The sequence below is a fragment of the Chionomys nivalis genome, chromosome 6 (genome assembly GCF_950005125.1).
Source record: "Chionomys nivalis chromosome 6, mChiNiv1.1, whole genome shotgun sequence".
Classification (NCBI taxonomy): domain Eukaryota; kingdom Metazoa; phylum Chordata; class Mammalia; order Rodentia; family Cricetidae; genus Chionomys; species Chionomys nivalis.
The window spans coordinates 62267128-62411306 of NC_080091.1; the positions used below are offsets into that span (position 1 = coordinate 62267128).

At 35.3% G+C, this 144179-nt stretch overlaps 1 pseudogene; it reads left to right on the forward strand.

Moving 5' to 3' along the window:
* The first annotated feature begins 20313 nt into the window (after window positions 1–20313).
* LOC130876346 (SH2B adapter protein 1-like) lies at window positions 20314–22258 on the forward strand (annotated as a pseudogene).
* The last annotated feature ends 121921 nt before the right edge of the window (window positions 22259–144179 follow it).

Sequence of the window (144179 nt, forward strand, 5' to 3'; positions counted from 1 at the left end):
TAAACCAGAATGTATACATTAGAAATATCTCTCAATAACATGACAAAAAGGAACATATTTTCAAAGATAATTTATCATCACTTTCTATAGAATTGCTATGTTATCTCAAATATGCCCCAAATCCCTGTTAAAATAAGATTAAATTATTGTTATAAATATACATTTATTGAAACTTAAAATAAGTAATATTAATTACTGAAGTCTATGAGTTTATGTGACTGTACAGAAAATGTTGCTTGAAAGTATGCACATATGAATATAGAGTGTATTTTCATGTTAAAATTACAGAAAACATATTTTACCATCAATTCAATGGGGAAACCAACTATTTACACATACATGTCTTATCTCTATTTTATTCAAATATTTATATTTAAATCTAGAAGACAGTGTAAGCTATTATATATGACCTGCATAGCTGTTTGTTATAGTTTTATGGGTTACCTTGGAAAGACGGAGAAAAAAATACAAGAAAAATGAAGAATAAATAATGAAAGAAATACAAATGAAAACGCACTTGTGCACATTTCTCCATAGACTCCAGAAGAAAATGTATAGATATGTTATTCATACTTACAATAACTGAAAAGCTCTGGACATCAAAATAAAAACTGTACCTAAATAAAGAACACAAAGTTTAAAATAAAAATGCAATACAATGCAATATTTTCTTTTATTTTTTATTGCTTTATAAATAATACCATTCAAAATTTCCACTTCCTCCATTCCTCCCACTTCCCTCCTACTACCCCACTTACACTCCCCCTCCAGTCCTAAGAGAGGGCAGGGTACCCTGCCTTGTGGGAAGAAAAGGCCCTCCCCCCAACATCCAGACTTAGGAAGGTATGCATCCAAATACAATAGGATCCCCCCAAAAAAGGGCATACAGTAGAGACAAAACCCAGTGGCATTATCATTGGCTTCTTTGTGTCAATAGTCAACCACATACAGAGAGTCCGATTTGATCACGTGGTCGTTTAGTCCCAGTCCAGCTGGATTTGGTGAGCTTCCATTAGTTCAGGGTGGACCAACCCTTCCTGGTCCTGACTTCCTTGCTCATATTCTCTGTCCTCTGCTCTTCAACTGGACCTTGGGAGCTCAGCCCAGTGCTCCCATGTGGGTCTCCGTCTCTATCTCCATCTGTCGCCAGACAGAGGTTCTATGATGATATTGAAGATATTCATTAGTGTGACTATGGGACAAGGCCAGTTCAGGCACCCTCTCCTCTACCGCCCAGGGTCCTAGCTGGGGACATCCCCGTGGATATCTGGGAACCCCTCTAGAGCCAATCCTCTTGACAACCCCAAAATGGCTCCCTTAATTAAGATATCTCCTTCCCAGCTCCCATATCCGTCCTTCCTTCACCTCAACCATCCCACTCTCCTAAGCTCTCCCCAACCCGTTCCTTCTCCCTTCTATCTCCCTTTCTCCCCTTCCCCCACCCCACTCTTAACCCCGTGCTACCAACTTTTTCCCGGCGATCTTGTCTGCATCCAATTTCTATGTTTTTCTTTGGGTTTACCTTATTACTTAGCTTCTCTAGGATCGCGAACCATATGCTCAATGTCTTTTTTTTTTTTTTTTTTTTTTCGAGACAGGGTTTCTCTGTGGTTTTGGAGCCTGTTCTGGAACTAGCTCTTGTAGACCAGACTGGTCTCGAACTCACAGAGATCCGCCTGCCTCTGCCTCACAAGTGCTGGGATTGGCTAGAATCCACTAATGAGTGAGTACATACCATATTCATATTTTCGGGTCTGGGTTATCTCACACAGGATAGTGTTTTTTTTTTTTCCATCCATTTGCATGCAAATGGTCAATTGGTTTTTACTGCTGAGTAGTACTCTAATGTGTAGATGTGTCACACTTTCTTTATCTATTCTTCCATTGAGGGGCATCTAGGTTGTTTACAGGTTCTGGCTATTACAAATAATGCTGCTTTGACCATAGTTGAACAAAAGCTTTTGTAGTATGATTGGGCATCTCTTGGGTATATTCCCAAGAGTGGTATTGCTAGATCCTGAGGTAGGTTGACTTGCAATTTTCTGAGAAACCGTCACACTGATTTCCAAAGTGGTTGCACAAGTTTGCATTCCCACCAGCAATGGATTAGTGTTCCCCTTATTCTATATCCTCTCCAGCACAGGCTATCATTGGTGTTTTTGATTTTAGCCATTCTGACAGGTATAAGATGGTATCTCAAAGTTGTTTTGATTTGCATTTCCCTGATGCAATGTTTTCAAAAGTAAATAAACACAAGAAATTTTGGAAGACAGAGTGCTGTATAAATATTTTTATATGATTAATTATAAATGCTTATGAAAAAAATGTTTAAAATAGCCAAAATAAATTTAGGGAAGTATCATGTTTTAGGATAGTGATATTATAACCAAAAGGATGGGAGTTACTTCAAAATTTATTCACATTTTTGTATAGTTCTAATCTATGTTCTTCATGAATCTCAACATAAAAATTATATTTTACATATGGAAGGAAAGTGAAAAAGCCATATATAATACTAAAGAAACAATACAAATTGATGAATTGAACATATAATATTATAGAATAAAATATTTAATAAGTAAGTCAAAATTATATTAATATTTATTATCAAAATATCTGAAAGACATAGTTAGTGTCTTTTGTAGTCAACCTAAGCATAAATAAAAACTTTAGTAGAACAAACTTCTACATGAAAATCATTAATAATCAAGTAAAGGAAGCATAGTGAAAAAAAATCAATTTTATGCCTATTAAATGTTGTAATCAAATAAGTTTTTAATACTTTGAAAAACAGATTGAAATATATTTTAAGTATTTTTAGACAAAGTGAGCTGTTTCAGCAGTTCTATACTGTAATAACTATTTTGTGTTCCCATATGTCACTCTAAGTAAAGTATAGACTAGGAAAGCTAAGAGCATATGTGTAGCAATTGTAAAATCAACATAGATTCATATTCAAAAATCCATAACCATCCTCTAGAAATCAATTCTCAGGCATACATAAACAAAAGTAAGTGGTGAAAATTGTGCTGTTTTTCAGTGATTTTAACACAGATCTCTAGAAAATTTTACATAAGAAATTCTTGTCATCACTCGTAATCAGCAAAATCCAAATTAAGGTCCATAAAGCCTGATCCTTAATTAGCCTCGAAAGAGAGGAAGTCCTAAATGATTTTAACAGTTGGCACAGGTGGTAATCAGCAGATACATTTTAGAGACTGTAACAACTTACAACCTCCTTAGAGAGATACTGACACATATCCCAACAATTCTATGCCTGGGATAAAACTTAAATAATATTTGTCTTTGCATTCAGAAAAAAAAAACAAAAAAACCTTCTAGAAGACTGCCTTGAAATTACAAGCCATTCAAACTAATTCAAATTTTCATTGACATAATACACAAAAGATATTTAAACAGTCATGTAACATAGCTTGGCATTCATCACAGTGCTTGTATTTTAAACAGAAGTGACTGATAGGTGAGTAGCCTAAGGAAGAATATTGCTGTGAGTCAGTATAACCAAATGCCTACATCTTTTTCTCATATCAAACCAGAAGTCAAATACTTCTCTTAGAATGCCCTGTGTACGTCTTTTTCTACCATTTCTATGAAACTAAGAACCATTTATTTCCTGATTTTTTTTGTGGAAATTTAGAAAAATCTGCAGTTTTGGCTTAATAGATTTATTGACATAAATATTATTAGTCTAATAAGCTCTATTTTAATATAATGTAAATTTTTATTGAAAACAGAGCATCTCCAGAAATATATATGTATTAAATCATATATATGATTTTAAAATCTTTTCCCAATGCCTAGTAATCCTTTGTCCTTTTATAAAGCACACATCCTTTAGTCTTATCTAAAATTGTGCCAATATTTTCCACACGTGAAATGATAAAATCTATCTTTCTACTGCTATTCTTTTTCAAACATATTGGAGAAGTCTTGATACCCCTTGACATTTGCTCTCTGTGTTTTTATGCTGCTATATCAGTATCATAGATATGAGATATCCTTTCTGTCTTAGTTACTTAATTTCTTAAGATACTTCTGTCAATGTCACCATTTTATATCGCTTTTTCCTCACCTTTCTAACTAAAATTAACAGTTGTTGCTCAGCTCTGTATAGCTGGTTACCACATATAAAGTCATTTAAGATTGACCATGAATTACTAATGGTTATAAACAAAAATTGGCTATATGTCCATATAGTAGTCAAAGAAATCCATTGCATATAAATGTCAAGATGGACAACTACATATTGGTGTTTAAAATGTGTTGCTACCTGTTCTAGTGTTCTGTTGGTGTCAGGAGACAACATGACTATGGCCACTCTTAAAATGGTCATCATTATAGGTGTGGCTTGCTTAGGTGTTGAAGGTTTAATCCATTATCCTCATGGTGGGGAGCATGACAACCTGCAGGCAGACATGATAGCTGAGAGTTTCACATACAGATCAACAAGTAGGAAGACAGAGAGCTGCTGGACGTGGCTTAAGGTTTAGAAACCCCAAGCCCAACTGTAGTGACACTTTCTCCAAAAAGGTCACTCCTGTTCGAACAGGACCATACTTCTTAATCCCTCTTAAGTAGCACCATTCTCTGATGAGCATGCATTTAAATATATTTTATTTAAACTACAACACTCATAAACAAGTTTCCATTTGTTTATGAGACTATAAAAATTTGCAAGTCTACCTATGGATTGACCTCTCTATAACTCCCAAGATGGTAGGTTTAAGACTGGATATGGAGATATGCAAAGATTATTCTACAAAAGAAAACACTAAATTACTTAACCCTCTTTTTTGATTAGTTTTACGTGAACTTGGCACAACCTAGAGTCATTTTGTGAGAGAGAACCTGAGAAAATGTTCACATCAAACTGAGCTGTGGGCAAATCTGTTGTACATTGTTCCAATTGATGATCGAAGGGAGGACCAATCTCACCATGACCATTGGCTCTAAAATGTCAGATTGAGCCAACCATGAAGACTAATCCAGAAAGCAACACTCCCCTATGGCTTCTGCTTTAGTGCAGGCTTTCTTCAATGATGGATTGTAATGTGGCAGACTAAGCACATTAAACCTTTTTTTCCCCAAGTTGTTTCAGTCATACTTTTTTTTTTCCACAACAATTGAGAAATCTGCCTTAGGATTTTGTTTTGTTGTTTTCGATAAAAGAGTATTTTATACAGATCTATGCAGAAACCCTAACAGAAAGAAAAACAAACTGTCGAAGAAAAACCACAAGAAACCCCTATAGATGTAGAAGCACACACACTGGCAAAATAAGAAATTGTATAAAAACACAAAGTCAGAAACCATCATATATAAACAAAAGGCATGTAGATTAATAAAAAAAAAAAAGAAGAAAAAGGTCCCAGACAAAACATTATGAGACCAAAAATCGCTCTAAAGTTACCACTGAATTCCTTTTGTACGAGCCAGCTCCTGTGAAGCATGGGGCAAGTACTTAAGACTGATTTGAATACCCAGTAATATTCAGTTGAAAAACATTAGTTTTTCATTTGTGAGAAGTTGTCGATTGGAGATAGCTATTGAGTTAGGAATGTGGGCTTGTGTCCACTTCTACTCTCAGCCCTTATCTCAGACATTATCAAGCTCAGGCCCGAGCAGAATCTGTGCATGAGTCCATCCGTGTATTGGTCTTTGCTGTGTTTCTTTGGAGGTTTTCATTCCCTCTGGCTCTTACAAACTTTCCCCTTCCTCTTCCACAGATTTCCCTGTGCCATGGAGAGAGGAAATTGATGGATACATTCCATTTAGGACCCAGCATTCTAAGGTTTCTCAAGTCTTGGTTGTGTGCTTCAGCTAGCTTGCATTTTTTCAGGGTTTAAGGGTTGCTGGACTCTAGTTGAGATGTATTTTCCTGGCCATATTTGACTGTGATTTTACATTGATTTCTAAGCATCTGGTTTGGATATGAATATAATTCTAGGTTTTAATATTTGATCTTAACTCTATTGGGTGGGATTCTCTGCCTCCTTTGGTTTCTGTTGTCCTCTCAGGGTCTTAGGAATGTATGGTGACTTTGTGTTGACTAGTGAGTGGGTAGTGCTTCTGAGACTCTGCCAGCTGTAACCACTAAGAATCTCCCAGGTAGAGTTTGTTTCTGAATAATGGTTGCTGACTCCCAAGAATCAGGTGACCTAGAAGGGAACAAAGAAAGGGCTGAGCAGGTCCAGGGGATAGAGGGAAACCTGGCTCAGCCACAGGTTCTGATTCTCCAGTTGACAGGGCTAAAAGTTTCCGGGTAGAGAGTACTTTGGATGTTAAGGAGTGAGTTAAGGTGTTGGGGTGAGAAGGAAGATGTAGATAAGATCTACCTCGGAGTGGCTTAGGGAAAAGAGGAAGGAGAAGCTGCAGCAGATATCTGCACAAAGGTATGAGAATGGAGTATTGAAATTGGAGGATGGAGAATGAAAATTGAATACCCCCAGAGTACTGACTAAGGTGGTCAGTATGTTTCTGGGGAAAACTAAAAACTTGAAAGAAAGAAAGAAAGAAAGAAAGAAAGAAAGAAAGAAAGAAAGAAAGAAAGAAAGAAGGAAGGAAGGAAGGAAGGAAGGAAGGAAGGAAGGAAGGAAGGAAGGAAGGAAGGAAACAAGAAAAAAAGAAACTCCTACAAATCCAATTAATCCAATTTACTAAATCCTATCATGTTAAGAGATTTATTTATTTATTTTTTTTGAGGCAGGGTCTCTCTGTAGCTTTGGAGCCTGTCCTGGTCTCAAACTCACAGAGGTCCGCCTGCCTCTGCCTCCCAAGTGGTGGGATTAAAGTCATGTGCCACCACAACCCAGCTAGATTTTTACTTGAGAGAGCAAATTTATTTACAGTATGTGTAAAGTTATTTCTCAAATGATTTGTTGCTTAAAAGATTAAGTATTTACTGTGTTTTTACACTTCTCATGAAAACATGTTGGTTAAAATTTGTTCATAATTTTGCTGTAGTCAAGAATCTGTCAAGGTAGCAAGGCCATGTGTTCAAAATTCACATCTTTTGCTTGTTAGATCATGGTTTGTGATAACTGGAAAAGAGAGTGCCAATCATACTTTATTTATATACCTTTTCCATTAATATGGAGGTGAAGAAAATATTCAAATTTACTCAATAAATCTCTCATATAATTCATTAAGTACATTTCACCAGGAAACTTTTGAAGCTTAATTGTAGCTTAAGTCCTGTCTTCAAAATATGTTAAAAGTAGAACAAAATAAAATTAGTACCAATGTGGCTAATTAGAATTAAATGCATGATTAATCTAATTTCACTGTTATGAACACAATATCATTTCAAAGAAAGTTATTTTTTGACAAAGAAAGCATTATAATTGCACTTATCCAAACTATAAACTAGCTACTGAAAAAAGTTTATATTATACTTAGAGTAAAACCATCGAATTCAGAAGTACCTTTATGATGGTCATGCATCCAATTTCTCTCTCTCTCTCTCTCTCTCTCTCTCTCTCTCTCTCTCTCTCTCTCTGTGTGTGTGTGTGTGTGCGCGTGTGTGTGTATGAATAAATAGGATTTATTAGAATTACCTACAGGATGTGAGCTAGCTAAACCAACAAAGAATAGCTGAGAACAGAGAGTCCAAGAATCCAGTAGTTGCTCAGTCCACAAGCCTGGATGCCTCAGCTAGTCTTCAGTATATGCTGGAATCAAAAAGAAGTACATTATAATACCAGTGAAGGAATGAACTTGCTAGCAAGGTGAGGGCAACAGGCAAGGAGTGGTACTTTCTTACTTCCATATCCTTGTATAGGCTTCCAGCAGAAAGTGTGACTCACATTAAAGGTGTGTTTTCTGCTTCAAAATCTATAGACCTGTGTCTTCCAACCACAATGGACCAGATTACAATCTTAGAATTAAGCAAATATTCTCAGAGGTATGTTCTCCATTTTTGAATTTTAATTAATTACAGATGTAGTCAAATTGACAACCAAAGATAGCCATCATAGTTATTAAATATTCTCTTCATTATTCAAAACAGCAGAGCACCTTTACTCAATTTTATGAAATATTGAGAATAAATAAAAAAGAGTTTGTAAAGTACCTATAGTACCTATATCATGCACTGCACTCTTTATAGACTATTCATAAGATAAGAACAATGTAGTGAAACTAATTATCAACACATACATTTCACTCTGATTAATATAACTTTCTGCAGTGTCTTTGTTATTCACTTAAGCAGAGAAGTGCTTTCTGACAGGCAGGACATAGATGTACTTGTCAACGTATCTCTATCATTATTTTATGCTGTATATGAAATGTCAATTGCAATCATAAAATCATAGTTCAGAAGAATGAAACAGCTTTCAACACTGACAATTACATTTGAAATCATCTGGGCTAAATATCAGAGAACACATGTCTGTAATAAAATGCTATTTGAACAACATTGAAACTTAGACAATACATTATTTTTCTTGAATTATTTAGCTTCCCTAGTTGAAACTTATTCCTCTTTAAATAAGTAGATATTTTAGATAAAATGTTTGAATGATTAAAATGTGCCTAAGCATCTGGTTGAACATTTTCCAGAATACTTGTAATGATCTACAATCTCATTAGCATTTTGGGAGGACTTTTAAAGTTATGCGTGTAATAATGTACTTATTAGACTAGGAAAGGAGGGATTTATTTTAGGGACACAGAGAATCAGAGTCCTCAAGTGAGGAAATGTGGCCAGGACCAGCTTCAGTAATTAGAAAGTTGGCTGGTAAGTAGTGGCCACTCTTGTCTGTGCTTTAACCAAGGGCCTCACACCACTTTCAAGACAACTTCTGTCTCTTTTTCTTTCTTCCCAAGCAATGCATAAAGACATATCTTTATTTATTCCATTCTAGACCTGGAGGATATTCCATAAAATCTGAGTGTACTTAAAGAAAGACTGGGATACTTTTGCATGTAAAGGTAAATAAAAAATATATAAATATATGTTGATGAAGTCCCATGAGATATTTTGAAAAATAAACTTATCCTGTGATATTTAAATGAATTAAACACATCAATGCCCTTAGAGAATAACTGTTTATTATAAATAATTAGAAATAACTGAGGAAAATATGGACATATTACCTAAACTTCATTGGAATCGTCCTAGGCATCTGCTAAATTAAATACCTTATAGCACATTTATGGGGAATTTAAGACCCAAGGAATTGAATACACATATCTATTAAACTGAGTTAGGTACATTGGAGTATGCTTTTGTTTTTGTTTTCTATTTTTTTTTAAATTTCAGCACACATGTAATTGTGTTAAGGTTGATCATTATTTTTAGTGCACACATATTTTCAATGTGTAAAATATTGTGAGCCACATTTTTCGGGTGACCTTTACTACAGTCCAGCCATAGTAAGGTTTTACATTCCAGAGTAGACGCATAAAGATTAGAAATGTTAGGTAGGAGGAATAGAGATAAGAAACAAACACAGAGACCCAGAATAGCAAAGGAAGGACAACTCAAGGAACACTGAATGCTGAATTCTGAGTTCACTCACGTTTATTTTTTACACGTTTTTATACCACAATACAAAAGATTGGGGGAGGGGGTAAAAGACTGCTTTAACAAGACACAAAAGAAAACCCCGAACTGTTACTTGTTTCAATGCTTGAGACATCATTCCATTAATTCCTAAGTAAAGCCTTTGATGTCTGGGGCAGTGAACACAACCTAGACCAAGAATCCTCCCTATGTCAAACTTCCTATTTTAAATAAAGGAGTAAAAGAGTATGCTTGAATTCTCTGACTTCTGCTCAGAATGGAGTGGACACACGTCTTGACATCCAAAACACCAAGTAAGCACACCCTAGGTCAGGGTATCTGAGGCTCACATCCCTGTGTGCCTTGACAGTAAAAGAAAGGCTCAACAGAAGCATAACTTGCTAAAATACTATATGAAGTCATGTATTTTCATAAAAAAGTTTAAAAAAACAAAAACCAGTATCATTCTTGATGTCTCCTCCATATACACCCAAATATTTCCTTGAGTCAGTATCTGCTTTCATTACTCCAAACATCTCTAACTATAATAAGTCAAGCAACCTTCTCTGCTAATATCAAACTGCTCTGTCTATTTAAGTACTTACAACTCTGCACATGTGATAGATGTGTCTTTTGGTCCTTTACAGAACATATAAAGTTCAAACCCCTAAGGGGATGACGGAGTTTTAATTAGTTTTCTTAGCAGGAATGACCCCAATCATAAATTTCTAAAACGGTCTACTGAATTTTAGTTTGAAAGGTATTACTATTCTTGTGTTCATCAAAAAAAAAACAAACAAACAAACAAAAAAAACAGTAACTTCATAGCTTAGTATTATGCTGCGCATAGATTAATTTTTTTTTTATTTTTTCAAATATTTGATGTTTAGACATAGCTAAAAAATTTATTTTAAGAATTTAGAAAATAAAAATGACATATACATGTATATCAGAAAACAGCCACTGGCCTAGGACCTCTTCAGGTGTGTGACAATCGTGTAGCTTTGTCTCTTAGTAAAGCTTCTAGCAGTGAGAACAGAACCTCTCCCTGGCTTTTAGTTGGCTTTTGGAAACCAGTTCCCTATGCTGGATTATCTCATTTTAAAGGGAGGAGCTAGGTCTGGCCCCAAGTTGACGTGCCATGCTCTGTGCAAGCCCATGGGAGGTTTGCCTTTTTCTGAATATAGATGAAGGAGGAGCAGATGGGGACTGGGGAGGTGGGAAAGGGAAGGGGACAGGAGGAGAGGAGGGAGGGTTTGGTATGTAAAATAAATTTAAAAAGTTATTTTAATAAAATTAAAAAGCAATAGAAGAAAATACAAAAAGAAGAAAACTTTTGTCATGGGACCACACACTGTAATAAAGATAGCATACTCAGTGAAGTTTGCAAGTTTGATTATTTTTATTTCTATCACTATTCATAGGCAAATAATTAGACTTAGGAAAACAGTTGTGTAAACTGAAATACTGATATATTGATTTTAATTTTTTTTTTTTTTTTTTTGAGACAGGGTTTCTCAAAAAAAAATTGTCCTGGAACTAGCACTTGTAGATCAGGTTGGCCTCGAACTCACAGAGATCCACCTGCCTCTGTTACTTAATTTTACTAATAAAAGTACATATATTTAGAGTGTACCTATTTAAATTTTGTACAAATGACTATATTTGCAGTGACAGATATTATTATGCAGATTATTACCTAAGGTATGCAATAAACCTGAAGAATATTAAATATCATTAAAATTATTTTAGCTAACCTTTTAATAATAATATTTATGTCTTGATAATTTTGAAATATGTAATTCAGAAAATGAATTTCATAAATGTAACTGCATATGTAATATTGTAAATAACCAGAAAAAAAATTTTCCATTATGTTTAATTATATAAATTTTGTCTCATCTTTCATGGTATCAGTATTACTTATGAATTTTCATTCTTTTTACTGCTTTCACTTCAAGCTTGTACAAATATTCAGAACCCTAGGAATATATGTCATCTATTTGTAAACTAGAGAATAAACCTTAGATATCCTTATATACTTTAATGAAATGAAATATATCTGTAAAATATCTTGATATGAAAATTTAAAATTCAATAGACATGTAGTTTTGAGGTGACTCCTAGGCAAAGCCGTTGGCTTCTGGAGTGAACATTCTTTCAATTGTTTATTTAGCCCCAGTGAATAGATAATACCCACTTTATATTCGAGTGCTTAGTGTTTGAGGACTTTCTTGTTGCTAAATCTTCATGAGCATGGTACAGACACAGAACTTGTGTACAAACACTTAAGAATCAAATTATATATACGAGATCTTCATGGAGACAAAGATTCCTACCATTTTTTAAGGGAAAAAAACAAACATTATTTATAAAATTTTACATTTTAATATATGGGCATTCTATAAGAAAAATTAGCATTTCCTATTTTCACTATTAGAGATATCAGGGAAATCTCACTTATGGTTACTTTTAAGTTTTAAAAATTTATCATTTGTCTATGTATATGTGTGTGCCTATGTGCTTTTATGTGGACATATATGCACGTCCCCTGAAGCACGAAGGTATAGATGATCACTAGCTCCCTGGAGCAGGTGCCAAACTTTGATCAGGAATAGCAAGGATTCTTCACCACTGAAGCCCAACTCCAGCTCATGAATTTGATTCTAGAGGTCATCCACCATGAATCTTTGATACCTATGTGCAACTTTCATATATTTTTATAATCACTTTCAGCGCTATTTCTTCAGAATTCCTTTAAGGCTTAATAATTATTTTTCCTAAAGATAATTTAATTAAGAAGGTATCTTTCTGATAACTTTTTATTATACTTCATTTTATATAACATTTCATTATACTTCAATGAAACAATTAAATCCGTTTCAGACCACCAGTGATATCTTCCAGACCAGAATACAATGTAATCTTTATAACTGAATACTTGAATGAGCTATGATTTCTTACACTAACCTGCATATTTGAGTGCTTACTCAGTACCCTGTGACACCAATTACTGAGATATTAATTAGGAGTATTTCAAATTGTGACCAAATAGAACCCTTGAGAGTCAACACCAGTTCTCTCCAGTCCCCTACACTATGAACTATGTTGTCCTTCCTGTGTGCTCCCTCCTTTTACACAAGAGAGTGAACACAGACCCTAAATGTGTAAACTACAGGCTAAACAAAATCAAAGCAGACCTCAACCATTTCCTATTTTATGTTCACCTATTTATCTTTACTACAGACTTAAAATGCCTCTCCAGAAATCATAGTGGAGTTGCATTAAATGAAATCATTTTCTTTTATAAAGGTAATGGAACTTAAATGTCTTTAAAGAAAAAAATGTTTTCTAGCTTTAAAACATGTTTTTCTCTAAATTCGCTTCAAAGAATTGTCATTAAAAGATTGTACCCTTGCTTAATTATACTTACGGTTGTAAAAAACAATGACTTCTCGAATTTTGCGTGCAAATGGATGGAAATAGAAAACACTATCCTGAGTGAGGTATCCCAGACTCAAAAAGAGGAACATGGGATGTACTCACTCATAATCGGTTTCTAGCCATAAAATAAAAGACATTAAGCATATAATGTGTGATCCTATAGAAGCTAAATAAGAAAGTGAACCCAAAGAAAATCATATAGTCATCCGCATGGAGAGGGGGAAGTAGACAAGATTGCAGGGCAAAAACTGGGAACTTGCGGGTGAGGTGGCATGGGGCAAAGGGGAAATGGGATGAGAAATATGAGAAGGGGAGGATGGGAGGAGCTCGGAGGATTGGGATGGTTGGGATATAGGAAGGATGGATACGGGAGCAGCGAAGTATATATCCTATCTAAGGGAGCCATCTTAGGGTTGGCAAGAGACTTGACTCTTGAGGGGTTCGCAGGTGTCCAGGAATATGTCCCCAGCTGGTACCTTGGGCAACTAAGGAGAGGGAACCTGAAATGACCCTATCCTATACTGATGAATATCTTGCATATCACCTTAGAACCTTCATCTGGCGATGGATCGAGGTAGAGACAGAGTCTCAATTTGGAGCAACGGTCTGAGCTCTTAAGGTCCAAATGAGGAGCAGAAGGAGGGAGAACATGAGCAAAAAATCAGGACCACGAGGGATGCACCCACCCACTGTGACAGTGGAACTGATTTATTGGGAGCCCACCAAGGCCAGCTGGTCTGGGACTGAATAAGCATGGGTTGATTCCGGACTCTCTGAGCATGGCGGTCAATGAAGACTGATGAGAAGCCAAGGACAATGGCACTAGGTTTCGATCCTAATACATGAACTGGCTTTGTGGGAGCTTAGCCTGTTTGGACGCTCACCTTTCTGGACGTAGATAGAAGGACCTTGGTCTTCCCGCAGGGCAGGGAATTTGGACTGCTCTTCAGTATCGAGAGGGAGGGGGAATGGAGTGGGGGGAGGAGAAGAGGAGTGGGGATAGGGGGAGGGAAGTGGGGGGAGGGCAATATTTGGGAGGAGGGGAGGGAAATGGGAAATGGGGAGCAGGTGGAAATTTTAATTAAAAAAGAATAAAAATAAATAAGTAAAAAAAAAAAAAAAGCTGAACAAACTTCCCATTCACTCAGGGTATCCCAGCTGGTACAGGAAACATGAACTCTAAGAAACTATTTTGAGTATCTTTCCTGTGGAATGCTTTTGTTAATAATTTAACTGAATAAAACATTTTTTAAAGAAGCTTCTACAGGACAGCAAAAGTTCCCCTTATGAGCAATGGGCAGACAGTCAGAAGAGTAACCAAACTGATTTGTAGCAACTTCTTTGTAAAACAGAATATAAGGGGCAGGTATGTTTTCCTTATTTCTGGTGAAAAGACAAAAGAGTTCGTCAAATAAATACTTTCTGACCTAAAACTTCCACTGATACACAATTGGGGTTTTACTACTTAGTAACTAGCAACTTTCAAATTGTTTTAAAAGAGAGTAGAAGGGGAAACACCAAATTTCCTAGACTTGGGAAGAATTCATATGATACACAAGACAAATTACAGTGTACCTGTGATATTGATAATTATGGTTAGTGTTATATTTACATATTGCACAAGAGGTTGCTATCTTACTGTTTATATGTGTGTGCTTACAAATTAGAATGATGACTTTGGTGTAAATTTAGAGTTTATAATTTTTATTATTAGTTAATTGATTAATTAATTCCCACTCCAATCAAAGTTTTCCTTCTTCTTGCATTTCCTCCCAGTTCCTCCCCCTGATTTTCCCTCTTCTTACCCCCAACCCACTCCATCTCTTTTCTCTTCAGAAAAATACAGGTCTTCCAGCCACAGCATATGAAGTTACAGTAAATCTAGACATATCCTCTCCTATTAAGGCTGGACAAGGCAACCAAGTAAGAGAAAAGGGTTCCAAAATCAGGTAGCAGAGTCAGAAACTCTGTTACAATTCCCACAAGAAGATCAAGCTACACAATTGTAGCATATGCGCAGAGGGCCTATGTCAGCAAGGTCTCTGGATGGTGGCTCAGTCTGTGAGCCCCGATTAGTACAGGTTAGTTGATTCTGTGTATTTTCATGTGGTGTGCCTGACGCCTCTGGCTCCTATAATCCTTCCCTTCCTCCCCCTATTAAACAGAATTTCCCAAGGTCTATCTGATGATTGACTATGGGCCTCTACTTCTGTTACATCAATTTCTGGTGGAACCTCTCAGATTTCAACTGGGCTAGGCAGAGACGACCATTGGGCTAGACACAGATGACAATCACTGTGTATGGCAGAGCATCATTAGAAATCATTTTATTTACTTTTTTTTCTTTTGTGCTAGTCACATTTAGTTCTATCCTAGCTTTTTGAACTAACCAGCCTCTGGGTTCTGGAACTCCATGCAGTGTCAGCGGTGGGCTCTCCTCATAGTACAGGTCTCAAACTTGACTAGTCATTGGACGGCCACTCCAATAATTTTTCCACCACCTTTGTCCCAATATAATTGTAGTCAGGGCAAATTGTAGGACAGAAGTTATGTGACTCATTCCATTCATCCACCCTGTACCTGATACCTCCTATTCCCATGTCCACCCCTACTCCCCCATCCAGACCTATCCCCTCAAAATATGAATGTCACAGTGAATGAGAAATTAAATACCCATTGAAGGTGAGCTTATCATTTTAAGTTTCAGTTTTACACTGTTGTCTCCTAAGAAAAATCATAGACAACAACAATCATGTGACACGTGTAGTTTGTTATAAGACATGAAAGAAGCCAGGTGGTGGTGGTGCATGCCTTTAATCCCAGCACTCGGGAGGTAGAGGCAGGCGGATCTCTGTGAGTTCGAGGCCAGCCTGGTCTACAAGAGCTAGTTCCAGGACAGGAACCAAAAGCTATGGAGAAATCCTGTCTCAAAAAAAAAAAAAGAAAGAAAGAAAGAAAGAAAGAAAGAAAGAAAGAAAGAAAGAAAGAAAGAAAGAAAGAAAGGAAGCATAAGCATTGTTATACCAGGAAAACATACATGCAAGTAGTATTAGATGGACTCAACATGTTTTATTTAGGAATACATTTGTATATACAAATACATACATGAAAGCAATGACAATGAATAAAAAATAAGTCATGAATTTGATGACAGTAGGGAGGGATATAAGGGAGTGATAAGAAAATCTATTCATTTTAATATCTTCTGAATCCTCTATCAAGCTCTACAAAAAAAAATCAGATTCCCAACTTATAAAAATGTTTCTCTGTTTCAAGAAATCTCAGGTTTGTGGCTTTAGAAAGAATAAATAATTGATCAGCATTCTTTCAGAGAAGTAATGTAGTTGTCAAAATTATTTTTCCTCAGAATATTCACTATAATGTGGGTAAATTTTTTGAAGTGTTATTAAGTGGCTTAATTTTTACTTAGCCTATGGTATTTCCTAGGTATATGATATTTCGGTTTTTCTGCACATTGATCTCATTGTATTCTCCATGGAAACAAGTGATATTTAATATGTATATTTCATATTCCACATAGTAAAAGGAGATGGATAATACACTTTTGAATACACTAGAAGTTGCAGAAAACTCTATGTATTCTTTAAAGAACAAAGAAAAGCACAATTAAATTTTTAAATGCCCTAGAAATCCCTTCAGCAATTATGACCCAGAAAGTTTCTGATAGACATTTTGATTGTGTGCTTGTGTGCTTTGATTGTTTGAAATCTAAGAGACTGAATGCTTTATGGTTAAATCGAAAGAGTATAAAAATACAAAGAAATGTGATTCTCACGCTATTTCTGGCTCTGCTGTGTGCATATCCCTTAGTGACATATAAATGATTTCACACTAAAGCTTCTCACAGTAAATAATTTACTTCCCACCATAGACTTTATAGGTGTTATATATACTCTTTATGAGATAGCCATCAAATTCAGTAGGTTCTTTTATTTGACCGTTGCCTTTATTCATTTGTAGAAAAAAATAAACATACACAGAACTGTTGCACTGGAAGTAAGGTTCATTTCGTAGATGAGAAATGACATTTTTATAATTAAATCAGTTTTAATGAAGTTATACATGTGATATATTACTGAATAGTTTTCTAAATTCACAATTAAATAAAAACAGATGCTAAAACTATATTGTGTACAATTTATTGCAGCAGATAACGTGAAGAGCACTTTTATGTTTATAGAAAATATTACAAGCATGATTATGACCATTGCTTGCCATTTTATTACAGGATGTGGGGAAAAAAAGAACCTCATTGATTGAGAGTTCCTAGAATTGTACTTTAGAGAATCTATGTAATTATGAAAATAAAACTTTTATTTACGTACAATAATTTTACTACATCTGACAATCTTTTTATTTGCTTGGTTTTTTTTCTGTTTGCCTGTTTGAATATCTTATGAGCCACAGACATTGGATTATCTGGCCATAGAGAATACTTTCTAAGCTAACCATAGCAAAATAGAAATTTCTTATACACGGAAGATCAAAGACATGAGTATTTTGTATCAGAAAACTCAAAATTTAACTCATAAAAGATACATCACATGTCATCATAGAGTGATGTCAAAGTTATTGTTTTCATCTATATAAACCCAGCACACCACACCAGATCTTTAACTGTCTGCAATACAAGCACTTCACAAAGTGTACTTTATATATAAACACAAATATATATATATATATATATATATATATATATATATATATATATATATATTATTAAGAAAAATAGAAGGGAGGGGATGAAAAGGGGGAATATAAAGGATCAAGACAGACAAATTGGAGGCAGGACAGAGGAGGAGAAGAGTGAAAGAGATGTTCTGATAGAGGGGAGTGGGAGCCATTGTGAGATTAAGGGGAAATCTGGTGCTAGGGAAATCTCCAGGAATCCACTAGGATGTCTCCAGCTAAGCTCCTAGCACTAGTGAAGAGGATGCCTGAACAGACCTTCCCTTGTAATCAGATTGGTAAACACCTTAACTCCCACCATAGAATCTACATCCAGTAACTAACGGAAAGAGATGCAGTGATTCATAGCCAGGCACTGAACTGAATTCCTAGAGTTCAGTTGAAGAGAGGGAGGAGAGAGCATATGAGCAGGGGTGGGGGGGGCGGTGAAGATGATGATAGGGAAAACCTCAGAGATAGCCAACCCCAGCTAGTAGTAGCTCATGGACTCTTGTCTGACACCTGGAGAACCTTCATGGTACCTAACTAGGTCTTCTGTGGGTGATGGCTATGTGACTTGATAAGTTTTGGGGTGGAGGATAGCTCACAGTAGGGCCAGAAATTATCCCAGTGTATGAACTGACTTTATAGAGTCCATTAACTATGCTGGGATACCTTGTCCAACCTGATTCAGTGAGGAGGTACTTGGTCCTGCCTCAACTTTGGTTGACTTTGGTGATTCCCCAAAGGAGGCCTTTTCCCCTCTGAGGAGTGGATGGGGAGTGGGACAGGGGAGGTAGGAGGCAGGAGAAGAGGAGGGAAGGGGAACTGGAGTTAGAATGTAAAATGAAAAGAAAATTTAAAATTATATAAAAATTTATCTTAAGAATTATGAAGTTCATTAACTAAAAGTAAAATTTCAAATCTGGATTTTTCTACCAACTGTATTTGCAATTTCCAGCAATTAACACTTAATTTTTCTATACCAAGAGAACATAATGGTAACAAAGTGAGATAACATACATCATGAATGTTATAAATTTACTCTAAATATAATAACCTGTTTAAATACAAAATATGGCAATCATAGTATTTATTGACTCTTTTGATCCATTACCTTTCCCCCAGCTCTTCTCTGATCTTCTCCCATCACTACCCATTTACCTTTGTTTTCTTTTTCTCAAACAAAGGTTAAAACAAACCACCAAAAAATAGCAGAAAGACAAAAAATAATAAACTAATCCAAAATCAAAATATGCACAGAGAACATGATATACTACTACTGTGCATAAGGGAAGCCTTGTGCTTGGTATAGCTAGTATCATTCCATTGAAGAAAGCAAATCTTTACCTCCTATATAAGGTATCAGTAACATATAGCTTCCTGGTTAGGGGTGGGAGTTTTAGATCAACTTCCCATTCCCTATTAAAGTATGTCTGGCTTGAATTTCTGCAGATCCTGTGCAAATTGACACAGCATCTATGAGTTCACATGAGTATCAGCTCCATTGTATCTGGAAGATGCAGTCTACTTGTAGTCAACTGCGCTCTCTGACTCATCCAATCTTTCCAGCTCCTCACCCAACATAAATCTTTGAACCTCCAGTGGAGGTGTTTGATAAAAACACTCCACTCAGGTATGAGTCCAAACTCTCTCACTTTCTGCACAACTTCTTATTGTGGGACTTTGTGTCATTTATAATCTATGGCAAGTTAAAGTTCCTATGGTAAGAGTTGAGTGATGCATTGATTTATGGGTATAGCAAAATGTCATTATTAATTACTATTATGTTTACTTAGCAAAGCAATTCTTGACCTGTGGGTTACAACCCCCTTGAGAGTCTAATGATCCTTTTATAGGGTCACACATCAGATATCCAACATATATGATATTTAGATTATTATTCATAATAGTAGTAAAATTATAGTTATGAGAGAACAACAAAAATAATTTTATGGTTGAGTATTATCACAACATATGCCTTGCAACATTAAGGTTGAATACCATTGCCTCCACTATAGCACTCCTCTACCTTGCAATCAGGTCACTATTTAGCTCTCATGGTTTGTAGCTGTAGTTTCCTTCTTTGTTAGCATGCATCGTACCCTTCAGCATTGTGAATGATAGTCAGCACGTGTATAGATTCTAGTTAGGCACCAACTCATTTTCTTTATGCTTATTGCCTTAATTATGTATTGTCTTCAACAGTAAGCCCTTATTGTCAGGTTGGAGAGGGTAACCAATAGAATTGTCAATACCATGTAATGTTGGGAGGAATGTCTAAATGACTCCCTTGATACATTCAGAATCTTCCTTGTGACCTCTGGTTATCTAGACTCCAGTTCTTGGCCCTCCCGGCAGTGTTGGGCACCCTCTGGTGGTGTGAGCCTCAAATTAAACCAGGCTTGGTTGGCCACTCACACTAGTTCATAGCCTCTATTGCCCCAGAGCATCTTGTGGGCAGGACAGATTTTTAAGTCAGGGTTTTGGGGCTGGGCTGGTGTCCCAGTCACACCACTGGAAGACTTGCCTGGTTAAGGAAGATGATTGGTTCAGATTCCATATCCACTATTACTAGGAATCCTCTCTAGGGTCACTCTTGTAGATTCCAGGAAGTTTCCACTGCATTGGGTTTCCACATCATTCCACAAATGTCTTCCAATTCCAGTAAACTCTCCCCATACTCTCTCCATTTCCTGCCCAACTGTCATGATGTGGAGGATGGGACCTTCCCTTCTCTGACAGCACTGCCACCACTCCCTTCTTGAAGTTGGCAAGAGTTCTGTGAGTCCCATGTGAGGGCTACTCTCCTGGATCTTACCTGCCGTTTTTGCCTCTACCTGGCCTCCCACCCACAATATAAAGAGCCTGGAGCAGAAGCTGCCTTTTCTGGCTGTTTTCCTGAGCTATTCCTGCAGCACTTCGAACCTAAGGTAGCCCAGGTCTTGGGCTCACTTTCCCCACCTGTCTTTGCCCCATTGAGCCCTGGTGTGAAATTTACACCACCACATGAATTGTCCCTTGACAGCTGCAGGTGAATGGATTGGGTGGGTCCCTGGATGTGTTGGGCCCATCTCTATCTTCTGAGAACCTAGTTGGCTCCCTTCCTTCCTCAGTCTCTTTCTTCTCTACAATGTGCTCAAAGGCAAAGCTCAATAAACTCTTTCCCTCCTTTCAGTGGGTCACACATCCAGAGATTCTGTATGAGGCATCCTGCAGTGGCGGGAGGTCATTGGTATTGCCTCCTCAGCTGGGCCTCTGGAGAGCACATCAGGCCCTCTAGTCCTAGGTGGAAACAGCAACTCCAAGTCCTCTGGTGGTGCTGGGACATTTGGTAGGGGATTGGCTAGTGCTGGCACATCCCCTGGGGAGAGACGGACTCACTGTTTTGAGAGGCTGAGACTGAGTCGTGGAGGGGTAGCCTTGAAAGCTGGAGCAGGAATGGTACAGAGAGAAGAGCTGCTCAGTTTTATGCGGAATGAAGAAGCTGCCCCTGACCCAGTAAGAGAGGGTCATGGAGGAGTGGTGGCTAGGCTGATCTCAATGGGAGGAAGGCAGCCTCAGTGGCAGAGGTGTCGCCTACTGCTCTGAAGTGAAGGAGGAGGAGGAGGAAGTGACTTGTTCTTTGTACCACCCAAGGCATCCCAACCCCAACTCAGCATTCCCTGTTCTACTATCACTGATGTTCACACAGCCACGGCCCTAGAGACACCTGAAGGAGAACACCTTTGAGGTTAAGGTAGAAGGTCCTTCCGAGTACATTCTGGAGACAACTGATGCACTTCATATGAAGGCCTGGGTGTCTGACATCCAGGAGTGCCTAAGCCCAATCCCCATCCCATGACCCTTCCCCTGGCCCTTGGACCTTCTTTCTCACAAAGGATAACACAGACAGCCTGGACTTGCCTTGCCTGATTTTTTCAGAGTCTGTCCAGCCAGGATCTGCTGCTGGAACACAGTGAAAGTACAACCACCTGTCACAGGGGCCTCATGGGTGCCTTTCCCAACAGGTGTCAGCATCCTTCTTCCCTAGTTCTGCCTCCATTGCTGCCTCCCACTTTGACTCGATGGAACTGTTTCCTTCAGAATTGCTCCATCTTATGCTCATTGAGTAGGGCCCCCAGCAGGGACAGTTCATCCCCTTTCTGGCCCCTCCCCTCCACTGGATACTCCAAAAGCAGCCACAGGGTCATTTCTGTTCCAGGGGGAGTCAGAGGGTACTGAGGTAGATCAACCCTTCTCTGGATATTCTTGGTTCCATGGCATGCTCTCTCTACTCAAGGCTGCTCTGTTAATGCTAGGCGGAGACACTGGTTCCCATGGTATCTTCCAGGTATGTCACAGTCACAGTGAGACAAGATGTGAATATGTTGTCACTTTCAACTTCCAGGGCAAGGCCAAGAACCTGCATTTGTTACTGAATGAGGAAGGTGAGTGCCGGATTCAACTTCTGTGATTCCAGTCCATTTTTGATGTGCCTGAGCACTTCTGAGTGTATCCTGTCTCCGTGGAGTCTGGAGCTCCAGCAAAGTTGTCCTGGTCAACTATGTGCCTTCCAGGTGGCAGTACGGCCAGAAGCCGTGCAAGGGTGTTTAAGGGTGACCAATGTTGTCCTGATACTCCCTATTTTGAGCAAGTATTCAAACAATGGGTCTTGCAGCTTCAAAACCATTACGATTGGTCTTCCATGTTGAAGGCAGTTCTTGACCCCTCAGTTTTCCTCCAGTGGCACTCAGCCTGTAATGGTATAGCTGAGACTCAAGACGTTTAGCATCTTGTGAAGATACCCAGACTACAGAGGTAAGCCATTTTCAGGAGATAACAATGATAATGAACTAAGGCTTCTTGCCAATAATGGTTAAAAAAAAGAAAGGTCAGTCACTACCACTGGAATGAATTTGGAAGTGGATTTCCCATGTTGAATATCATGTAGCCCTTCTTAACTGAAATTCAATTACAAACACTGATTCATGACTCTCAAATAAGTTACTCCTTTTATCAAGGGCATGGAATCTAGTTAATCATTTTTTGTCCGATAAAATTTGTAGATTAAACTGTCATGTTGACCTTTTCATAACTAGTTCTCTGCATAGCAGAGATGACCAGGTAATGTGGAACACATGTGAATCTCTTATCACCTAATGAGCATCAGTTTGTGCTATTTATTTTCAGTCTTGTGATCCTTCCCACACCTGTTCTTTTTGGGAAGGCTTAGAACTCCTACTGCACAACAGTCATCTGCACAAACACTCAACACAAAGGCACCATAATTCTTAACAACCTGGCAGTGCTTTCCACAAAATTCACTTTATGAAAAACAAAGCAACAAAGAATTTGTTAAAGATATTAAGTGAGTATTAGCAGTCATTTGGGATCTCTTTCCAGCCTTCGTGACTAACACCCACCATCAAAGTACTTCAATTTCAGTGCCAAATGCATATGTATTCACACACACACACACACACACACACACACACACACACACACACAATTATAATCACTAACCAAATTGAGAAAGCTATTTCTAGTTTCCTTCAAGTCATTTCTTGCCACCATATTAGCTTCCTTCCCATCTGAATGTATTATCTAATTCTACTACTTCTGGGGAATTGTATCTGCTTTAGTTTTTACTAATTTTTACAATGTAAAAAACATGTATTGAAAAGTCTCTATTTCTTTCCACTTCTTACTTGGTTTTCTATGCTTATTTAATGGGTTAATGTTAGAATCAGTTATTTAGTAATTAATTGGAAATTAAAACAATTCTACAAAAAATGTAAATCTGCTAGAAGCCTGCATTTTTTCTGCTGTATTTATATCTTTACAAGACCCCCTTTTGTGATGACACTGTATTACAAGGCAATGATCATTAGTGCAAGAAAATAAAATTCAAGATTTTTGAGAGGGAAAGTAAAGAATGACAGTAAAATATTTGAAGACAGCCAATCCATATTCATCAAAGTTAAAAACAAATGAACAAACAAACAGTGCCCCATCAAAGGAAAGTATGAGCTGGCCAGTGAGGCATTTTGAGTAAGTGTTCCAGTTCTTGTTGGATTCTATTCCACGCTTGTAAAATCCATTATGATTTTAAAAGATGTGCATTATAAAATAAAAATAACAACAATAAAAAACAGAACCCCTAAGTGTTAATACCGGTGTATGCTAATGTTTTCTGTCTTTGGGAGTAGGCACCAAATTGTGTGTGATGTCAGCATTTATGACACTTGCTCTGGGAACCATGGAGGTGTTTGCTCCGTTGACAACACAATCAGACTATGAAATTCTGATCATCCAAAGAGAGCTAGTGAACATATCTGGGACACCTTGAAATATCAAACAGCATGTTTAAAATGTAGACATTTTCCATTTATGTATACCTTTGTCTTATCTTTCATTCAGTCCAAGAATGCTTCCCAGAAAGATTAAATCTCAAGGAAAAAAATATTTCCACAATATGTTTCCTTGACACATTAAACATTATTTTGAGAATTCTTCTTTATGTTTGCATGTTATTTTTTCTTATCACCTAGCAACTAAGTTATTAAGGAAAAGTTCTTATGTTAAAAAAAAAAGAAAAGAAAGAGGTGTTGCTAAGATAGTACCAAACTGCTATGTCATTGCAGATTTGCAGATGTTAGTTGAAGCTAGCCAAACTACTCTCAAAGGTGTAGTTTACAACTCCAACTACTTTAAATATAGGAAATCAAGTGCATATATTCAACTGAAAATACATCGAAAGTTCCACATCCCAGTAAGCTAAATTATGTTTGTTCCTAAATGATATTTTGATGATTTTACACAGCTTCCTTTATTTTTCTAAAGTCTTCTTGCTTTTTTATTTCAGGCAGATTATTCTCTGTGATTTCTAAACACTCTCAAAAAAAACAAAAAAAAAACAAAAAAAAAAAAAGCAAAAAAAAAAAAAAACAAAAAAAAACCCAAAAACTGGAAACACAGACTCCATTATATGACAGCTCATATTCACCTAACTTCTTACCAGTAGGCAGTGTTGTTCCCCAAGTATGTTTCATGGCTCAATCATTTATTAGATACTCTAAAAATTCAGGGTTAATAGCAACTTAAAGTAAATTTGCTTTAGGATTTTTGGGGGTGGAGGAGTTGAGACAGGGTTTCTCTGTGGAACAGTCCTGACTGTTCTGGAACTCACTCTGTAGACCAGGCTTCCCCTGAACTCAAAAAGATCCACCTGCCTCTACCTCCTGAGTGCTGGAATTGAAGGCATAAACCACCACTGCCCAGCTGATTTAGGATTATAAGAGAAAAAAATCTAATCACTAGATTTGGTAATAAGTTGTAAGCTGTTCTTTACTCCTGCTAATTTTGTGAATGTCACCAGCAGAAAAGAAGGGAAAACATAGTAGCAAGAGGAAGGAAGTGGTGTGGGTATAAAGCAGAAGTTACGTAACTGATGATTCAGTCATAGCTATAGTGTTTATGTATTACTACTACAAACAGCCTTTCACAATGGCTTTTTGAGACTCAAGATAAAAACAGGAAAAGCATAGCATCTTCAGAGAACCCACTCATGCTGATTGTGGAACTGACAACATGGACTTCTAGGTGGATTTTCTGTTTAAAATGGAGAATATTGCTTCGGCGATGCAGAATTACAGGTTATTAGACAAAATCCAGCTGTTCCAACTACTAGACCTAATGCAAAAGTTAGAAGAAAATGGGATAAAACATTGGTGATTTGATGCAGTGTAATAAACAATACCTATCAGAGTGTATGACAGAAATTTGTAATCAGAATAAATTTGTTGTATAGATATATTTGTAGATGAAAGAATAAAGAAATTGGCAATTGAAGAGAAAGTACAGCTCAACCAAGTTACAGTACACTAAATCATCCTCAAATTCTGACCATGCCTCCCAAAGCTTTCCTAGCAATGGGAAAATTTCAAAGTGTTTTTAGATGGTGATATTTTAGTTTACTAATTAAAAAATCCAGTACACATACTCTCTTGGGCAACAGGAAATGGAAAGCTGTATTTATCAGACTTGATAAAATCTAGCTTTATTTGTTTGTTTGATTTATTATCAGACTGAAACTAGAGTTCAGGTTTGTAAAATATGAAAACATAACATTTATAATAAAATACTGTATTTTGTAAATATGCATTTTATCTCACTTAAAAAATGATATTCTTTCTTAAATTTACCAGGCTGTCAGATCATTTTTGGATTCAAGTTAGACAATGTTCTGAGACTCTATTGTTTTCCCTGACTCACAAGTGAGCCACCACAGTTTCACATCCGTCAAAAGATTTATTCAATACACGTGCCATGTACGCACCCATTATCTACTGGATATTTTCCACTTGGATGCTTTCAGATTAGAGTGACTAAATCTAGCACAAATGAGCCTCATTCTCGAGCTGGACACTTGACAGTCCTGAGTTTTATCCTCTTACAGCGCTACGCACCTCTTATTTTCTTAGTTTAGGACATTAAAAATCTATTGGAATCACTCCTCTTGTCGCCCTACCTACAGAGATTATCTAGGGCAGTATTGATTATTATCATGATAATTCTATGACAGCCACATCATCATAAAATTTTACAATATTTCTTTTTCATCAATTTTACTTAATCTATAGTCCCCTGAACGAATTGAGATTTCTTTAAAAATCCTATGATCTTCTTATTTTTCATCCACACTACCTCTTATAGTGTATATGAACTCCTGTTTTATGAAACTGGATTGAAGTGTTAATGTAATTTTAATTAAGGAAATTACCAAGTTCGGCTTGCGCATAAACAGTACCCCAAAATTCTGAACACTGCTTTATCTGTTAGAATGCAGCATTCCATGTTGTCCCTGATTAACAAATCAATCAGGATACTTAACTATTGTTTCAAGGACTGTTTTTTACCAAATATTTGTTAGAGGGCATATTTTACCTTGGTGCTGAGAGAAGACCTTTTTCCTAATTACTGTTAGAAATGTAATTTTGCTGTGGACGGCATTAAATAATTCAGTTTCTACGAAGTAGGAAGGTAAGTTTATCAGTCTGCAAGCATATAGATCATTGCAGCTTCACATGCCTCCACACAATGCTCAACACTCATTAAATCATATAATGGGAATACTGGTTCATTTTGTTATTCAATTGGTAAATTTATGTCTCTTAATAATTTTTAATCAATAAAATAAAATTTAATTTGTATATCAACCACCCTGGCAATATTTTTTTCAAATTATCTCATCATTTTGCCCATATTGGAGTGTATTTTTTTAAATTTATTTTATTCTTTTTTAATTAAAATTTCCGCCTCCTCCCCGTTTCCCATTTCCCTCCCCCTCCTCCCATGAATTGCCCCTTCCCCCACTACCCTCCCCCTCTCCCCCCTCCTCTCCCCCTCCCCCCACTCCATTTTCCCTTCCTCTCTATACTGAAGAGCAGTCCAAGGACAATGGCACTAGGTTTTGATCCTAATACATGAACTGTCTTTGTGGAAGCCTAGCCTGTTTGGATGCTCACCTTCCTGGACCTAGATAGAAATGGGAGGACCTTGGACTTCCCACAGGGCAGGGAATTTGGACTGCTCTTCAGTATCGAGTGTATTTTTTTTTTAATCAGGCCTAGCATAACTCTTCATGTACACTTGCCAAAAATATTTGCAAGTGAATTTATGTATACTTTAAATGACTGGGATATGATTATTAGAAACCCCTACACACACACACACACACACACGCACACACACACACACACACACACACACACACACTATAAGATTCCTAGTGGCAAAGACCTTGTTTGGAGAAAACATGTTTTTCATTGAATACCCAAAGACTTTAAATTCTCAGAACTAATGCCTAAGATCTAATTTATCAAGAGGCCTCCAGGAGAGGAACAAATATTAAACTAAACTGAAGTAGCATGTTGGCTACTGCTCTATGTTCTAGGTTATAGTTCAAAAGCTGTAGATATAAATAACTATGGAGACAAATCTATTTATCTTGTAATTCTTCAATTACAATTACAATAACTTGTAATTCTTCAATATCCAATCTTCTTGTTTAAGTAAACTTCTGGTTTTCTTTGATTAGGGACAATAATTCCCAGCATTCATTGTAACTGTTATTTTCAATGCAGGCCACTGCTTCTGCAACATAAAATGTTTGTTTTAAATGCTACCATTTCTTGTTATTTTCTACTTTGCAGAGTGAATAAACACATAGTTTTTTAGCCAAGGCAATATTTGCTAATTTGCTGTGTGTGATCTGTAGGTTACTCCATATATAGTAACACTGCTACAACATGATAATGAAAAGTACTAACTAGGACACAGTAAAGTGTTTATAGGTTCTCAGTATACCAGAAAACATATTTCTATTCCTGTCTTCCAAATTTTGTTTTTAACATAGAATATTATTATGAAGGTCACTGGTCTTCTGAAAGTTATAACTTTCATCTTTTATTTTCTTCATCAGTAATGAGTTTCTACAATTGTTTCAAGAGATTTTTCTCTTTATTTAATCTATAATTGCTAGCCACTATTAGTTTATTTTTTATTGTTTTGTTTACTTCTCAAATCTATATTAATTGTTGAGTATAATAGCTTAATAATAATTTTTCTAACAAACATTGAAGAAACAAATAATAATTCAGAGTGTGGAGTTTCTTTCAAAATAATATCTTTCAATTTCCCACCATTTTCTATACTGATGCATCCTGTTAAATAACTACAATAGGTCAGTTTTATAAGGTGAAATGCTGAGTCCTAAGGGCAAAGACTTTATAGACAGCCCTAGGAATCCAGTGCACGTATATCAAGCACCACAGCCTGACTTTAGTTTCACATTGGGTAGTACGTCTGATAGGTTGAATGTGATCAGAATAGCTCTTAAAGAATGCAGCCATAAGGAAATGACAGCGCCTGCTCTGCAGAAACAAAACATAACTGACTATGCATCTCCCAAGCTCACTGCCTGAAATAGCTATTAGTGCTGTTGTTTTGGACATCTTCGGTGAGTTGCACAATCGCACTGTAAGTTATTATTGTGCAGGGAGTCGTAACTGCTGAGGTTTCTTTGCAGGTGGTTATGCGTTTATTCTACAGCCACCCAGTGAAGAAAATCCTCCTTCCCAGGGCTCCTTTCTCATTTCCAGAAATGTTGCCCACATTTATTTTCAGGTGGATGTCTTCCAGACACCAGAAACTGAAAAGTAAGAGGATTTTATACTAGAAACTTTATATTCTTTTCCCATAATTCTGAGTTCTGAAAAACAATTCCTTACTTTTCTGATGTTCTGTTTATACATATTTTAAGTCATAAAACCCAAAAATGAGAATAGCATTTCAAAATAAAATTTTCAAAAATGCTGTTTCATTATGTATGTGTTAGATACAACTTTTTAGAGTCGACAAGATGACAAAACAAACAAACAAAAATCATGATCTAAAGATTTTTTTAAGAGATGATCAATTGTTGTTGATGAGGCACAGGGTTCAGTGTAATACCACATACTGTGTGGAATGTGAAGGATGCCATTTTATAAAAGTTTGCCTGGAATTCATTCCCAAGTAGGGGAACCTCTGATGTTCAGAACCACAAGTAGAGAACTGAGTTCCACACAGCTTTAAGTCCTTCAGATAAAATAAATGATGGGTACCTGTGTTTTCAGAGAAAAGTATTTGGAAAATAAATTATTTATCTTTGCTTATTCAGAATCACACTTGCCTCTGGTGCCCTTCTGGAGGTCAGAGGCAGATAAAAGAAAGGCAGTTAATACTTAAGGGCTTAACTTGCAAGCCTAGGCAGAGATGCCAAGGAATGTACACTCTGGAGCCACAAGTTAAGACGTTAATAACTAACTCCTACTCTCATTCATGAAGGAGAAACCAATAAAATTATTAAATAAATGAGCATGTAAAATTTAAAACCATGGTTATTTAAAGCTTAACTGCTATGGAAGCACCTAAACCGAACTGAAAGTTGTAGTATTGCCAAAAGCTGAAAATAATATTGCAATGAAAAATTGTCTGATGTATATGTTCATTTCAAAAATAAAAAATGATTCACATCTCCTGAACCTTTGATCTGTGAAATATGTTGATTGTTTTTCTGAAAGAAACACAGATGCCTCTTTCTAACAATGAAGACAGTATCTTAACTGGAAATTAGCTGTGTAGGAAAACTCTCAGCTCTAACCTCAGCACTAGGAAGACAGTGGCAAGAGCAGCAGCAGAACTTTAAGGACAGGCTTATTCTACATTGTGAGTTCTAGCTATCCCAGACTTACAGAAGTAAAACTGTCTCAAGACAAAAACCAAAGTGAAACATAAAAGATAATGGAAAATATGTCAGTGCCACTAAATGGAGCTTGCCATTCATTCACACTGACTACACTGACGGAAAGAATCAAGAAAAATATACTACAAGTCAGGAGTTGCAGTACAGGGTATGTCCCAGTATTACCTGAAATAAATGGGAAAATATTTGCCCCCGCTATATTTTGAGATTTAAATACTTTCTTGATGTGTTTGGAGGCAGTAAATAGTATAAAAACACATTTTAATATCTCCAGATTTGTTTGATATTTCAAAATTGAGGTTAAATAACTAGTAAAATATCATTGGTGTTTATTCCAAAGAATAAGAAAGACCACTGACCCAATGAAGATGGGAAAATTAGTTAAAGCAAGTATCTTTACTCATATACAATGCCCTTAAGAGTGTGGTTCAAGAGATCAGAAGTGGACTTGAGAAAAACAGATATTTATAGTTCAAGGGAAGGGGGCTTCCAAATGGGAGATTTTGCAGGCAAAATAGCTGAAGTTATAGGAGCAGAACATAAACACAACAAATTAGTCACAATGACCTCCTGAAAAAAAAGAAATGATTGCAAGATGGTCTTAACATGGTAGTCATAACAACAGGTAGTCATAACAAGGTCATCATAGATGATAAAAATAAACGTAAGAAACAAAGGCATTTTTGCTATTTCTTGGAACCATCAGTATGGAACCATTTGTAGTAAAGATAGCAAGTTTGGTATAGGCCAATCTTTGAGAAACAGAGATTTACTTATGAACAAAATTGATCCCAGTTTGTATTTTCTGTAACATGACTTTTAAACCTAATGTGGAGGGAGATGGGTACATCAATTGCTTGTGTAATTTTAATAAAAAGAATAAGAACAAAATGATTTCCTTTTCTGCATTTTTCTAAAATACACTGTACCTCTGTATTCTGAGACTTCTTTTCTGTCTCGTGTCTCTTTCTTCTCATTTGTTTCCTTTTTTTATTAGTTTATAAATAATACCAATCAAAATTTCAACTCCCTTCCCTCCTCCCACTTCCCTCCCACTCTCCCACTCACCCTCCTCTTTCCCCTCCTCCTCCTGTCCTAAGAGAGGTCAGGGGACCCTGCCATGTGGGAAGTCCAAGGCCCTCCTCTCTCCCTCCAGGCTTAGGAGGGTATGCATACAAATAGAATAGGGTCCCCAAAAAACGAGTACATGCAGTAGAGACAAATCCCAGTGCCATTATCATTGGCTTCTCAGTCTGTCCCAATTGTCAGGCACATTCAGAGGTTCCGATTTTGATCCCATGCTCATTCAGATGGATTTGGTGAGCTCCCATTAGATCAGTCATACTGTCTGAGTGGGTGGACCAAACTCTCGTGGTCCTGACTTCCTTGCTCATAGTCTCCCTCCTTCTGTTCTTCAACTGGAACCTGGGAGCTCAGTCCACTGCTCCCATGTGGGTCTCTGTCTCTATGTCCATTTGTCACTGGACGAAAGTTCTATGGTGATATTCAAGATAGTCATCAGTGTGACTATGGGACAAGGCCAATTCAGGAACCCTCTCGTCCACTGCCCAGGGTCCCAGCTGGTGGAAACCTGGGAACCCCTCTAGAGCCAAGCCTCTTGCCACCCCCAAAATGGCTCCCTAATTACGATATCTCCTTCCCTGCTCCCATATCCATCCTTCCTCCATCTCAACCATCCCACTCCCCCAAGCTCTCCCCAACCAACTCCTTTTCCCCCTCTCTCTCCTCTCACCTTTCCCCACCCCACCCTCACTCCCATGCTTCCAACTTTTGCCTGGTTCCAATTTCCAGAAGGATCTATATATGTTTTTCTTTGGGTTCACCTTATGATTTAGTTTCCTTAGCATCACAAACTATGGCTCAATGTCCATTGTTTATGGCTAGAATCCACTAATGAATGAGTACATACCATATTCATATTTTGGGGTTTGGGTTATCTCACTCAGGATAGTGTTTTCTACTTCCATCCATTTGCATGCAAAATTCAAGATGTCATTTTTTTTTAATGCTGAGTAGTACTCTAATGTGTAGATGTGCCACACTTTGTTTATCAATTCTTCCGTTGAGGGGCATCTAGGTTGTTTCCGGGTTCTGGTTATTACAAATAATGCTGCTATGAACATAGTTGAACAAATACTTTTGTAGTATGATTGGGCATCTTTTGGGTATATTCCCAAGAGTGGTATTGCTGGATCCTGAGGTAGGTTGACTCCCAGTTTTCTGAGAAACTACCACACTGATTTCCAAAGTGGCTGCAAAAGTTTGCATTCCCACCAGCAATGGATGAGTGTTCCCATTACTCCACATCCTCTCCAGCATAGGTTATCATTCGTGTTTTTGATTTTAGCTATTCTGAAAAGTGTAAGATGGTATCTCGAAGTTGTTTTGATTTACATTTCCCTGATAACTAAGGAAGTTGAACATGACCTTAAGTATCTTCTGGCTATTTGAAGTTCTTCTGTTGAGAATTCTCTGTTCAGTTCAGTACCCAATTTTTTAATTGTGTTATTTAGAATTTTAATGTCTAGTTTCTTGAGTTCTTTATATATTTTGGAGGTTAGACTTTTCTCTGATGTGGGGTTGGTAAAGATGTTCTCCCATTCAGTAGGTTGCCTTTTTGGCTTAATGACTGTGTCCTTTGCATTACAGAAGCTTCTCAGTTTCAGGATGTCCCATTTATTAATTGTTGCTATTATTGTCTATGCTACTGGGGTTATATGTAGGAAGTGGTCTCCTGTGCCCATGCATTGTAGACTACTTCCCACTTTCTCTTCTATCAGGTTTAGTGTGGTCAGATTTATATTGAGGTCTTTAATCCATTTGGACTTGAGTTTTGTGCATGGTGATAGATATGGATCTATTTTCATTTTTCTACTGGTTGACATCCAGTTATGCCAGCACCATTTGTTAAAGATGCTTTCTTTCTTCCATTGTATAATTTTAGCTTCTTTGTCAAAAATCGGGTATTCGTAGTTTTGTGGATCAATATCTGGGTCTTCAATTCAATTCCATTGGTCAACATCTTTGTAAATTGAAGAGGATACCAGAAAATGGAAGGACATCCCATGCTCTTAGATTGGTAGGATCAACATAGTAAAAATGGCAGTTCTACCAAAGGCAATCTATAGATTCAATGCAATCCCCATCAAAATCCCAATAAAATCTTCACAGACCTTGAGAGAACAATAGTCAACTTTATATGGAAAAACAAAAAACCCAGGATAGCCTAAACAATTCTATACAATAAAAGTACTTCCAGAGGCATTACCATCTCTGAATTCAAACTCTATTACAGAGCTACAGTAATGAAAACAGCACATTTGCGTCTTTCCCCCCTTCATTGCTTCACTAAGACATACATTGTTTCGAAGAGAAACATTATTTCAAAAAAATTATTTTGTGTTGTCTTTTGCTAATTGACCAAAATGAATGACTCTGAAATGAAATATATATATAATGAACAAGAAAACTAAGCATATAAAAAAGAACTTTTGCTGGCCTTAGTTTGTTCAAAAGTAGAGGATTTAGCTTGATGTGCTTCAATTTCTCATTTGTATGAATGTGTTCTTAATTTTAACTTGACAGGCAAAATTTAGGAAGAGGACACCCCAGTATCTATCCATGATATTAGATGACTTAGAGACCCTTTGTGATATGGCAGGCTGTACTATGCAATGTCCATCAATGTAACTCTTTTGTTATCCAAAATAATTCTGAAATCAGAATTGATAAATTTGCTGCTATTGCAGATGAACAAGCTAATATCGGGAAGCTTTCAACACTTGACCAAGTCACTAAATACAAAGAAAGCCTACCTCAAGGGATAATTAGAAAACACCATTCAATTTCATATGACTGTCAGAACATGGTCCTTGAATTAAGATATATGATAAGATTATAAGACAATTTCAAGTAAATAAGACAAGAGTTTTGTAATCTCTGTTTCCCCACAGTATGGGTTATTCTTGGAATGTGTGTTTGAGCCCCTCTCAGGTATAAATAGACATGAGTTGATTTTAGACCACCCCATCATATTACTTATTGTTTAGAAAATGCTTCCAAGCACAGGTTACCCTTGTGCCTTTATACAACCTAAACTCATGTGAACTTGTCCTTGTGACTGTATACAAATTGGACTGAAGTGAACTTTGCTCACACAACCTTGTTTAACCCTCAGAATTCCCTCAGAATGTTAGTTACATGATGCCCTGAATAAAGTTGGTTATTGCATGAGTCTTTAGTCTACCTCATTTTTAGTATCCACAGGTTCATGCCACAAAATAGAACAATAGCAAAGGACAACATAAAATTTGTTGCCAAATTTATTACCTATCTAAAGAGTAGTTAGTGAAGTTATAGTAATTTGAATCTTATTTTCCACATTAATTTACTTCTTAAAACTTTTTCATATAATCATAAAAATACAAATAACTAATATAAAACAACACATATTTTGATAAAGAAGGGTTACTAAAACATATGTTCCCTTCTGAGGATGGAGAAAAATGGGAAACAATGTTGATTTAGACAGCAGAAATCCTCTTCTTGTCCGGGTTTATTGATGACTTGGGGACAGCAACATGGTATATTATAGTCATAAATTTCCATCACTTACAAAAAAATGTGTGCAATGTTTGTAATCTTGGTGGATTTAGTTCCTCCTTTGAAGAAAAGTAAGATTTAACCATAAAAATGTAACTGGCACAGAAATATAGACCTATAGATTGCCATGTTTATGTATATGATATAAGGGAGGGGTAGTTTTAATAGACACTAAAACATATTGAGTTTAAGTCCATTACATAAATTAGTAAAATCCTTCCTATAATTAAATAATCTATACCACATACAGTATCAAATACAGAACAAATGGCCGTGTAAATAGTTTTTATATCATATAATTAAGATCATAGGGCCAAGACATAGAAATATATAGGTTAAGTCTTTTTACCCTTTTTAGTAATTTTGACTGTGGTTAGTTCCTTTCAATAGATAGGGAACACAAGAATGTAGAGGGCATCATGTATTTGTTTACAAACAATATATCAGCTTATTCTTTCAAAAAACAATTTAATCCCTAATTGGAGTCTTACACTGTAAGAGGCAGAGAGGGTGGAGAGTTACAAGGACACTGAGGAACTTGTTCACTTACTTTCTTTGAAACTTGTTTTGTATTTGTCAGATGAGCAATGTGCAATTGAACTAGCTATAAATTATAGACTGAAAAGTTCAGTGAAGGAAATAATCACATATATTGCTATAATCAAGCAAACAGGGAGGAGAGGAATTAATGAAGACAGTAAGGGCGGATGTCACTCATTCTAGAGGTCTATTCTAAATAATCTAAAAGGTAAGAAGAAACAAGGTAGTTTAGGAGCTACAAAAATCATGTTCATATACCTCTGAGGTAGAAAATAAATTTTTCATCTCTATGTACCTTGGAAGATAGTGTGTTGGAATGACTGAATAACTTAGAGAGTGATTTAAGATGCTGTTCAATACATTTATTCATGGATTTTCATTTATGTCTTAAGGTAGTCAAATTGTTGAAACAAAATATCTTAGCCTGAATGACATAAATAACGCAAATATATTTCTTATACTGTTAGTGATCAGAATGATGAGATAAAGGTAGCATATGGCCAAGTTCTGTTATGGACACGATCTGTTTTGAAAAAATTATATCTACCTTGCTATGGCCTAAATAATAAAGAGAAAGGATTGTCTCATCTCCTGGACTTCTTATAAAATGACACTGATAACATCAGGCAGACCCTACACCCAACCTTTTTGAAATCTATTGAATTCTAAAAGCCAAACCTCCGTACAAAATTACATGGGGATTAGGATTCTTCCATATGGTTGTGACATAAGCGTTTAGTTTATATCAGTAATCATGTGGGAATCTCAACCCATGCTATGGAAATTAGATGATTTATTCAATTTTTAAATATACTTATGTATAGTTATTCTTCTGCCACCTACCTATTGTATATCTATCTATGAAATTACCTAAGAACTGCAAAGAACAGAAACGTGAAAGTTAGCGTAATATACATATTTGACTCAAATATTTTCATTATTCCAATCAAATTAAGATAAGCATTGTAGATTTTTGTTCTCTTTTGTTTTTAATTTAAAGAGAAAATTCTATTTTCTTTGCTGCCTCCCACATTGTTAGATAATGAAGACAGTCACAGATGTAGAGTTTGTGAGATGATAATAAAAAATTTAAATTGACATCAAAGCTGATTTGTATTTTGCCAATATTAGGAAAAAAGAACAGCACTTTTTTTTGGTTTTTAGAGACAGGGTTTCTCTGTAGCTTTGGAGCCTGTCCTGGAACTAGCTCTTGTAGACCAGGCTGGCCTCGAACTCCCAGAGATCCACCTGCCTCTGCCTCCCGAGTGCTGGGATTAAAGGCGTGCGCCACCACCGCCCGGCCGAGCACTTTTATTATTCATTTTAATTTATTTTTTCTTCTTTGTGGTGGAATTTATTTTTTCTTCTTCTTTGTGGTGGAATTTATTTTGCACATGGCAAAATAATTGAGTAATAAGAATCCGTTGTCCTTGTCATACAAGTTTCTGTAAAACAATGTGAGTAATTTTCTGTATTACTTACTTTAAAGGTGACTACCATTTCCTTTTGTGAGATTTTAAATTTCTCTTTGCAATTTCTTTAGAATTAGCAAATTATAATACTTCAAATTCCTTTTTTCAGATATATATTTGAGAAGGTAGCATTACACACAATAGAGTAAAGAGACGAACAACACTGTAAGTGGGAAATGGAACAACTATACGGCACATACCTTTCTCAGGTAGATAAAATCACTGATTTCTTTTGTGTTAGATGAAGATAGGATAATAAAGAATATATGGAAGTATATAAAAGATTTAACATTCTTGAAACAATGAAGCCTTAGACAGACAGCATGAAGATATGGAACAGGGATGACTTTTTAGTTGTTTCATAGATCTTCCCTCTGGGAGACATCTCTGATATAGGCATGGACAGTGCTTTCCACAGCCCATTTAAATGCAAGTTGGGGTTCGTAGAACATGGGGTACATATTGGCATTCTCCAACCTTTGTGCCTCACTTGGCACTGTAGTATTCTTCTAATCATTCTTTATTTGATTAGTCTGCTCAAGATACTGATGAATCTCTAGTTCTTTCAGAAATTACATCACAAGGATTGGACTGGCATTTGACTGATTCCTATGGAAGTGATGAAAGACCTGTAATTTCTGTACTTTCCACATCATGGTGGCTATTGGAGGTGTGGGCGACATCTGTGGCTGTCTCCTTATGATCTTAATTCATGCTTACATTAGACAGTAGCCAGCCATACCAAAGGAGTCTTTTACATTTCACTTTGCCTTTCCATTTTATTATTCTCCCCACTCCGTCTCCCTCCTTCTCATTAATTTCTTCCCCTTTCTCTCTCTCTATTTCCCTCCTGTCCTTTTTCCCATCTTCACTTCGTACACATGTAGACAGGCATATACATGTTAATTTCCTTTGCTAAACCATAAGATCTTAAGAAAACAAGAACGTGAAAAAAAAATTGTATCAACTTTAAGAATACAACCTGCTGTATTTTACCATTGCCAAATTTATATAGAATTGTCCTTAGTAACATGAAAATAATTATTTTGTTTTTATAAAAATACTTGAAATAGGTGAAAATCTTTAATTCTATAAAGGCTGCTAATTCAGTGTGAAGTTCCTAATGCTAAGATTTTGAAAATAAAACTTTACATATTTTGTGCTTCATAAATTATGGTGATTATATGAATTTTCTTGTTAGTTCTGTATATTTTATATTCAGGCAATAATTAGGCTTATTTTTATAAGCAGACAAATTTAACTTCAGGAAAATAGTTTGGTGACTTCACTTCCTCTTCTTCAAACTCTCTCAGGAAAATGGAAAATACTACATGCAAAATATGAGATGAGTGTTCAAAAGAACATTTGGTACATCAAAAATTCATGGAAGGTGCCAGGGTAAATTTGGTACTACACAACTTTCCTAAACCAATAAAGTTTTAAAGGTATTTATGATATATTATCTATAACACATTTTATAAAGAACAGAATTCATGACCCATTTTTAAAGAAAACTAAGTATTCACTTGTTCACATTGTGGGGAAAAATATACAATGAAAGACCAAGGAGTATTAGGTCCAAAAAAGGTATATAAATATAAAATCAGTTTTATAAAATTTAAGAAATAAAAACTTGATTGAATGTACGAAATATTAAACATTTTAGATAAATAAATGTTTAAAATCTATTAGTTCTTTAGTATATTACATATAAGATACAGTTATGTATAATTGCTTTGATAACTAATACACCATACTGAAATAAACGTATGTTAATATGAATACATGAAATGTTTAGTTAAACATTATCAAATTCTCAATTACTAGTTTCTTCTTAGTTTTGCCTAATTTTTCTTGTTCTTAAGAATACAGATAATATGTTTTAGGAAGATTGGTAGATAATATACAATGATTCAAATTTTCATGGAATATTAGTTCAGAATATATTCTATAACTTAGAAAATATGTTTTTGCCTCAAGAAAAAAGTATATTTTGGAGAGTTTTGGTTTTGGCCTGAGCATTCAAAATGTCACTCAAAATAAAATAGTAAGAAATTTAAACTTTAAATCAATAATTGACACTATAAACACATAAAATTCCAATTCTGAATATACATATAATATGTATATATTAGCTATGATTTTCAGAAATCCATAGTTTTTAGAAAATGTAACACTATTTTAAAATATCATCTAAAAATATCTGTGTTTTTTATTATGAATAAAATTAGCTCAACAATTACCTACTATGTATTTTTTTCTATTATATTTATTTCTATATGTCACTTTGTATTATGCATTGTAGAGGACTTGAAAATTGATTAGTAAATTATCTCAACATCTTCAAAGGATTTAAGATTCAAAACTGCTGAGATATTTTCAGATAATTGTTGTATGGTCATATTAATCAGTTATCTGACATTCTTTAACAGCAATAAGCATAGATTGAAGCATTTGGATTTTTATCTGGTAATGATACATGAATATTTTTAACTAGCAACTAAAAGTGTGACATTTTTGCCAATGAACGTAGACTTAAAATTTGTAAAAAGGGGGACCGTATGTTGAAATGAGTTATTTGGATTTTTTAATTGCTTGCAGAAAAGGATGGTATATATAAGAAAACTGCTATTAAAAATCAACTTGCATGAACAGTTTTCAAAACAAGTAAGAATTTTAAGGGTATCCTTAATTGAACAGACAACAAGGATTCACAGAGTTTTTTAAGTATATTCTATAAACACATTATATTCTATTTTAAATATATTCTATAAACACATTATATTATATTCTATAAACACATCATCTGAGTTCTGCTGTTGTTACTCATAAATGGGAATGACGGTGTAAGCACTCTGAGTCAGGAGGAAGCATGGAAGTTTCCAGGAAAAGAGGAAGCAGCTGAGGCTGATGGGGACATACTGCAGGCATCTCTGACAAACATCAATAAATAAACCCCGTCAGTCAAGAAAAAGAAAAGTCTAAAGGCATTGTGACTTCTTAAGAACTGAAAAGAGCATTGAGGGAGGAGTGTGATTTCTATTCAGTATGTAGTCTAAAGCTGTACATCACATTTCCATCTATAATTTCCCTGAAGAAAGAAGCAATTCAGAGTCATCTCTCTGTTCTTCTATTGCTGTTTTTAAATGTACTCCATGTTTTCCCATTCCCAGTTGAGAGACTTAAATGTGTCAGTAGTACTAAACTTGAAATTGAGGCCTAAATTTTAGGCACACAAAATTTACTGAAAAAAATCAAAGTAAAAACATGAGCATTACTTCTAGACTACAAATATTTTAGAAGAGAAAGGGAATCAGCATCTCTTAAATAAGCTTATCCCTCAATCACTGTGGTGCAAGTGATGACCATGCCACTTACTTTAATAATTTAATATTGTCTACCTCTATGAAAATGTGTACACCTCTGTACAAATTGTAGATTAATTAACAGGGTAGAGTGAAAGGTCAGAAGTACACATCTTTCCTGCATTGTATTTTTTTTCTCACTATTCATGATACTTTTGTTGAACAAAAATATTTAAGCAAATTTTAGTAAGATTTTCTGACCTAATGTTGGGCTAGATTTATTTGATAGTCAATTTCCATGGACAAATTAGGAAAGTTATTGAAGGGATCACAATACTTTGAAGAGATCAAGCTCTTACTTACTGTGAACTATTATTATAACGACCAGCCTGGAAAGACATATTCACTGGTATACATATTCACTTATGTAGTCAGTCTCTGATTGGATTTAAGTTTTGAAATACAAGAGGAATTCCATAGCCAGCACTAGTATTGGGCCAGGAAACTATAGCTAGACAGGTCACGGCCCTTAAGGGAACAACTACAACTAGTGCTCTGCTAAATGAACATTGTGTTAATCTGAGTCTTAATGACTGATTATTATACACATAAATTAATTTGTCTTTCAGCCCTCATTAGAGAAGTTTCTATTTGTAGTTGGTGATTAATACATAACTGGACAAGATAAATAAAATAAGAGACTGCTTAGATGTTTAGCCTCAGATGCACACCCCTCTTCCCTAGGCTCAAGGACAATTGCCGAAATGCTGATAGAAAATGTAATATAGAAGACTACAAAGAAACAGTGTCTTTTAGACATGTGAACTCACAGCAGTTACCTTAGCATGGACAAGACCTTTTCAAAACCAAGCAAGAATAAATTCCAGCATGGAGAGGGAATTGGGCATGCGATCCTACCCCAAGACAAAAAAGAAATTAGAAAATTTAGCTGCTTGTAGAAATAAAGTTTCCTTTAATAATATAGACTTTGTTAACTTGAGCACATCCAAGAAAAAATATTTGATCAAGACAAATGTTTATGAAGAACAGAATGAGAATAAGAACTGAATGGGTAGTGAAATGGGAGTGAGTATGGAAAGATTTTGGGAAATAAGTCTGACTGTGATCAAAAAATATCATATGAAATTCTCAAAAAATTTTAAATTATAGACATAGTCTTGATTTCCTGAAAAGTTCTCTTATAAAACTGTCATCAAAAAGGACAGAAGAGGACTTTCCAGCCTTTGTGAATTGACTTCGAGCTTCTGGAACTTTCTGTACCATTCCTAGGCAACCAGGAACTCAGAGAATAACTGCCATGCCAACACAGATGCCCTGTGAAGTTTGAATTACTTCTTTCATGACCATAGATATGCTGAATGGGGAACATATCACCTTGACTAAAGGTCAGATAGTTTGAGCTTACTTTTACTCTTTCAAAGTTGTTGATAACAGGTGTGGCTACAAACAAGAACCTGGCCTATGGTGTGGTTATTGGTGTTTTGGACATTAAGGTGGCCAATAGAGATGGATCCACTCTACCCTGATCAAAGGTCAGAGAATTCAAGCCTATTCCTACTCCTTCATTTTAAAACAGGGAGTTTTGACATAGAGCGTGACTGCCTACAGGATACTTGGTCTAGGGTACATTTACTGCATATCCTGTCCAAACAACAGACTGCTTAACTCAAAAAACAGTGGTTCGATGTCTCAAGTATTGAAAAGCTGTTCTGGTTGTCCTTTGTGTCATGTTAAAGCAATCTTTTGCCTTCTTCCTTCCTTTTCTGTTGGGGTATATAAATAAGTCTATGGAAAATCAATGTGGACCAGATTCAGTATTCATTATTCACCGAGTTGTCCTCCCGGTGCTATCCTATCCTGTGTTTCTTTCATATCTCTGTTCCTCCTACCTAACATTTCTAATACACATACCCTACCCTTGAACATACAAACCTGTAGTGGCTGGAAGATGACAAATGTGTCACCCCAATGTGTCGCTTATGACTGTGCTGTGTAAATGAGTTTATATATATATATATATATATATATATATATATATATATATATATATATATATCTAAACCTTAAATCCTAAATCATATCAAAATAAGAAAAAATATGCAAGTTTCCATTTCAGAAAATATTTGTTGCATTTAATTTTTAATAAAGGTTTCATGTTGTCTACTCTGACTTTGAACTGATTATGTAGCAAAGTAAGAATTTAGGATCGTCTTGCTTTTACCTTCCATTTATAAAGATTTATAGGATGGAAGTCCATGTCAGAAAACTACATGAACTATAGTTTTGTTTTAGCTATTTTTATGATTAATTACAATATAGTTATCCCATGTCCATTTTGATATAATAAGAAATAATAAAGTGAGCATGAATATGAGAATATAGATGAAGGTATTAAAAATTTCATTAACTCTTCAGAAAACTGAATATTTCTCCCTGTTGATAATTTTTAAATAGTACAATAGTTAGCATAATGTTGGGGTCCCGTAGTCATTCCACAAAAGACCACTATCCATATATGCAATGAACAAGGGGATTTATTTTCTTGAGAGTAAAGGTTCCAGCATGCAGCCGTCTGCCATTTGACACAAAGGCAAAAAAGGCGACCTGAGAGAAGCTCACAGGCTCCTTTTATATATACACAGCTAAAGGAATTCCAGAAACAAGTCATTCTACCTATGATTGGCTTAGCAAGCGGCAATTGCATTAGTACATTTCTGATTGACAGCAGGGGCTGTCTGGGGCTGCATTTTTTCCATCTTTGGGCATGTATGGACAAGTTTCAGGGGGGCTAGAGTATTTATCCCTATTTGGTCATTGCCTGGAGATACTGTTGGGCCTGGCCTAAGCTTGGTATGTGCTATTTCCTTCTCGCTGTCAGGGGCGTTGAAGATTGATTGTCTTTTGTTTGTGATCCTCTCAGAAACTGCTTGCTTAGCCTTAGGAAAGTGAAAGTGAGGCCTGATCTCTGACAGAAAACTAAGGAGCCTTTTATGTTGTCTCCTTGGCTCTCCCACATAATTTATGAAATTAGTGTGTACGTGTGCATGTGTGTGTGTATTAGAAAAACAAATACATTTTTTATCTTATATATGTTGGGGGCTTTTTAGACACTTAGGAGTGGATGATACTATTGAAGTCAATGACAGCCTGATACGTAGAGCTTGATAAAAATTAGATAGGGATAATGGTAACCAACAGATATGAATCTTTATTAGGAACGTGGCACTATTTTTAAATTGGGGATGGATGCTACAATTACGTTTGCCATGCTGTGAGATAATAAGGTAGAGAAAGGAGAATGCTAAGGTACTGAGTTAAGATACAAACACAGGCAGCTCCTCTGCATTATTAGCGGAGACAATGAACACAAAATAGGTGCAGTAACTAAGTAAGGGGAAAGTGTGACTATTAATGTATCTTGCAATATATAGTCAAAAGAACATTCCTATTGCTTTTTTTTATTAGGTTGACTATCCAGAAATCACCACTATTAATTCAGGTAGATCCTTTTTGTCACTTCCCCTAAATATTCTGAGTTTGTCCCTTTCACTTTCCATTGGACTATTTGAATGTCATCTCCTTACCCATCTTTTGTGCTTACAATCCTTCTATATGAGATCGTGTGTGCACATGAATACACATATACATAAATATAGCTCACTTTCAGATATTATTCCCTTTAGAAAGTTTGAAAAACGGTAGCTTAACACAATCTTTTATTCCCCGTCTGATTCTAGGTCTGGGGTGTATTTGGGGATTTTAGGGTTTAGACTGCCGCCAAGAAGGCTGCTGCTGTTATCATACTGAGCAGCTGCTGCTGCCTCTTAAGCTCCAGACATTTCCGTAGAAGCCCTTCTAACTCTTTTAAGAGTTTGCTCAGAGAAGCAAAAGGTAAGATCAGGCTATTGCAAAGCTGTCCGTGGTATTTTATCTTGCGAGGTGACAGGTTTGCTCAAGATGAAACTCTCCAAGTCAAGCCAATTCAGAAAAAAAAAAAAAAAGCAAGAAAGAAAAAGTTCTTAATTGTTTCTTTCTATAAACTTTTTTTCACACCGACTTTTAATTCATTTTGCTTAACTGGAATTTTATTGAGGCTGTCAGGAGCAGACTGCATGCTGGGAGTTGTGTGGAACTGAAAGCATTATCTTAGCCTAGGTAACAGCTGGAAAGAAACCATGGGCCCTCCCACATACCCGCCAGTGAGAGGCAGACAAAGGGTGGGTTATTTGACAGAGTGACAACAGCTCTCACACAGGTCTAGTGCAAAACTCAAGTTTGAAACTTTCAGGTTCCAAATAAACAGGGTTATATAGTTATATAGTTATCAGGGGCAAAATAACTACAATATTAAGTAATATTTCTTGGTCAAATGACAAAGAACAAATGACAAATAACATTTCCTTGTTTATTTTTTCACACCATCTTAATCTACTCAGTTCAGAAATACTTTGATTGAAATGAATTGAATTTTAAATTGTGTCCTTATTGCATATTTCACATATCACAAATTATCACCAATTATCTGATAAATCAAATGGTGGGAAGGTCAAGATGTGTTGACCAAAAATTTGTCCTTTTCCAAATAAGGTAATATTCATCAATACATTTCTTAGACATGTGAAAATTTAATTTTTACAAGAAGGAATGGATTTTATGAGGGCAATACAAATTGAAGTGGTACTTTTCATTTAGAATAGGGTACATTTTAAAAGAATAAAATGTGTCTACAGCTTATGGTAGCGTTATGTTGTGTGAGAAAGCAGTAAGAGTTTCCTGAGAGATGGAAACATTCCATCCTCAGGGAAGCCACTGAACAGGAAGGTGAACATATCACAGAATAGACCTCAGATAGGAAGCCCATGACAGACCAAAGTACAGATCCCACCAAAGTCCAACTTTGTAGTTTTATTGAGGTTAATTGCAGGAATATGGGTAGGGGTTACTTACAAGATCAAAAATGGCGCAAAGATGGCTGCATCACTAAAAGGCCACTCTGTAATGGGTGACAGCTTGCAAAGCTGGGAACTTGTCGCACAACACAAAGCCTTTAGGAGAAAATCAGGTTGGAGAATTTTATTTTTTCCATGAGGCTCTGGTGTAAATCTCTTCCCTGCATTCTGCTGATGGCTGTTGTTTCCCAGCAACTGGTCTGGTCTCAGAATTCTCTTTGAGGCCTTGCTCCTTTCAGTCTTTTTGCTGTCTTTCTGACATCTTCCTTGCAGCTCTGCACCTTCCTTCTGACCAGGGGTCTCACAGAATTGACTGCCTGCTTTGGAAGGAAGGAGCCTAGAGAATATGGTCAGTTTCAGATATATAATATCAACTAAAAGGCACTAATACATATTTGTTGATGTTTAGTGGATGTATTATACAGCTAATCATATTACGGGTACAGGTATTTTTAGCCCACTCAACGACTAGTTTTCCTACTACTCAGGCAAAACCAAACTGATAAGTTTCTGCACTTGCAAAAGGTCAGGTCAAACTAATTAAAAACAGATAAATGCTTGTTTATTTGGTGTTACTCCTCAGCGTACTCACCAACTCCAAAAATCTGGGCCAGAAAAGTCACACAGCTGGGCTAGGCAGAGAGGATGTATAGTAGACTCTTGGAGAGTGCTGAAGATATACCAGCCAGCTGCTGGGATCCTGCCCAAGTATGGTCAGAAGCTAAGCCCCTGGGAGGGTACTTGGGTTAGCTGGTCATGTTAGAAAGGTGGGCTGCAACAGCTGCCAGAAATGTTGAAGTAGGCTTCTGATGCCATTCTTTTGTTAAGGTTTTCTCTCATTTCCAAAGCAGCTGTACCAGTTTGCACTTCCACCAGCAATGGAGTAGTGCTCCCTCTAACCGACATCCTCTCCAGCATAAGTTGTCATCGGTGCCTTTGATCTTGGCAATTCTTACACGTGTAAGATGGAATCTCAGAGTTGTTTTAATTTGCATTTCTCTGATGGTTAAGGATGTCGAACATTTCCTTAAGTGTCTTTCAGCCATTTTAGATTCTTCTGTTGAGAGTTCTCTAGTTATAGACCCCACTTTTTAAAACTGAATTATTTGTTCCTTTGATGAACAATTTTTTGAGTTCTTTGAATATTCGGAGATCATTCCTCTGTTCAATGTGGGACTGGTGAAGATTTTTTTCTTACTCTTTTGGCCATTTTGTCTTGTTGACCATGTCATTTGTGGTGTAGGAGGATCTTCTTTCTATGTGTTGCTTTCATTGGTTGAATAAAGAAAACTGCCTTGACCTTTTGATAGGGCAGCCCTTAGGTGGGCAGAGTAGACAGAACAGAATGCCAAGAAGAAGGGAAGTTGGCAGACGCCATGATTCTCCTGCCCAAGATGGACCCTGTTAGTCTCTTGCTGGTAAGCCACGATCAAGTGGCGATACACATTAGTGGAAATGGGTTAATCAAGATGTGAGAGTTAGCCAATAACAGGATAGAGCTAATGGGCCAGGAAGTAATTTAATTAATGCAATTTCTGTGTCATTATTTCAGGATTAAGCTAGGCATGAGGCGGGACGCAGCCCGCCACTTGTCTTACTACACCTTTGCTTTATAGAAGCTTCTCAGTTTCAGGAGGTCCCATTAGTAATTGTTCTCAGAGTTTGTGCTACTGGGGTTATATTTAGAAACTGGTCTTCTGTGCCAATGTGTTCAATTCTATTTCCCAATTTCTCTTCTTTAGGGTTCAGTGTGGTTTGTTTTATGTTGAGAACTTTGATCAATTTGGACTTGAGTTTTGTGCATGGCAATAGATAAAGATCTATTTCCATTCTTTTACATGTTCATATCCAGAATATGTTTCTTTTTCCATTTTATATATTTTATTCTTTGTCAAAAATCGGGTGTTCATTGGTGTCTAGATTGAAATCCTTGTCTTTGATTAGATTCCACTGGTCCTCCTTTCTGTTTTCAGGCCAATGCCAGCCTGTTTTCATTACTATAGTTCTGTAGTAGAGTTTGAAGTCAGGGATTATAATGCCTCCAAATTTTCCTTTTTTTGAACAGGATTGTTTTGGCTATCATGTTTTTTTTTTTTCTTTTCTATACGAAGTTGAGTATTGTTCTTTTGAGGTATGTGAAGAAGTTTGATGAGATTTTGATCTGCATGGCATTGAATCTATAGATTGTTTTTGGTAAGATTGCCATTTTTACAATTTTAATTTTATCTAACCAAGACCATGGGAGATCTTTCCATTTTCTGGTGTTTTCTTCAATTTCTTTCTTCAAATATTTAAATTTTCTATTATATATGTCTTCCACTTATTTGGTTACAGTTACTTCAAGATATTTTATGTTATTTGTGTCTGTTGTAAAGGGTGATCTGTATGGCGATTTCTCAGAAAATTAGGAGTCTACCTCAAGACCTAGCCGTATCACTTTTGGATATCCCAAAGGATACTCAATCATGTCACAAGGAAAGTGCTCACCTATGTTCATAGCAGCATTATTTATAGCAGTCAGAACATAGAAACAACTTAAATATTCCTCAACTGAAGAATGGATAAAGAAGATATGGTGCATTTACATTATGAAGTTCTACACGCCAGAAAAAATAATGAAAGCTGCAGGCAAAAGCATGGATCTAGAAAACATCATACTGAGAAAGACAAATATAATACATACTCACTCATAAGTGGCTTTTAGACACAAAGCCAAGAAAAACCCGCCTACAATTTACAATCTCTGAGAACCTAGACAACAAAGAGGACCCTAAGAGAGATTTACATGGACTTAATCTATATGGAAAGTAAAAAAAGACAAGATCTCCTGAGTAAATTGGGAGTGTGGAAATCATGGGAGAGGGTAGGAAGAAAGGGGAGAGTAAGGGAGGGGAGGGAAGAAAATGTAGCTCAATAAAAGCAATAAAAAAACCCGGAGTTAGCCGGGTGGTGGTGGCACACGCCTTTAATCCCAGCACTCGGGAGGCAGAGGCAGGCGGATCTCTGTGAGTTTGAGACCAGCCTGGTCTACAAGAGCTAGTTCCAGGATAGGCTCCAAAACCACAGAGAAACCCTGTCTCGAAAAACCAAAAACAACAACAACAAAAAAAAAAAAACAGAATTTTTTCAGTGGGATGGGGTAGGTGGAAGTAAGGTAGAAAGGGTTTCCTAGCTTGTACGGGGCAATGCCAGGAATTCCAACCAAACACAGACAAACAAAAGTAAAAACTAAGGAATGAACAGATTTTTTAGGGTACCTGTAAAGTGTACAAATCAGATTTGGCTTATTTATCAAGACAGGAAATAGACATCAGTCTACTAAGGGCAGGGGTTGTGGAAGAGTTAAGCAGTTGGTTTGGAAATCACAATATATATAAACATAATAGAGACAATTTCATTTCATTTCTTCCCAGCATCCATAGTGAGAGTAAAAATCTCACTGAATCATTAGGAGAATTTGAACTTTGGTACTGCTTAGTTATTGAGATGCATAAAATGCCTAATTAGCAGATTTTTTTTTCGTAGTCTAAAAAAGTTGATTAACATGGAATTTGTTGATGTGGTTAAAATGAGCACCTTTCCCTTGAAACAGTACAAAATGAACATGGAAGAAGAACTTTGGTGGAGTGTACCCCTCGCGGTCCTGAGTTCCTTGCTCGTGCTCTCTCTCCTTCTGCTCCTGATTTAGACCTTGAGATTTCAGTCTGGTGCTCCAATGTGGGTCTCTGTCTCTGTCTCCTTTCATCGCCTGATGAAGGTTAATATTCAGGAAGATGCTTTTATGTTTTTCTTTGGGTTCATCTTCTTATTAGGTTCTCTAGGATCACGAATTAAAGGCTCAATGTCCGTTATTTATGGCTAGAAACCAAGTATGAGTGAGTACATCCCATGTTCCTCTTTTTGGGTCTGGCTTACCTCACTCAGGATAGCGCTTTCTATTTCCGTCCATTTGTATGCAAAATTCAAGAAGTCATTGTTTTTTACTGCTGAGTAGTACTCTAATATGTATATACTCCATACTTTTTTTATCCATTCTTCCATTGAAGGGCATCTAGGTTGTTTCCAGGTTTTGGCTATTACAAACAATGCTGCTATGAACATAGTTGAGCATATATTTTTGTTGTATAATAGGGCATCTCTTGGGTATATTCCCAAGAGTGGTATTGCTGGGTTCAGGGGTAGGTTGATCCCGAATTTCCTGAGAAACCGCCATATTGCTTTCCAAAGTGGTTGCACAAGTTTGCATTCCCACCAGCAATGGATGAGTGTACCCCTTTCTCCACAACCTCTCCAGCAAAGACTATCACTGAGACAATGGGGATGTTCTATCGGGAACTCACCAAGGCCAGCTGGCCTGGGTCTGAAAAAGCATGGGATAAAACCGGACTCGCAGAACACAGCGGACAATGAGGACTACTGAGAACTCAAGAACAATGGCAATGGGTTTTTGACCCTACTGCACGTACTGGCTTTGTGGGAGCCTAGGCAGTTTGAATGCTCACCTTACTAGACCTGGATGGAAGTGGGTGGTCCTTGGTCTTCGCACAGGGCAGGGAACTCTGATTGCTCTTTGGGCTGACGAGGGAGGGGGACTTGATCGGGGGATGGGGAGGGAAATGGGAGGCGGTGGAGGGGAGGAGGCAGAAATCTTAAATAAATAAATAAATAAATAAGAGAGAGGAAAAGGCACATATGTACTCAAAAACCTCAAATCAATTCTGCAGGGAAAAAGAGAAGTAAACGTAACTTTAAATATTTTTTTTTGATACACAGTTTCTCTGTAGCTTTGGAGCCTGTCCAGGAACTAGCTCTTGTAGACCAGGCTGGCCTTAAACTCACAGAAATCCATCAGTCTGTGTCTCCCAAGTGCTGGAATTAAAGGCGTGAACCACCACCACCACAAAAAATAAATAAATAAATAAATAAATAAATAAATAAATAAATAAATAAAACTTTGGTGGAGTCACATTGCAGTAAGTCCACTCTGTTCATTTATAGTTCCTCTCACATAGGTCCTACTGCCCATCTCAAGGCATAGGTCCATATCCTTTTCTCCTTTCGAAGAAGCATTTCTGAAGGTGAAACAAAAATTATCTTTAAATTGTTTGCCTATTTTTTCTATCTTCCTTTTAAATAGAAAGTACAACCATTCAATAGTTGTTTATAGCTGTATATACTCATCCTTAAAACTTTTTGTAGTTCTCATTTCCTTCTATTTCCAACATCACACAAAATCTTGGAGCAACATTTTTCCTAATTTATATTAATTCACTTAAGTTCAGCTTGTAGGGATATAATCTTTCATTCTCACCCCAAATACTTTTCAGTAGGTTTCAGTGTGGTATTTTGAATGTAGCTAAAATTTTATCTTGCATCTATTTAAATTTTCATCCTTGGTCTCCTGATGGATACAAATTTTATATGGGATGATACTGTTTCTAACTCAGAGGCAGTGATCACAGTGCTTCACAGAGTAGGGATTTTATCATTTTGTTTGTGTTTTCCTGAATGAAGAGCTCTACTGTATTGATTCATTACCTCCATCCATAATTAATTCTATGTATACAGAAGTAAGGCTCCTACATTATTCCAATGCACAATAATCGATACTATTTGTGGTACCCTTTCACAATTTGTTCTATTATAGTTATAAAAAGAACATCTCCCAGTTTGCTACAAACTTAATTGTAAGAAATGGAAATTGTTTTATGATATGCAGAACACTGCATGCAGAAAATGCATATAACAAGCTTTAAGAAATTATTTCATCTTATCATTTATCTAATATTTACAAACATAGATGCTATGTGCTGTGGTTAAAAGTGACTTAAGAACCAGAGTAGATTAATCTCATTTCTATCGGTATAAATAGAACTATAAGGACAAATGATAGTTAAGAACATAGTCATCCACATAGAGACTTCATTGCTTCAGCACCTACCATTGCCATCAGATTATAATTCTTCCTCTAATGTACATCACATTTTAGAAACATTCTCTATGTAATTACGTTAAAGATTGATGTGGGAGTGTCATATATCAATCTGTTGATTTCATTGGTTAAGTAATAAAGAAACTGCTTGGCCCTCATAGGTTAAAACATAGGTGGGTGGAGTAAACAGAAAAGAATGCTGGGAGGAAGAGGAAGTGAGTTCAGACTCGACAGCTCTGCTCTCTGGAGCAGACGCCATGCTCTCCTCTCCAGAGGAGATGCGATGAAGCTCTGACCCAGGATGGACGTAGGCTAGAATCTTCCTGGTAAGCGCACCTTGGGGTGCTACACAAATCAATAGAAATGGGCCAAGCAGTGCTTAAAAGAATACCGTTTGTGTGTCGTTATTTTGGGGCATAAGCTAGCCAGGCAGCCATGAGCCGGGCTATGGAAAGAGGCCCGCAGCTCCCCACTACAAAAGATACTTTTAAATTTTTCATAAAAAAATGAGTTGAAACCAGCACAAGCAAGGGCATAAACATACACCCTCATATATACTTTCCACACAGTCTTATTTCTGTCTTGAAGAAATCAAACGCATTCTGGAAAATATGAATATTTCATTAAAATTTACTATTTATAACATTTATTTAGATGCATATATTCTTTCAAAAGCAAATGACAATAGTTAACAGTATTCCTAATTTGCATTAATATTATTAAATATATTTTAATATTAAACAAAATGTTTATTATTGGTAGCCATTTAAATAACAAAAGTCTAACAAAGGCTGTCATGTGAGCTTACATACAGTTTTTATATCTGATCTCTAAAACTCAGAAATAAATGTTCTAAGTAGAAGTATCTTCAACAAAGTTGCCCATCTTGATCACCCCTTGAAAACAGCGACCCCAGTCCACCATATTACATTTCCTTGGCTTGATTCATTTTCAGTTATGTCATGCACTGTACTCCTTCTCATACTACACATCTCTTAGCATTGATATTTATTACTTTTTCCCATAGCTGCAGCGTAAAGCCCACTAGGCAGCAACCTTTCTCTTTTACTTTGTGTACAGTATTCTGCTTTTTTATTTTGCCTGGATCATAATCCCACACTCAGCATTAAACCTTTCTATAAATACCCCATAGACACACCAAGAAGTGTGTTTTTATGCAGATTTTTAAATCCCATCAGGCCTACAATTAAATCTAAAAATTGTACTTTTATTTTATCACATTATTTTACCTGAAACTAAGATGGTGGCATTGTTTTTGTTGCATGATTTTAATTAACCACAAGCCTTTGTTTCATGTAATTGTAATTTAGGAAAAAAAAAATCTATGGTCACATTCCAATGTCACAACACTAATTAGCAATGGCATAAATGCTATTCTTCTTGTCTGCCCCACCCAATCAGCCTCATTCTTTTCCCTTTTAAAAATGTAGAGATAAACCCTTCAGTCTGATAGAAAGCATTGCTTTACTGAATCTTATGAATTGAACTCATCCATAAAATCTCTAATAGTGCCAGGAATTGGTGTTGCAACCCTTTGATTCCAGTACTCAGGAGGCAGAGGCAGGCAGACCTCTGTGAGTTTGAGACCAGCCTGGTTTACAAGACAGGACCCAAAGCTACAGAGAAATGCTGTCTTAGAAAGCAAACAAGCACACAAATAAAAACAACTCTAATAGCATACTTAATGAATTATTCTCATTCTCTGTTCACCTGTTCTCTCATTACATATAAAAAAATTGGAAAATTGGAATTATTCCAAAACTCTCCATAAGTGGGTTTTTGTAAGCAAGATAAGTAGGAAAAATTCTTTCCAAGGGCAAAGCAACTTGAAAATACTGTGGCATCTATAATTTGTAGGTAGAGATTTTATGGAATGAAAATAAAACTTGTTCCCAACAAGCTATACAAATAAGCTGTTTCTTTCTACAAAGAGTTTCCCATATTTCTTGACATTTGTAACTCAAGACTGATATTTTTCTGCATTCATTTTCAGAAAGTATGCAAAAATATTTTTCATTGTTAAATATATCTATAACACCAATTGTTTCATTTTGTGTCATTGTATATCTCTATACTACATTAGTATGCTATTGCATGTCATTGCAATTATAAGAGATCCTGGTCTACCTTCAAAATTTCTCAAACTTTGAAGGTTAGCATAAACTAATGATATATAATTTCTCCCCACAACAATGAATAATAAAAATAAGGGAAATGGGAGGCGGTGGCGGGGAGGAGGCAGAAATCTTTAATAAATAAATAAAAAATAAAAAATAAATAAAAATATTCTTGACTCATTTCTGTTCATCTTAAAATGTAGAATTTCATTCACAAAGTATTTTTAGTTTTTGATTTTTATTTCTACTCAGGCATTGATAAGACAAAAGTAATTACAATACAGCCTGTATTTTGTGTTTGTTGAGACTTGATTTGTGTCTGATGATATGATTTTAAGTCCCGGTCTCGGGCCTCCATCTTTGGAGGCCCTGCCCCTGTGCCCGCTAAACCTTGACCCCTCCCCTGAGGAGGGGCAAAGCAGCCAGCAAAAACCTTGACCACTCACCCAGTCTATTTAAACTGCTCCCCAGGAAGTCCCTTCATGGGTCCCCACACACACACACCCAGTGGAGGCCTTTGTGGCTTCCTGGTACCCCTCAAGACCACCAGAGAGCACAGAAATCTCATTAAACCTGGATATCCTTTAATTCGGTTCTTTGTCATTTGGCTTGATTGGCATTTTTGCGGTGGCAGAGAGCTCACAAGTTAGGAAAATTCCTAACAATGATCAACTAGGAGCCAAATTTTATGTACTGTTAAGAGCATATATATTTTAGATCTGTTGACTGCAATATTCTGCATATATCCTTTCATCTCTTTTTATCCATAGCAGATTTTAGCTGTAAAGTTTTTTTCCCATCTAATTTTAGTTTGAATCTCAGTCTGAATTGGGGGAGGTATTGAAGTCTCCCACCATTATTGTTTCAGAATTTATGCTACTTTTATGTCATGGAGTGTGGGTTGTATGAAAATAGAAGGTCTAATACTTGGTTCCTAAATATTTACAATTTTTATAATTTTGAAGATTTTTTCTCACTATTAAGAGAAACTTTTCTTTCTTGATTATTCTAATTAGACTTGAGTAGAAGTCTACTTTATCATTATAAGCTTGGCTATACCTGCTTGTGTACATTTTCATTATCCACCTTTACCACATTCTCTTATTGATTATTTGGGTGCCTTTGGGAGATAGTGTGCTTCTTAGAGAAAATAAACAGTTTGTTCTTGTTTTGTGTGTTATTTTAATTAATTATAATCTAGTATAGTAGGCTACACTTTTTTTTTTTCATCATGAGCTATGGCCAATTGCACTTAAAGCTTATATGGAGAAGAGTTTTCTGTTTAAAGTGGTTTTATGGGTGATATTCTTTTTACTGCAATATTGGTATTTCTTTTACTTCATTTATATTAGATTTGATGCTTTTCTATGTTGCTGTGTTTTACAAGTTTGCTTTTTTTTTTGGTCTAGTTTGTTTATCTGGTTCATTCATGGTGTGAACACACTCATATATTCTCATGAAAAAAGTTTTTTTCTCTGTCTCCCTCCTTGTTTAGTGTTCCTTTAATGATTATTTGTAGTGCTGGATAAGTCTTCATCAATTGCATTAATTTGTGTCTGCATGAAAATATTGCATGTCTCCATCAAGTTTGATAGATAACTTTCCATGATATAGCATTCTTGCTTCACAGTTATTCATTCATGTTCAGTTTGAACATTGCCCTCCTAAGTCCTTTTGGATTTTATAGATGCTAACAAAATATCTGGAATAATTTTAATATTTCTGCCTTCATATGATAGTTGGAATTTTTTCTTGCCAGTTAAGAATATATATGCTCAAGTTCAATCTAAATAATAATGCTTAAAATGATATGGTACTAATTGATTTTCAATATCTTTCTTAACTGCTTCTATTCTATTCTGAAACTTGAAAAGTAACATTTTAATATGCAATAATATTATACACATTACTCAAATTGAACCATATTATAATAATTACACATTTAGAAAACACAGATTTCTGTGGTGTAGTCTTAAATAAATTGAGGTAGAGAAAGACACATACAGAAAATTAATCATACTAATACTTACTCAAACATTCATTAAAACATTGCAAGCCCCCAAAATGAAGACATAATTACAGTACACTGTAATGTGAGACAGTTACAAGAGGCCTAAATATGACACTGTGCAGTACAAGAATATTCTTCCTTCTCTCTTTTACCTATCTCTCTCATCCCCCATCTCAATTCCTGTCTCTCTCTTCTTTCCTTCATCCTTCTCTTCATTTCATCAGAATATTGTGATTCTAGTTTAAGATATATCATTATCCATATGAACATTGTTGAAACACTTGATATTAATACCTAATAATGATGAATCATACATGAAAGCGATTTCAGTTGAAATTTTATAGAGTTCTGGTAATGAGAAGAACTTGGAGATAACTTTGACCTAGCTGAAGTTTCCTTTACTTCTGTTTTGTTGATTATAGTTTTATTATAACCATATACTATATTACCATAATCAGTTTCTGTTGTTGGAAAATATATAATCATTCCTGTTGAAAAATAGGTTCCATCTAGATAGACCCATATAATCTTAATACCTTCCCAGTTCAGCCATGCTGTCACATGTCTCAAATCTCAGGACTCAAGAGGCTAATAAAAGATTACTACAGGTTTGAAGTTAATGTTGGATTCATTACAAGACCCTGCTTAACTACTAAATATGGAAAGAAACAAAAAGTGAATAAAGAACAATAGAAGAGAGCTAGAAAGAGAGAAAGAGAGAAGGAAAAGTAGAAGAAAAAGAAGAAAAGAAGATGAAGAAATAAAAGAAGATGAGGAGGAGGAGGAGAAGGAAGAAGAAGAAGAAGAAGAAGAAGAAGAAGAAGAAGAAGAAGAAGAAGAAGAAGAAGAAGAAGAAGAAGAAGAAGAAGAAAACTTCCCAGAACATCAGTCTAGTCTCTCAGTATACTATGCCTGTTTATACTTATTGCTTTTATGACTACTTAAAGACTCTGTCCTCTTCCTATTAACTGTCTCACATCCTAAATGAACACTATTCTACACATGACTAGCCCAGAAAAGAACCACATCCAAAAGTCAAAGTAAGATTCTCATTGCATATCTATTGCATTATCATTTTTGATAAGTCATAGTATATTGAGTACAATTAATGCTCTAAAAGGTCTAGTAAAAGTACTAGTGACTAATATTTAAGTATTTGGTTTGTGCCAAGCACCACAGAAGGCATATGAATTGTAATATTACCTTAACCACGGAAAATGTTAGAAAAGGACAGAAAAAGAATAATACACAAATAATAGGCTTGATCATAATAGAACTAAATGTAGTGGAAGGTTCATTTATAATTTCAGAATTTTTATGGGATTATATTTTCATTTGCCCTTCCCCTTAGTATTAAACACTGCACATTCCTGCTAGGAAATCCATGAATAGAAAATAACGTTTGCACTTTAACTGATAGGGAAATGCTACCCTAGAATATTTAAACAGCTCTCTTTGAAAATTGGCTGCCTTTGTTTAATGTCAGCATTTTGTGAGCCTGCTCAGTTCCCAGAGTGACAGGAATTTTAGGAAGAAAATAGCTTCAGAGAAATAATTCAAACTCCACAAGCCTGTGTCAGAGACTGTTTCAATAGTTACACTGAGGCGAAACCTTCCTTAGGTAAATTTAAATATTGTGTATACTAACATCTGAAAATTTACTTTAGACACTTATTCAGATGTTTGTGTTGTTTAGTAGAGGAATGGGAATTCTTGGGAAGGGACAGAGGTAAACAGTATTTGTTGTCTCCAGGCGAAATAAAAGCATGAGCCAGAAAGACTGAAGATGAATTGAAGATTCCACAGATTTCTCTGAAAGCTTGTGTAATGTAGCATGAAACAGATATTGGGGTTCAAGGTGAAGATCAGAAAAGCAAAGCAACCAGCTACCGCTCTTAGCTCCACCTCAGACCGAAATAGTGATCCTGCCATCAGAAATCATCAGATGAGGCTGACTCTGAGCTGTCTCCTGTTTTATATTCCTCTCTAGTTCTGGGATTAAAGGCGTGTACCACCACCACCTGGCCTCTGTAGCTAACTTGTATGGCTACTGGGCTTAAAGGTGTGTACCACTAATGCTTGGTCTGTATGGGTGACCAGTGTAGCTCTTTTACTCTCTGCTCTTCAGGCAAACTTTATTTATTAAATTACAAATGAAATATCACCACAGGCTAACTTCCTCAAAGTTCTTGGAGCTTCGTCTTCAACAATTATAATTAAAATGTAAATAGTAATTTTTTTTTTGTAGAGCCAGTGTTAGGAGACTCTGGTGTATATTTGTATCCCAAATAAATATTTATGTCTTTTTATCTTGATAACTTAGAAAAATAAACATTAAAGCTTTTTAATAAATAGGAATAATAATTATACATGCAGCAATTTTTGGATATGATACTTATTATACCAAATAAAACAGAAGTACATAAACTCAGTTTACAATTGTGATTCCATATTTTTATAGCTTGAACATTTCTAAATTTATGTTTGTTATATAAAGTCTCTAATTCCACTAAGCTCTGCTTTTAGAAAAGACAAGAATCCTGTGTAAAATTGCCATTGGTCTATTATAGCAAGGTAGTGCTCAGTTGACAGCCACAACTGATGCTATTTGCAGCTGATAAACTCACCTGGCTCTAAGAGCAACTGACGCAATTTAGGACAGCTAATCTTTTCTGCAAAGTTAATGTTTGCAAATTTCTGATGATCACCATGCTAGCAAAAAAATTTAAAAAAATATTCATTAGACAGATAGAGTTTTGGCTTACTAAGGAGAATATGGAAATTTAATTTTTTCAAACTATGCCTATGGCTTCTGCCTAGATTCAAAGGATTGTATATTTTGTCACAAAATGAGATGATTCTGTCTACAGCGAAAAAAACATTCTGTATGCTTTTAGTTTATGATCACTTATTAAGTAAAACAGAAAACCCATCCACAAAGCAACATAGACATGGCAACACAGGTGACAAAAGAAGTACTTGATGTGTGACAGTAATGTCAGTAATGGAGCACAAGAGAACATAATTCATTTAGATAGAAATAAATACTAATATCCATGGTATGGAAAGAACTGGAGAACAATGGGGTAGATGAGAGAGAAAATTCAATAATTTAGTTTGTGGTAGGGTAATTATTATTGGAAAATAAGTCAGTAAAGCAAAACTCATGTGGTCTAGGGATTCACCAAAGCAATAACTGTTTTAGTTCTAAAGTCTCCACAACATCATGAGCATTCTTCAGTGGGAATGGGGTAGTGCACAGCTCAGAACAGACATCCTCAGTATTTTGCAATGCAATCACAATCTCTCCTTTGACCTGTGTTGCTCAACTCATCTCCATTTTCTCAATGCATATTAACTAACATGAAAAAAAGATTCAACTCAGGGGTGGATGGCAACTTGTTCAAATATTAAAAACATATAAATTGAGTGAATCCTATGGGCCCCAATAATAATTTCTGAGTTGGTGCCTAAAATTGGTAATATTTATTGTGATGCAGAGAATTTATTGTAGGAAGTTTTCAGTTCGGCTGATTTCCCAAATGCACCAGGAAGTTAAACAGAACACAGGCTATGATATGCACATTAAATCTGCATTGATAGGATCATGGGAATTCTCATCCTGGATCAGACATATGTAAATTAAGGGATGAGCCTTCTTTATATAATTGAATTGCCCATCGAACAAATATTTCTTGACCCTTGCAGAAGTCCAGAATGTATTTTGAGCCATGGGAAAGAGTCATAGACAAAATTTAAAGCAAATTTATCCATGCATCACAAACTCAACATGACATTGAGATTTATCAGAATATTTTTTACCTTAAACTGTCATTCATGTTTATGTATGTATATGTATATAAATATATATCTTCATATATATATTAATTATAATATATATTAATTATATCAAGTGATATCATTTCTTGACAGTTTCAGGAACGAACAGATTCTTTAAAAGTTATTTGAACACATGCTTATTTTGTTTACTTTTACTCAGTGTGTATGTGTGAGTGTGTGTGTAATGTACGTGCCTGAGTAAGTGAGCAGCTGTGAGACCTACTTTGGGGAATATGGTTCTCATCTTTCACTTTATGGAAACCAATCTTCTCTTATTTCTATCACTCTTTATTGAGGCAGGGCAATAGCACAAGCACAAGCAAGGGCCTGGAAACTCACATTGAATAAGCAAAATTGGCCAAAACTACCTGTCAGTGGACCAAAACTCCTAGCCAATCACAACATCCAGCAGCAACCTCCAGTTTCAAAAGGACCAATCAAAAACCATTCTGCGGCAGCTTCATTTCCCCAACCCCATAAAAATCTGCAAACTTTTCCCAATAAAGAGCTTCGGTATTGGAATCTCTTGGAGTCTTTGTCATTGCCTCTGCTTCTTCTCATCTGTCCTCCGGGAAACAGATTGCACAACAGGCAGCAGCAACAAGCCCGCTATAATGAATGCTGCAGTGACTAGCTTTCTCTGAGCTTTTATTGGATTCTCCTGTCTCCACCTCCCTGTTGTAGTTTTAGGATTTTAGGTGCTTTACAATTTGTCTTGAATTTTACATGAATCTCCAGAATCCTCAAATTTGTATAAGAGGCATTGTTACCTCATGAACCATCTCCATATTTTATGGTTATTTCTTTTATAGTCATTGTTTATTTCTTTGAAAATTTACATAGTAATCCCGTTCCCACTCCCTCCCGGCCTCCAACTCCCTCCACCATATTCCCACCCAACCTTCCATACTCTCCTCAGAGAAGGTAATACTTCCCATGGGGAGTCAACAAACCCTAGCACATCGATTTGAGGCAGGACCAAGACTCTTCCCCATTATATCTAGTTGAGTAAGATAACCCTTCCAAGAGAATGAGCTCCAAATGACAGTTCACTCAGTAGGACTAAATCCTGGCCGCACTGCCAGTGGCCCCACTTACGGTCCCAGTCATACAATTGTCATCCACATTCAGAGGGCCTGGTTGGTCCTAAGCTGGTTCCTCCACTGCCAGTCTTGTATCAGTGAGCTCCCATTGGATCAGGTAAGGTGTCTCAGTGGGTATCCCCAACATGGTCTTGACACCTTTGCTCATATTATCGCTTCTCCCGCTCATCAACTGGTCTTTAAGAGCTCAGCCCCATACTTCGCTGTGCATCTCTGCTCCTGCTTCCATCAGTTCCTGGATGAAAGTTCTATGATGACAATTAAGGTAGTCATCAAACTTATTACAGGGGAAGGTCAGTTCAGGCACCCTTTCCACGATTGCTTAGATTCTTGGCTTGGTTCATCCTTGTGGATTCCAGGGAATTTCTCGAGTGCTAGGTTTCTTACTAGCCCCATGATGGCTCCCTCAATCAAGACATCTCTATCCTCGCTCTCTTCTTTGTCTTTTCCCATCTTGACCATTCTATTCCCTTATGTTCTCCTCTCCCCTCCTCTTCCTCTTCTATCCTCCATTCCCCCTCTCCCTGCGATTATTTTTAATGATTGCTAGTATAGAAAATAAATACTATTAACATTTATTATTTGTACTTAAATCCTTGTACTAGTTTCTTTAAATTTGTATCCGTGTAGCTATATATATTTTCCTGAGTCTAAATTATTCAATGAACATATGTATGTATATATACATACAAAATATTCATTGAGTAAAATGATGAACGTGTGTATAAAATGCCTTAAATAGTTCCCAAAACACTCAATACATTAGCTAATATTCTTTTACAAATTTTAGTTTAGAATTGAAAAGAAGGCTAGGCATCATAGTGCACTCTTTTAATCCCAGCACTCAAGAGGCAGAGGCAGGAAGATCTCTGTGAGTTTGAGGTCTGTTTGGCCTACAAAGTGAGTTGCAGGGCAGTCAGAAGTACACGGAAAGACACTGTCTCAATAAATCTAAACACATAGACATTCATGTGAGCACATACAAAAAATTCTTTAATATTTTGAGCTAAGCAACGTATTACTGACAATTTGATAGAATCTTTGTGATGTTATATTCTCATTTAATTTGCCAGATATACAGATGAGAGCTGTGAAGATTGATATATATTGTGTTACCATATAATGTATGTAGGGCTTGTGGCTATTCAGTTTCATTTTTTCTGGTTATTTTATATTGTTTCTGAGACCTGAATGTAGTTCCTGCTTGTCAGTACTTCTTCTTTGCCTACAATTCACTTTTCAAAGTTACTTAAATTTTTCTTATGCTCAAGTTGTATTTCACTGATTTTTCTGTCTTGACAATAGGTATTAATAATTAACTTTTTATATTTCTGTGCAATATATATCAAACTTATAGCATTTTACTACATAAAGAATTCCTTCATCCCAATTAAAAGGAAAAGATTACTCAAAAATTTATAGCACTTCCAAAACCATCGGGGTATTTACACTAGGTGCCATGGCTATAAATGGGCTCTCCATACTCTTCTGCATGCCTATTCAACATGTTATGCTCAGTTATGAATATTTGTTTTAAATTGTCATATCTTACCCTAAAGTTCAATTTTATAGAGGCTAAAATCTATTCATTTTCCATATTTGCTCAATATTAGTTGGTACACTATAAACATTAATTGATAACAGAGCAAATGTATTCAGCATTTCTGGATGCTTTTCTGCATTCTGGAGTAGTATATATTATTTAAATAGATTTTCTAATTCAAAATGTGTTGCATATATTAATTCTAAATAAACTTCCCTCTTAGTGCCCCACTTTACTGTAAGGTAAATCCCTTAGTGGCCTTCAGTATACATTTAATTCATTTCCTTTCTCGTGTTTAAATGCAATTCTCATTACAGTGCAAATCTTTCCATTTCTTTTCATTGCTCTGCATTTGCAGCAACTTTACGGAATTGTCCCCATGACTCTGTTTTATTAAAATTGGATTCAGTTCAGGATAATCCAAATCTATTTACTGATCACTTAGTTCATTTTAATAATCTGACTAGTGATGAGTAGGAGATTCCCAGTGTAATAGTATGAGTTAACTTGATTTACAAAGAGCAATGGCTGTCAGTAATTTTTCACTCTTTCTAACAACTCAATGTTTTTGGACATCTTTAGAGTTATTTTTTTTTTCAACTGCATTTGCCTCTCACTGTGGCCTGTTCTCCCTGACTTTCTCCCAATCTCCCTGTGCACAATTTCATTCCTATTTATTTTGTTCTTAGAGTTTATTCTATGGATTCAATTAAAAATCATTTATTTTATTCTTTTGGTTAGCTGTATGTATAGCATCTTCAGCTGAAGTCCCTGTTCAAATTCGAGGTCTAATATATGCTATATTTTGTATATTTTACTTCCTAATGCAATATTAATAGAAATATTGGTATTAAATTTTTGTGGTAGATAGTACAGATTTTTATATTGTTGAGCCTGTTTATGTCCGCTGAAGTTCACCATTATTAAGAAATCCAATTTCTTGAGAATCTTTGTAAAGATCATTGCAAATTCTCTCCCTTTTAACATTTTGAGCTAAAATTTCAGCTACTTGAGACTTCCAGACTTCTATTTAATCATATTCTAGATCATATTTATTTGTTTTCTTACTATTTCCTTGTAGAGCTGCTTAGAAATTGTATTTATAAATAATGATAATCTCAATGATGGCATAATTCAAGTAAACATCAGATTGTTTTGAATACAACATAATTGCCAACTGTAAGATGGACAACTGAATAGGAATTAAACTATTTGAGATATAATCAATTTTCTTAACCATTTTGTAACTTGCCTTTTTTCATGGTTTAGAAATGAAAACACTAAAAACTGGATGTCCCAAGCCTTTCAGGCTTTTGAGAGTAAAGTTAATCAAATGGGGCTTACAAGGTAGGATTTGCCATAACTGATTATTATAATCAACACAACTAGAAATTTTGTAATTGGAGTAATACACTGATTAAGATATGCTCCATTTGAGAACACAGTAATAACATTCAAGTGACACTGGAGACATTAGCTAGCATTTGGAAACAGGAACCAGAAAATGCTTTAAGATAGAGATTTATTTATTTTTAATATGATTTTATATGGAAAAATAATTTTGAGTTCCTCAAATAGATAATATTTTAAGCTAATTAGAAAAGAAAAACTAGCTAAAGACTGAATGTTGATGATTAAAAATTTTTATGATTTAAAGACCACAATATTCTCCCCAAAATTTTAAGCTTTATCAAATGCAAGAATTAAAATATATTATAATGACTCAGATTTTTAATGTCAGTTCTATTTCTCGAATATTAATATATTAACATTATTTAGTAATCATATTTTTCTCTAAAATATGACCATTCTTTTTATTATGGAATTTATTTTTTAATTTATTAATTAATTTTATGTGCCTGACACAGCATTCTCTTCCTCTCTTCTTCTACTCCTTCCCATCTCTTACCCTTTTCAATTATTGCTCAGAAAGGAGCAGAACTCCCATAGACTTCAGCAAATCATGGTGCATGAAGCTGCCATAAGACCAAACACCTCCCCCTTAATTCAGGCTGGGTAAAGCAGTCTAACATGAAGAACAGGATCCTAAAAGTCAAAGTACCAGGAACTGTCCTGCTCTCATTGCTGGTAGTCCCACATACAGACCAAGCTACACAACTGTCCCATATATTCAGAGGGCATAGGTCCATCCCATACAGTTGAATCTAAAAGAGAATTCTCAACAAATGAATCTTAAATGACAGAGAAACATTTAAAGATATGTTTATCATCCTTAGTCATGAGTTAAATGCAAATCAAAACAAATCTAAGATTCTATCTTACACACATCAAAATAGCCAAGGTTAAGATATAAAAAAAAAATGATAGCTTATACTGGAGACTGTGGAGCAAAGGGAATACTCTTCCATTGCTGTTGAGAGTGGAAATTTGGACAGCTTCTTTGGAAATCAATATCATGTTTTCTCAGGAAATTGGGAATCAATCTACCTCAAGACCCAATGATTCCATTGTTGAATTTATACCCAAAGGATATATACTCATACCACAAGGACACTTGTTCAACTATGGTACAAGCAGTTCTGTTTGTAATAGCCAGAACCTGGGAACCACCTAAATGCCCCTCAACTGAAGAATGGATAATGAAAATGTGGTACATCTATATAATTAAATATTAATCAGTTTTTAAAAACAAACTTTAGGAAATTTGAAGGCGAAGGAATGAAATGAGAAAAAGTCATCCTTCATAAGGTAACCAAGACCCAGAAAGACAAACATGGTATATACTCACTCATAAGTGAATATTAACCATAATGTAAGCATAAGAGTGCAATCCATAGACCCAGGGAGGCTGGGTACCAAAGGGAGCCTAAGGGAAATGGGAATTGTATAGGAAACAGTGAGGTCAGGAACATCACAGGAAAGCACACAGGAACCACTACTAGCTCAGGGCAACTCACAGAATATGATCATTCTTAAGAGTGGATAATGCTGGTATTTCAGATAAAAGTATATTCTGTTTTATAGTCCTGTGCAATTTTTAAAAGAATTTTAAGAAACCAAAATTACTACTTATTTACCTTAATGTGTGTGTTTGTGTGCATGTGTGTGTGTGTTTGTCTGTGTGTGTGTGCATATGCCCTGTGTCTGTGTGTATGAAAAAACCTTGCTGAGATGCTCTCTTAGTGAGGCTAAGCAAGGCTGAGCAGAGAACAGAACAGAGGAAAAGAAGAACCTTGCTGGGGCTCTCCCTTAGGGGGCACTGAACAAGCCTGAACAGAAAAAGTAACAACTTTTCATGGAGCAGCAGGAGATTGCTACATTTCTGTAGGGGTGTCCCTTTTAGCAGGGTGTTAGCAAAAGATGTGACATCTTAAACCAAAGAAGTTTATATCTCTGCTAGCATGGTAGCAGCTCTCCAGGAGAGGTGCAGGATTACTATATCCTGTGGGGAGTCTATCCCCCCACCATATTCCAATTTCAGGTAGCCCTATAAGTGAAGACACCTTTCCCTCAGGGCTGAGCTGTCCTATTGGAGCTCTAAGTATAGCCTGGCTTCTCGATCGGTCAGGATATGTTTGGATTTCTAGAGCTGTAACACTCACACTCCCCTACAAACTCCCATCTATCTTCCAAGATTATCTGGCGTGGAAGAAACTGTAAAAGCATGCCTATTTTATAAAGGGAGCTCTTTTTTTTTTTTTTCAGAATACTCTTCAAAATTTTGGCATGAATAATAAGGATCCTTTTGGGAAAAGTGTGGTCTTATGTAGGAAAACATCACACTGAATCAGTATAGGAGGCTAGGATTCTGAGCACTAACTGGTGAAGAAAGTTTAGACATAGCTTGTTCTGTTAAGACGAATGGGAGCTGAAGGCTCACAATAAAATATATTACTTTAATTTCATCAACAAACATAGATCATTAGTAATCTCTCCCAAAGATATATTATCTTATATGTCTAGAATAGATCTAGTATAGATCTCTCTCTCTCTCTCTCTCTGTGTGTGTGTGTGTGTCTGTCTTTCTCCTTTTATTATTTTTATTCTTTATTATTTTTCTTTGAATAAGATCAATCTTTGGTTGCTGTGTGTGTGTGTGTGTGTGTTTTCTGGCCTCCACAGATACACCACATATGTGACATACAACGACATTGACAGACATATACACATAAAGATTGTGTCATACAAAACTCACATCCCCAAATGAGATATATTTATCATTTCTCTTGTGCTTGTTATAAAACATTGGTGAAAAAACCAGAAAGTTAAAGGTTCTCAAATTGTATGCCTGTGGGATTTAATGCAAGTTGTATTTACCATCACAGTACATTTGTTTAAAAAAATGGGTAGATAAGTGAGTGGAAAAAATATTAGAAATTCTAAAATATATTTTAGAAATGTTATTTCCAGTGTATTAGACATAACATAGAAAAATTTTGAATTAACATTCTCCAATTCCTTTAGTTCTGCAACCAAGACTTAGTCTTAGACTTAATAAGAAAAGTAGTCAACTAGTTTTATGTAGTTTCCACGCAATAGGCAAAAATTTCTCAGTGAAAAAAAAGAAAGAACATTGTATGAACAGTTTTATATCATTCTCTAAGTCATTTCAAGGGTAACATGAAACTCAATTAACTGTTGAAATGGCAGGCAGTGAAAAACGTAATTTGAATAAGAAGAGATATATTTTCTGACAGTAGAAGAGCCAGTTGTGAAGGAGAAAGAAAATGAAAACTAAATTTTTGGCTGCCCCAAATTGAATTACTTCCCTCTTGGGTTGTGATGGCACTTGTAGTTTTGTGAGATGACTTTTTGATTGTCTTATTTCCCTACCTCTGGAATAGTGAAAAAGATGTTTGCCAAAGTCAGCTTGTTATGGGAGGAACTCCGCTAATGGGAATCAGATCAACTGCTCATGTTATTACCAACTGGATTTAATTATAGCTGTAGTGGAAGAGCCAATGGAAATCTAGACTCTTACTTTAGTTTATTAGGGCAAATTTTAAATATATTCACAATTAATAAGACTATTTTCATGACTTATATGTTTAATTTCAAATATATTAAAAGATTCTAAAACTGCTAAATGAGATTGGCAAAGTCTATGCTCCTCTCTTCCAAAAACTCAAAGCACCACAGACATAGTGATTCAAAAATTCCAGTTTATTGTGGCTAAAAGAATTATCAAGCATATACACTAAAATGAGGAATTAGTTCTCCATATTACATCAAATTAGTGAAATAAAAAACATCTCTGTTATGTGATGATTTCCTCTGAGTAGTTTCCTCAGAATTTGCTGTACTGCTTAGGATAGAAGATACATAGAATTTTGCAGTGTAATTTTAAACACTGATTTGTTAACTGTAGCAAATGAGACTGGATGTTTATTCGAATTACAGCTATAAAAAGTTGTGGATGATTCCAGCAACCATTTCTTGCTTTACTATTTTGAGTTGTCCTCTCCTACGTTATGGAGTCCCAGTAAAGAAAACTGCAATTGTTATTCATACACTTGTAATTTGCTAGTATTTGTTCTAATGTCATTAAAAGTACCACTAAATACTACAATCTCTTAATTGTATCTTGAGGGGCCATCAGGAAGAAAAATAGAAAACAAGTGTATCTAATCATATTACCATATGATTAAATATTTACCTACCAAAAGGACCTGTGCTCAAGTGACCTTAAAAAATATAGATCTTCAAATCCTGTGTTCCTATTTCCATTCTCCTACCACCTGAGACCTGCTTACCTAGATTCCCTGTTGTTGTATTCACTCAACAACTACAGAGACAAAAAAATTCTTATAAAAAAACATATGATCTTCAAATCCCCAAGGATTTGCTGGATTGATCAATCACTTAACACTTTTTCTTTTTTATTTTTACTTAAATTTTTACATGAAAGAACCATGCATTTTGGAAGTCTAAGCAAAAAGGATTATCATTAATGATGGATTCACTGAAGGTTCATGAATATGATGAAGGATAATCAACCATGTGAGATGGGTTGGTAGTAGAGCACAGTCAGAAGGCTACCAGTAAAATTCATAGATTACCATGATCTACACCCAACCTTCTGTGTGCTTTTCTATTTTCCTTTCTGTAGTGAGACTGCAGTTCCTGCTCACCTGGGTCAGATTTCTGCTTACCCTCTTTTAAGAATGTGGCATGAGATAAAGTGTTTCAGGTTACTATCTCTCAGTTCCTCTACTAATACAGGTAGTCAGTAAGAAGAAACAACAGTGATGGCTTCAAAGTTCTTAAAATGGGAAAGCAAGATAAGAAATAGAAATAGCTTAGCCTAATACACAATGCAGTAGGGCAAGAAGAACACATATGTATTTGTTTTATTTGGAGACAACATTTCTCTGTGCAGTCTGACACTCTAAGAATTCATTTTATAGATGAGGTTGGTCTGAAACTCAGAGATCTGCCTGCCTCTTTCTCCTGAGTACCTGTTCTATCAAGACTGCTTCTCACAATATGTTAGCAGTTAGCTGTTATCTTTCAAGGTTGTGAGAGTGAATTTCCTATCAGTATAAATTTGAAGAAAAAAGGTGTTCGGGAATTTACAACAAAGCTGTCAAATGCTTTAATCCAGTATGATGACATCATTGTCGACACCACAAGGATACAGAACTGAAGTCTCTGCATGCTTTTATGGACCTTTGTAGAAGAAAATCGAAGGTCAATGAAGTTCAGTTAATTTAGTTCTTTATTGTTATTCCTAAGAAAGTTTGTGAGGAACAGTGGAATTATGGCTACATACTTTTCTAAATATTAAGAGTATGATGAAGTTCAGGAGAAAGTTATATGCAGAATACTGTAACAATTCAGAAAAAAGAAATAATATCTTATAACTGTATTAATATAACCAATATAGAATTTCTACATTTTTAATCAGTGCTTAAGTAGATGCCTAATTCAGATGGAGGATTTAGCTCAGTTGGCAATATGCTTATCCACCATCCTTGAAAGATGTAAGTTTGTTACATATTACAACATAAACTCTGGCTGGGTGGTGGTGGCGCACGCCTTTAATCCCAGCTCTTGGGAGGCAGAGGCAGGCAGATCTCTGTGAGTTCGAGACCAGCCTGGTCTACAAGAGCTAGTTCCAGGACAGGCTCCAAAACCACAGAGAAATCCTGTCTTGAAAAAACAAAAAATAAAATAAAATAAAATAAACTCTGGTGGTATCACATGCCTATTAACCTCAGAATTTGAGAGACAGTAGCAGTAGATTCAGAAGTTCAGGTTCAGTTTTGGCTACAAATGGAGTTTGAGACCTCCCTGAATTGCAGGAGAACCTGTCTCAGTATATATATATCCCTACGGTGTATATAATTCAAGCATCAAATTGACCCAAACATTTAAAGATAGGCACATAAATCACATTTCTCATTGCTGTATCAAAATACCTGACAAGAAATAGAACAAATGAGTAAATCTTTGTTTTAGATTTGAAATTAAGAGAGGGCATTTGCTCCGGGAGCTCCTTATGCTCCTTCAGCCAATAGCCTTTCAAATACCAGTCCACTTGTGTGTGGTCTCTTTTGCTTTAAAAAGCAGCGGTACCCCTGTGCTCTCTCTCTCTCTCTCTCTCTCTCTCTCTCTCTCTCTCTCTCTCTCTCTCACTTCTGGCTCCACTTCCAGCTACTAGACTCTGTTCCTGGTTGCTCAGAGGACTGTTGTCTAGAACAGTGATCTATAAGTTTTCCCCTTAAATAAATAACCCTTTTATTAATCATAATTCTAAACTGGTGTGGGATTGTTTTATGACTTACATCTATAGACATTCATTCTAGAGAGCTCTTAGAGGCAGGAACATGAGATGCAGTTCAGAAACTGCTGTTAAGAACCAGAGAACGTCTAAAAGTGAGGCAGGGGTATAAAAGCTCAAAGATGGCCTCCAGTGGCAATTCTCTACTGAGCTGCCACCTAACGAAGGTTCTACACACTTCCAAAATAGTGCTGTCAGTTGTAACTTAGTGCTCAAACATAAAATCTGTAGTGGACATTTCACATTGACAACATGACGGTGATAACAGAATGATCACAGGAAATCAGAAAAGTTGGTTATTTTTCCTTGAACTGTTTTCTCTGCTCTTACATAAGGACTCACTGTTCCAAACAGAAGACTTACAAAAGAACAAAGCTCAAAAACTTTATTTTATTTATTTCATTTTTCTTTGGAGAATTTTATACATGTGTACTGTTTTTAAATTATTTTTACCACACAGTCCTTACCTGGTACTCCTTCTATGTCTGTCAACTTTCCATCAGATTTATGACCTTTTTTTCTTTTGACTATTTATGCAAATACATTCTTGCAGATGTATGTATATACACATACACATAAAATATATTTATATACATATGCACACACACACACACACACACACACACATATATATATATATATATATATATATATTACAACCTTCTGAGTTCATCTAATTAGTCTTAAATTCTGCTCACTGTGAGGAATTTATGTCGGGGCAATATATCTAACCAACAACCCCTGTCTGGTGAGGTCATGAACCCTAGGGGACAAAGAGCTAATACCTGTTTTGTAAGCAAGTATAATTCCTAATTGCATTTATATACTTATCCTTATGCACATATATAAATGTAGATCCCATCTGTTAGTAAAAAAACTTTTTTCAATCGGTAGAGAGACTCACAGAAAACTACAATTCAAAATGTAGAGATTAACTAACCATGGGATGTACAGAAACCTCTTATACATTCACAATATAATGCCCACACACTAACCTTTGGGCAGCATCATCAACGATGGGAAGAGTAAGAGAGAGATGATTAGGATGTTTGCTGTGAGAGAGGTTTTTCCATAGAAGTCAGAGACTCCCCAAGGAAATCTTAACAACATTGTCTAAACAAGAGATGTATAATTACACCATCTATCATCTGACTCCTGAACACATTTCTTTAGATCATATGAAAAACAAATATTACAATATATTCTTCTACGATGTGTTCTGGATATTTCTGTTTGTTTTGATACAAAGCAATATCTTTCCATCAGTTTCTGACTTTACAGTTGCAGCCTTATACTGTCCTATTAATCTTATAAACCTAGCTCATTGTTCATACCCTGAGGTTAAGCATATGTGATACTCAGACAGCAGAATCACAACTTAAAGTACTATCTCTGTTTTGTAGTATTCTCTCTCTCTCTCTCTCTCTCTCTCTCTCTCTCTCTTTCTCTCTCTCTCTAAAAAAAAAAGTCTCATGTAGCTCTTTCTTCCTGGATAATTGTTAATAGGCCAAAATGACCCTAAATTTGTGATGCAGCCATCCCTACCCTTTTAATACTATGATTTCTAACATATGTTTCTTTTATATTATAATTAACTGATGCTGGTTTAAGATAGATTTCACAAAGTTTGGTCTTGTTGATAGCATCACTAAATCTCAAGAAAGCAAATCAAAGAAAAAAATGACTCTTCAAAATGACATAACAGCTGTGATGTGAATCAAAATGCTTAACAATAAAAGGTACTATTTGATATTCCTCACAGAATTTACTAATTTTGTTGAAAGCTACATATTAGGTATTTATCTCTAATGTCTCTTTGAAAAGAGGAAGTAACCAACTAAAAATAACTCAACTTGAGAATTGGCAAGATTTTCCAGGTCTAACAGAAAATAATTGTTTTGACAATGGCGATGAAATTTTATATTAAATTCTAATGCCTACAATGTGCCAGGCTTTGTTAATTGTATATTTTAAATTGATTACAAAATAATTATTAGGCCTGGTACTATATCCATCAGTTTTAGCCAAATCATGAGTAAAGCATGGATATCTTAATAATATTTTTGAATGTCATAATGCCAGTATTTGCCAAATTTGATATTTAATAAAGTAGAAAATGGTATGAGAATTTTAGTTTTTTCACTGCTGGAATTAAAGCAAAATATGTTGTAAGTACAATTAAAACATTTTTCTTGTCTACATTATGGAAGATAGATAGTAGGTTCCTTAAATATTATGTTCTTTGTGTTTATTCTGAACAATTTGTTTATAATTAAACAAAACAAAATCTGTATTGACCACCTGGGCCAGTTGGCCAAAGAAATTGCTGTCCTCTGTTTTATTCCTGTCCACCTCAGCACTTAGAATCTCCAGGGCATGCTGTTGGTCTTAATCATAAGTTGAAAATGAGAAGCAGAATAATTAAAGAGCAAACTGTAATTATGAGCCAGATCTAAAGGGACTAAAACTAACATTGAGTATAGGCCTTCAGTTTCTTATTAGTGCATTTAGGATTAGCTATAAACAGCCTTGTTAAACCCAATTAAATAGTTCATCAGAAGGATTTTTCTCATTAGCACAGCCAGAATGATTTGACTTTTAGAACTATGTGGTTGGTTATGCATGAACATTGCTCAACATTGAGTTTGTCTTCTAAGATTAGAAAAATGTTTTAATTATCCAAGTGCTATTTAAAAAGTCTTCCTTCAGAGATTTTTGGCCTATAAATGCTTTTATACATTTTACAAATTCCCTCTGTTCCAAAGACTTTTGGGCAAGAATCTGTTCTTTCCTGGATTACTTTATGTTATGTTGTATGAACTAGACATGCAGGACCCACAGAAAAGTGACTGTTGAACTTTCCAAGAGATGGGAGGGTCCCTCAGGGTTCTTACTTCACAGAAGAACCTGACAGAACATTCTGTAGAACACAGAAGAAAACAGCTGAAGATCTTTGCCATTACAAGAGAGAACAGATCTTCAAATTTCCGGATTCATGGAAAAGTCTGTCAGATACTATGCACCTGTCCACTGAAGAAGGATGACCCAATGTTATAGAAGAACTTTGGATGCCTGCCTAGGCAGTGAGATGTCCTTGTCAATTCCAGAACTTTGGAAGTTGCTTACAATGCACTTTTTTCTTACTTAGGTAATAGTATATTCTTCTGGAGTTTTTGATGAAATTGAAGGCAGAGAGTTATAGTTTTTCTTAGTTATTATAAAAGATAAATATAAAGCTTAAGACTCACAAGAAATATTATAAATATAATTCCTGCTTGATAACAGCTTTGTATATATAGTTTACTATGTTTAAGTTAAAACCTTTCTTTTTATTTAGAGAGAAATGGAGAGATGCTTTGGGATGTCCTTCTGTATATGTGTTGCTTTTATTGGATAATGAATAGCTGTTTTAGCCAATGGCTAAGCAGAATAGTGCCAGGCAGGAAATATGAACAGTGATATAGAGAATAGGTGGAGTCAAAATTGCCATGTTGCTGCTAAAGAAGAAAGATACTCACTGGAATATTACTGGTTGGTCTCAGCCTTGTGGTGATACACAGATTGTGTCTGGGCAGTAAGAAAACAACAGAACAGTCTCTGTTTACAGTGGTTGACCCTTTTGGGAAAGATTAGGCAATATGGCCTTGCTGGAAATGGGGTATCTCAGGGGGCTAGGCTTTGAGGTTTCCAAAACCCGCACTGTTAACATTGAACCAATTTTTTTCTATAACCTCTGCCTTAGTATCAGATATAAGGTCTCAGTTGCTGTTTTACCAACATGCCTCCCTGCTTGCTGCCATGCTTACTGCTGTGATGATCAGGGGCTTATCCTGTGAAAATGCAAGCAAGCCCCCAATTAAATGCTCTCTTTACTAGTTGACTTGGGTTTGGTATTTTGTCACAGTAATAGAAAAGTAGCTAAGATACAGATAAACTCAATCAGAAATATAATTCAAAGGCAGATGGAACTAATTTGTTCAAATATCTACCATTTTATTTTAATACTGGCAAGTTTTGTATGTTTAAACACAATGGAGAATAGCATAACAAAGATTCTGAACAAGTCTCTTTCACAGTCTTGTTTTTTAAGGAAGCTGTACTAAAATTATTTGATCTGTATTTTCTCAAATATGTTGGTGGTTATAAACTTGAAAAAAGAGAATTTATACCATCTATTAAAACAGACTGAAAGGTATTTTGGCAAATATTTCCTGACCACTAAAAGATATACATAGGAAATTTCTGCGGTGTCCACGTGCAGCATTTTTGAAAATGTGCAGTTATATTTTTTTCTAATATTTAGAACAAATTGCCTCTAAGGGATAGCAAGATCTTTTTGGCTGTTTAATAGAAAAAATATAATCTGGCCTTATTTTAATTGTTTGATTTTTATTATTTAAATTACCATTAGTTAGTGTTTTCTCTTCCTAGTTTCAGGCCAGAGGTATCGGTTTCTAAAACTATAAATTGATGTGGGATTCCCCTCTGTATGCTGTGATTACCAATAATGAATAGAGAAACTGCTTTAGACCTATAGTAGGACAGAAATTAGCTAGGTGGGGAAAACTAAACTGAATGCAGAGAGGAAAAGAAGGAGGGCAGAGTCAGAAGAAGTCATGTAGCCCTGCCGGAGACAGATGCTGGGAACTTTACCTGGTAAGCCACAGCCATGTGGTGATACACAGATAACTATAAATGGGTTAAATTAAGATATAAGTGTTAGCCAATAAGAAGCTAGAGCTAATGAGATGGGCAGTGTTTAAAATAATATAGTTTCTGTGTGATTATTTAGGGTCTGTACTGCCAGGCAGCTGGGGAAACAAACAAGCAGACTCATTTCAACAATGGATTAATGCTCACTGAATGCTTTTGAATTTAGAAAGTATGGGAAGTGTATGTTTTCATTTGTCCATGGGTCCCAAATTTCTTAGGTGTATAAATTTAAAAATATAAAACTTCCCTGAAGCTTTAAAATAAAGATAAGTAATTTTCCCCAAAACATTTGTTTATATACACTAAGAATATGCATATGATCAAAATGGGCACTAACACAATATAAATTGCTCTAAAAATGCCATTATTTCAATTACTGATTTTATTCCAGTAAACTTGGAAATAAGTGTTTTCCTTGTTTGATTATTCAGAGACTTCTTACTTCTATATACTCCACTATGTGATTTGCTGATGATAGTCTCCATATATAATTAGGAATTTAAAAAAATAATTCAGAAATAAATGGATATTAGTTATTAAGTAAATGACAACCAAGCTAAATCCATAGACCTAGAGAGGTGATGGAAAGAGGAGGGGACTAAAGGTTGGTATAGAAACCTATTGCACTGGAAATTTCTGGGAACCTATGAATGTGATCTTCATGAGAATTCCTACTAATGGAAGCTATGCAATCTGGGCTGACCATCTTGTGTAGCCAGCAAGGCTCTCAATGGCAGGATTGTGTTGCAATCAATTGAATTGTTGACCAGTGGGTTTCATGGAAATCCCTTCAAAACCCAGACTGACTCTAAGATAAAAGTTTACTCTAGGCAAAGTGATAGTGGGGCCTCCTTTACGAGGACAATATCCACACAACTCATTGAACATGAAGTAGAGCTGGTACTTACATGAAGCCAATCCCTACGTTCTAATACCATTGTTGCTGGAAAGTATGCCACATACTATAAAAAGGAAATATAGAAGCCAACTTTCTCACAAAACTTTTACTTACAATCTGTCTAGCATGCAAAATGTGCTAAGGCAATGGTGACACAAAACTTGTGGAAATCACCAACCAATGTCTGGTTTGATTTAGGATCCATGCTATGGGAAGAAACTCATCCCCCATCCAGCTTGGGAAACCAAGAACCAGAGACTACATACCTCAGAGACCTAAGAAAAATAAAACTAAACATTAATAGTCTATAAAAACAAAAGGAAGAAAAGAATCAATAAAATTACTTGTAATGATATTCTGCTATACTCATAGATCAGTGCCGTATCCAATCATCCTAAGATATGCTACCTTTTTCTGCAGGTGCAGGGAGCAGATGCAGTTTCCCACTGTTAGATATTAAGGGACAGGGAGTAAATGGGAGGTCTCCATCAAATCCCTTCCTCAGATGCCATATCAGGTTTTTTTAATAAAGATCAGACACTAGATGTTCAGAAAAATTCAAGGAAGAGAGAACAGAAAGAATGTAAGAGATAGAGGGGATATAGGACACCAGGAGAACAAGGTCCTCCAAATCAACTAAGCAAGCTACCTTCGATCTCACAGAGACTGAAGCAGAAAGCACAGGACCTACCTACATGGGTCTACATCAGGTCTTTTGCATGTATATTATAGCTTTTAACTTTGTATTTTTGTGGCAATGCTGACTGTGAGAACAAGTCTGTCTTTGACTCTTGGACTTGCCCTTGGGATTCTTTTACTCCCAGTTGTTTGTCATATCCAACTTCAACATTACAGGTTTTGTTTCATTTTATTGTATTTTTTGTCATATTTAGTTTTCTTTAGAAACTTATTCTTTTCTAATGAGAGACACAGAGGAGGGATGATAGGAAGGAATTTGGAGGAGTAGAGGGAAGAGAAACTGCAATCAGGATGTTATGTATGAGAAAAGAATCTATTTTCAGTAAAAACAAAAAGAGAAAAAGATATTTTTAGTTCATTAGTGTAAGCATGTATTTCAAATTGAATGTCACTGAATTTAAAAACCTATTTTAAACATTTTATTTTATTCATAACATATTTTTGATAATCATTCCAATATTTCCTTGGCTCAATTTTCTTGATATCTTAATTAATTTACTACCAATGTCCTAAATAAGATTGAAACTTTGTAAATAATATATATATATCAATTTGTAAAACCTTATGTACATTAATCTATTTATATATGAATATAACTGTAGGTATATATAAACTTGTCAACTTTTTCCATGACATATTAAGCTATGTTTTATTTTCAAAGTGAGTTAAAAGTCCTGATAGGCTTTAGGTGAAGATGCCTTCAAGCATATCTTCAAATGGATGTCCTTTGAAGAAGGAGAATATAGTAATGGGCAAGTATATGGTATCAATTAGAAATTATTATTTGAATGAGCACAAACATAAGGCCTGAATAGATTTTTTAGTTTGTAAAGGTCTTCCTATGTAAGTTGTGACCCTAATAGTTTGCAATTGTGTTTACACAAGACAAGAGAGGCACAGTGTTGTGTCCCTTAATATAGGCAATGCAGGGTGAGATTAAGGTGATAGACGACAGACACCCAGTTTAACTAATGAGCTAGTTACCAATGAAGGACACTCTGCCCCTCAAATAAGATGGACAACTACTCAGAAATGCACATGGTATCAGTCTTTGGCTTCTACCACCCCTTGCATACACATAAAATTAATGATGTGTGCATATACTGCTACAAGTATATACAAACAGCATACACACACATACATGAATTAAGAGTAAATCTAGCTTCTGTGATTTATAATACTTTCTTTATTTACTGCACTCTTCTTGCTCACACAACAAATTGAGGTCAATGAAATAATAGCTCAATTTTGCAATTACATAGTGAAACTAAGAGTAGTATGAGAAAGCAGCTTGAATAGTTGCCCAGCTTCATTCAAAATGACCTGAAAGCTGAAATTTCAACAGCACTGCTAAGCAGGGGTTGAATTTTAATGGTATGTATCATCTCCAATCAAAAACCATAACTGACCTTCAAGAATCAAACCACAAAACAATTGTAAATCTACAAACTGGCCAAAACCATAGTCAATGAGTAAATTCATAGTCAGTGAGTAAATTCATAGTCAATGAGTAAATTCAGTAGTGAAATGAAGCTAAGGAAACATTTACATTATCTTTTTATTTTGAAGAATCTTTATTTTGGTATTTCTAATTAGGTTAGAAACCTTTTCCTCCCCCATTCTGTGGAAACTCTGTTTAATAAAATTTGTTATTCATACTTTAGATCTTGACTTCGACATAATTTGCTCCTTGTCCTGTTTCTGAAGTATTCCTTAATCACTTCATTTTCCTCTTATTAGCTATTACTTTACATGAGGGATCATTGAGTGCCAATTCAATTCACACAGAGAGGTCAAATTTTTCTAAAAATAACAACAGTTGTCTTGTTTAAGTTCTGTTTATGACAAGGTAAAATCTAAAATTATTTATTTTGAAGTAATACAAATGTCTTCTAGGAAATCTCTTGGCTCTAGGAAGTCTTTTCAGAGATGATAAGAATGTAACAACAGTCAACATAATCTTTGTTATGTAGTAAATATTATCTGCCCTTTTTAATTGATACACTGAAGTTCTACTCCCTTCTGAGTGCTTTTGGAGATAGGGATTTTGGATGATATTTAAAATCAAGAGAAGTATTAAAGGGAATAAACTATGGGATCTTGGTCTTCTGAAAAGAGGAAACCATCTTTGTAGCTAACTCCCTTCTATCAGGTTTACACATAGATACCAAGGAAAGACCAATGGTGGCTTTGTTCAAAGTAGGGTAGTAGGGTGGTATGGTGGAGACTTTACAAATAATTTAGTTGTCACCTGACCACATACTTCCAGTTTCCAGAAACCTTGAGACACCTTGTATAGTTTAAGCCTTTCTACCTTATTTTGCAAGGGACACCTGCCTGAGCAGATCAGTATTTGCTTATTTTTTAAACAATTAAATCAAATAAGAATAAAAGTAAATGAAATACTTACTTAAATCCCTCAAAACCTCATGTTTTATTTTTTCTTCCCTAAATCAAATAGATACCAATATCTTTTTATCCCCACAGATTATGTAAGTCAAAGATTAATAAGAAATCCTCATTTTTATTTCATTGTTTCTGTATCTTTAGACAATTTAATTAATCTGAATTGGTGAAGCTTTATTAATAGAAAATAAAAATACTACTGACCAGATTATTTATGTGTTTTCTATAAAGCTTGTTAAATAGGTTTAATTGTCATAGGTACACACAGGTTTTGTTTCTTTTCTCTGTATTCAAACCTGGTTTCAGATCTGCAAGTTAATATTTTCTCACATGAAAAACCGATGTTGAAGGTGGAAAATAATCCCCGGAAAACAGCCAAGATTATATAAGCAAAAAAAATGAACAATATTCAGACTTTTAATTCATTGCCAGAACTGACATAGTATGAGAACAGTAGCAAAGTGCATAGTAGAGACTTTAAAAGGATGTTTTCCGTGGTTGGTCCATCTATTTCTTGTGCTCTTTTAATTAAACCTTTTATCACCAACTATATTACAGGTGAAAGTAACATGAATCTGTGACTTGAAAATTATATTTTTATAAAAAAATCACTTGCTTCCCTTTCATGCTGCTGTTCTCTATTCTCAGAGGACAGACAGCAGTTAAACTCTCCACCCCAATAAACTTATATTTCTTCCCAAAAAGTAGTTCATTCTAATAGATTCACTGACCATCTCCCAAGTCCCAAGCAGACACTCTAACCATTACCCACTCTCATCGTTGTGAGTGTTTCCTTTTACTTTTCTACTTGGCATTTTCCTCAGACACACAGTGGAAGGGAAAGGTATCTCAGATCCATCTATTAGTTTTATAACATAAATTCAAATATTTAATTTTCAAAACCATCTTACCCTGTCTTGGCAAGGTTTGGCAGTCTTTTTCCTTGCCTCCTGAACTTCCTCTCTGGATACTATGCATTTTGTCAGTGGTTGAGGCATGGGGTATCCTTCTCTATATGTGTTGCTCTTATTTATGAATAAATCTTCTCTGGCCTATCACAGGGCAAAATAGCCAGGCTGGAAGAGATATATAGAGAAAGTATGTGGATTTTGGAGATGCCATGTATCTACTGAAAGAAAAATATGTATGCCCTGGGAAATTACCGGTAAATCATGAGCCTCGTGGTAATATACAAAATAATAGAAATGTGTTAATTTAATATAAGAGTTAGTTCATAAGAAGTCTAAGCTATTGGTCAAGCAGTGTTTTAATTAATAGAGTTTCTATGTGATTATTTTGAGTCTGGGCAGATGAAAACAAAGAAGCAGCCTCCTCTACAGGCTTCTTTTTAATCAGGTTATCATGCGAACCTGGCTATAAACTGGTTAATTTCTGCCTATTCTTAAGAGAAATACCTACTGAAATTCTCACATAAAATCTATTGAGCTCTGTGTTCTGAAAGGGACCTAGAATACCAATAAAATATATATTTGATTTCTTGGTCCCCATGTAAAAATAATGATATAATAATAAAATAAAAGCAAATTCACCAAATTTCATATAGTTAAAACATCGAATTTTTATTTATATTTTTGTTTCTATATACATAGTTCCATAGAAATCACAGATATACAAAGGCTTGGTCTATTTGACTAGGGTTTAAAGAACAATGATACAGTATAGTAACTACCCTAATCTGTTCACAAAATGTATTTATTGTCACTTATTTTATTTATGATTTTATAGTATGATTACAATATGTCTCCCTTCCCTTTCATCATTCGTATGTCTCCCATCATTTCACCTATCCTTCAAATTCATGGCCTCTTTTTTTTCACCAATAGTTATTGCATGCATATTTGTATATATAAATTAGGGAATATAAATATTACACCACATTCAATCCATACTATATTAGCAGTACTATATTCTCAGAAATTGCCATTTGCATCAGACAACAATTTGGTGTGCTTTTTCTTTGGGATAGAACACCTCTCTAGCTTTCAACTTACCTTAGTTGCCGAGAGTTCTTTGTGTAGGGTTGAGGCCCCATGGCCTATTCCCATCACTTTTGCACATTTAATGTCATTGTGCATATAAGTTTTGGGGTGTAGCTTCTAATATTAGTAGAAGACACAATCTCATAGCAAACTTCCTGATCTCCCAGCTCTAATCAACATTCTGTCCCCTCTTTCAAATGTTCGTTCAGTAATAAGTACAGGATTATTTTATAGATGTATTCAATGGGACTTGGATCCCCACTTATTTTCATGTTTTATCTCCCCAAAAGCTTTCTTATGAGTCTATAGAAATATACTGTGCTAGTGTTCTCAGTAGCCTTCAGAAACTAAACTGGCTAATCTTAGTCTACATAAATGTGATAAATTACAAAAAACCCCAAAAACAAATATATATATATATATATATATATATATATATATATATATATATACAGAATTAAGTACTCAAAGAAGTTTTAATATTAAATAAGGTGAGAATCAGAATGAATTATTTACTACCTGTGTCTGGTCTGGCATCTGATTCACCCAGACTCTGGTTCTAAATTTAGATAATTCACACTTATGTGTCAGCTAAGTCCTTGGGTGAAGTCAAGTCCGTGAGTGCCTGACACAAAACATGCATTATGTATTGCCTCACCTCTTTTTTTTCCAATACCAAAGTTCCACATCAAAGTTATGTATGGATAAAAAAACGTTAGACTTGTATATGACAAAAGTTATACATGGCAGCTTTATCATAATAGTCAGAAACTGAAAACAACCTATATGTCCCTCAACTGAAAAAAAGATAAAGGAAATGTGGTACCTTTACACAATGGAATATTACTTAGCTGTTAAAATCAATGACATCCGGAAATTTGAAGGCAAATGGATGGAACTTGAAAAAAAATCATCCTGAGCGAGCTTTTTTCTGCCTTCAGAATGTTTTTGAACCAGAGGCTAGCAGAGTTAACATGAAAGGGAACAGGGAGAATTCATTCTGCAACTGATGGGAGTAGATGCAGAGTTCCATAGCCAAATAATAGGAAAAACTCATCAAGTCCTGGGGAGAAGATGAGAAAAGATTGGAAGAACCAGTGGGATCAAGGACACTGGAAGAATACAACCCGTAGCATCATTTGACTTGGATTCCCTGGGGCTCACAAAGATGGGGGAAGCTGTAGAGGTTTGACCTAGGACATCTGTATAAATGTTATTGCTAAGTACCTTGGAGTATGATTACTAGCAGTGGGAAAAAGTGTGGTTTATGACTCTTTTTCCTGTTGGTACCTTTCTTTTGCTACTGGGTCACTTAGTCCAGTTTTGATGTGATGGTATGTGTTCTGGTCTTATAGTAACAAATAATGCTGTGTTTAGTTGATGCCCTGGGATGCCTGTTATTTTTTCGGGGGGGGGGGCAGATAAATTCACAAACATTTCAGTAAAATTTCTTCATGTAATTATTATTTTTTTTAAGACAGGGTTTCTCTGTGTAGCTTTGGTGGCTGTCCAGGAACTAGCTTCTGTAGACCAGGCTGGCCTCAAATTCACAGAGATCTTCTGTGAGGCCTGCTTCTGCCTCCTGAGTGCAGGGGTTAAAGATAAGTACCACTATACTGCCTGGCTCATCATATAACTATTATTTATAAATACACATTTGTTGTTAAAATTTATGCTTCATATCACTTTGGAAGGCAGCTTGAAAATTGACAATTCTTCTGTGCCCATGGCAGCACAAGGCAGATTGGTAATGGGGACAGCTCTCCCGTGGTATCAATTTTGGGCCTTGCTCATCCATACCTGAACTGATAGGCTTGGCTCTGTTTGTACTGCACTGGCAGGTTTCAGGGTCTGTTCCCCTGAATATTACACCTAGTTGGGGCAGGAAAAACTCTCCCACTCTTATGATTGCAGGGCTAGCTCTCCAAACTGGCCCTAGTGTTCATGATGGGAGCATCGTTCCCTAGCCCATGCTGCCAAAAGGCAGATGAGAATCCTGGACAGGTGAGAAATGAGGAAACAATGTGTTTAAAGCACAGGCCAAGCCGGGCGGTGGTGGCGCACGCCTTTAATCCCAGCACTCGGGACACAGAGGCAGGCGGATCTCTGGGAGTTCGAGGCCAGCCTGGTCTACAAGAGCTAGTTCCAGGACGGGCACCAAAGCTACAGAGAAACACTGTCTCCAAAAACAAAACAAAACAAAAACAAAAACAAAAACAAACAAACAAACAAAAAAAAGCACAGGCCATGCCTGCCAGTAAACCAGCTAGGTGGCAAGAAGACCTTCTGAACTTTTTATCTGTTTCACCAGTACCAATACCCCAGTCTCTTTCCTAGCACTGCAGCAGAATACCAGCTGCAGTCTCCCTTTGCCCTCCCTGTCCTCATCTCCTGTAGACTCCACAAATATCCCCTTCTAACCTCACTTTCCCTCAGCCTTCACTATATCACAGCGCCCAAAGCAAGCAGGTACCCCCTACTAACCACAGTCCAGGCCTACTAAACTGCAAGAAAACTAGACAGGCTGTCAGTAGACCTTCTCATCTCTCTCTCTCTCTCTCTCTCTCCCTCTTCTTCTCCCTCTCTCTCTCTCCCTCCCTCTTCTTCTCCCTCTCCCTCTCTCTGTTCGCCTAGGCCCAATATACCATCCCTAGCCCTACAGCAGATCACCAACAGCTGCCCCTTCCCCTTTCCAACATCTCTTTTTTCCCAGAGACCATCCACTCCTCCATTCCCTACTATCATTTATTGCCTCATTGCAGTCTCTAACACTGGCAGGCATTCCTTATGAAAACACCAATTGAGCAGGACAGGACAACAGGCAACATACAAGCATCATACTCTGTGAAAATCCAGTAAGGAAATGGTTACAGAATAAACTTTTTGTATACTTAGAAGAATTTTCTTTGCCAAGGCACTTTCTGATTGTTCATTCACAGAGCCAGCTGTCCTGTACAGGTAGGACAGCTGGATATCGCGGATGCTAGGACAAAGAACCATAGAGTATCTGGCATCGTGATCAGACAGTGAGAAAAGCAAGACAAATGTGCCGTGATGAAAGAGAGTACTGTCACATTGCCATGTGGCAGGCATTAGATAAGAAATACAGGTTACTAAAAAATTTAAGAGTTAGCTACTATCAAGTCTGAGCTATCAGTTTAGCATTTATTATTAATAATAATCTTCTTTGTAGTTATTAGAGAGTTGCTGCTGGGACACATAGAAAATACCACTTACAGGAAACAGAAATAAAGACACAAAACACTCACCCATCAAAGAAAAACCCAGAAATAAGTACCTAGATCTGTCCTTCTGCTGTATCCAAGAAACATATCTCAACATCAAGGATAGACTTCGACTCAGAGTAAGAGGTTGGAAAAATATTCCAAGCAAATGGATCTAAGAACTTAGCTTGTGTAGACATTTTAATACCTAATAAGATAGATTGCAAGCCAAAACTAATAAAAATAGATAAGAAAGATCACTTAATATTTACTAAAGGAAAAATTCAACAAGTTGGCATTTAAATTCTTAACATCCATGTCCCAAATATAAGAACACCAAGTGAAAGAAACACTCCTACATCTTAAATAAAATATTGATACTCATACACTGATAATGAGATACATGAAGATCCCACTCTCACAAATGGACAAATGATCCAGACAAAAACTAAACAGAGTAATACTGGACACTGTGATCCAAATGGACCTAACAGATATCTCCAGAACATTTCACCCAAACACAAAAAAATATAGCTTCTTCTCAGTAGCTCATAGAACTCATTCCAGAATTGACCACAGAACTTACAAAGCAAGTCTCGAAAGATACAAGAAGACTGAAATAACTCCCTGCAAAGTTATCAGCCCACCATGGATTAACACTAGATGTTAACTACAGAAACAATAGAAAAATTACATACTCGTAGAAAATGAGCACCTATCTACCAAATGACTAGAGTCAAAATAGAAATACATAAAGAAATGAAAGACTTTGACGAATTCAATGAAAATGGATTTACATCATACCCACACTTATCAATGACAGCTGTGAGCCTAGCTAAAAGGTCATCAAAATTTGTAAAGTATGTTTTCCTCACATACAGTGACTTTCTATGACCCTACTTTTAAGGATATTTCTTGGCCTTTCTGGCTTCTTCTCATTTCTCACATTTTCTAAGTTCTTGGAAGTTACCAGGGCCATCTGATACTCTTTCTTGTCCTCAAGATGACCTGTCTCACCTCAGATCCAACATGGGATATCCATCCAACCTTGTGCTAAACACTTATAAACTTTGAACAAAAAGATCAAGACAAAACTAAACATTTTCTTCTTAAAAGCATCTCTTTCTGATGTTGGTTAAGACCTGACCAGTGAAAGACCTGCATAAATGTCTGTCTTATTATCACTGTCTTTCAGAGAAGACACACCAGAGCACATGATCCTTCTCTTTCCCATACTCATGGAAATAGAGGATTACAATGTACCTAAGCCAGATAACAGCTATACAGGAGAACACAAAACTGAACATGTCTGGGTTTGCATCTTCATCTTCCCAGTTCCAAATCAAAGAAAATAAAATTATTTTTAAAAGTAACATAATACATATTAATTTTTAATGATAAAGTGGGAGGATTGATTTTTTTTTCTAATTGGCTTCTCTTCGACTACATTTTCTACTACCATCAGTTTAGCAATTAAAGATCATTAAATGTCTAAATTATACTTTATGATAGTATTTCAAAGTCTTTTCTAATGTTTTATCATTTTATTTCAGAATTTAATGATTATATTGTGAAAAATTACCATACGTATCACTTTTTCTCCCCTCCAATCAACCTCTGACCCCCCTAAACATTCCAACTCCCAGCTTCATGTCCTCCTCTTGGCTGTGATTTTTAAATAATCTACAAAGTCTACTGACTAATGCCCATATATTCATAGGCATGAGGTCATCTTATGGCATGTGGGTAACTTAAGATAACCCAGCTAGTCAAATAACAATTCTCTTCCCCCTAAGAGCTACCAATTCTCATTAGTTCCTCAGGTAGGAGTGAAGTTCTTTAAATTCCTACAGCATCTATGTTGGGATTTTGACTAATTATCTTGTGCAGAACTTGTGCAAGCCCTCCCAGTGACTGTGAGTGAATGAGTTCAGTGGCAGTGGCACGTACAGGAGGTAGCTTTTCACAGTCCTCTTGCCAATCCTATGGCTCTTGCTTTCTTTCTATCTTCTCTCTTTATATGATTCTTAGCAGTAGTATGGGGTATGGGGTGCATGCATAGGGGTGACAAAATCGTCCCATTTAGGACTAAGCAGTCACAGTAACTAATTTTCAACATTGAATCAGTAATGAGTGTCTATGCTGACTTAAATCCACTGCAAAAACCACCTTCTCAGTCCAAGTCTGAGATAAGATCTTGTTAAAATAACCGCAATGACGTGAGATGATGAGTACAATGTGTTATGTCAAGAAGCCATCTCATTGGGACATATCTCTGCATTATTTGTCCCTCTTCTTGAAGTTTACCCTCTCTTCCATGTATGCTGAGCCTTAAAAAGAGTAATGTGGATGCACACTATAAGGGTGAGCACGCAACCATTACTTCTTTCTCAGTACCATAACATTTACAACTCTGCAGTTACCAGCATTTTATGAAGAGAAGACATTTTTGGACAAGATTGTGGCAGGGGGAGAACTTGTTTTTAGATAAAAGTTTAGAAGCCATTTTGATGACATATTCATTTGGTAAAACAAAAGTAACAATTTCAACCTTAATCCCTAGAGATGGACTTAGACCAAGTCCATACACAAGTCGATTTGACATTGTAATGGTATGACTGATAAAACTGACTAGCACCTGTGGTAGGAGGCCTCTAGTTCATTTCTAGCCATTCAGACCTGAAATAATAATACAGAAACTGTATTCTTTAAATCACTGCTTCATCTCTTCACTGTAGCTTCTTGTTAGCTAGCTCTTACATCTAATTTAACCCATTTCTATTAATCTGTGTATTGCCACATGGCTGTGGCTTACCTGCAAGGTTCTGTCTGAAGTCTGTCTCTGGCATGGCTATATGGCTTCTCCTCAACTCTGCCTTCTTTCTTCCAGCATTCAGTTTAGTTTTTCTCACCTAGCTCTATCTTTTGCCCTATCACAGGCCAAGAAAGTTTCATTATTCATTAACCAATAAAATCAACACAGGTACAAAATGACATCCCACACCTGCACAAAGGGCATGACAAAATTGCAACTATATATATCATGACTGGCAAGTGGATATAGTATTTTACAAAACTAAGAAAGCTCCTTAGTGACTTCTCTCCCCAATTTGTCTGCACAGAATATGAAATCTAGGATTCAGGGAAGACATATATCTAAATTCATCCCAGTGGAGTTTCTCTGTCTTCTGCAAAATTGTAAATCACACTATTTCTAATTCTCAGAACCAATTTTTCAAGTAATGCTCACCCACTCACTGCTCACTTATACACTAGAATTAATTTTTTTGTTTTATTCCTTTGCCACTTCTTATGAAGTTATGCAGCTCTAGTATGGTAGTTTAAAAGGCATGCATCATCTTCACATTTTTATCTAGAGCAATATAAAGGGTTGCCAGTAAGGTTATTTCCCTTTATCAAATACACCTTATTTCATCAATAACTTATCTGTATTATAAAAAAATTATTAATGAGACTGTTTTAAATTGTCAAGAAAATTTAAAAGTCAAGGTTTATATATGAGACACAATTTATGCTTTGCCTACCTCCTATGTAACTCACTATATACATTTATATTTTAAAATTATTCTTTATTTTGGGGGCTTTTTTCTCAAGGGTACATTTGTTAAACATTAACATTCATAAGAAATGTCTGTCAGCTTCTCAAGGTGAGAAAATCTATATTAGTTGTTTATTAATAATACTTATATTTTACCATATGTACACAAAAAATTGATAACTTTGAATACCTATAAAATTAAGTATCTATAAAAAGTCTTATTTTTACCTTTAAGACACCATATTAAATCTTAGCATATATTTATTACATGTGATTTTTATTTTGTGCCTGATGTCTTTGCTTTGGATGTACATGAATATCTTTATTTTCTCTTTACTTTAGGGATATATTATGTTATGCTGTCTAATTGTTTGGCCACCTGCTGTAACAGTGGCTCACATTATACAGATATTTGGTCATTAGTCCATGCACTTATTTCACGCTTGAGAATTATCATTTTTAATTTGGCACCAGTGAACTAATGCCCAGCATGTGTTCAAAACTACCACCTCCAAAGAGCAATAAAGAGAGTTGACTAAGTTGATTAAGACAATAAAACTATCAGAACTGCTTCAGGGCTAACAGAAATGCTTACATCAACTCATACTGCTTATAATTGCTGGTATTTTTTTCTATTTTTCTTAATGACAATAATATAAGCTACTAATTCAGGTTGTAAATTAAAATATACATAAAATGATAATGCAGTTCATAAATTTAAGAAATCATCCATTGAAACTTTAATTGTTAAAATATTTCAATGTAAAATGCACCAGGATGAGACCACAAGCTAAATACATTCAAATAACAAGCATTCAGTCTTCATCTAAAAACAATACAGTTTTTTGAACGAAAAGGTAAACAGAATGGAATGAGAGACACATAATGTGTTAGAAATGTTCACTTTGTCCTTTTGTTCAACACAAGTAAGTAAATCTAATTTTTCTTGTTAGTGCCCTATGATAAAAAAAAATTGTACAGTGAGTAAGTGCTTGGTTTTGCACTGCATTCTATATACTCATTCAAACTTCCTACCAACACGGCAAGAAAATAAGCATTTAGCAAACAATTGTACATAAAATTTAATCCCCTTTGAATAGCTGGTGTTCTTAGATCTTCAATAATTTTTTCTGTGTCTGATAATTTTATTTCTAATCAGTAAAAGCTTAATTAACTTAAAAGTTTAAGATTTTATAATCTTAAATATGCTTTGTTGTCTTTACTCTTTGCTCTTTTGGGATCCAACCACCCAACTCCCACTAAAGAGACATGGAGTTTTAATCTTAAGTATAAATACCTGACCACAGACTGACTTGTTTCTTGCCAGCTTCTCTTCATTTCAATTTTCCATTCACTTTTTGCCTCTGGGCTTTTACCTTTCTCTATTTCTATGTAGCTTTTCTTTCCTACTTATTCTGTGTCTGGCTGCATAGCTGAGTGTTGGTCCCTTCTTTGCTTGTGTGTCCTCTTCACCTTCTTGTTCCTCACTCTCTCTTGTTTCCCCTTTCCCTCTTTTTCTTCTCCTATTTATTCTCTCTGCTTGCCAGCACCTCTTTTCTCCTGCCCTGCTATTGTTAATTTCAGCTCTTTATTAGACCAATCACATGTTTGGACAGGCAAATTAACACAGCTTCACAGAATCAAAAAAAATGTAACATAAAGGAATGCAACACATATTAGCATCATAAACAAATGCAACACATGTTAAAGTAATATTCCACAGCAGTTAAAGATGAAATATTAGGTGTAATTAAAGTAAACATATTGGAAATTCTTAATTTTTCTTTTTTTACTAATGCAAAATGAAATAATTTTCATAATGAATGTATCATTGATAGTATTGAAATTTAAAAAACTACGCATTTTGAGCAACTCTTTCATTCAATATGAAAGCATAATAATTTTATAAACTTGAGAAATCAACATTTAAAAAGTTATAGACATGAGAATGACTTGTTTTGTACATCACTTGGTTTTTATTCTACATCAGGGTTCTTAGCGGTAATTGTGAATTAGAATTAACCAGTACATGAAACCCATAGAAATGTGAACAGCTTCGACCAATCAGTTAAGTGAACTTATGATAGGGAGACACAAACATCCATAGATATCAGTATTTCCTTTGCAGAGAGCAAGCACTCACCATTTGGGAGCAAATAGCTAAATAAATATTTTTGTCTTTCAAGATCCTTTAATGCAAATTATACCCAAGGTTTTTTGTGTGAGAGAAGAAGCTGAGGTGATATAGATATAAATCTAATATTTTATTCTTTTGTAATTAACTAATGTCTTCTGATGTTTATTTTTAGAATGTATAACAGTCACGTATACTTCCTTAACCACCTCTAATTCAGTACTCTGTACATTTTCTCCTTTCAGCACAACAATCCAAGAAGATTAAATAGTGGTATCCCTAGGGGTTGACAAATCCTAGTATTTTGTCATACCAATTTTTTTCAAGTGTCCCTCATTTTGTGAGGAGTCTTTCAAGCACTTGAAGTTATATCTGTTCCTGGAAGTTTCTGCTTACCAGTGGAAAAGGCTGCATCTGGTAATTAAATTGAGTTTATGTGAAAATTTCATGCCATTAATTTTTTGAACTTTTGATTATTGTCTGAGTTGTTGGAAATGAGTCTTGTTGAGTCTGAGTCAATTCAAAGGCTGTATGCAGCACACTCCAAAGTTCTACTTACATTAAAAATTAAAATAAGATGTATTATAATGTGTGTAAGTTTTTTGTACCTATGTGTGTGTTCAGGATTTTGTGCAGTTGCACAAGAATATAGAGGTTGAAACCCAGTCTCATGGTCCAGTCTTCATAGTCAATCCATTTTGTTTTTAAAGTACTTTAATTAACTTACGAACTATTGGAGAGTCGTAAGTCATCTATGTACACAGTCAATGTTGGTCTAACACACCCTTTTCTTTTCCTTTCACCCACTCTCTTTTTCCCCTTTTCTTTTCTTTGCTTGACGTTTTAGCTCCCAGTATTCTCCTCTATTATGTTATATCATACTCGCTCTATTAAACCTTTTAGAAAGGGAAATAAGGCTTCCGCACTTGTTTTATGAGTTTATCATTGCACAGGTAGCAAACGCAGATTTTACATAAAACAATTTTGTAATATTAAGCATCCATAAGAATTGTATTACCAGACAGGTATTCCCAACCAGCACAGTGATGACAGTCATTTAAATAAATGCAAAGAGAAAGCTAATTTTAGTAGACTGGAAAGATTTCCATTTGGACATAAGATTGTCAGTGAGTTGTAACAACACTTTTAATTTTAGCCTCAGTCTGTTTTTCTTTTCTTTTACCTCCCCCCTTTAGAAATAGACTTTTTCTCACATAATATATCCTTTAAGCTTTCTTCTCTCTCCAATCTTTCTGTCTCCCACCCCTTCTGTCTCCCACCCCCATACACACACATTCCCTCTTTCATTCCCTGTTTGATTGTCTTTCCAAAACAGATTTCTAAGGAATAGTAATAAAATATAATAAGATAAAATGCTGTAGGAAATCCTACAGCCAGTAGTGACCTGCCCACTGGGGCGTGGCCTCTTATGCTCTATGCCAGTGTAGAGCATGCATGTGGCCTCTTTTTCAGGCTGCTAGATTTGGTTTCTGTTGTCCGTTCCAGCAGAGAATTCTGATTTGTGAGTCTAACTCTGAATAAATAACCGTCTATGTTTCTCAGTTCTGAGCTAATGTGGAGATTCTTTTAAGAGTCCTTCATTAATAAAACAGAAAGTAAAACATCAGAATGGAATAAAACAAACAATAGAAGGAAACAAATTAAGGAAATGGCGTAATACTTGGGAATTCACTCATTCACACACTGAAGAGTCCCATAAAATCCTTAAACTGGAAGCCATAGTATATACACAGAGGACCTGATGCTGCCGGACACATGTTCTGCGCATAGTGCTTCAGTCTCTGGGAGTTCATCTAAGTTTTGATTATGTTGAATTAGATGAGCCCATAACAGTACTTTTTCTACATCCTTGAAACATGAAATAATGTTGAGACGGTATATATATATATATATATATCATAAATATATATATAAGACATATATATGATATATATCATATATGTGTCTTTTATATGTGTTTATAGCTATAAAAAATATTTTGGAGTCTATGCTGATTCTTGTTTCGCAATCAGTCTTAATGTCTCGGTGTGGAGCTCACCGAATAAAGCCTGTAGGCCAGATTCTAATCAAGTGTGACCGACAAGTTTTGTCCCTTAGCAGGGAGGCAATTGAGGCAGCACAAAATTGTTTATTTTTTGGATTTTGTCCTATTGAACAAACTGTAATTTTGCTTTGTCCTGCAATTTCCTTCTTATTCAGCATGGCTAGATCACCTGTTCTCTGTTTTCTTCTTCCTCTCTCTCTCTCTCTCTCTCTCTCTCTCTCTCTCTCTCTCTCTCTCTCTCTCATCTCTCCTCTCTGGGTGTTTGTGTGTGGGTGTGTATCTCCTCCTCCCTCTCTCTCTAACACACACATTTGTGTGTATATACATATATATTTAACATGATTCTAAAATTCAATGTAAAATGACATTAAATTATATTTCCAAAATCCAATGCAAAAGAGCAACATCAGTTGATGTCTTATGTATCATGTATTATACTGGAGCAAGTTTTGCACTAACAAGAATATTAGTCAGAAAGCTTTAAGTCAATGGCAGTAAACACCAGAATTTCTCACTATCACCTATTAACTTATTAGAAAAGAAGAATGAATGTGGAAATATTCCTGATGCATTAGACAATGGAAAATATTATAGACTATAAGCAAGGTAGGGAAAGAAGTCACAGCTGCTGCTTTTTTTGGCATAATGTTTTTATAGTATCAAAGAACATGTGAAATTCATCTCTCATTTTTAAGTGTGAAAACAATTCCTTTAGAATTATTACACAATTATATGTATTTCATTCATCAGGAAGGAAAACTATATTAAATCTATTATGCATTTAATAAATAACAGTTTTTCTTTGTTACCACAAGTGAAACCTGTTTTTCTGTTTGCAGTAAGGAAATTCTTTTCTAAAGAATTTACTTCATGGATAGTATTGTCTATTGAAAAAACCATACATGTTATATTAATGCTTGAGTTCTCTCAAATCGATCATAATATGAAACTTTATCCTAGTAGTGGCAAATAATTGATAATAAAAAAATCAACTCAACACTGAAATTTTGAAAACCTATTAAATATTATAGTAATTACTTGTGATGGATAATTTAGAAGAAATGCCTATGAATAAGTGACAATTTGTAAATTAAGTCTTATAATGATGAAAAAGATCAATTACCAAACTATGACAGTTAAATCACATTTTGGGGGGACAAAGTTTCTCTGTAGCTTTGGAGCATGTCCTGGAAGTAGCTTTTGTAGACCAGGTTGGCCTCAAACTGACAGAGATCTGCCTGCTTCTGCCTCCCAAGTGCTTGGATAAAAGTCATGCGCCACCACCACCTGGCAATTCTATAAGTGTTTATACATTATCAAAACTTGAATATTTTGGATACATTTTTATGTATAAATTAATTTAAATTGCTGTTAATAGTATATGATGAACTTAGTTAATTATAATTACCTATATTTATATATTATTTGAGAAAATATTCATTGCTTACCGAACATTCAGTTTGCCTAATATTTCCTTCTGTGTATGAAAGTCTGAATAAAGACTACAGCCTTCTCTAGAGGTAGAGAATATGGGACTACCAAAGCTAATCACTGCTTCGCACACACTGTGCTTTTATGTTAGATTATAAACAGACATTATTATAACATGCTGGGAGATCTCATTTTCAAGAGAACAAACTTTAATATATAATGCCTGTATTTTCTGATTTGACTAAAAGAATTAAAAATTAAATAAAAGTCCAGAATATAAACTGAATGTATTTTAATTAAATGGAGATGTGGAAAATGACAAGTGTCTCCATAATGTATAGACATAATGTACATTCTATGCAGTCTCATCTAATTTTAAGTGCTATTCAAAAAAACATTAACTGAGGTGTTATCAAGTGAACCCCTGCCTATACCCCTGGAAGCAATACGCAAATTAAAAGGAATATTTAAAAATATGTGCCTCCTTATATCTTTATAACTCATACCTTAGTTAAGGGAGCCACCTAAGGGTTGGCAAGAGACTTGAACCTGGAATGGCTACCAGAAGCCCAGGGCAATGTCCCCAGTTAGTTCATTGGGGCACCTGAGGATAGGGAACCTGAAATGAACCTATCCTATAATCATACTGATGAATATCTTGCATATCGCCATAGAACATTCATCTAGCGATGGATGGAGATAGAGACAGAGACCCACACTGGAGCACCGGACTGAGATCCCAAGGTTATAATGAGGAGCAGAAGGAGAGAGAACATGAACAAGGAAGTCAGGACCATGAGGGGTGCACCCAACCACTGAGACAGGGGGGCCTATCTATTGGGAGCTCACCAAGGCCAGCTGGACTGCTACTGAAAAAAACATGGGATAAAACCGGACTCTCTGAATGTGGTGGACAATGAGAGCTGACGAGAGGCCAAGGAGAATGGCACAGGAACTTTCATCTGGCGATGGATCGAGAGAGAGACAGAGACCCAATTTGGATCAACCGTCTGAGCTCTTAAGGTCCGAATGAGGAGCAGAAGGAGGGAGAACATGAGCAAGGAAATCAGGACCACGAGGCGTGCACCCACCCACTGTGACAGTGGAACTGATCTATTGGGAGCTCTCCAAGGCCAGCTGGACTGGGACTGAATAAGCATGGGTTGAAACTGGACTCTCTGAACAAGGCGGACAATGAGGGCTGATGAGAAGCCAAGGACAATGGCACTAGGTTTCGATCCTAATACATGAACTGGCTTTGTGGGAGCGTAGCCTGTTTGGATGCTCACCTTCCTGGACCTAGATAGAAGTGGGAGGACCTTGGTCTTCCTGTAGAGCAGGGAATTTGGACTGCTCTTCAGTATCGAGAGGGAGGGGGAGTGGACTAGGGGGAGGAGGGGATAGGGGGAGGGGAGCGGGGGGAGGGGGCAATATGTGGGAGGAGGAGGAGGGAAATGGGAAACGGGGAGCAGTTGGAAATTTTAAGTAAAAAAGAATAAAAAAAATTATGTGCCTCCTTATATCTTTATATTGTTTTGCAGCAATTGTCAATCTGAACGCTGGCATTCCAAAGTATTTATCAAGGCAGATTTAGTGTTCTACTTGTCTTTCTTTCATAGTCTGAGAATCTACATGATTTGGTGTCTATTTTCCATACAGCCTAGTTTGAATGCATCTGGTTCTTGTATAAGTCATTTACACTACCGAGAGAATATGTTATTGTAAGAATTAACACACTGCAAGTAATAAATACATTGTTACTGTTATAATAAGTTGTTATTTGGTATTTATACTCAATTTATACCTTTGAATGATTTTTTTATGTTATGTTTGTGGTGAACATATAGAATGTACAGATGTTTTGTTCCATGTTGTTTTTGTTCTTTTTTCAGACTTCGCTGACATATTATTAAATCTTCACCAAGACGAATCAATTTTTCTCAGAATTAGAACATCTATCCTAAGGCTTGTTTCCTAGAGAACTCAATGATCTCTGAGTCAGACAAACACATACAGTCCAATCTCATGATTACAAAGAATATTATTTGATTTATAAAACAATAATTTTATTTGAACTCACATTTTCATATGAAGGGGTTTTAATCTGTGTTTTGTGTTCTCTAAGTGCTCTTCTGATTCATTTTCTTTTCAGCCACTGCATTGATAGGGCTCAAAGGAAAACAAAATGGATTTATCCATCACTGAACACAATTAATTGTATATTGGCCTCTTTAGGAATAGAGTTAGATAAAACGACTTAATCACAATTTTTCAGGGGGAAATTATAAATAATTAACTACTCTGACCAAGACTTCGATAAAAGAAAGTGAAATTCAGCACATCCAGGCAAATGGCAATCAGATAAGGAAATTATTTATGAGTAATGTGTCTTTATTCTGCAGCCTATTCTATTAAAGAGAGTAATAGCTCCTCGTTTAGACTGGTGGTGTTCAATATGCGTTATATAAATAAGTGTGTATATATTTATATACATATTGCATGTGTCTATACATTTTTATATGTAAGTTTGTTACTTTAGCTATGCTTCTGCATAAAAGGTTTTGGCAATATTATTTTTGCCTACTGATCTTTACTTTTCATTATTTCTCATTTCGTATAACATAAAAAATAACGTGATCCAATGTTTAAAACCCCTGAAAATAGAGATTTATTTCCTTTTCTGCCACTTTAGAATACATAGTTGTGTGTAATAACTTATGGTAGGACTCTGCCAAATACAGCTATTCACTTGTTAAAAGAGATGAAATAAGTAACATAATACAGACTTAAAGGTTATATTTAGTAACATGTGTATGTGAATTAGAAAGAGAGCAAGGGAAAAGGATATGGAAGGGCTCGGAGGGAGGAGAGGGAAATGGACAAATATTGTAATCATAATGTAATCCCTTGAATAACATAAAATAAAATAAATGAAAGAAACAAAAGAATTTTTGATGAAAGGATTTATCTCAAATAACATGTTTTCTGATTAGCATCTTTAAAATTATGATTTGATTCTTAATGAACACTCTAACTGCAAAAAAATCAACAAACCTAAAGATTATTTTATAACTAGGATTTCTGTAGACTTCTCCTTGAACAAAGAAATTTATTTTCTTACAGTTCTGTACACTGAAATTCAAAGATAGTCAAAGGTTCAGAAGGACTGACTTCTTCTGTAACCTTGGATTGTGGTTATAGACCCTCTGGCTGCCTCTATACATGATAATACTAATTATTTAGATTTCTTCATCTTATTATCAAAACAGTGAAGTAGAACATTTACCCTAACAGACTTCTATTTATTTATCTTTTCAAAAATGGTCTTGTTAAATCAATTTGTATTCTTATAGATTTGGGTTTGACCCTCTTGAATATTGTGAGTATGGAGGACACTATTCATTGTTAATCATTCCCAGAAAGAGCACAGACTCTTCAAATAATTCATTTTGCATATTGAGAGACCAACAATCCCCAGAATTTCTTACTTTAGCTAGTAGTTTCATGGTACGCTTAAGATAGTGTTATGTGAGATATTGAATAATATATATATTAACAACCTATGTTCTAAATGTTGTAGGTTTTTCCTTGAAAGAAAAACTATACATTTAGGGGGTAAGTTTGTAGTATTTATTGTTAAGTAAAAACCAGGATGTCTTTATTTTACATATTCCTTCCTGGGTATTACTAGTGTCAACATTCATTCCCCAGTCTCCTAACTGTTGGAGGATATGGTATTGAAGTGTTTCTGAACAAGCTCTACACTTAATTTAAAATGGAGAAGTAACATCATGAATAACTTGAAAATGATTTTGAAGTAATTTTCAGGTACCCATCTTGAATTTTATAGTTCTGCCACTTCCACTATCATCTCAGAAGACTCATTTTTCTATATATATATATATTTTTTAAAATGTAACTATATTGGATACTCATTTCTGTCCTGAGTTATCATTGATATAAAAATCTGCTGTTGTAATTGTCTTTCAAAGATATATTAAGTTCCTTATCCCAGAAATATTCCCATATATACATTGAATTTTCCTGTGTTTACACTTCATTCATTTTTAGTGAGAGTTTAGTTTCTTTCTAATTTACATACTTCAATAGAGTAACAGCAGATATAGTAATTCATCACGGACTGACATATAAACTTTCATTCTGAAGGACAAAGGATCCTTATTGGAAAGATATTATCCTGGACTCTGATGCAAATTGTGCTAATTTTTTAGAAAATATGATTCCAATTTGAATTAAAATTTGTCTTTTATGAGATGAATTACATTAATAATTTAGAGTTTTCCCACTCCAATATACAGAAAACCCAGATTAGTTGCTATGTGATTTAAAATAAGGAAAATAAATAAAAAAGCGCATTGTTTTCTTTTTCTTCGAAGAAACTTCCTCAGTATAGTTTTCATTCAAGCATAATGAAAAATGGTTCAAGAAGAAAAAGAAAGCTATAAGGCAGCACTTTATTGATGGCAGACAGAGATAAGTGAAATAATGCTTCCATCTATTAAAGTATTGTATACCTGCATCTATATTTAAATGTATTCTGTACTCTAGTATTAAACTATCCTCTAAAGTTTTGAGTTTCCAGAAAGATGTTGAGTTTGTTGTACCTTTAAAAGTAATACTTAATGGAAGTTAAATTACAGGCACTGGCCTTAAAATGGATTTAACTAGTTCAAAGTAGTAGATAATTTTCATGAGTATGAGTTGTTATAGAGCCAATGTTGTTGTCTCAGCTCTGTAATTTACTTTCTGCCTGGTCGTGCTATTAATGCTGTTCATACCTGCTGTTCCTAATAAGTTATGCTCTATGGTGCAATACAGTCAGAAGGCCATGACTGCAACAATTAAGACAGTAGTGCAATGTTCTGAGTATTCATATCTTTGAACTAAATAAGTCTATTTGCTGTATAGAGTAACTGGCTTCATATATTTTACAGAAAAACAAAAGAAAAAGAAAAATAAGACAGAGGAGAATGGGGTGGCATTAGTCCCTCTCTCAACATTTTTATAAAGTAAGCATCTATTTCTATTTCCATGGAGCCATTTTAGGACTCATGTCCAGTGAATAAAATTTGCTTTTAGATAGTCATTATGGAACCTCTAGATACAAGGGAACAAAGAAATAAAAAGGAGAAAATATGAATCATTTTCTAAAGTCATGGATAATTGTTCAATTTTTTTTGATCAACACTGTTCATCCATAAAATTCATTAGTTATTATTTCAACATTACCAGCAGGTTTGCCATTCTCATTTATGTCACAAATATTTCTGGTGAAGAGGGAAGATTGTTAGTAAATAAGAAACTAAATTTTAGATATGACCATTTTTACATATTAGATTTTCTTTATATTTGTGAAGTTCCATTAGCATAAGAAATTTGGTTTAATTTCACTACATATGGTTTGCTATTGTACTTCCATGAAGGAAGTCTTCTAATGAGTGGTGAACATGCTAAATTCAATTCAAATTTTACTTCTTTCTATATAAAGTCATATATGAATAAGATTCTTTAGATTTCTCATGGTTTGCTTCTTCTTTTTATTCTCTTTATATTTATTTTCAGTTATTTTCTCTATTCACATTAATCATTGTTCATTCAGGAAAATCTTCAAAAATACTAGCATACTTAATCCTTATTAGCACCATTAAAGTGTATATTTTCTATGATTTCAAATATCTTAACAGTTTATCTAACTATTAGTTCTCAGCCTGGATTTATCAACTAAGATAGGTCTTTTTAACCTTCATTTCATAATCAGTACATTTTGATGCTATCATAATATTTCTTCAATATACTTCAAGAAATTATTTTATATTCGAATCTGTTTCATATGTATTTGCCTCCACTATAATTTAGACCTTAGAGGTATGGTGATCATGTGACTTTTATTCAGCTCTGTACAGTTGTTTACAGTTTTCAAAATTTCCATACTTGAAATAGACAGTTATAAATAGTTAAGTAACTAAAAGGAAAAGAGTAAATAACTTACACTGTATCTTGTATTTTCCTCTACCTAATAGAGAATACGTGGGACTAAATGTCAGCAAGAGTAATACTTCTCCTATCGTCAGAGAATGGATGAATACCTTTGGAAAGGACTACTAAAGGCTTAGATTTTAATTTTTCTCCATTTGACAATGATGTCTGTTACAGACAATCTACAGTACAAGTTGTGAAAAATATTAAAATAATACGAAAATTGGCTGAATTTATAAGCTATGAGATTATACTGAAAGGTGTATGGTGATCTGACAATACACTACAGCAGCCATAGCAACCCTGATAATTCCCTTGCAGTTGATGGATATCTTTTATCCATCAGAAGAGAATTTCTAAGTCTTAAATAATAATCTGGATCTTTTCTGTATTATTCTATTTCAAAACTAAGGTTTGTGTTTGCACTGTCATTGATCTTCTTTTGAGACTACCATTAACTCTCAAGTAGATTATTATCTCCCTCTGCCTCATCATTCACCCTCAAAATTGAGTTGTTTTCTGGAAAATTCATGAATACTGATCCATTTTATATTAACCGTTATTTTGATCTTGCAGTTTTCTATTATAATTTTTATAATGACTTCCTTTTTTTACGGTAAGTCAGTTATTTGAAATTTCTAAGTGACTATAGCACGGGTATGCTTTTTGCAGCTACATAAACATTTATGAAGAATCATCATATACATTTTGACATATGAATAGCAAAAACTTGCATTGTTTCTTCACAAATGATAAAATCTGATCAAGCATTTTAAGATATTTCCCCAAACTTACAATAAAGTAAATAGAATGCACAGTATAGGAACTTTAAATATATTAAAGTATAGTATCTTTTAATTTTAAAGCTGATCCTAAATTTCCAAGATATTTTTGACTTGTTTCTTTTTTTGTTTATGTTTCCTCTTTTCTACATTTTTCTTGGTTCTCCCCATACCCTGACACCTAACTGGCATGTGTTCACAGATGATCTGCAATACTATCAAAGAGAGCTCTCGGAGAGCCTGCTCCGACAGCTGTCAAAAAAGACTTTCCCAGCATACTTCAACAAGTTAGATATTAAGAAAGCAACAAACTAGAAAAAAAAGACCATATTGCATAGACTTCAGTTGCTTTACCCTCAAAAATTTTGAATTCTGAACTGTGAGAAGTTACTCGAATTTGTGTTACTTCATCATGTTTTTCATCTCATTAAATCTTTCAACTCTGATATGTTTTCAGTATTAGTGCGGGGTTATGTTTTATGTACTTCAAAAAAGTTATTTCATATAATGTTTGGTAATAATGAATAAAAATATTTGTCTCTTCATTCTTAGTGTTAAAAAGCTAATAGTTTGAGCAAAAACAAACATCTCCTATCAAATATCTATGTATTAAGGCTTGAACATAACCATTCTGTGTGTGGGCTGGCTGAAGAGATGACTCAGTGGTTGAAACCTCTTACAATTGTTGTGTCATTATAAGGATGTGGGCTTTAAGCAGAGTATTGTCTCTAACCAAACTCATGTGACAGACAGAAGCAACAAGTTAGACGGGCATGAAGACTGGAGACTATTAAGAAAATGTGAGCTCTGTGTTCAGAGAAAAGCTGTTCCTCAACGGTGGGGAAAGAATGAAGAGGAGACCTGAGTCTTTCTCTTGCATCTATGTGCACATGACAGGCATATGTACTTGCTTACAACTTGCACACATGCAAATCATGTCACACACAATTAAAAATAATCAAAAGGTAACCAGTTTACAAAACAAAATGTACAAATTCAAAAATCTTACCAAGTCTATGATTTTAAGGTAATTTAAATTTGCATAATTTAAATAAACCTAATGGAATGTTGTGTACTTTTGAAATATGTATTTTTTACATGAATATTATACATAATCAATATTTGAAGATACACAAGAGTCATTAGTTTTCATTGGAGAGGTTCAGAGTTTTATTGTTGTGCTTTTTCATTTTTAAACTACGTTTTTCCTCCTTTATTGAAAATAGATTCTTTTGCTATATAATGTATACTGATTATAGTTTCACCTCCCTTCACTCCTTCCATTTCCTCCCAATCTCCCATTTTCTTGGGAGCCAGTCACTTTCTGTACCTTATAAGTAAAGAACAAACTGCTAAGAGGTAACAACCAGACCAATCAGTGGTGGTGCATGCTTTCAATACCAGCACTAATAAGGCTGAGACAGGAAGATCTCTGTGAGGTTGAGGTCATCCTGATCTTTGGAGAGAGCTCCAGGACAGCCAAAGTTATAAAGAGAAACCCTGTCCTGAAAAATAAAAAGAGAAGAAAGAAGAGGAGCAAAAGAAGGAGATAACAACCAACCATGACAAAATGATATGAAATATAATAGGATGAAGCAAAACTTTCATAATGAATTTTGACAAAGCAATGCAACAGATGGAAAAGTTCCAAGAGCAGGTTAAAGTGTCAGAGACCCACTTGTTTTCACTTTCAGGAGCCCCATAAAAATACTAAGATAATAGCTATAATAGATGTGCAGAGGACCTGGTATAGATGACTGTAATCCCTGTACTTGCTGTTTTGGTCTCTTTCAGTTAATATTCATCTTGCTAAGGTGTTTCATAGAACTATGTTCTCCTTGTGTTCTTAATGCCTTCTGACTCGTGTGATGTTTTCAACTCCTCTTCTGAAGGATTCTGATCTCTGAGGGGAGGGGTTTGATGTAAACCACCAAGTTTCACTCTGTTCACATAAAGTCTGTCTGTGTGTCTCTTGCAACTGTTCCCATCTGCTACCAGAGGAAGTTCTAATGATAGCTAAATAATGCACTAATCTATAAGTATAATAGAATATCATTAAGAATCTCATTAAGAAAACAGTATATATACTTGGGTGTATCCCAAGAGTGCCGTAGCTGGATCTTGAATAAGTCAGCTTCAAATTTTATGAGCAGCTGCCATATTGATTTCCATAGTATGTGAACAACTTTACACTCCTACCAGCAGTGGAGGACATTCCCCTTGCTCCACAGCCTTGCCGGGATGAACTATCACATGTGTTTTTGATCTTAGCAATTCTTACAGATTTAAGATAGAATATCAAAATAGTTTTGATTTGCATTTGTCTAATGGCTAAAGATAAAGAATATATCTTTAACTGTTTCTCAACCATTTAAGATTCCTTTATTAACTAACATGAGGAGTAAGAACTATCATAGGTTTTGTAGTGTATTGTCTTCTGCAATACATTTGCATGACTTGGAGCCAACTACGGCACTAAACTGGAGAAAGAATACTATGCTTTGGCTGTGGTTTATAATTGTCTCACTGTTAAGTTCTCAGTTATAAGGAGGTATCTTTTTATGAGAAGACCTTGATTCTGGATTGGAGAGTGTCTTTTAGTTAGTTTAGATAAGGGTTCGGATATTTTGTTGATTATTTCTGTGATATGTTAATTAAAAATGCTGCAGGACCCCTGGAGGCGCAGCAGGAGTAACACTGCAGGTTCCCAACCGGTGGCAGTAGGCAGCAGGTCCCAAGCAAGTCCTAAGCAGGGTCTGGAGCAGGTCCCCGAGCAGTGACAATGGGCCATGTGGCAGCAGGCAGCCAAAGCAAGTCTGAGAGCAGCCAGTCCCAGGCAGGGACAGCCCAGTTCTTGGAGTAACTGCAGCAGGCCACAAGGAGAGACAACAGATAGATATGTCACCAGACCATTCTGACAGTCTCTGGAAGCGGCTGGTCCCAGGCAGCAGGTGAGAGAAAGACAGATAGGCACGCCAGGCAGGTGAGGGTGGATATTTATGTAGTACGTTATGGAAGAGAAGGGGAGAAGAGAGAAGGGCAGAGAGGAGGAAGAGAAAGAGACAGAGAATGAGAGAGGAAAGAAAAGGGAGAGATAGACGCTGCATCTTTGAGAGGGAGACAGAAAAGTAAGAGACTCAGGCTGGAAGCTGAATATAAGCTTGCTTCAGGAGCCAGACACAGGGGAGGGAGTGGGTGTGGCTTGTCTCTTAAAGAGACAGGACAGACCATTACAATCTCAAATAACCAACTCTTTGCTTTATTGATTCTTTTTATTAATATCCTTGTTTCTCTTTTATTGATTTCATTTCTCAGTTTGATTATTTTTTTGAGTATGCTTAATTCTTTTTTGTTTGCTTTAGACTTTTCAGGCATATTGTTCAATTTCAAGTATGATATCTCTCCATTTTACTTTTTTTAAATGTAGGCACTTAGTGCTATGCACTTTCATCTTAGTATTATCCACCTTTGAATAAACTATTTATTACTTAAGAGCCCTTTGATCCATTTTCCAGTCAATGATTCTATATGCAGACTGTGATCAAGTGTTAATCATATGAGCCTTTGGAAGAACATTTCACATGCACAGAATAATTGGATGCTTCTTCAATGAGCTTATGTAAACATAATTATGTCCTGTAATTCATAACTCTAAATTATAACATGGTTGAAGTTCAAGCATCAGTCTACAATTTTGAAGAGACAAAACCCAAACTATAACACATAAAGCAATTAAAATATGCAAGAAGAGAAGAGCTCAGAACATGTTGAGAACAGAAGGAAGCTCAAAGCCTTGGGAAATTCACTAATTGTAAAATTTAGGAAAATTATTTACTTGATGGACTGTAATTTAATAAATTACATAAGTCTAATATAACCTTAAGGTGTATGCTTTGGGTGGTGGTAATTGGAACTATTTCGAACTATTTCTAATCATGTAGATATTTATATAATAACTAATTTGTACTGGAATATTAGTAGTTATCTCTTAGAAAGATTGTATCTTATCTTTCAACCAAAGTCAAAAATAGCAATATCAAATAGTTATACTTTTTTTTCTAGAAAAATACAGATTAGGTATGACCTCCATAGACTATGTGTTTGAATCTTTGATCCATAGGAGGTGGCACTGCTAGAAGGTGTGGCCTTGTTGAATAGATGTAGCTTTGTTGATGGGCAAGCTTTAAGGTCTAAAATATTCAAGCCATGCCTACTGTCTCAAATTCTACCTCTGCTGCCTGAAGATCATGATGTAGAACTCTCAGCTCTGCCCAGGACCTTGTCTGCCTGCTTGCTGCCATGCTTCTCGCCATTATAATAATGGACTGAATCTCTGAAACTGTAAGACAGCCCCCACAATTTTTTCTAAGTGTTGCTGTGGTCATGATTCCTCTTCACAGCAATAAAACCTTAAGTCAATTTGTATTTGTAGTTAGGTTATTGTGAAGGTTCTCTCTTAAAATTAGCACTCAATGTGTAAAGGTAAGAGAATTGCTCCCTCGTTGAGGACAGTCCTCTCTTCAGAGCAAGTTCTAAGACTTCTATGAAACAACTCCCTATTTTATATAAAACAAACTAATTAATTAATAGTTAATTAAAAGTCATGTCATAAAACCGTGTGTGTATATGCATAGGCATGTCTTCTTGGGAGGTGGAAGATAACCTGAGTATTAATCTGCCTAAAGATGAATAAATAATTGAATGCAGACAAATGTGTTCAATGAAATGCTAGTTGAGTTTCTTATTTCCTCTAAATTTTGATTAATGTCAAATTCTACTTCTCTTCTGATCATGCTCATTCATCAAAATGTGATTAATGAAGAAATTTTTCTAAGAATTTTTCTTTCATGTATCTTTAGGTGTATATGTCTTCTGTTGCATTACTTAAAAATTATCTTTTAAGTTAAAATATATTCTTACTTTTACCTTTTGTATATAATTTTAGCTTCTATCTTCCACAAAAAAGTAAGAGTGGTTGCACAAGTTTGCATTCCCACCAGCAATGGATGAGTGTACCCCTTTCTCCACAACCTCTCCAGCAAAGGCTATCATTGGGCAAACTTGTGCAACCACTTTGAAAAACAGTATGGCGGTTTCTCAGGAATTTCAGGATCCACCTACCCCTGGACCCAGCAATACCACTATTGGGAATATACCCAAGAAATGCCCTATCATACAACAAAAGTATATGCTCAACTATGTTCATAGCAGCATTGTTTGTAATAGCCAGAACCTGGAAACAATCTAGATGCCCTTCAATGGAAGAATGGATGAAGAAAGTATGGAATATATATATATATATATTAGAGTATTACTCAGAAGTAAAAAACGATGACTTCCTGAATTTTGCAGGCAAATGGACGGAAATAGAAAACACTATACTGAGTGAGGTGAGCCAGACCCAAAAAGAGGAACATGGGATGTACTCACTCATATTTGGTTTCTAGCCATGATTAGGGGACGTTGAGTCTATTATGCGTGATCGTAGAGAAGCTAATTAAGAAGGTGAACCCTAAGAAAAACATTTAGGCGATGAAAGGAGACAGAGACAAAGACCCACATTGGAGCACCGGACTGAAATCTCAAGGTCCAAATCAAGAGCAGGAGACAGAGCACGAGCAAGGAACTCAGGACCACGAGGGGTGCACCCACACACTGAGACAGTGGGGATGTTCTATCAGGAACTCACCAAGGCCAGCTGGCCTGGGTCTGAAAAAGCATGGGATAAAACCGGACTTGCTGAACATAATGGACAATGAGGACTACTGAGAACTGAAGAACAATGGCAATGGGTTTTTGAGCCTACTGCACGTACTGGCTTTGTGGGAGCCTAGGCAGTTTGGATGCTCACCTTACTAGACCTGGATGGAGGTGGGTGGTCCTTGGACTTCCCACAGGGCAGGGAACCCGGATTACTCTTAGGGATGATGAGGGAGGGGAACTTGATGGGGGAGGGGGAGGGAAATGGGAGGTGGTGGCAGGGAGAAGGTAGAAATCTTAAATAAATAAATAAATAAATAAATAAATAAATAAATAAATAAGTAAGAGTGGAACACTTGTATGCATGTAACGGATATGTGTTTTCCTGATAGTAAGAGATTAATTAGTATTTCATTTATAAAGTAGATGCTTTTCAGTGTAGTTTTGCAAATAGGCAAACATAAAACATGCATTTAATCATTTTCTACTACTGTTGAAGGAAACATATTTCTTTATATTTTAATTTCAAATAAAATGTCTAATGCTTTATTTGGGATTGCATAATTTATTTGGTACTGACAATATTTTCTAACCAGATACTGCTAATATCTTTTAAAACATACACTACACAGCAGCATCTGTTTTATTACATTAAACTTTCTGTGGGTTCTTGAAAACTCTCAAATCTGTACACAGTCCTTTTGCTTATGGTAACTAACACAGAAGCCTATAGAGAGCTGTTCAGTTATATTTTCACACAAATGTGGGAAGGTAGCCTGAGGCAATGTGAATAGGAGCTCTTCAAACTTCAAAGGATCTGTGAAGGATTCTTGCTCAGCTCTTGCCATCCTGAATTGGCCAATGCTTGGGGAGCAATTAAAATTAAATAGCCTCTGAGAAGGAAAAAGGGAAAAGCTCCAGTTCTAAGGATGGACATATTCGATCACAGTAGTAGCAATAGGGAAGTCTTAAGAAATGAAATAATAACAGCAGGAAGGAGGGACATGACATTTTGAATTCAGAGTGTGTATTTGCCAGGCAACATTAATTAATCCTTCCAGAGTTTAAGCTGTTGCTATATTTATCAACGTCAGTGAAGAGCACTATAACAAAATCCCCTAGCAGTCACAAAATTGAAAGATACATATGCACACAAAAATATAACAAATTCTTAGTTTTCAGAGATTATCAATACATTTTTGTATAGTATTGTCAACAATCATCTATGTTTAATGCTGTTCTAAAATAGGTAATTTACTTTGTTTGTGAGAACAGTTTGCTTAAAATTAAAAACTAAACTAGAGTAGAGTGAAATAAACAGGGAATTAAATAGTAATAGAAGGGAGAATATATCTTAATGGGACAAGAGAAGTGAACTGAAGGAGCCTGTAAAGAAAAGCCGAGAAAGCCATTGCGTATTTCTAATTGTCTATTTAGATATGAAGTATTAATATATCAGTGATTGTTTTGTTTATTGATATTCAACTAGCACAGATAGATGCTGACAAAAATAAATAATGTAAGATTTCCATGTTTAGAGCAAAATAATGAGAAAATATTTAGTCAGCAGTCCTTAAGGAACAATAAGCTGTGGGAAAAATGAAATCTGAAATATTTAAATTAAATCATTTTCTAATATGCAGTATATTTCCCATGAGGTATAAGTGGAGAAAATCAGCCTTCTCATCCTCCAGTTCACCGTTCATTATCAAATTAGATTTAAAAAGTGCATCTATAGGAATTTATGTTGGTTTATGCATAAAAGTGTGGATTTTAGATTTAATATTACCCTCTTTAAGAAAAATGACACCATGAAATTTGCAGGAAAATGGATTCAACTAAAAAAAATCATCCTTAGTGAGGTAACCCAGCCCCACAAAGACAAATGCTATATATTCATTTATAAGTGGAGATTAGATGTTATATAAATAATAACCATGCTTAATCCATAGATACAGAGAGATTAGGTAAAAAGGCGCACTCTAGGAACAATTCATGAATCTCCTGGGGAAAATAAAATCAAATAGATATTATGGGTAGAAAGGAGCAAAAGGGGTCAGATGGGTGGGGGTAGAGATTGAGGGAGAGAATGCCTTGAGAGATGTCTTTATTTGGCAGCATTTGGAGTGTGTTCTGGAAAACTAGTACAGTGGAAACTTCCTAGAATCGAGGGTGCGGACCCCTAGTAATGGAGGTTATGGAGTCTCAACTTGCCATCTTTTGTAGAAAGGCAATGCTTCTAGTCTTGGGAATGGGTTGCATTCAATTGACTTGTAAACCAAAATGTTACTTTGGGGATCCCCAAACCACAGGCTAATGTCAAGCCAGAGGATCAAAATAAATTATTATATGTTTAAAGGTTTGAGAAATTACCAGTATATTTTTTTTATAAATGCATATTTTTGTGTGTAACTTTTCTTTTATCTTTTTTTTTATTGAGCTCTACACTTTTCTCTGCTCCCCTCCCCCCTTCAACCCTCCCCCAAGGTCCCCATGCGCCCAATTTACTCAGGAGAGCTTGTGTTTTTCTACTTCCCAAGTAGATTATATCTATGTAAGTCTCTCTTGGTGTCTTCATTGTAAGAAAATCATAAAGGCATAAAATGTATTTGGATTATATTTTTCTCCATTTTTCCCTTGCTCATTCTAGATCCATTTTCATCCATCTGTCCCAAATCTATAACTTCTTACTTTTGTTTGGAACTGTTGAAGTCCTCACCCCGCCCCCCATGCTAGAATATTCACAGGCTTAATCTTGTTTTGGATTTAGACAAATTACCATGGCTGCTGTGAGTCCGTGAAATTAAAAAAAAAAAGATTGTTTGAATTTAGAAATATAGTAGAATCACTGACTCCATTATGAGCGTCTTCTGACATAAATAGTTCTTTAGTTCAAATATATGGCACAACAAGGTGAAGATTAGGTGATCAAATTTCCTAATCTAGGATAACATATTTAGTCCATGTTGGAATATGAAATTTCAAAGGTAACTTTGTGGGGAAACAAAAAAAAATGTATGAAGACAACATACCTACAAATTCTTACCAACTTTTTTACTGGATAGTACGAATGATTTAGTTAATTTACTTGGATTATTTTCTATTCTATTACTTAATTTAATTTTTATAGTGTTTTTACTAAGTTAGCATTACAATAGACTGCTTGTAACTGAAATTGTTTCTGTCTAAATATCTCATATAAAAACCTAAAAATAAAAATTAATTCAGGGTCAGCCTGAGGTTGACTTGAGCTCTTTGATGAAAATGAAAAATTTCACTAAATACTATGTCTTATTTTAAAGTGTCTGCTAACAAATAATAAGTAATCTCTGCAGAACCATATACTGAATCAAATTTTGAATATATCTATAGATTAAATAATAGGATTATGTAAGAGCAGTTCAGGCTACCATTGCATGCACAAACTTTAGCTTTTGTTTCCTAATGATTTCATTGTAGAAAAATATTATTTAATAACTTGTTACAAATTCAACAATAATCATTACAATTATCAGAAACTGAAGTATCTATAAAAATTATAAGCTTTTTATGCTACTCATTATTTTATTTTATTTTGAGTTTACAGTTACAAGATATTTCTCTTCCTTTTCCTTCCTACAAGGCATGCAGTTTACCTGTTCTTACTCTTCTTCAAACTGATGGCCTCTTTTCCTATTAATTTTTGTTACATGCATGTATGTACATAGAAACACACATATATATCAAATTATATTGTCTATTATATTCTTTCCTTGGGGTTTTATTTTAATGAGATATTTATGAAGGTCCCAGTCTCTTGCCTAGATTTTTGGAAACCACACCCTTGTGCCTGCCAAATTTTGACCCTTCCCCCGAAGACTGTCAAAGGCAGCCCATCAAAACCTTGACCCCTCCCTCACATGAGGGTCATGACAGACAATGAAAACTTGGCCTCCTTTCCCTTGGTGGTTGCATTGACGGCTTCCTGGTTCCCCTGTAGAGGGCACCAAAGAGGGCAGGAATCACATTAAATCCTGGATATCCTTTAATTTGGCTTGTTGTGATTTGGCTTGATTGGGATTTTTGCATCATCAGAGAGCTCGCGTTAGGAAATATTCCTAACAATTTAGTTTAAATATCTCAATAAAATACTTTCTCTGGCTCTGTTCTTTCCTAATTTTGGTTGGTTTTTTTACATCACCATAATACGTCAGTACATACTTGAAAAAAAAGTGAACATCTGGACTTATTCTAAATTGGTAAAAAAATGAAATTACGCATCTTTTGAGTCACAATAAATGAATGATTGCTTGATTTTCCAAAATCATGTATGCATGGTGGATCATATGTGCAATCTTTAAACTTTAATCAAAAGAATGATAAAGGATTTTTTCCATTTATTAATTTTCCAGTAATCTGTCATGCTGTTTCTGCCATTTAATTTTGTCCCTGAAAAAGCCTGGGCAAACATATTCTCAAGCTTGTCTACCTCTGTTCTACCCTTGAAATATACAGTCTTCTTATGCTGTCAATTTCCCCTCTGTCTTTCAAAATTCCTAGAGCCCCAACAGTGTCACGTATCTGTGAACAAGTCAACGTATGTCATTCTTCTGGCTCACAAGACAGTGATGTTGTTCAGGGGAGGTGTTGACATTGCTGCTGCTGGGTTTTTATCTCTCTGGAAGGAAGTGTCTTAAAGACAAGGTTATGTTAGATTCCACTTGCTTGTCAGCTTTGTCACATGCTATTCCTGGACTGTATATTTTGTGATCATGTTTTCATAATTTTCTACCGATTATATTAGAGAGTCCTTCTCTACTGTGACAGATTCTATTTCATGTTAATTTTAACCACAGACATGAATTTCAGAACAGGCCATGAAAATTTGTAGTATAGGATTCTGTCCAATTTTATGACATATAATTCTCTTAGTTGTCGGGAGTTCTATCATACAATGTAAAATCACACGAAGTTATATACTCCTTATTCAAATCACAAAACTAAGTTATTTTTCTTGATCTGTGCTGAAGAGTTATAATAATCATGTTTTGTTAACAAGTATCTATGTTATTCAGCCATGCTTGGATTAACTGGGTGGAAGTTTGTCATAACATCACATAAAAAAGAGAGAAAGTCATAAGAAAGGTCAGATTTCTGAGTATGTAATAAATGCCTCTTTGGCAGTCAAAGCTGAAGTCATAAGAAAGGTCAGATTTCTGGGTATGTAATAAATGCCTCCTTGGCAGTAAAAGCTGAAGTTATATATCATTTCAGTGCAGACAAGCCACGGTCCTGCCATACTCCACCCTCCTATCTACCTTGATGATGTCCCACTTTAGATCAATGTGTTCATAAAACTTTTCTTCACATCGCTAACATAGGTATACTGTGTGGTTTTGTGTGTCAGCTTGATATTAGCTAAAGTCATCTGAGGAAAGAGACACAGCTGAGGAAATTCCTACTTGTGACCCAGCTCTAAGCGATCAATGGTGCCATTCCTAGATTGCTGCTCCTGGATTTTATAAGAAGGTAGCCTGAGCAAGTCAAGGGAAGCAAGCAAGTAAGCAGATCACTTCCTGCTTCTGGGATCTCCTGTTTTATGTTCCTTTCCTGACTCCGTCAGTAATGAAAAGCAATGCTAAAGTATAAGCCTCCTAAACTTGCTCTTTGGTCATGGTGCTTTGTCACAGCAATAGAAACCTTAACTAAGAGAAATTTGTACCAGTACTTGGTTATGTTTGTTAGAGACTCGGCTATGTCTTTGGAAGAAATGGAAGGAATTTGGAAATTTGGGATATGTTCTGTGGGAACTTGGAAGAAGAACAATTCAGATGATAGAGGCCTGGCATCTGAAATTTTAGAGGGATGTTTAAAGACTTTGTCAAGGCCATTTATTATTTTGAATTAATATCCTGAGGTTCTGGTAATCTGGTAATCTGAAGGTGAGATTAACAAATACCAGAACTATTAAAGCAAGTTTTTACATTGTTGGAATACTTGATACAGTCAGCCAGAGATACAAAATTAGCAGTGATTAAGAAGAGAGTGGCATTATTGAGATGAAACCTTGTTGGAAGTTATTTTCTGAGAGCAAAGAGTAGCTGTGTTTTTCAGGTGGAAAGGTTGTATTTTAGGCACATAGCCAGATTAGTAATGTGTAAGAGTCACCCAGATGATACTGGTTTTGAGGCAAGAATAGGTCATGGGGATCAGCTGGGGACTGGCACTGTGAGAGGGCAGGAGAGGTCATGGGGAAAGTGCAACTTCAGTGGCATTTGAAGGACCAGGACTGAAGGGGTCATGAAAAGAAGTTGAGGCCTGGCACCAGGAACAGAGCCTAGGAGAGGCTATCGGTGAAAGTACAACCCAGTTGTAGCAAGGGGCCCCAGCAGTTTGAAGTGGTCGGTAATATGAGATGATCACAAGAACAGTAGCAGAAGTGGAGTGGAGTCAGTTGGTGCTTAGACGATAAATTGTATGTGCTGCAGAGGGCACAGACTCAGAAGTGCCCCAAGATTTTGGAATAGGCCAGAAGATCATGAATGGGTCGCAGATATTGGACAGTTGAAATTTGTTCTGTTTTGATTTGATTGTGACTCTGTCCTGAATTTTTTCCTTTTAAGTAAGACAGTATTTTATTGGATTCTTGTTTAGAGAATGGTTCAGGTGTAAATTTATGGCTTTTAATATCAGAACCCATGAGTGACGCAGTTCATACAGATAATTTGTGCAACCTAAGATCTCCTAAAAGCATCACTAGCATGAGGTACCAGCTGTTCAAATGCCCAAGATTTTGGCATCCATTTGTTTTTAAATAACCACAAATGTGTGTTTTGGATTCAGCAAAATGATGGATACTCTTAAAATTCATGTTCATTTCTTGCCTTTTTATGAAAATAACTATTAATATTTAGAGCAATTATGGAGAGATTTGCTAATTCATATCATTTGGGTTTTATAGTGTTTTCTTAGATCTCTTTTGATTTGCTATCTAGTTGTTCATTATGTATTCTCAGTAATCTCTTCAGTATGTCTGTTCTCGTCTTCACACTTGAGTATTCCTTCCCGTATCTTCTGCAGAGCTTCTTTAATATTCACTGATTAGATTTAATACTCATCTATCAGTTTTGATGATGGAAAAATGTGTATTTATCTTTTAATCCAATGGATTGCTTTAATAGGCATAAAAGTCTGAATAAATAGTTTTGCTAGAACTTGGGATACATCGTTTTATTTCTTTCTAGTCTTGAAACTTTTTTACTTGAAGGGTCAGGTTTTATTCTGACGCCTCTGCCTTGATAAGTGCTTTCTTTGACTTTTCTCTCTTATAGATTGTAATGGCCTTTATTTAGTCTCTGTCTTTTCTATTCAAATTAGAATATCTTATAGATAGTTGAAAGTCTGATCCTGTTTATTTGTAGTTTTATAGAATTTTATACCTGGACTACCATTCCTTCTTCTACAATCTTAATGTTTCTTGAGTTTTGCATATGTCTAAATGATTCTCACTAAAGACTTTATCAGATATATAATATTTGTAAATTTAAATTTAGAAAGTCATTTTTCTTATATTATTACAATTAGAACATCACACTTTTTTCCAAACATTAAAAAAATAAAAGAATAATGCTCATTACAAAACATTATTCAGTCTGACTACTTTTCAGCAAATATTTTATTTTTTCATAATTAATCTCAGTAGAATTTTAATCATAGTATTCTAATTACTGTGAGTGTGTGGCTTTTATTATGAATAATAAGTCCTGAAAAAAGTCATTATATAATTTTACCATTGAAACTCCAGGGTCTAACATGAACAAAAATTAACTTTGATAAATATTTTTTAGTAAAATGCTAGTCAGTTAGGAAAGCTAGTTCTTAGTTTCTCAATACTGACTCACATGAAAATGAACACGTAAATCTTGAAGCTAAATATTATACACTAAAATATCTCAAGTTATTTTCAGTTTTGTTGGTGATATTGGATCTTCTGATACTGTGAAAGGTAAGAATAGCAAATATAAGAACCCATATAATACCATTTCAATGAGAAGGATTTTTAGGAAATGTAACTTTTAGGTAAATATACAGTGAATTTATCCAGAAATTAAAACACATTCTTCATTACTTAAGAAAACAAACCTCCACTAAAGATAAATTTTAAATATGTTTTGCTGTGAATATTAAGTATGTGTGTTACCTGGCCATTCACTTTAACAATACTCACATAAGCCATTTATTTATTTCCATATTAAAAAAGAAACCAAAACAAAGAGAGCAGTCTATCAGAATGTTTTGATCAGAAGGTGAAAACAAAACTGAGTGAAGCTGAATTAGTTTATCCAGTCGAGTTCAAATGTATTTGGATACATTTTAACATCTCAGCACCTGGAAGGCTTATTTGAAAATTTATATTAAATATTTCAACCTTGCTGTGTGGTGGTGGCTCATGCCTTTAATCCCAGCACTTCCGAGGCAGCGACAAGCAGATCTCAGTGAGTTCCAGGACAGCCAGAAGTGTTACACAAAGAAATCCTGCCTAGAAAAACAAACAAAAATTTCAACCTCATGTAATCTATTTGGAGATGGCCTTATTGTAATTCTATGCATTATTATTTTTTGGTCTCACATAATAACTGTTTGTCTTGGTTTGTTTTTAACACATCACAGAGGTCTTTCTAAATAGCAACACTTTATAAATGAATTTATTCTTAATGAAATGTTTTTTGTTCCCTTAGCAAAACTATTTCTCATTCAACTATGTTAATGTGACTATAAATTAAAAGTGCAACAATATAGTGTTGTAGCTCTGGTTCTATATGAATTAGCACATATTTAATATTGACTGAAATATTGTTCTTCAACTTTTAATTATTATATATACAATGTTCTTCCTGCATGTATGCTGCACACCAAAAGACAGCACCCGATCTCCTTATACATGGTTGTGAGCCACCATGTGGTTGCTTGAAATTGAACTTAGGACCTCTGGAAGAGCAACCAGTACTGTTAACCTCTGAGCCATCTCATTGTTCAACTTTTAAATTAGTAATTTCTGGCATCACATAGAAAATTTGAATTTTTAAGAACAAAATCAACACAGATATTTTAAAAATTTGGCCTTTAATGAAAATATCTAAATCTTACTTCTTAAATATTTTTCCTTTCCGGTACTCAATCTCTAGACAGACACATTTAACTGACTTTGCCTACATATCACAATCCCTTTTCTACCTGTGATTAACATAACTAACAGATGGCATTTGAGAGACACCACTAGACACCAGTGTACAAGAGGCTGTGTTCATTGGTTATACTTTTAGCAACTTTCTCTTTACTCTTGAGTATCCCTATTTTTTAAAATCAAATGTTCCAAATCTCACGCTATTCTGAAAGCCCAAGACAAGTATGAGTGTAGTTTTCACCTTGTGATTTTACAAGTTGATGGAGGAAGGTCATTGGTTAATTAATAAAGAAACTGCTTGGCCCTCATAGGTTAGAACATAGATGGGTGGAGTAAACAGAACAGAATGCTGGGAGGAAGAGGAAGTGAGCTCAGATGCAGGGCAGCTCTTCTCAGAGCCAGACACGATGCAGCCAGTTGCCAGGTCAGACGTGCTGAATCTTTCCCAGTAAGCGCACCTAGTGGTGCTATGCAGATTATTAGAAATGGGCTAAATTAATACGTGAGAATTAGCCAAGAAGAGGCTAGATATAATGGGCCAAGCAGTGTGTAAAAGAATACAATTTGTGTTTTGTTATTCTGGGGCATAAGATAGCCAGGCGGCCAGGAGCCAGGCGGGAATGCTGCCCTCAGCTCCTACAACAACAAGTCTTTTTAATCTCTGCTTTTGGCATGTAGAAATAGGTCAGAAGTATGTGATCTTCATTATATAACTACTTCGTATGTGGGTAAAGATCACAGCTTTTGTCTTATATTAAAAAAAAAAAAAAAACCCAAACTACATATGGGTTTCTGCAGTGAACTCTCTGTAAACACTGAGTATGTTAATTGAAGTACTATAATAAAATAAATCTAAAAGTCTCTAACAAGTGGTGTAAAAACATGAAATTTGAAGAGTGGTAAATTACTTATATATTTAAAATTTATATTAAACAGAAAATGGATACATCCATGACAAATGCCTTCTAGGAATTTAGGCAATAACTAATATGACCCATGAAGGATTTTACTTTTTAAGATAATTAAACATAAGTTTGAGTGGTATCATTCACATAGATAACAAATTAGTTTTATTTTTAATGTCTTTAAGAAACTGATTTTAAAACATTTTTGGATAAAATCCAAGCACATTTAGAGTTCCTAATACAAATAATCAGGAATCAACATCATGTATTTATATGAATCCCTGTAATATATTAAATTTTTGGATTCTTACAAAAATTACAATATGTATAATATTGGTTAAATAGTTATTGTATGGTATTTTGTTTTCAGATCTAAAATTTATATTCTTGCATTTTCTGAATGATTTTATTAATCTTAACTTTGACCAGGATTTTTAACATGAAACGAACTTTGAGTAATATCTTGAATGACTAAAATTTCACCTTAAATTTCTGTTTCATTTCAAATTTTTCTATACAGATATCATTCATTTTGCCTTGTTCATGACATTGAACAATTTTGGACAAATCTGAGTGTTGAAACTTGGTAAGAACATTTGAGTACAATTGGGAACTAGAATGCTATTAAACACTGTAAAAAGTGTAAAGAGTATATATCAGAAAATTGTATTTATTGTACAATGTCAAAATATGTCCATGATGCTTCTTCCTCTAAGTTTGAAATTACTTAATGGCTTACAGAAGACACAGGGTATTAGACAAATGCTGCATTGATTATTACTTTGAATTATTTGATATTTTAGGAAATCTTTCAGTGAATTATACTTGTAAAGTTTTATACTTATAAATTCTATACATGTATTTGAATTTTCATACACAATATTTAAATGATTATCTTTCCCATTCCCCAATCTTCAGGTATTAACACATTCCTAACTGCCCAACTTCATGTTCTATCTCTTGCAATCTGAAATGAAAAAGTGATTGCCAAAACACGTGAAAAGAAGAAACAACAACAACAACAAAGCATATCTAAAGTCAAAAAAGAAAACAAGGAATGTGTTTTATAGAACCCCAAGTACTACTGGGCATGGGGTTAGCCCTGAACTGAGTCACCCCACTTGAGAAATTTGACTTTTCATTGCCAGCAGGTATCAACTACACATAGCTTCTTGACTGTGTGCAGGACATCGTGTCTACTTCCACTACTTGAGGCTGGGGTTGTGTCCGTTTTGAACATGTGGAGGTCTTCTATGTGGTGTCACAGTCTCCTTGAGTTCGTATGTGTCCTGTGTCTCATGCCCTGTTGTGTCTGGAAGATGCTATTTCCTTGGAGATAAATTTATATCTATAGTTCTTTATGTCTTCAACTCCTTAAATTTGCTCTGTTGTATGTATGACATTTCAAAAGAAAGATAAAATGTAAAGATAATAAAAATGTAATGGAACAGGAGAATACACTGGCAAATCTTCTAATGCTGTAATACAAAACATATGATTGCTCTGATGAGAGATTAATTGAAAATGATTTGGGTCAAAAAACTAAGATAATTTATTGAAATGAATATGGTAATAAAATAATTTGGTATTCAATGTAATAATTTGAGTGCTGTAGCTTTTATGCTGAAAGTTTCCCATTAAAACGTGAATTGAAATTTGAAATGACTGATAATGTAGTGGGAACTCATGACTACATGATACAGATAACCTATTCTAAATGACTCTTTTCAGGGTTATCAAATAAAGTTAGTCTCAGCAGGATCAAAGTTAGCAATTTTATTAGAAATATAAATAGTCCAAACCACATTCCTTTGATTTTAAATATCTTTATAGCATTACACACCCATGAAGCACTTCTAGTTATCCATGTACATGAGATATAGAGGTAAATCTAATACTAGTATTCTTCTGAACCTGAAATAGGAAACTCAAAATGAAGACTTAAGCATGAAGCATGTTTTTTTATGTCATTAATTTAAAGGAAGAAAGACACAGCTTAAACAAAGTATTTTATTTAAAATGTATCCTGCAGCAATTTCAATGCAAACGTGAGGTTACATAAAAACCAGATATTCTAGGTGTCACTTAGTACTTTTCCTGTTGTTCTTTATTCCACGCTTGGCACATATGTTCCACATACCTACTGTCTGAGCAGTCTAAGTGGTCATCTGCAACAGATCATTTGTATGTTACACATAAGGAACAGGTACTTAAAATCTAGGTTGATTTACATTTAAAGCTCATTCATGACAGACGCTGTAGTAATTGGAATTTGTACTTCATTTCCTTAGTTTTCTGTATGCTCAAGCTAGCAGCAAGTTTTCTGTCTGGTTAGTTCTCCCCATACTTTTTATTTGTTTTTGTTTTTCTTCTAATATATATATATATATATATATATATATATATACACCCATATATATATATATATATATATGATAAAGTCATAAAAATATAGTTTTAGAATACAATGTACATGGTAGAGTTTTGGAAAACAGAGGATGTATCATGCATCTGATGCACATTTATATTAATATGAAAACAATAGTTCTAATGTTATGATGGTTGTCATCATGTACCAATGTACCAATGTTAGATTCCTTCTTGAGCCATTTAACTCGTAAAACATCACTAAATATCTCTTGGGACTGAATATCAAAGTTAAAAGCAAAAATCTCAATAAAACAAAAATTTCTTGAAAAGTTCTCAGATATGTTCCCTTAAAATAACTGGAATAAAACTTTACTAATGTAAACTTACATGAGTCTTAATTTGGCTAAAATTATGGACCCATAACAAAGAATACTTCTTGTGATTTTAGCCTATAATATAAGTGAACATGCAAAAGTTGTTTCAAAGGTTAAAATAGAAAAAGTTTGATCCAAGTTGACAAATTGAAAGCATAGCCGATTCAAATAAATCATCCATAATGGCTTGAAATGTGTTTGAGTCAAATTGTAAGATACTTTGTTCTGTGCCCATGACAGAGGTGAACAGTGGGGTTAGGAAGGCAAAGGGGACCTCTCTTAACCTTGTGGAGCTTTGGGTCAATAGAAAGACAACTCAAGGAAGTGTCTAATTCAAGGAAGTGTCTATCATGAGAAATTACCCTTATTAAAAATGTCAGGCAATTCCCAGGAACACATTTTTTTTTTAAGCTGGGACTGTAGCAGTTATATCTGGGAAGAATGCCAAAATGGGCTTTGTGTTAATTGGTGGCAAATGTGGCAGAAATAGGGTATGCAAAGCTGAACTCTTTAAGGCATAAATTTGTGCATATACTTAATATGTACAGTTGAGTCAAATTGATTAATCTAACCAGACGTCACACTTTTAAATTCCTTCACAGCTCAGTGTGGAAAAGGATTGTTCTCTGATAAGAACAAATATGAAAGACCACTAATGAACAATACCAGCTGCCATTTGGATTTGGAGATCTTCACTTATATCACTATAGGTTGGAGATAGAACCTACAGGTAGTTTGCATCTTAGTAATGGATCCTCTCTGAGTGACTCAGATTTTAAAGGGAGAATTGCAAACTTGTATGAATTGCTAGTACAAAACTACTAGGGTCTAAACCATTGTAATATAAGGTGAACATTTAATGTTTTTCCTAGCATTATGAATAAAATATTTATTTCATATATAATGAATTGAGGCTAACAACAATGAAATATTATACTAAGTACTTTTAGTAATAGACATGACATTGTAAATAAACAGAAAGCATTTGGAAAATTTGGCCATTACTTAGAGAATCAAATATCAATGCTGTGAATCCATGGGATATGAACCAGTTGGGAAAATGTGACATAATTCATCTATCATCTACATTACAAATGAACCTATTTTATGTTCCAAGCAGATCCTTTCTATAAAATGGATGCAGTCAAAACTGAAAATTACTACTCATGTTGCAAAATATTTGTATTGTTGAATAAGACAAATTCTAGGGAGATACATACATACATATTTGTATGTATATATATATATGTGTGTGTGTGTGTGTGTGTGTGTATGTATGTATTTGTCCCTTCATGACTATGTTTTGCCAGTGTCTATCTATTTATTGTGCTGTTGTTTAGACAATGTCTATTGGTGCAGAAGCTCTCATGGAATTTATTACATATTTGAAGAATATCTTTAATGCCTAGTCTTCCTGTCTCCATCACCCAAGTGCTGTGATTGCAAGTGTGATCCAACTGACACACAAACTTTAATGTTTTTCTTAGCATTGATAGAACTGTTGATGATTTTTGGTTTACCAACAGTCAGATGTTCTTATCTTTGGTATTAATTCCTACACAGAGAGATGGTTGCCATATCTGGAAAATATATGGTATAATGTGTTTTTACATATGAAATATGTGTTGCAGTACTGATGCAGGGATAATGGATAGTAATCATGTAGACTATAATCTTATCTCCCTGGTGACCACTTAGCACAGGCGATTCATGTTGTACATTTTACAGTCATTAATGTTGTTTTTCTTCTAACATAACATGGAGTGGAGTGATTAGAACCCAGGTTTTAATGCCAAACTTTAAGGCTGTGATTCCTCAGACTTAAGGATCAGATAAAGAATTTGTGTATTAAAAAAATGTCCCACTTAAAATGCCTTTTGTAGACTTCACTCCTTATGATTTCTCTGTCCTTTAAAGCAAACAAACAAACAAAAAAAAGAAACCTGTCAATCACCAACTTTGGGTTTGCTGAGAAGTTCTTATAATAATACCAAAAATATTTTTAGCAGGTGACTTATTTTTGTTATTTAAAATGATACAAAATTTAAATTGTCTGATGTCTATATGATACTTTATATTGTTTTGTGTATAAGTATGTTTCATTTTACCAGTGTTTTACTCTGACCTCCAATGACATCATTTTACCTTTCAGCATACTGAGAAAATTGCCAATATCTTCTATCTCCTTATTTGTTACTTAGAAATGAATTATAATCCTTATAAATCATAAGATAACTTTTAGATCATTCATATATTTTTATGGCCTTTACCTTTCTTTGTTAGCATGTTCAAGTTTGGTTTTTCATTTTATCTTCAAGGCTTTGAGTCAAGAAGTAATATTTAAGGACAAACAGTATTCTGTCTGACTGAGATCCTCACTATAATACAGGTCATTGCAAATGGAATCCGTAGCTATGTGTAGCTATGTGATGCCTAAGGTGAGATAAATTTGGTAGTGAATATTTAAGATGGAAGTAGGCAGCAAATTATAGCTAGAGTGCTCCCTTCTGGATACAACACAAATGTTGCTCTGATGAACTGACTTCAGCTGTGATTATCTGTACAAGATGAGGCTTGGTATCCTCATAAGGCACACCTCTCACTGAGGGAGGATGTTCGAAGAGAGGAGGTTCCATTTTCTGTAGTGACACAGTCTCTGAGTCTCTGCTAAGTTGCCCACATTCCAGTAAATAACCTCATGTAAGCAATGTAATAAACTCGATTGGAAAATAATTTCAAAAAGAAACAAAGAAAAAAATGACATGAAAAATGACATGAAAGTTGCAGCAGTTTGTGTTTGTTTTGTAAGTAGAAGAGTTTTATGAGATGGGAATGAAAATCTCCTAGTTCCATATAGTCAAGCATGGAATTGTCTAATAATTGAAAGAAGAAAGAGAGAGAGAGAGAGAGAGATAAAGAGGGAGGGAGGGAGGGAGGGAGGGAGGGAGGGAGGGAGGGAGGAATGGAGAGAGAGAGAGAGAGAGAGAGAGAGAGAGAGAGAGAGAGAGAGAGAGAGAGAGAGAGAGAGAGAGAGAGAGAGAGAGAGGAGAGACTGTGGTTGGGAGCAGAGCCAAACCCATACATACACATTTAATTCTGGAATTTTGTTGTCAACTAGTTAACAAGACATATATTTTAAAAGATGGATCTGAATCCTCTAACAAGATACAAATACAGGGTGTTAGAGTGTGTAAAGGATACTCAACAGGTTCTGGTTAATATAATAATGATATATATTATAACATAAGGTAGATGAAGGAATTTTTCACAAGACAAATTAAGCTTGGTATTCCAGACTGTCATGGCATATTCAATTGACAGCAAATAGAAATAATTTTACTTGATTAATTAAGAATTAAGAGATTTTGTGGTGTAGATTGGGAGTGTGGCACTTTGCCGGTGTATACAGGTGAATGCTACATATTTAATTCCAGGTATGAGGATATAGTTTAAATAACAACTAAACAGTCCTAGATGTAGGGATTGGGTTTATTAATCACTCGCCTCCACTTCATAGCCAGTACGTCTGAAATAAATTTATAAGTTAGGAATTGATTGAAACAGTTTTAGCAAGGAATATGTTGTGATTAGTCTATAGGACTGAGATGTTTATTGGCTGTTTATGAAAGAGCTTGACAAGATTTCACTTACTGCTGTAGAAACACATCTCTGGGATTAATTCTGAAGCAGAGTCTGGAGATCACCTCCCGTCAAGAGAGACACATGTCCCTAAGCATTTTTTCTGGTTTATTATGTAAACATAATTATGTCTCAGACATTTCCTATTTCCTCCTCAGTAAACTAAGAGAAGAGAATAACAACATTTTAGGCACCCAAGTGTGCCACGTGATCCTGTATTTAGAAGCAGGGTCTCATGTTTAAGATGTGCACCTGAGTGTACTGTGCTGGAGATAGAAATGGGCTGAATGCTAAAACAGAGGTATAACTTTTTAAACTGAACACATTTTTAGAAAGGAGTTTTCCAAAAGAACTACTAACTAAAAGTCTTCAAGAACAGAATTCACAAGCTGGAATGCAGTATCTTTTCCCAACCGATTACTGAATATATAAATGAGATCCCAAGGTCACCCAACTGACAAAATGCCCCAGACTGATTCACAATACTTCTAATAGCTAGCCCTACCTTTTAGGAAGTTGAAACTTTGGCAGGTGAGAAAACAGTGATGGCAAATCCAAAATTGTATCAAGTAGTTAAATCATAACATAACGATTTTGTGATTCAAACTATATTAGCCAATAAGAAATCTTACCTGACAAAATTTAGCCTTTCCCATGAAGGAACCCACTTACTGACTGTTCAGTGTAGAATGGTTAGCCATGAATGCACACATGACCAAAAACTGACTTAGTAGAATTTATTATATACATAAATATACATAGTGTATATATATATATATATGTACATACACCTGCATTTGTGTGTATCCATGCATCCTTGCCTGTGTGTGTTTGTGCGTGCATGTCTCTGTGTGTAACCATAATAAAAGAAAGAGGCAAACAACTTGAGAGTGGTAGGATACCTGCAGGGGGTACGTAGGAGGGTAGTTTTACTATCTGAATGAAGAAAATGGAGGGGGAAAGAGATCTAGATCTACTTATAACAAAAAACATATTTTAAAATATTTCATCAGCTGACTCCATGTATTTACTTAAAACACATTTTTGCTTTATTTCACTGTAAAAAAAGGACAGGGTATTTCTTTGGAGATGTGACATGAGAGTCTTATGTTTCCAGGGGATTGTTTCAATGATGTCTAAGGATGTACAGGAAAAGGATATCCTTGATATTAAGTAATAGGCTTATTCCTCAGTGATAATTTTGATTATTTAGTGATAAGTTTCATCAGTATTAATAATAATAATGCTGAAAGTGGTTGCATTTTCTTTACATTAAATAAAGCTAATAAATTAAAATGACAAATTCATTGAAGATATTAAATCAAAATAAAAATGAGAAAATAATATCCTTACTCATCAGAGTAGTTAAAATGGTAATTCTTCTCTAGCAATTATGTTAAAAATAAATAGCAAGTGACATTAATAGAATTAATTCTACAAGAAAACTCATGCTTTATGTAGTGGACACCTTACTATCATCTTTGCATGCACCCTATAAGTGTAGTGTTTTTTTGTACTCAACTTTTACAGTGAATATATTTTGAATCACAAGGAGCAATGGTTACATAATTTACGTTAAGTTAAAACGTTACAAGACATTTTAGAATTGAATAACAGTTTTAAAATGTCTGTCAAAGAAGTGAAACAGTTTTCTATGTGCTGTGCCTTGTGTATCAACAATCTAGATGTAAATAATGGTATTCTCCAGGAAATCTAATCCATATTTAGAGTGTGAAACCATTGGCACCATTTACAGAACCAGCAGCTGGAGTTCAGACTTGATACATCTCAGCTGTTGCTTTCAGGATTATTGAAGCCAGACTCTCAATTCTGTGTGTTTTCACTGGGAATTGTTGATGTTATGCTATCTTTTCTGCAAAAGCTGGCATGAACCTTTTCATAAATAATGCGTTTTGGGGGAGCCTTCAACTTAAGTTCCTATTTTGACCCCCCCTTTCTCAGTGACACCTTGTGGTACTCTATATATTTTCATTTTGTTTACCAATAAATAATTTTTATCTTTCTAATAAAACAATGAAGACCATTGCTTATAACTGTATTTATTCATCATTACAATTTCTCACCTGGAGTGAAATAGAAAATTGACTGACAATTCTTTGTGTTTTTTTAACATGGCCTAGTAAATGTCTGACATTATAAATTCCTCACAATTTTTATAATATTTAGATAAAATAAATGAGCAACGGAACAGAAAAGTATGGTTCTAACAAGCAATTGTCCTGATGTTGTAGATGAGAGGTTATGAGAGTTCAGAGTCTGAGATAGACAATGAGATGTAGCATTTTAAGTCAGTCTTGCATAAAATTATACTATTTTGATTATTTATAGCATGGTACGGTGGGTTAAATGTTAAAAGAGTCTGAAAACTAATATAATACTGTTCCCATGATCTTAGGAATCTATACTAGAGTGACATGATGCTTTAAATGTATAATGTCATTTTTTTATTAAATGAACACTGTTGTATTGTTTGCTTTCTCTTCGTCATTCATGAGGTGAAAATATATTTTTATATATTTTATATATTTGGCTTAGATGTATACATTGCTATTCATTGATGAGAATATAATATGAAGAATCATTTCTTTACGTAAAAGATTACACAGTACATCATACCATAAAGAATTTTCTGTAGAAATTCTTCTTTAGGAGTTAGTTGAAATAATATTTCAATGCTGCATTTCATTACAGTTGCCTGGGTATTACAGGAGTTCCGCATGCCTGTTCTCCACATGTATTCATAAGAAATAAGTGATAGCATTGTAAGTCATATATACAAATGAGAGTCAAATGTAGTAAAGCATACTCCAAGCGGAAACATTTGATTCATTTTAGATATATATTTAGGCTTCACTTTTTCATAAGACAGTTTCTAGGATAAACCCAAGAAAAAAATTCTGTGTTAGAGGTCAGCCCTGTCTATAGAACAAAAAATATAAAAGTCAACTCTCAAGAATGTTCACAGAAATTTTCAGTAACAGATCTCTTCACAGTATCTATAGTCACTTTATTTAAAACAACAATGTTATAATATTTTTGTTAATTATGGAATGTGCAATAATTATATTAGCTCAGTATACTAAAGAAGTTGAAGAAAAGGACAGCAGAGTCAGATTCTAGTGCCAGAAATGTGCCCATGTTAGTGGTATTTTCATCAATGTTCCTCTGGATGACTTCATTTGCCCCTAACCTGTAAGATAACCTCTGCAGGGCAGAGTTTCTGTCACTGTTTCTTGATTCAGAATAGAATGACATAGCCCCAGGATTTGTCACAAATCCTTGAGTCCCTAAGTGTCTTTGAGATGTGGTTGCCAGAATCAGTGACTGTTTGTTGTTATTTTGTTGTTGTTTCAGCTACACAAGAAAACACCTTGCTCCTCCCCTTTACCTGGGTTGTTTTTTAATCAGTGCTTAAGGCTGAAAGATAATGTAAATAATATAATAATTATAAAAATAAGCCAGTTTGAACTCTGCTACTAGTTATCAGACTCAATACTCGAGAGGCTTATTAAATTTCATTGTAAAAGATAGTGCTATCTATTTTTATGCTTTTTGACAGGGAATTATTTTTGTGCTTTTTTGATAGCCATGTGTAGAGATTTTATTATGACATGATTTTCTATGTTAACAAGATGAAAAGAAATTTTATGTCTAATGAAGACAAGCAGAATTGTGTGGATGGAGTGGCATTCAAGTCATTCACCCTCTTTTAATTGAGATTTTTTTCATTTCGTGACTCTATGTGGCACCTGAGAAGAAATTTGAATTTTTTTTAAGTTTTTCTATGTAAATTTTAATAGAAGGGATGGTGAATACACACACATACATAGTTATTATCATATTTATCTTTGTATCTATTTGTTATATCTCCTATCTATCTATCTATCTATCTATCTATCTATCTATCTATTATCTATCTATCATCTATCTATCTACCTATATATCTATCATCTATTTATCATTTATGTATCTGTCATTAAAATTTTATGGCACTGGAAATCAATATGTACATGCTAAATAATGATAATATATTTCTTTTTTCTTTTTCTTTTAACTTGCTTATTACTTATTTTTTTATTTTATTTTTTCTTTTTGAAATCATGAACTGTCATCTGCTGTGCTTCACGTTACTTTTAATTTTTATGTGGCAAGTGCTTCTTTTCCTTCTGCCATGTTTTGGGATTCACTTGCTAACATCGTACCAAGGGCAAGAGATTATCCCTGTATACATGAAGATCAGCAAAACTGCAAAGAAATGTGCTCCAGAATTACTCAGTAGAGGTGGTCAACCATCAAGGGTACCTCAGACACAAATGATTTTGCAATTCAGAAAACGTTTTTATACTTTTGTCATGGGAATGGTTTCTTTTGCAGCAGAAGGAGCTAAGAAATCCAGAGAAATCTCTTTGTGAAGATATGCTTCCCTTTGCTGCTTCTCCTAGTCTTCAGCAAACTCTGCAATAACTGCTGACATGATAAAATATCAAATTCAAGTGACGTTTTATGTTGATTGTTAAAAATTTTTTCCAAATACTAGGAAAGTTACAATTTAGTAAATAGCTGTGAAGTTTGGTCTTTTGTGCATCCGACCCAAAGAAGACTAGACTATCACTAGCCTTCTGTCTTCTATCATCACATGATAATAGTAACAAGTGTACTTTACTGTTGGCAATCGGTATCAATCGTGATAGGATTTAAAGATTTGTTTTTAATAATAAAAGCAGGAGAAAATAATTTTAATTTTTTAATATTTTATTGTGTGAAAAATATTACAGAGCAAACAATAAAAGTTATAGCTTAAGATGTTACAATCTTGGTGAGCTCCCATTATATTGGATGCTCACCTTCCTAGACCTGGGGGGAGGGGGGAGGACCTTGAACTTTCTGCAGGGCAGGGAACCCTGACTGCTCTTCGGACTGGAGAGGGAGGAGGAGAGGAGTGGGGGGAGAGGGAGAGGAGTGGGAGGAGAGGGAGGGAAATGGGAGGCTAGGAGGAGGTGGAAATTTTTTTTTCAATAAAAAAATAAATAAAATAAAAAAAAAGATGTTACAATCTTGACATCAAAAAATTCTTAGAAATGTGACTATGTGTATTTACAATATAGATTCATACTCTGAAATTATAATAGAACACATTATATTATAATCAACATAGAAGATCACAATGGTGACCAGGACTGAAAACAGTTTATTGGCAGTAAATTATATATTAAAAATGAGTATATACAAATGACTTTTTTGGTCACTTGTGTTAATGTAGATTATTCATGATACTGAATAAGACAGATATTTTTATTCACAAATACAGACTGAAGTTTATCAAATGTATTATATGAACATATATGCTAATATCTTGTCTTCTGCAACCATTGCCTGTTAGTATAAAAATTTGGTATAATTAGAAATTAGGAAGCAAAAATAATTAAAATGATAAGTTTCTTCAAGTCTCTGGGTTTCGTTAGGGAAATACATCTGACAGATCAATAATCCTGTGTACATTTGTGCCTGGAAATAGACTACAGGGTGACTCTGTCTAAACACTTCTCACCCATGTCTCCTGCCTCTACCACATTTTCTAGCTTACCTCCCTGTGCTCTTTCACTCTCTAGCTGGCTCTTAAGACAGGCTGTTTACCCTGGGAAGTTTAGTAATATAAATATCAGTAGTAAATTTGGTGGTGGTAATAGTCTCTCATCCTAATACATGAAAGACAGAGAGGGATTGCCAAAAAGATCGAGACCACTCTGTCTTGCATATTGAGTTCATGCCACCCAGGACTCTGTCTTAAGAAACCAAATCAAATAAAAATAAGAAAAAAGAATCTGTGGATATAGGATTATTCTACAACCATCTCAGAAAGAGGAAGTTGAGTCATGTTGTAGAGATGACTATTCACTGATTGGGTGACTTAAAGCCAGTTGATACTGTTCACAACAGAGTTAATACCGATAATACATGCCAATAATTTCAAGTAAGAATAAAGGGAAACAAAAGACCTTAAAGATGAATTACCTTGAAATACATATTCTAATATGTATATATAATTTAATCTTCAAAAAAGAAACCCCTGTTATTACAAACTGTTGACGAAGTAGCTTTAGAAAGATGATTCTATACAATTCAGATAAATTTGGAGACAGTCAACAATTTTAATGGGTTTGTGGCTGTTAAATTGGAATGCTATGGAAGAATATTAAAAGAAGCTGGCTCACATGGTAACACAAATGACCAGAAACTTAGGGTGTTGATTTATTTATGTGCCTGCGAAAGGTAAGAACATGACAACTGGACATAATAGTTGGGAAAGAAATGCTGCCAGTATTAACTTACAATGGAGCAAGTTCTTAATGAATCCACACATAAAAACCAAATAGCAATAAAAGTCACTAGAACATTCAGTGCTTCCTATATTGTCTTAACCTCAATAATCAAAGTTTAAGATAATTAGACATGTTGATTAAACACATACTACTCATTAATAGGGTAATTACCATAGATTTCCATAGTAAGATAAGAATGTATTCCTCCACACCTGATTTATTATGTGAGGACATTATGTGTTTAACTTGTTGTTAGAAATCATGAGTAGCTCTCGACTTCAGTTTAGAGAATTACTGGAAAATCTACATGAAGTTAGATCCTAAAGAGTTAAGACGGAAAAAATGCAATCCACGGGGTTTGTACTATTTGTATGCTACTAATTAGCGTTTGACTAACACTGACTATTAAGGAGAACAGTGTGATTAGGATTTGCATTTTGATTTAACACATTTAATCTAGGTGTTTAGTTGTTCATGACTTTGTCATTCACCGAGATCACAGTCATAGCTCTGTTATTTCTGACTTCTCTGAGATTTTTTCCACCTTGAGTTTAAGAAAAAACTAAATTACCATACCCCAAAGCACTGAATTACTTTTAGTATTGCAATTCCCAGTCCTTCGTATCTCCTTGAACATTTGACATTTTTTTTCATGTCTTCTCTTGTGGTGCACTTAAGTAGAGCTATTTTGATTGAATAACTCCCCAGAGGATTGAGATTATAATACAATCGTGTTTCAAACAAGTTATTCTTGAGTACATATTACCATTATGTAGTGTAGAAATAAAATCAATATTTCATAAATGCATGTTTCTATGAAACCTGCCAAAGAGATGAGTTTTTCCCTCATTGTTCCCGTTATCATTGAATTATAAATAAAGCCAAGCTTAAATTGTTTATTTGCAATTGAAAATCTCCAAGAAAAATATCAGTTATCAATGATGATAGTAACCTCAATAAAAGATAGTAACTTCAAAATCACAGAGAACACAGTTTGACATAATTACTCTTAAAATTGGCCAATTGCTCAGATTGCCATAAATCAATTCTAAAATCCAATACAGTAAAAGTGAAAGGTGACAATATATTCTTATTGAAGACAATTTTTTCTTAGATTGAATGTTCTTCAGTGTTTAGGAGTAAAATTGGCACTACAAAGGCACAGTATTTCTGATTAGCAGAATTTTAGCCTATCATAGCCATTTTCCCTAATCAGATTATTTGTGCCCCTGAGAAATTGATGTGTGCCTATGAAAAAGAGCTTCCAGGAAAGGTATCTACTATCTGATGAGAAAGATAGTATTATGGACCTATACATTTTTAAAAATCCAAGTGAAACATGACAATTTTATTGAATCTAGACCTTGCTTATTTCTGTAAAGTGGAAAGTAGTTTTTGCTAGTGTGACTAAATATTAAGCTCTACCTATGCTTCAGATAGCTAGTCAGTCATTTAATTACCAAAAAAAAAAAAACCCTCTCACTGTGTTTTAATTTTTTTTTTTTTTATGTAATACTGGATTAGTCTGCTCTAGCAAAGTGATGGTGGTAGATATTCTTTTCAAAGGCCGGTGACTTCACTAGCTCTAGAAAAATGGCTAACTGTAGGACCATGCAGTCTTTCCCTCCTGTTGAGTGGGTCTTAAGTCCAATGAAACAACTGCTGAGTATCCCTGACATGTGAGTTTATTCTTCTTGTTTCCTTTTGTTTAAAATGACTAAGTTAATTATATAGTAAAATCATGATATAAACCCTAGATTATAAGAAATATATAAATTATATAAACAATTATATTCATATACAATTTATCATTTAAATATTATTGCTAGGCAAAAATTGGGAACTGGGGGATGGGGTGGGATGGGGAAAGGGGAGATGGGGAGAGAAAAGTGAGAAGGGGAGGATGGGGAGAGCTTGGGGCAATGGGATGGTTGGGATAAAGGAAGGGAGGATATGGGAACAGGGAAGTATATATCTTAATTAAGAGAGCCATTTTAGGGTTGGCAAGAGTCTTGACTCTAGAGGGGTTCCCAGGGGTCCAGAGAGATGTCCCTAGCTAAGTCCTTGGGCCGCTGAGGAGAGAGAGCCTAAAATGGCCCTGTACTATAGCCATACTAATGAATATCTTGCATATCACCATAGAACCTTCATCTGGCGATGGATGGAGACAGAGACAGAGACCCACATTGGAGCACTGGACTGAGCTCCCAAGATCCAAATGAGGAGCAGAAGGAGGGAGAACATGAACAAGGAAGTCTGGACCGCAAGGGGTGCACCCACCCACTGAGACAGTGGGGCTGATCTATTGGGAGCTCACCAAGACCAGCTGGACTGGGACTGAATAAGAATGGGAGAATATGTTAAATTTGACTACAAAAATTAGCATTTAAATATGAAAGGGATAAATTAATTTAAAAATAAGATTCAAAGGTACAGAGGTTGCAGCTACTTAGTAGAAAGGTTACTTTTAAATATGACTGGGTCTCCTATAGTGTTTGTTTTTGGTGTTTATGTGTTTGGTGCCAACAGAAGAGTTCTACATGTCAGAAGGAATTTTTTTTCTCTAAGTATAAGCTACCAATAATCAATTGGCTGGTGACCCAGACAGTTACAAAGGAGTAGAAAACCCATTTTTCTTTTTGTCCTGGATCTAGGACATTTCCTTCTGTTCCTATACATCAGAAATTCAAGCCCTTCGGGATTTTGTCCAGAAAATTAAGGAATGCTGAGAACAAGGATATTCAAAAGATTTTGGCTCCACACTTCGGATCAGACCAATTGACTTTTTGGTTCTTATGATTATGGACTCAGTGTAATTCATTAAGCCAACATTGTCACACAGCCATTTCTAGCTTGCTGTTTGTCATAAATCTTTTCAGATTGCAAAATCACTTGAGCAAATTTTCTTAAGACCTATCTTACTATCTAAATCTTATCATCTTTCTTTCTTTCTTTCTTTCTTTCTATATATAATTATATATTGACTTAATTTCTCTGGAAAACTCTGATTAACACATGTTTTAATACCATGAGCAGAGCTATAACTATTTAAAATTTTGAAAATACTAAGGCATATGTAAAGGCAAGACATGCTGTGGAATAGCTGGCTTGAAAAGCCCTAGGTAATCTTGACTGAAAAATAAGGGACATTCTGGGTTGATTGTGAAGTGGTGAAGACCTATAGCAAATTTTTAAAATGGTGGATGGATTGTTTTAATAAGTAAACATAAATAAATATTCAATAATAAAAGTGACCTTTTTTGTTGTTGTTGTTTTGTTTTGTTTTGTTTTTTCGAGACAGGGTTTCTCTGTGGTTTTGGAGCCTGTCCTGGAACTAGCTCTCGTAGACCAGACTGGTCTCGAACTCACAGAGATCCGCCTGCCTCTGCCTCCCGAGTGCTGGGATTAAAGGCGTGCGCCACCACTGCCCGGCCAATAAAAGTGATCTTGATGAGATCTCTGAACATGAAATAATGAACATTTAACTGGAAAGTGAAAATAAACACTTCCTGTAAAGTCAAAATCTCAGTGAATTTGAGTGAAATATGATTATGCTTGAAGGCCGAGACCTTACATCCTGATCCACAACTAAGAAGCATAGAAAGAGAGAGATACAGAGACATATAGAGAGACAGAAAAGTTCGAGAGAGACATAGAGAGAGGAGGAAGGAGGGGGAGAGAGACAGAGACACAGAGAGAGAGAAACTAGAAATGAAACACCTTCTCCAACATGTCAACACTTCCTGATTCTTCCTAAATAGCTCTACCGACTGGGTACCTAGTATTCAAGTCAATTATTACAAAATTTATGGCACTTTAAAAAAATTCCAGATAGAATTCTAAAATTTAAGTCATTAGTTACATAGACATCTAAGGTGTCTGAAATATTTTTACAAGGGTTATAAGCTGTAGTGTTGCAGAATAAGTAGTATTCATTCCAGGATTATTGAAATAATTCATCAAACATAGTTGAGAGCAAAATACACATATACCTATTTTTGATTTTTGAACTTTAAAAATTATTATTTTTTGTGCCATATGTGTGGCATATGCTTTCATTCCCAGCAATGGAGATTGTATCAGATGCAGGAGGATCCCTGTTTGTTCAAGGTCACCCTGGTAGACAGAGTGAGTTCCAGGATGGCCACAACTAAATACAGAGATCCTGTCTAAAACAACAACAAACAAAGAAGAAGAAGAAGAAGAAGAAGAAGAAGAAGAAGAAGAAGAAGAAGAAGAAGAAGAAGAAGAAGAAGAAGAAGAAGAAGAAGAAAAGAAAAAGTAATGCTTGTTAGGTAGGAAAAATAATGCTTGTTAGCAGTTCAAAAAATGAAGACATTCATTTCATTAAGTAATACTCAAACTTTGAATAATAGTTTCTGAAAAACACAACAAATATGCATTTCATATAAAAAAGAATTTAATCTGTTTCTTCAAGTTTAAAAATAGCATATAAACATTAAAAAACTCCAGAAATTAAATAGTAAGATTTTTGAAATAGGAGTATGAATTTTTTTTTTCAAAAGTGATATAAAAGCAGGACCCAAAGTAAACACAACTTTTACTTTGGAAAATACTAATAAATAGTGAGAAGAGAAAAAACAGACTTAGAGAAAATGTTTTAGTGCATTGGATATCAAAATAATATCCAAAAATTAATACAAAGACAAGTATAGTATAAAGGCTGTAATCCTGGAAGTTCTAACCAGTAGAGGCTTGAAGTAGATGCAGATCTTTTCTTCCAAAAGAGCTCTCTTTTACAAAACAAACAATGAAGAGAAACAAAAACACCAAACAGCTATATAGAATGTGGATTAGGGTTTAACAAGATTTTAGCATAATTTTTAAAACTTTTTCATGTACTTAATATATCAATAATAATACTAATTTCCTTTCAGACTTGAAAAAGGAAAAATGAGTCAAAAAGTACTATTCAAATAAATAACTGGTTATAAATATGGTAGGCATTTGTTGATAATAGTTTTTCAACCTTTAACTAATAAATGTCCATGGCTTCATTATGAATCGATTGAGCCTATGGTCATTTGGGAAAATTTAAACAGTCATGATTTTCTCAAAGCAGTAATTTCTTAGTCTAATTACTCTTCTTTAGTCTTATTGGCAGCATAAGCACATTTGTGCTTTAGTTGCCAAGCACAAAGCAAGAGATTTGTTAAAGTTATTGAGTAGGGAATGATTTGTTGCTCTAAGCTAGCTTTTTGATCAAAAGCCTTTTAAATTGAATATGACTAAAAGATGCCATTCTCTTTCTGCATCAATTTTGCTTCAGTACATTTTCATCATTAAGGGATATAAAATGCTGATCTGGTTTTCAGTGTTCTGTTTATCTCAGACTTTAAACATTTGAGAGGGAATTTACTTTTTTATTCCAAATATATTCTTGTTGATGCTATTTGTCATGCACCAAAACTGGACAGGTTAGTTTTAAAACCCAGCCATTCTATCAATCATTTCTGAAAGAGTAACGACATCAGTGCTATGGACTTTTTATTATTGATTATTCTTAAATTTATTACTTCAAAAGTTCATAGTGATAAAACCCCATTTCGCAAAACAAAAGGTTGTAGAAGAAATGTTGACAGTTCTACCAACTAACCAAACAAATCTGGCTTAGCAATGCTGCACATGTCAGCTTGATTTATGATTTTCTTCATTCATTCAGATACGTTGCACTCTATTTAAACTATTAAAATACAAATTATAATTGCTAGTACTTAAATTGAATTTTTATTAAAGCAAATATTTTGTATTATGTCCAGTTTGTATCTGCTTTATGTTGCTAAGACATAATTCTACAAATTAATTAGAAAATAATAAATGTATATTTGACTCATATATTTTAAACTAGTCTGCCCATGATTGAAGACTGAGTTGGTAAGACATTGTTGACTTTTTGTAACAATGTAATTATGAAAAGATGTTGGAAACAAGCACTAGGTGAAATTAATAACCTCAAACATATTTTTAAATTCATTTTAGGTATTTAAAATTATAGCACCCTTGTGATGTAAGCAATTTCAGTTGTTCTCCTCATTCCAACACTTAAAATATATTTGAAAGGTGATATGAAATTTCTAAAGCATGTTTTTCATAAATGTACTTAAAACATAAATGACCTAATAAAATATATAATGTGATATCAATGTGACTTAAAATATTAAAATACTTAAAAGATGGACAAAAGAACATTTGAATTCATGCTGTGTTTAACCAATTATTTCATCCTTTATCCTGACAACAAGAAATGGGCATGTGTAATATAAATTACAGAGACTCATCTCTGCAGTTTGTTTTCTTTATTAACATAACCTCAATGCTCTCTAGTCACTTTGTTTATGGATTGTACACAATAACAAAAGGATTATGAACCACAGTCTTTAAATATATGTTCATCCAAATATAAAAGATTTTAAAATATTTGCTTATAAGACATATAATATTAAAAATAAAATTTAAAACTATCTCAGACTTGTCACTGTAGGTTACACCACAATATCCCACTTAAAGGAGTATCAAGAAAACCAAAAATCTAGAGAATATTCTTGTCAAAACTCTGTTATCGCCCCTTAATTCTATTTTTGCCCATATTAATTTTTGACTTTTTAGTACCTTCCTTTGTATAAAAATCTACCTTAAAATTTAAACTTTCAAGCCGGGCGGTGGTGGTGCACGCCTTTAATCCCAGCACTTGGGAGGCAGAGGCAGGCAGATCTCTGTGAGTTCGAGACCAGCCTGGTCTACAGAGCTAGTTCCAGGACAGGCTCCAAAGCCACAGAGAAACCCTGTCTCGAAAAACCAAAAAAAAAAAAAAAAAAAAAAAAATTAGACTTTCAACTTTGAAATCAATAGTGTTTAAGTTTTCAACAGTGATCAATACATTTTCTAAGACAAATCTCTAAAGTCTCCAGAAGAAAGATGAGGCCGCACAGCAATGATTCTACCTCTGGTTCATAAAGATTCCATCAAGCCAATAAAGACAAATTGTACAGGATATTTCCATATTGCCTATTTGTCAAAGATAGTTTGCTTATTGATAAAACTTCAAAAGTATTTTTGTCATATTGTGTATCTTTCTACTTCTGTTTACAATTTTTTTGATCAGAAATGTTGTAGGCTTTGACTGCTTGTTAATTTTCTGACAGCCCAGACAGAAACTATATTAATTATAGCACTCTTTGGCCAATAGCTTAGGTATATTTCTAGTTAACTCTTACATCTTAAATTAACCCATTTTAAAACAATTTTTGTATTGCCGTGAGGCTTTGGCTTACCAGTAAGATACTGGCTGACACTTTCTCCTTCAACAACTACACAACATCTCCTTGACTCCACCTACTCTCTCATATTGCTTTGGCCATACGCCAAAGCAAATGTATTCATTAAACAATAAAAAGCAGCAAATATACAGAAGGACATTCCACATCATATTTCCTTTTCTGTTCAAATAGAAAGGGAGGTTTTAATTTTAGCAATGAAATTACATATAACAAAATATGCATCAAATAAGCATTACAATACAAAAGTTTTGTAAAGTTTCATATCTAATTTATCTCTTATCACAACTAATGAAAACTATAACTATAGCTATCTGTCTCCAACTCTTCAAAGATATTGTGTATCTGAAATCCTTTTTTAAAAAGGAATTTTTTTATATGATAAGTGGGCATGGCTAGGACCATCTTCGAGGTCCTGCCTGTTTGCTCCACCAAGTCAAACATGGCAGAGGCATGCTCACTGCCCCAACTCCAGGGACACAGCGGGTATATGTTACCAGTAAGCAATTTGTAACATGCTGCTCACAGACCCCATTTCTAAAGAGCCAGAGTTTGTGCTGCCAGCATGAACCTGGAAGCTGCTATTTCTTTTTTTTTTTAATTAATTAATTTATTTAATTATTAAAGATTTCTGCCTCTTCCCCGCCACCACTTCCCATTCCCTCCCCCTCCCCCAATCAAGTCTTCCTTCCTCCTCAGCCCAAAGAGCAAGCAGGTTTCTCTGCCCTGTGGGAGGTCCAAGGACCACCCACCTCCATCCAGGTCTATTAAGGTGAGCATCCAAACTACCTGGGCTCCCACAAAGCCATTACGTGCAATAGGATCAAGAACCCATTGCCATTGTTCTTCAGTTCTCAGTAGTCCTCATTGTCCATTATGTTCAGCGAGACCGGTTTTGTCCCATGCTTTTTCAGTCCCTGGCCAGCTGGCCTTGGTGAGTTCCCGATAGAACATCCCCATTGCCTCAGAGTGTGGGTGCACCCCTCGCAGTCCTGAGTTCCTTGCTCGTGCTCACTCTCCTTCTGCTCCTCCTTTGGATCGTGAGACTTCAGTCCAGTGCTCCAATGTTGGTCTCTGTCTCTGTCTTCTTTCATCGCCTGATGAAGGTTAATATTCAGCTTTTGCTCTAATGCTGAGTCAGGAAGTCTTCTCTTAAAGGAGTTGTGCCTTTGCTTACCTCTGACAAACAGAGCCCACCTGAGAAAATGCTGCTACCGAGAAGCTATACTTTATTCTTTTGTGTCTAGAATTACGTTCCAAGTTCTCTCAGGTTTTATGTGGATGTACTTGCCTCTCAATGGTGTGTCGTTTTGTATACAGAGGCTGCTTGTTTCCCGACTGCTAAGACCTGAATAATAACACAGAAACTAGATCAGTTACAGTGCTATTTGGCCAATAGCTTAGGCATATTTCTAGTGGACTCTTACATCTTAAATTAACCCATTTTTATTAATCTGTGTATTGCTACAAGACTGTGTTCTACTGGTAAATTTCTGGCTGGCACCTGGCGCTGTCATCTTTTTTTCTTTGATAGCTACAGGGCATACCCCTGACATGTGTCTTCCAGCCTGGCTCTATTATGTCCTGCCATAGGTCAAAGTAGCTTTATTCATTAACCAATAAATACAACACATTTACAAAAGGACATTCCAATCAAAATGTTAATTATTTTTGTTATACTCTATGTGTTTCTACTTCTTATTAATATATTTTTATAAACTTACACATTAATGATATTTTGTCATATTGAAGTATACATTTCTACCTCTGTTTAAGATTTTTTATACATTGCTATAATCTTGAGATCCCTGTCCTCTTGTTTTACACGTTTGAAGAGTCTTCATTTTTATAATGTGAAATTTTAATGTTCAATATACATAGATCATTAAGAATTACAGGTTAATAGTCACCTATGTTTTTCATATTTATAGTTATGTTAGTTAGATGTACAGAGATGTATTCTGCATAGCTAAGGAATCTTCTTTTTTTTTTTTTTTTTTTTTTTTTTTGGTTTTTCGAGACAAGGTTTCTCTGTGGTTTTGGAGCCTGTCCTGGAACTAACTCTTGTAGACCAGGCTGGTCTCGAACTCACAGAGATCCACCTGCCTCTGCCTCCCAAGTGCTGGGATTAAAGGCGTGCGCCACCACTGCCCAGCAATAAGGAATCTTCTAAGACTTACAGAATATGGCACGTACATGTTTCAGTATTTAGAATTCTGTTGATGTGAGACACAACTGCTCCTGGCAGCAACAATTTACTCCTGAGAGAATGATGGGCCCCAAATAGAGCTTGTTTTCTTTTTGGCAAAACTGGTCTAATGGGCAAAGAGCTGCACTTGCCTTTACTGCTGACGGTATGCACTCTGTCCAATCTAGACACGAAGGACACAAGGAAAACCAACTGCTGAAACTTGCCTTGACAGGGTAGGACAGTCTTTTGAATTTCTTGCTTCTAAAATTGGTCTGTCAGATATATTAGGCCTAGAGTTAAAGTTGTTTGTCCCAATGTTGCAGAGAGACTTTGGGTGACTGTCTAGGCAGCCAGTTGTCTCTGTCATTTCTTGCATCATTTGGAAGTCACTTGCTTGATCTTCCTGCTTACTCGGGTAATATTATTTTCTTCTCAGGCCCTAGTTGGTCAGAGTTATTATCCTCTGTTATCTTAGCTAAGACATATTAGGTAGAAGACTCAGACTCTTTAGGATAGGACAACTGTTGGTATAATCTCTGTAATTACCATTCACCTATGATCTGTACATTTAGCAATCATTTCTTACTTGATGCTGTTCTTATTGGTTATATCTTTTTTTTGTATATGATATTACTCTATCTTTCTCCTGGATAACTTTGATAATTGTTTGTATTGTATATAGTTTTGCAATAGGTTTAGAAGCTTCTCATTTAGACTAATGGGGAAAGTGTACTGGGTATTCTTTCTGTCATGACTTGGGCTATCTGACCCAGTGGGGCTGTGCTTCTTGTCTGCCAATTTGACTTCTGCAAAGGAAAGAGGGAGTGGTTGCTCACTCTCTCTTGTGGAGTAGTAGTAGATCAGACTGCTGGATCCATTCATCCCCTGGCAGAACGGAGGACCAAGAACACTACCTTGTTTTGTATGTGTAAGCGTATCCTTAAAAATCCTTAATGCCCCTTTAAATAGGTTTCAAGATTTTGCCTACACGTCATCTTACTTTTAATATTTTATTAAGGCATTACTATACAAATATACTACCCACTAATATTACCATCATATAAAAACTATTTCAATAATTTTTGAGATAATAATTATACCATTTTTTCCTCCCTTTTCTTCCCTCCAATGCATTCTCCATAGCCTTCTTGTTCTCTTTCAGATTAATGACTTGTTTTCTTCATTACACACACATATACACGCACTCTCCTAAGTGTATATATGTACATACTGTTATATGCAAATAATAAAAATATATTATATTAATATATACATAAATACAAAAATTAAGCTGTTATGCCTGTAAAATGTTTATATATATATATACATATGTGTATGTGTATATATATATATATATAAATATATAAATATATATATATATATGTCTTTGGGGTCAACAATATTTTTCTCCTACTCTCAGCATTCCATAACTGCCAGTTTTGTGTAGTAGTGCCCACTTAAAGAAAACAGAGAAAGCACACATTGGAGACTTAACAGCCCACCTGAAAGCTCTAGAAAAAAAAGCAGACTCACCTAGAAGGAGTAGAAGACTGGAAATAATCAAACTAAGGGCTGAAATCAACAAAATAGAAACACAGAAAACAATTGAAAGAATCAATGAAACAAAAAGCTGGTTCCTGGAGAAAATCAACAAGATTGATAAACCCCTATCCAAACTAATCAAACGGCAGAGAGAGAATTTGCAAATTAATAAAATCAGAAATGAAAAGGGGGACATAACCACAGACACAGGAAATTCAGAGAATCATTAGATCTTACTACAAAAGCCTGTATGCCACAAAACTGGAAAATGTTAAAGAAATGGACACTTTTTTAGATGAATATCATATACCAAATTTAAACCAGGACCAGGTAAACAACCTAAATAGACCCGTGAGTCGTGAAGGATTAGAAGCTGTTATCAAAAACCTCCCTTCCAAAAAAAGTCCAGGACCAGATGGTTTCAATGCGGAATTCTACCAGAACTTCCAAGAAGACCTAATACCTATATTCCTAAATGTATTTCACAATATAGAAACAGAAGAGTCATTGCCAAATTCCTTTTATGAAGCTACAATAACTCTGATACCAAAACCACACAAAGACTCAACCAAGAAAGAGAATTACAGGCCAATCTCACTCATGAACATCGACGCAAAAATCCTCAACAAAATACTGGCAAATCGAATCCAAGAACACATTAGAAAAATTATCCATTATGATCAAGTAGGCTTCATCCCAGAGATGCAGAGCTGGTTTAACATACGCAAATCTATCAATGTAATCCATCATATAAATAAACTGAAAGAAAAAAACCATATGATAGTTTCATTAGATGCTGAAAAAGCATTTGACAAAATTCAACATCCCTTTATGATAAAAGTCTTGGAGAGATTAGGGATACAAGGGTCATACCTAAATATAATTAAAGCTATTTACAGCAAGCCGACAGCTAACATCAAATTAAACGGAGAGAAAATTAAAGCCATCCCACTAAAATCAGGAACACGCCAAGGCTGTCCACTCTCCCCATACCTCTTCAATATAGTTCTTGAAGTCTTAGCAATAGCAATAAGACAACATAAGGGGATCAAGGGGATTCGAATTGGAAAGGAAGAAGTTAAACTTGCGTTATTTGCAGATGATATGATAGTGTACTTAAGTGACCCCAAAAACTCAACCAAAAAACTTCTACAGCTGATAAATACCTTTAGTAATGTGGCAGGATACAAGATCAACTCCAAAAATTCAGTCGCCCTATTATACACAAAGGATATGGAAGCAGAGAGGGAAATCAGAGAATCATCACCTTTCACGATAGCCACAAACAGCATAAAATATCTTGGGGTAACTCTAACCAAGGAAGTGAAAGATCTATTTGACAAGAACTTTAAGTCTTTGAAGAAAGAAATTGAAGAGGATACCAGAAAATGGAAGGATCTCCCCTGCTCTTGGATTGGGAGGATCAACATAGTAAAAATGGCAATTCTACCAAAGGCAATCTATAGATTCAATGCAATCCCCATCAAGGTCCCATCAAAATTCTTCACAGATCTTGAGAGGACAATAATCAACTTTATAATGAAAAACAAAAAACCCAGGATAGCCAAAACAATCTTATACAATAAAGGAACTTCTGGAGGCATTACCATCCCTGACTTCAAACTCTATTACAGAGCTACAGTAATGAAAACAGCATGGTACTGGCATAAAAACAGAGAAGTCGACCAATGGAATCGGATAGAAGACCCGGATTTTAACCCACAAACCTATGAACACCTCATTTTCGATAAAGGAGCTAAAAGTGTACAATGGAAGAAAGAAAGCATCTTCAACAAATGGTGCTGGCACAACTGGATGTCAACCTGTAGAAAAATGAAAATAGAACCATATCTATCACCATGCACAAAACTCAAGTCCAAATGGATCAAAGACCTCAATATCAATCTGAACACACTCAACCTGATAGAAGAGAAAATGGGAAGTACCCTACAACATATGGGCACAGGAGATCGCTTCTTATGTATAACCCCAGCAGCACAGACATTAAGGGCAACATTGAATAAATGGGACCTCCTGAAACTGAGAAGCTTCTGTAAAGCAAAGGACACTGTCATTAAGACAAAAAGGCAGCCTACTGACTGGGAGAAGATCTTCATCAACCCCGCAACAGACAAAGGTCTGATCTCCAAAATATATAAAGAACTCAAGAAACTAGACTTTAAAATGATAATTAACCCAATTAAAAAAAATGGGGCACTGAACTGAACAGAGAATTCTGAACAGAAGAAGTTCAAATGGCCAAAAGATACTTAAGGTCATGCTCAACCTCCTTAGCGATCAGAGAAATGCAAATCAAAACAACTTTGAGGTATCATCTTACACCTGTCAGAATGGCTAAAATCAAAAACACCAAGGATAGCCTTTGCTGGAGAGGTTGTGGAGAAAGGGGTACCCTCATCCATTGGTGGTGGGACTGCAAACTTGTGCAACCACTTTGGAAATCAGTGTGGCGGTTTCTCAGAAAAATTGGGATCAACCTACCCCTGGACCCAGCAATACCACTCTTGGGAATATACCCAAGAGATGCCCTATCATATGACAAAAGCATTTGTTCAACTATGTTCATAGCAGCATTATTTGTAATAGCCAGAACCTGCAAGCATCCTAGGTGTCCTTCAATGGAAGAATGGATGAAGAAACTGTGGAATATATACACATTAGAGTACTACTCTGCAGTAAAAAACAATGACTTCTCGAATTTTGCATGCAAATGGATGGAAATAGAAAATACTATCCTGAGTGAGGTAACCCAGACCCAAAAAGAAGATCATGAGATGTACTCACTCATAATTGGTTTCTAGCCATGGATAGGGGGCCACTGAGTCTATAATTTGTGGTCCTCAAGAAGGTAAACAAGAGGGCAAACCCAAGGAAAAACATATAGTTATCCTCCTGGCTATGGGAAATAGACAAGATTGCCAGGCAAAAAATTGGAATCTTGGGGGTGGGGTGGCATGGGGGTAAGGGGAGATGGAGAGAGAAAAGTGTGAAGGAGAAGATGAGGGGAACTTGGAGAAACGGGATGATTGGGGATATAGGAAGGTTGGATAGGGGAGCACGGAAACTCATATCTTAGTTAAGGGAACCACCTAATGGTTGGCAAGAGACTTGAACTTGGGGTGGCTACCAGATGCCCAGGGCAATGTCCCCAGTTAGTTCCTTGGGCACCTGAGGATAGGGAACCTGAAATGAACCTATCCTATACCCATACTGATGAATATCTTGCATATCACCATAGAACCTTCATCTAGCGATGGATGGAGATAGAGACAGAGACCCACACTGGAGCACCGGACTGAGCTCCCAAGGTCCTAATGAGGAGCAGAAGGAGGGAGAACATGAACAACGAAGTCAGGACCATGAGGGGTGCACACACCCACTGAGACAGTGGGGCTGATCTATTGGGAGCTCACCAAGGCCAGCTGGACTGTGACTGAAAAAGCATGGGATAAAACCGGACTCTCTGAACATGGCGGACAATGAGAGCTGACGAGAGGCCAAGGACAATGGCATGGGGTTTTGATCCTACTTCAGGTTCTGGCTTTGTGGGAGCCTAGACAGTTTTGATGATCAACTTCCTAGATCTGGATGGAGGGGGGAGGACCTTGGACTTTCCACAGGGCAGGGAACCCTGACTGCTCCTGCGACTGGAGAAGGAGGAGAAGAGGAGTAGGGAGAGGGGGAGAGGGGCAGGAGGAGGGGGAGGGAAATGGGAGGCGGGGAGGAGGCGGAAAATTTTTTTTTCAATAAAAAAAATAAATAAATAAAACAGGAATTATTCATCTAAGATTTTATCACAATAATATATGAAAGTACAAAATATGTTCTGTTGAAAATTAATTTTATTGTCCTCATTTTCAGCATACTCAAATAAATATGCAAATATCATAGAACAAGTAGACAAAAATATTTCCATTAATTTCCATTCACTTTTAAACCAGGGAGTGGATAATTTGTAGCTATTACTTTACCAGGGCTGTTTATGATTTTATTTTAAATTTCTTTTTTATGGCTTAGACTAATAACATGACAAAAATGACTCAAGTAAAATAAACTGATTTACTTCAGTTTTAAATTATAGACCATTACTGGGAGAAGGTGATACATGAATTCAAGCAGGAACTTGAGACAGAAGTCTCAGATGTATACTGCTTGCTTGTTTGTTTAAAGCATTATATTAAGGTAGCTGTCTCATAGAGCCTATGGTAACCTCCTAGGGAATGGTGCTTCCATCAGTGGTTGGGCACTCTTACATTAAGGGAATCTATACACTCTCCATTAAAATGATACAAGTCAATTTGATCTGATAAATCTTCAATTTAGACTTCCTTCTTATATGGCTCAAAGTTATTGAAAGGTTACAGTGAAATAGAACATGCGTGATACACATTTTTAAAAACTGGAGTCAGAGAATCTTTATTTCTGAGAGCTCTCTTTCCATAATCCTCAGATTCCATTACCAAAAGTATCATCATCATCATCATCAGAAGTATCTTATTCTGTTATTTTATGATGGTTAGAATTTAGGGATTTTAGTTTCACTGTTAGACAGTTTTGACCTAAGAAATGCATGGTTTCTGTATAGTTGGGCACAAAGTTTTATAAATATGGAAAATAATGCTTACAGCACATTATACTACTAATAAATATTGTATAATGTATACATTTTCCCTGCCTCCTTTTCTGGTATAGAATTTTACATTTTGAGTGATGGTAAATTTTATTTTCATGAATTTCACTTTTAAAAACATTATTAACCTTATAAGAAATACTCCTTGGAATATGATTCTTTCTTTCAAGCTGGAAGGAACTTTATAAACATTCAATAATTAATTCTCATAACTTGAAGGAAATGTTTAATATTCTACCTTTGCAGTAGGAGAAATGAGAACAGAATATTAAACTTACTTGCTGAGCTTATCTAAGTAACTCATATGTCTAGAAATAGAATATGGTGTGTAAACCTGGATTTGTAGACACTGGGAAGAAAACTACCTGCTAAAAAGATTAAGAATGCTTGTTTCATTGATTAGGAAACTAACTCTTGAGGTGATTATATGATATGTTTTTCTATAAGTTGCTGGATTAAATGTTCTAACTTTTTGAAAGAAATTGAAATTTGTTAAAATTTCAAAAATAGGTGATAAAAACCTTCGGCTCACTTCACTCTGCTTTCTCTTTGCATAGTTAATGGTTACAGATTTTAAGAGACCAAATCTCACAGTTATCTTCTTCTTTGCATGGTTCTTTTGCTTTTCATATTTCTTGCATTAATGAAGATCATTAATGTGATGGGGTAACATAATACGGTAATAAACCAATACCAACAGTGGGGAATTGGTAATGTTTATAAAAAACAGATAGTTCTACAAATAATTCACCTGTGTTTACTGGGGAAATTGAAAAAGTAAAAGTTACTTCATCTACAATGTGGTTCTTTCTTCTCTGACAGTTGACTATTAATTAGAGGTTCTCTTAGAGGGAAAAATGGTTATCAAAGAGGGCTAAATTTTAAGTCATTTAAGCCTGAATGTTTGGTATAATTCATACAAAGTCAA